General features: G+C 47.8%; 2 protein-coding genes across 9 annotated transcripts; one reads left to right on the top strand and one right to left on the bottom strand.

Annotated features, from left to right (window-relative positions):
• Positions 1-37,686: 37,686 nt before the first annotated feature.
• On the bottom strand, positions 37,687-60,958 carry AK2 (adenylate kinase 2). 7 transcript variants are annotated; one of them, XR_013995761.1, is made up of 8 exons: positions 60,747-60,906; positions 50,894-51,019; positions 49,277-49,387; positions 49,054-49,148; positions 44,032-44,104; positions 42,947-43,142; positions 40,682-40,750; positions 37,687-38,422 (listed from the first exon to the last, which is right to left on the bottom strand). XR_013995761.1 is itself a non-coding variant. In XM_081087585.1 (7 exons), exons 1-7 carry the CDS (start codon positions 60,843-60,845, stop codon positions 40,746-40,748), a joined length of 705 nt encoding a protein of 234 aa, XP_080943711.1. In that variant the 5' UTR covers positions 60,846-60,953; the 3' UTR covers positions 39,776-40,745. The 7 variants fall into 7 exon arrangements, 4 of the variants coding, with proteins under 4 accessions (XP_080943711.1, XP_080943710.1, XP_080943712.1 ...); XR_013995762.1 differs by having other exon boundaries at positions 37,694-39,062; XM_081087585.1 differs by lacking the exon at positions 37,687-38,422 and having other exon boundaries at positions 39,776-40,750; positions 60,747-60,953.
• A 28,928-nt stretch (positions 60,959-89,886) lies between these two features.
• AZIN2 (antizyme inhibitor 2) lies at positions 89,887-114,166 on the top strand. 2 transcript variants are annotated; one of them, XM_081088335.1, is made up of 11 exons: positions 89,887-90,137; positions 90,842-90,962; positions 91,707-91,934; positions 93,537-93,710; positions 101,507-101,679; positions 102,630-102,764; positions 103,455-103,620; positions 105,501-105,663; positions 106,778-106,890; positions 111,393-111,607; positions 113,691-114,166. In XM_081088335.1, exons 3-11 carry the CDS (start codon positions 91,830-91,832, stop codon positions 113,827-113,829), a joined length of 1,383 nt encoding a protein of 460 aa, XP_080944461.1. In that variant the 5' UTR covers positions 89,887-90,137; positions 90,842-90,962; positions 91,707-91,829; the 3' UTR covers positions 113,830-114,166. The 2 variants fall into 2 exon arrangements, with proteins under 2 accessions (XP_080944461.1, XP_080944462.1); XM_081088336.1 differs by lacking the exon at positions 89,887-90,137 and adding an exon at positions 90,649-90,742.
• Positions 114,167-124,978: the final 10,812 nt, after the last annotated feature.

The following is a 124,978-nucleotide window of genomic DNA, read 5'->3' as shown; positions in this document are numbered from 1 at the left end:
GGGACTTAACACATGCATTACTCTAGCATTCGATGCTCTCTGTGAGCGAATAAACTTTATTCCTAGGTCCACCTCCCAGTCTCTCCTCCTGGTAGCTTGGTTACTTACAATTTGTGGGAGGGGGCCCAGCATTTTTATTTATTTTGTGGCCAGGAAGTGCATTTCTTTTGCTGGTTCCCCACTCCTCTGACTGGGGGAGCATCCGGACCCAGGCTTCCAAATGGGAGGCAAGCAAGCAACTTCAACAGCATGAGAATGTGTCAGGGTTAGGTTCCGTTGCAAATAATAATAGAAAAAAAATGGCTTATGATAGAAATGTATATCCCTCTTCAGAAAAATAAGTCCAAAGGTAGGCAGTTCAGGGCTGCTCCAGCATCCTCAGCCCTTGGTTTCCAATCTTAAGGTTCCTTCATCTAGTTCACGTTCCCGCCAGTGAGGAGAAAAAGGCAAGAAAGGCCCACCTTTTTCCTTTTAAGGAGGATGCCTTGGAAGGTCTATACATTTTTCTTACATCTCATTGGCCCAAACAGTCACATGGCCATGCTAGGAAATGTAGTCTTTTAACTGGGCACAGTGTGCCCCTAAAACTAGGGGTTTTGTTATTAATAAGGAATGGTAGAATGAATATTGGAAGGCAACCTGCTGTCTTTTTCATGGATGGTATTTAAAACCATGAAAAAGGACTCTAGGAATAAGCCCTGAAAAACTTCAAACTTTTAAGGTGAAACAGTAGAAGAGCCAACAAAAGAAACTAAGAAGCAGGGGCTGTGAAATAGGAGAAAAACCAGCCAGGTATGATGTCATAGACACCAGGATAAAATGTTTCCAGGGGGAGAGTGGTCAATTGTGACAAATGCTGCTGAGAAATCAAGAAAGATAAAAAACAAAGAAGTGGTCGCTGGATCTGGCAATACCAAAGAGACATAAGGAGGAGCAATGTTTCTCCTCAAGGAGGAAGGCGGTCTGATGCTGGATGGCTAAAACGGTTAATTTCCATATACTGGTCAGAATAGGCTAGGCTCTGCTGTAGTAACAAGCAGCCCAACTATCTCAATGGCTTAATACAACAATGGTATATTTTCCCCACTCATGCAAAATCCGCTATGGATCAAGGCATCTTGCAGGGTAGCTAGCTCTCCGCCACTCTATTGGATAACTCAGAGATCCAGACCACTTCCATCCTGGGCTCTACCACCTCAGTATGAGGTTTACAGGATTGCCTCAATAGTGGAAAGAGAGCTGGAGGGTTGTGCAGCAGTGATTAAGTATTTCAGCGTGGAAAAGACACGTTACTTGTACTCACAGACTATTGGTCAGAACTTGTTCTACAGGCCTAAGTTCCCTATAGCCGTTTTGGCTCTGTTGTCAGTGCCCCATGTCCTGATCAATTAAAGAGCTCCCTTTGAGGAGGTGTGTGCCTGTGGTGGGGATGAAGGGTGGGGGAGAGGGCTGCCTCATTACTTGGGTCAGATTGAGGCAAAGGAGATGGGGACCCCTGATCCTTGGCAGACCCAGATGGCTTGTAGATGCTTTTCCCCGAGGAGCTGACAGAAACAGCTGTCAGAATCCTAGCGTGCGGAAAAGCTCAACACACTGTTAGTTTTGGCTCTGGCTCCCAAGCAAAGTGCTCAGCTCAAAGCTGTCACCGTCGGTGCTTTGGCAGAAAACTGACCTCTTATAAATGCCACTGGGCTTTGCAATGGCCTATTTCTTCTGGGGTTTCTTCTCTCCTGAATACGTCACTCTTGAATCAAGTGACTAAAGCAGTTCCTTCTGGTTTTTCTTCTGTGTCTCCACTTGATAGAAACCAAGTAGTGACTCAGGGAGATGGCATGAGAGAGAGAGAGAAAGAGAGAGAGAGAGATTGATTCTTACTCATGTATTCACTTATTCAGTAAACATTTATACTCTGTGCTAGGCCCTTTGCCAGGCACTGTGGTTATGGAGATGAAAAACATAGCTAAGGCGGGGGGGTGGTTTACAGACAAGAAAACAGGTCATTGGGATACTAGGTGATGAGGACATGTACAAAAAGCTGTGACAGGCAAAGGGGGGCATGGCAAGCCTTGCTCAGGGTGGTCAGGGATGGCTTTCCTGAGGAAGAGCCCTTTGAGTTGGGTCTCAAAGGATGAGTAGGAGTGGACAAGTTGTAAGACATTCCAAACTGAGGGAGTCTGGAGGGAAGGCGTTGGGATACAAACATAGGATCAGTCTGAAGAAATGTGAACAGCAGGGTATGAGAGGAGGAGAGAATGTCTGGAAGCATGCGCAAGAGAAGAGAGAATAGAATGGTTCTCTATTATAACTCCATTGGACTCAAAGAAAAGAAGCCCAGACATGGACTAGTGAAGGGCACCAAAGTTTTGTCACTCCAACATATGCCTTTCGGGATATTGATTTTAAGCTGGTTATTAAGAAACAAAAGACTCAGCCCTAGCTGGTATGGCTCAATGGATAGAGCATCGACCTGCAGACTGAAGGGTCCCGGGTTCAATTCCCGTCAAGAGCACATGCCCAGGTTGCGGGCTCTATCCCAGGAGGGGGCGTGCAAGAAACAGCCAATCAGTGATTCTCTCTCGTCATTGATGTTTCTCTCTCTCTCTTCTTCCTTTCTGAAATAAATTTATCTCAGAACGAACCTTGGGCTCTCCCCCTCACCTGCTTAAAGGAATTCAGATAGAAAAACTTGCTCAAAGGAAGCATCACCTTAGCAACACAGTATAAGCTGACTGTGGCAGACAGGGGAAATCTAGCAATGCCTGTTTCTTTCTGTGTCCCGTTGTTTTTGGGTGGGCCACCAAGAATTTATCTCGTTTGCTCTTTCTCATCTATGCGTAAACTGCCTGCTTTATCATGGAAATCTCAGATCCCTGTCTTTCTTTCCTTTGTCCAGAAAAGCACATAAACTTAACTGCCCAATGACTCCTTAGGTCTCATATTCTTTAAACATATATTTTTTTATTTAAAAATATTTATTGATTTTTAGAGAGCAAGAGAGAGAGAGAGAAATATTGATGTGAGAATGAAACATCTATCCACTGCCTCCTGCACGGCCCCTAACAAGGATTGAACCCACAACCTGTGCGTGTGCCCTGAGCAGGAATTGAACCAGCAACCTTTTGGTTCATAGGACGATGCCCAACCAAGCCACACTAGCAAGGGCCATTGGTTGATTCTTATATGTGCCCTGACTGGAGATCAAACCTGAAACTTTGATATATCAGGATGATAGTCTAACCAACTGAGCTATCTGGCCAGGGCTTGGGTCTCATATTCTTATGGCACCCCCATATATATATCTGACATTTTTCCCTGTTAATCTCTCTTATATTAATTTGATTATTAGCCTAGCTACAAGAACTTAGAAGGCGGGAGGAAGGTAATTTTTTTTATTTTACCCCACTATACCAGCCTAAGACAAAAGAGTGATCTTTCTCATGTAATCCTTGAGAAAGTACTATGGCAACTGGGCCCTTAGTCATGGGGATGGGACACCATGATTGATAGTCCCTACCTGGACCATATGGTTGAAGCAGGAGCAGGAGAAATTCTTGTGTTTTCACAGGTAGGAAGGGGCCAAAGATGAGTAGGTGAAATATGAAATGTTCACCAGGGATCGGTTGAGACCAGATCACCAGGAGCTTTGAACACCAGTCTTTATTGATAGATAGTTGGACATTGTGGGAACATTTTGCTCAAGGAGAGCCATATGAATAATGAAATTGGCCTATCTTTACTTGAGTTTTCTCTTGCCTTTCAAGGTTGCTCTGAAAGTGAATTTTAATCAGATGGTACCTGAATAGTGACTGGGCTCCAGCTCCCACTACTGGCCTTAGAAGTGACCTCTACCTGTTGTGACCCCTACTTTTCCCTCCGATCAGGAGCGGTGAATGCCACTGAGCCTAGTCAGCCTGATCTAGTTGTCTCCTGTCTCCTGGGTCCCCAGGCACTTCCTCCTTGCCCATCCACCTGGAAGTCCTCCTGCCTCTGACCCCCAAATCCAAGTTCTCTTTCTCTCCAAAGTACTTACAGAACCTCTTCCTGGTTCAGGCCTCTTTATCTCTTTTGACTGGACTTGGCCCCAGCTCCTCCATTGGCCTGTTTGTGAAGTTATCAGCTCATGTCAATCCCTACTCAAAAAATGTCTGCAGTTCCCACAGTCAGCCTCATCTCCTTCTATGCATCTTGGAATTGAGCCATTTGAGTTTTTAAAATATATATATATATATATATATATATATATATATATATATATATATTATTGATTTCAGAGAGGAAGGGAGAGGAAGAGAGAGATAGAAACATCAACGATGAGAGAGAATTATTGATTGGCTGCCTCCCACATGCCCCCCCACTGGGGATCAAACCCACAACCCCAGCATGTGACCTCCTGGTTCATAGGTCGATGCTCAACCACTGAGCCATGCTGGCCGGGCCATTTGAGCTTCTTGATGTTATCTAAACATCTCACAATGATCAAACCCGACTCTTTGCAAATGCTGGTTTCTTTGCCTGTTATGCCCTTTCTATCCTGCTCTATTTGTTGTAATTCTATACATACTTGCAGGCTCATTTCCATGGCCACCCTCCCCCCACCTTTTACAGTCAGACTCATCTTTCTCCCTCTTTTGTGTTCCCAGGGCACCGTGTAGATAACTCTAGTGTTACATCTATTACAAGGATGACCACATAATTTACTGTCCAAACCCAGGACACCTGAGAATGGAAGGGAATGCTATTATCAGTTGTTCTGGTTTAAAAGGTATCATTTGATCTGTTCAGGCAAACTAGAAGGTACTGTTACCCACCTCCATCCAACATTGTCATAAAACCTGGCACTTGGTACTTGCATTTATCTCATTCATATCTTTCAGCCCTTTGAGACAGTATTGTTATTCCTATTTTTTAAATATATTTTTATTGATTTCAGAGAGGAAGGAGGAGGGAAAGAGAGATAGAAACATCGATGATGAGAGACAATCATTGATAGGCTGTCTCCTGCATGCCTCCTTCTGGGGATCGAGCCTGCACACGTGCCCTTGACTGGAATCAAACCTCGGACCCTTCAGTCCACAGGCCAACACTCTATCCACTGAGCCCAACCTGCTAGGACTGTTACTCCTATTTTTAAGATGAGGTGGAGCCTCAAAAGAGAGGAAACTTGTGTTCATCAAGCCAGAAGGCAGCAAAGCTAGCCTGGGAAGCCAGATCATTGGGTTCCAAATCTTGGACTCTGTTGACTCTATAAGTTAGTACTAGTATGTACCACTGCACCTGACCTGTCCAATACTACGGAGTCTTATTGTCTAGGTTAGTCACTTGTAGGCCCTCCCAGATGAATGGGGAAATTAGAAATGGAGTCTTAATTATCCTTTACACTGCCCCTCCCAGGGCATGTTGGTTGGATAGATGACTTCTTGAGGACAGAACTATGTTTCAATTTAAAACCTATGTCCCCCTCCTGCACCTAATACCTAGCACAGGACTTGCTATGCATCTATTTATTATTAACATTTACCTACTATGTGCCTGGTAGTGTGTTGGTGATACAGCGATGAACAACATAGACAAGGTCTCTGTTCTCATGGAACTTACAGTCCAGGTGTGGGGTAACCATACAAAACACAATCACAAATAAACAGTTACAAACCAGGATAAATGCCAAAGAAAAAAACTGGGTAGTGAGGTTTAAGAAATATTTTGGAGGTAAATTTAGTACGTTGTGGTCATAAATTTGATGGTGGACAACGAGAAGGCGAAGGCGATGACTGGGGTTTCTACTTAAAACAGATGGGGACACAAAGAAAGAGCAGTTTGAGGATTAATAAGGTCGGCTTGGAATGTGTGGGGCTTGAGGTATCTGTGGGATTTCTGCTTTAATCTTTTCCACCGCAGCCAGGTTAACTGATTTTGTTCAAAACAGCAAGTTTGCGCGTGTAATAGAAACCTGCTTCAGCCAGACCGAACAAAGCTGGTGTGCCGGTAGCATGGTAGGAAAGGGGCCGGTGGGGGAAGGCAGAGGAGGACGGGGAAGGGATGTGTTCGCGGGGACCATCAGACCTCCCGAGCTGCAGTGAGGACCGCCACGAGCTGCCAGGGACAGAGGTACAGGTTGCAGAGAGAGCCAGACGCCCGCCCTACCCGGCTCTGCGCTGCGCCAGCGCACTCGGCTGCGGCGCCGGAATGACGGGAGGGGGCTGCTCGGTGCCTGGAAACCCCAGCGGCCTCGGCTGCGGGACTCGTTGATTGGGCTGCGCCGGGAGGCACCACGTGATGGCCTCCCCCTCCTCTTCTTCGCTGGCCTCCCAGGGAAGACCCTTGTCTCCGGCATCCCCGCCATCCCGCCTCCGCCCCTTGCGCACCGCTGCCACTCGGGAAGGCGCTTCGTGAGTGGCGGGGATTCCGCCGCAGTCTGCCGCAGCGCGGGGGGATGGAAGGGCGGCGAAGGGGAGGCAAGCGAGTTGCAGCTGCAGCGCCCACAATATGTTGCGTCAAAGTCAAGCACATCCACTCTCCAGCGAGGCTGCCTCCGAATCCCTTGCTGTCGTCCCATCCATTCCCACGGTCGATGCCACGCGTCCGGCTGAGCATCCCTGGCCCTCCTGGACCACTGCCCTAGCCTCTCATTGGGCTCCCTGCGGGGACGGCGGGGGATGGGAGGGTCCAATCTATCCGGCCCCAGGAGCTTCCCAGCTACTTTTCTCATATGCACAGCTCATGCTGTGTTGCCATGCTTTAAACCGCACACTGGCTCCCAGTGCCTTTAAGAGAGCATCGATATGTTTCATAATCAAATCCCAGCTTCACCCTTTCCAACCCACCGCCCTTTGCATCAGAGACCTAGTCCTTCTGGATCCCTGACCCTTTCAAGAAAAACCATCACTTGCATACTTAGGTGACTTGCTGTACCTTCCGCCTAGGGTGACCTGTGTGAACCTAGCAAATTCGTAGACCCAACTTTACTATAATAATGCAACGGAAGGTGGGAACTGGCACTGAAGTGCCTCTTAGCAAAGGTCACAAAGCTGAAAGCCTACAGGGCTCAAGCAGGAGAAATAAATAAGGTCGGGGCAGGGGCATAAGGGACAGGCACACTATCTGCCTTCAGGCCAAAGTGCTCCTTGGGGGCACTGTGGGTCCTCTGATGCCAGATATTTGAGTTTACAAGAAAAGGCACACATCCAGGTTTTTATGTGCAATCTCTTAATTTTTAAATGTTGATTTGATTTTGGAAATATCCCTGTGGGCCAGATGCAGGCCAGAGATCCACGGTGCATGGCCTCCTTTCTTAGGTAAAAGGATGACTGTTAGGGCCACGGAAGGAGGAACGCACAAGGCCACAGTGGTGAGGGATTGTAGATGCATTAGGTCATCTGCATACCAGATGGGCTGAGCCCCACAGTGGCACAAGCCCCCAGAGACAGGGAGTCAGAGATTCTGAAGGACTCTAGGTGGGTTTTTTCTGGGTGGAGAATTCTCTGGGCGGGTCCTGAGGGGAAAGATAATGGTCTTAGCAAGTGGAATGTGGTCTTAGCAAGTGGAATGTGGTCTTAGCAAGTGGAATGTGGTCTAAGCGAAAGGAAATGTTGGTTGTGAAGTGGTCTAAAGGTCAGTTCCCAGAGGAAGGGGTATGGGTTCCATTATTTGATCAGACCTACCAATGACTTTCATTGAAAAAATAACTAAAAAACTCTTTAAGGTGAAGGTGCATCTTGAAGCTCTGAGAGACAGCTGTTGTGGAGACAACAAAGAAGAGGACTCTGATTTGGATGTTTTAAACCACTAAGGACTGGAGAATCTACCAGAAACTAGAGGACTGGGTTTGGAAAATGAGCAGGAACAGAAGTGTGGAGAGTAAGGGGTCAGGGGAGGGAGCGGGGGAGATGTGGGAGGCTTCAGGAAGCCAGCCAGCGTGGCACACCCACCAGCATCGATTGCCATAAATGACAACAAAATTTCCCCATCCTTGTGGGGGCTTCATGAAGGCCTGAGAGGGCACCTGTAGAGCCTGGCCGTGCTGGGGGGCAAGGGGAGGGTGAGATAGGAAGGGAAGAGAACACCAAAACTGGGAGGGGAGTGGAAATTGGAAAGCTCCTTAGGAAGCGATTGTGGAGACAACAGCCAAACACAGGCAGATGAGGTAGATGTCCATTATCAGGAGACAGGAGCTGGCCCAGGGCTGAGGGACTGGGGACAGTGTAGAGAGAAACAGAAGAGCCAGCTGAGGCTGTAGGGGGAACCAGGGTATTTTTAGTTCACTCTGAGGTTTTTTTGTAGCTATGATGTTATCTCCTTCTGTCTCCCATCCCTGGAAATCTTCAAAAAAGTCTGCTATACGTACTGAGGCTGCCCTGACTGGGGTGTTTGTTGAAATAATGAAGGGGCTAAATTTTACATTTGTGTTGGTGTAGTGCTAGCTAAAGACAGTACAGGCTGAAGCAGGAGCTGAACCAGGAGGAATAAAACCTTCCAGGAACATGTAGCAATCTTGGAGAGGGTTTTGGAATGGGTGCTTGGGCTCATCCCATGAGCTCAAGGGGTCAGAGGGCTCCTGATTAACCTCTAGGTTACAGAAATCATTGACTAAGTGCTTGCTTGTGCCAGACACTTTGCTACATGTATACATCGTCTCTGATATCCCTGCAGTGGTGATATGAGATAGGTAGTATTATAACCCTCACTTTACAGATGAAGAAATTAATGCCCAGAGAGGTGAAGTGACTTGTCCAAGCCACAGAGATAGAAAACAGTGGAATGGACCGGCTCTCCAGCAGAAGAAATTGCCATCTTGTCTGGGGTTTATAGACGGTACTTACCATGCAGAGTTACAGGTACTGTTTTTGACGTGCTTGTCTTCCTCCACACTCAGCGCTAAGGGGATAGGAGCCATGCTGCTGGCAAGGAGAAAATTCTGAGCCATTCTAAATTAAATTACAACAGGCTGGAGGGTGGAAGGGAGAGACAGGAAGGGGTTAATGAGCTAACAACTGCAGTGTAAAGCCAACAGAAGACTGCGTGCTCCTTGGTGTATGTTGGAATTAACTGAACTTCCAGGTGGCTATTTCCCAGATTATCTAAAAAGAATGGCCAGGAGCCCCTGCTTTTTGTTTACCCGAATGCTGTTCAGACTCAGCTGTGGACTCTGTGGGGCCTATCCCAGACCTACCCCACCTCACCTTCAGCCAGCCCCCTTGTATATAGCTCACACAAATTCTTTTTTTAAAAATATGTTGTTATTGCTTTTCAGAGAGAGAGGAAGGGAGAGGGATAGAGAGAAACATCATCAATCGGCTGCCTCCTGTAGGACCCCACTGGGGATCGGCCTCAAACCTGTGTCCTGACCTGACCGGGAATCGAACCATGACCTCCTGGTTCATAGGTAGATGCTTAACCACTGAGCCATGCCAGCTGGACAATGCAAATTCTTTCAGAATGGCTTACATCCTTCTCTCCGCTCCCTGATCCATAAAAACACTTGCAGCACTCCAGGATCCTGACGTGTTTTCTTTCCTGCCTGGTAGTTTGAACTTCATGCTTCAAGACCAGTCTTCTTTTTTGCTAGCAGTGGCCTAATAAACCTTTTCTTTTAAAAAGACTTTCAACCGTGGAATTTAAGATTTTTTAACACCACAAATGTTAAGTGCCTGGCACAGAGTGGGTGCTGAGTTCATGTTAAATCAATTCCTTTAAGGAAGGCCAAAAGCAGTGCCCTCAAGTCTCAGATCTTTGTGCCCTCGGGCGAGTCATTCACCATCTGCGGGCCTCAATGTCCTCATCTGTGAAATGGTGATTATAACCTAGATCTCACATGATTATTGTGAGATTTCAATGAGACCAGGCCATGGATTTTCTATAAATTGCCATACAACTGGCAGCTGTTGTTGCTGCTATAAAGATGAGATGGTGTTGGTGGTGATGGGGACTGGAGAAGGATCAGAGAGGAAAGCCAGGATCTGGAAATTCCAGAAATATATCAGTTCAGACAGGAAATTCTCAGGAGGCCCAGCCAGTTTGCAGAGTTTCCAAGACTACTGTCTTCATTTGTGATTGCTGGAACACCTACTATGTGCCATTTCATTCAAAACTCTGTAGAACAGACACCCAAGTTATCTTCACTTTACAAGTGAGAAGAATGAGGTTAGAGAGGTGACATGACTTCCCCAAGGGGATCACAGGCAGAAAGTGGCAGGGGCAGGATTTGAACTCAGATCTGTGTGGTTCTAAAATCCTGTGAAGGGGACCAAAGTTTTATCACCTCAAAATATGCCTTTTGGGATAGATATTGATTTAAAGCCAGTTATTAAGAAACAAAAGACTCAGAAAGAACCTTGGGAACCCCCCCACTCCCCCTGCTTAAAGTAATTCAGGTGGAAAGACCCGCTTAAAGAAAGGGAGCACCACCTTAGCATCATAAAATAAACTGGACATGGCAGACAAGGAGAAATCTAGCAAAACCTATTTCCTTCTGTGTCCCATTGTTTCTGGGTGGCCCAGCAAGAATTTGTTTATCACATGTTTGCTCTTTCCATCTCTCTGTAAATTGCCTGCTTTCCCTTTGAAATCCCAGGCTCCTGCCTCCCTCAGCTTGTCCAGATTGGCATATACTAGTAAACCTCAGCTGCCAAAGCCTCCTGGGATCACATTCTTATGCCCCCCCCCACACCCCCCCCCACCCCCACATGTACATCCATAATAAATTTTGGACATTTTTTCCTGCTAATCTGTCTCATGTTAATTTAATAGTCCAGCTAGAAGAATTTAAGACACATGTAATACTTCAAATAATAATAATAAAAAAGAAAGAAAGAAAGAATTTAGAAGAATTTTAGCCCCCACACTTGTGGTTTCTGTTTTCCATTCCACAGCTTTATTAGTCTTTCCTTCATTCACCAGAACATGTACCAAGCATTGAGTCAGTGCTAGGCCTTCTGCAGGGATAGGGGATACAAGACCCAGACTCTGAACGATTGTGGAGGTCAGCTGGGGAGGCAGACAACTCAATGGACATTTCCGATTCAGTATGATCAGCTCTCTGCTGGGGAAAGTGTGGGTGATAGAAAAGTGGGTCATTGCCTTAGACTTCCTTTTCCCTTGGTCCAGAGCCCTGAGGCACATCTCCGAGTCAAATGATTCCCTTCAAGTCCCCTACCCTAAAATGAGGAAGAGGTACATCCTCATGCCCTCCTCTCTGGGGTGTTGCAGTGGGGGATTCTTTTGGATCTTCAAAAGGATCCCTCCCAACCAGCCTCTCCTCTCTCTGTCACACACAGACACACACACACACACACACACACACACACATTCCATGATAACCAGAGGTAGGTTAATGCTGGTCCAACCGGTTTCTCCATCCTTCAGCAGGCCCTGCTTGGGTGGTCCTTGGCATTCATTGCCTCCACCCCAAACCCAAAACCAAAGGAAACTTGCATTTAACATCCTGTTACACATGCAATAAAGAGAAATCAGGAAGGAAAGTCACCCAACTGTCAACAGTGATTATCTCTGGGTAGTGAGTGAAGTAATGTTGCATCTCTCTTTTCATCTTTTTACTTTTGTGTTGAATTTTTTTTCTTACCATGAACATATTACTTTTACAATGAGTAAAAGATATAAATAAAATTATTCTCTATTTTAACAATTATTTGTGGCCTCACAGATGTGGGAGAAGGTCTATTTAGAAGCAGTCTCAGAAGGGGCTTTGTTCTGAGCACAGCTGGGTCTGGACAAGACAGCACATGGGAGAGGGGAGGAAGTGAGAGGTCGTGAGAGGTCATCGAGGGTTAGAAACAAGAGCCACTATTCCTGAGAACTTGCTCTGAGCCTAGGTTCTTCCTAGCCCAGCCGTGGGCAAACTATGGCCCGTGGGCCGGATCCGGCTCGTTTGAAATGAATAAAACTATTGACAAAAAAGATCATACCCTTTTATGTAATGATGTTTACTTTGAATTTACATTAGTTCACACAAACACTCCATCCATGCTTTTGTTCCGGCCCTCCGGTCCAGTTTAAGAACCCATTGTGGCCCTCGAGTCAAAAAGTTTGCCCACCCCTGTGACCTAGCCCTTGATGTGCGTATTTCAGGTAACAACTGGAACCAGTTTAGGAGATAAGGTATGATTCCACAGCTGAGGAAACCAAGAACCCATTTTATAGGAAAAGAAATCAAGGCTCGGAGAGGTTCCAGTACTTGCCCAGAGACACACACTAGAAAGATGGGGGCAGGATTTCAATCCAGATCTCTGTATGTTTAACTTCCGGGCCATTCCAAGCGCTCCCAGTTACACGTGCTTCCATATTCCCAGCTCTTCACACGCAGGCACTCATCGACACTAGTACTTTCATTTTCCAAATGAAAAATGGAAGACCAGAGAGGGGACTTGTTCAGAATAGTCAGCTGAGAAGTGGTATTGTTACTGATGAGACGATGAGACCTCAGCTCTTGTCCTCTTGAAGGAAAGATTTCCGTCAAGAGACAAAGTGCAGCAAAGCAAGCAGAGTTTATTGGCAGCCTGGAAATATACTCAGACGGGACGGAGTGGGCACCTCGGAGTGAGAGTGCCCTGATCAGTTACAGAACTCAGTATTTGTGGGCTTTGTCTTCCTAGACTTCTCTGCTCCTGTCCCTTCAGCTCGCCCCTCTTGCTAGGCGACTGGAACTGGTGACCTCTGAGGCTGAACAATGTCCTGAGAGTGAATCAGAGATCTAATGACCATAAGTCTGGGTATGGGGAAGTCTGTTTTGGCTTAAACATTTTACCTTAGGCCCTATAGGTGTACAGGAATGCACAAGGATAATCTATGCCCTTTCTCTCCCTTCGCCTGCCCTAGCTCATGTCTAACTAGTTACTTATTCTAGTATCCCCCCTCAAGACACTGGGACCCAAAAGTTTTTGGGAAGTTGAAGGGCGACTGTTTGGCTTCTGTAACTTTTTCCTGCTGCCAGTGGGCGTAGACTGATGGTCTCAGCCTCTTGTGGACTGTCTGGGACAGGTTTAGGTAGAACAAAACCAAATTCCCCTGCACGACCAGGAGACTGCTGGAGTCGTCTGCCAAGGGGTCGGCATTCTTGCATGGCCACCTGAAGTTGGGTTGCCTGAATCCTGACAGAGACAAGGTGAACAAGACAGTTAAGTATGTGTGGGCCAAAAAGCAGTAGGAGGAGGATTGCTGTTAAGAGAGCTAGTAGCAGAAGGAACCAGGTCAGTTTGGGAAGCATTTTTTGAATCGAGTCCCAGATGGTGTTCTCCATGCCCTGTTGGCTGAAGGTCTGTAACCAGTTGGAATGTTCCATCATTTTTTAAGTGCTCTCTTTAATTTGGCCAGTGGTATTTGTATAAAAGCAGCAAGAGGTGTCTGCCATAGCACAAACTCCTCCTTGTGATGCGAGTAAGTAGTCTAGCGCAATGCCAGTTTGGGTAGTGAGTCTAAAGATTTTGTAAGTAGTTGGAAATCCTTCCATGTTTCATGTGCAAGGACAGCCATGGATGCAGTTATTTTCTTTGCAGTTAGGGCATTATAAGTTACCCCACCTTCCAGTCCTATGACTTGACTAAGGTCTCATACCAATGAGCGGCTGAGCCAGGACTGAGGCCAAGGTGTGACTCCAAATTGCTCTCGTAAGGTGCCTCTCAGTGGTAACTAAAAGGCCAGACAGGATTTTCTCCTCCAGCTCTTCTTGTTGTCTATGATGACGGACCACAGCTTAGCGCCGCCTGGAGAAGGAATCATGTGAGTCTGTCCCTAACCAGAAAGATTGATGAGTCTGGGCAGCCTGGGAGGAACTCTGAGACCCAGAGGGGAACGGACTGTGCCTTGTCTGGGTCAGGCTTTGCCTGGGCCAGTGCTTCTACAGGAGAACTCCTCCTCCCTACAGCCCCTAAGCCAGGGACATTTTCTCTCTGAGGTCTGAGGTCTGCGGCCAGCTGTCACTGGGTGGCCTGATTCCCATGGAAATGTGGAGATAGAAAACACCGGGGGCTGCTGTGGTTGCCAGGCAACAGCTACTGATGTCAGAGATTCTTGGATCTGAGGTCTGGAGACCCCCAATTCTGGTTCTGATTTGCTGAGTGACCTTGGGCAAGTCCCTGTCCTTTCTGGGACTCATTTCCCATCCCTTGTATAAAAAGCAGCCCGAATGTCTAAGCTGCAAAATGAGTAGATACTAACCCGATGGTCAGAATCATAGTGATGGTGGGGCAGGGCCAGAAGCCCAGGGCCCAGTCATGGGTGAGGGAAGACTCAGTCGTCCTCCTCCCCATCCTGCCCCAGCTCTTCCTGGCCCTGCTTACCAGCAGAGGGCAGGGACATTTTCTTTCCCACCCTGAGCTAATTCAGACCACCCAGACTCTCTCCCAGGCCCACTCTTGCAGCTCAGTCTAATCTACTAGCCCACAAGTTAGTGCAGCCATGGCCTTCCCAGCAGTCTCTTCCCTATGGGGAATTTCCTCAGTTCCTGCCAAAATGAAGCTACGCAGCTCTGGGTGTTTCCCTGAACACATCAGAGGACCTTCTGAGGCTGTTTGTAGAGACTGCACTAATGCTAAACCCTGATGGTATGCGTTTCACAGCAGTCAGCAGAGATAACTCATTCCATTTCCCATTCATTACAAAAAGTTACTGGTAGTTGCCATTTGCAGGGCTTGGCACAGCAACAAATGCTCCGTCTGTGATCTCATTGTATCCTCATACAATCCAGAGGGTGTTTTATAAATGAGGGAATGGAACCTCAGAGAGGTGAAATGAGTAAATGATAGAGTCAGGACTCAAATTTAGTGCCACAGCCTGGGATTTCAAACCACTACAAGGGGCTATTTGCCCAAGTCCCAGGGCTGTGTCAGAGCTGGGAAGGACTCCACCTCCGCCAACCGCCACTTTACAGGTGGATAAATCAAGGCCCAGAGAGAAGTGAGTGGCCTGAAGTCACACAGCAAGGCATTGTTAGACACTAGGACCACTCCCCCAAACCCACCACGCCATTCCAGGAAACAAAAGTGTCCTGTGCATAAACAAGAAATGGTCGTAAGAAATCCCCAGCATTTACTAGGAAGTGGAACAGAGTTCACAAACAAGGCTCTCCTGCAGGTCTCAGGGTCGAGACAGAGAGCCTCAGAGAGCCTCAGAGAGCCTCAGAGAGCCTCGGGGCAGCAGGGGGCTGTGAGTGCCACTCATTGGGGCCTACAGAGGAGGCCTCACTCCAGGTACTCGCTGAGGTGGTTTGTGTGCCCAGCGTATCCTCCCTGTAGTCGCCTTGCCTGGTTAATGCCCACCTGTGCCTCCGTATCAGTTCACCATCACTTCCTCTGGGACGGCCTCCAACCCAGTCTCATGGGTTCAGCCTTTTTCCCTAGCAGCTCTGACCGCAGTTTGCCCTGGGGATTTGCATCACAGGGGCGTTTAACTCACACCAACCACTGACCGCCAACGAAGTGACCCCAGAATTCGGCGTTGCCCTCAAAAAACCAAACTAACCTTTTAACGGTGCGAAGATGATAGAGGCTTCATGTAAAAGCAGATTGGAGTCAGCCTGCAACACCAGGAGCATTCCCGAATTCTCTGCCCAACCTCAGCTCATCCCTAGAGATGTGGTCTTTCCCTTAAAGGCAGAGCAGCTTCACTGTGCAGGTACCTGAAGACAGCCTTTCTTCAGTTAGTTCCTTTAGCCTCGTTGTCAGACCTAAGCATGCAACAGGATTGCTGTGCATTACAGGTAACTTCAGGACTTTCAAATGTACTTTTGAATGATAGGCCCTTTCCACCTGAATGCTGGCTTTAGAACTGAACCCCCTTCAGAGACACCCTCACTATAACCATAAGCGTGAAAGAGTATTGAACCTCTGGCCCCCCTTCCCCAGAAGCCCCATAAGGATCTGTTGGGCTCAAGGGTGTGTACCCACACCCAGCATCATGCTGGGCATGCTCAGAGCAGGTACTCAGCCAATGCTAAATACGGAAATCAATCGCTTTTGCTTACGTGTGGAAATGAGGCCAGAAGTGGTCTCTGTGGGTGCAGGTGGCTACAGGTGTGCTCCCTCTTCAAGGCCGGAAGCCACCTGTGGGTCTGTGTGCATCTGCTCCCCTGCAGGCACAAGGCCAGGCAGCGTGAATGTGGATGTGAGTATTTTATTTGCTCACACAGGGATGTGATGACCAGAGGCAGTTTTCTAGTTTCCGCAGTTACATTCCTATCCTAAATGTAGTGGCTGAAGCAAGACAACTTCATTATCTTACAGTGGGAAGTCAGAAGTCCCAAATGCATCTTAAGGGGATGAAATCAAGGTGTCCACGGGGCTTGCTTGCATTTCTTCTGGAAGTTTTAGGGAAGCATTGGTTTCCTTGTCTTTTCAGCTTCTGCAGCTGATTCTTTGCCATGCGGCCCTTCCGTTATGCCTAAAGCCAGCAGCACAGCCTCTTCACATTTCTCTCTCTGTGTTTCTGTCTTTACACGCTGCCTTCTCTCTTATAAGGACCCTAGTGATTACATCGGGCCCACCGGATAATCCAGGATGATCTCTCCATTTTAAGTTATTTAATGTAATCACGTCTGTGAAATCTCTTTTGCCACATAAGGCAGCATCCATGGGTTCTGGGGATTAGGACCTGATATCTTTGGGTGGCCATTAATCAGCCCATCTTGCTCCCTTAAGCAAGATATTCAAAACACGTTTGCTGAATTGTATCATAAGAAAGGGAAGCACTACTGCCCCAGCAGAGAGCCCACAGCCCGGAATCCTGAAGCTGCAAGAGCTGAGAAATATTGGGCATAATGTCACGCAAAGTGCCTCACAACACGAGGCGGGAGGGGGGTGGGGGCGGCTGAGTCATTCCCCCTCCTCCTCCAGGGCATTGCTGTTTCTCTGCCCTGGAATCATTCCTGCCCCAGTCTCTTTCAGGGATCATTTTTTTGTTCTTATTTTATATCTTGAAACAGTTTGCAGGTTTGTTGCCAGATATAAAAACCTTGATTTCTATTTATCAATTGATTGAAAATAAAACCTGATTGTTTGGTTATGCATGAACTTTGGAGTCAGAAAGACCTGGATTCAGACCTAGGCTCTGCCGTGTACTAGCTGTAAGCAGTCATTTTACTTCTGTGAGGAGCCCCCGATGATGTGTTTGGTTTTTTTGTTGTTTTTGTTTTTAATGTGTAAAATGGGGATAATGACAGAATCTCTATCTTAAGGTGGTTGTGACCAATACATAAGACTATGTACACTGTGGTTCTCAAAGTGTGATTCCCAGACCAGCTGCATTGACATCACCTGTGAATTAGCCTGACCCCTGACCCCCTGAATCAGAGACTCCTTGGGTGGGGCTCAGCCATCTGTCTTGCAAGGAGCCCTCCAGAGTAGCTCAAGTTTGAAAGCCACTGATACATATTCAGGTTCCTTATGCCTCGCACCACATATATAACCAAACTGTGAGAACCACAATGTGCAGTATTTATCACAACCACCATAAGACACACACACACACACACACACACACACGATGTATAACATACCATACTTATACTGTATAACATACCACATATTATGTAAAGTATTTAACCTAATTAATATAATTATATAACACATCATATGCTAGGCTTTAAGAATCTGGCACACAATAAGCACTCAACAAATGTCTCTCATTGTTATTGCCATTGTTTACTAATGATACTTCTAGCACATTCCCTTTGAGATGTTGAGTTGGGTATGTATCTCTCTCCCCATCATATCCTACAAACACTGTCTGTATTAGGGAGGTTTCCTGATGCAATCTATTACCCACACAGCTGCCCTTTAATGAGGTGGTCTTTCAGCCTCTCTTGCTCACTATTTCTCCAGGCAAGTCACGCCCCCTGGTCAAACCCTGCCCATACCTGCATGCCAACTGTGCGTGCACTGGGACACACACACACACACACACACACACACACACACACACGGCCTGAGACTCACATGAGATCTGACCAGCCCTGAGGTACAGGGAAGACTTCCTTCTCTAATCTGGGACTCTTGTCTCTACTTGTCTGCTTCTTGGCAGCTACTTCACCCAGCTGACTCACTCTGGCCTGAAGTCAACCAAAACCCCCAGGCCTTTTTCTTGGGAACTGCCTGAGTTCTGGTTGATTGGTCATCCAGTCCTTGATGTGTGTAATTCAGTTCTTAAAAACAACATTTACATTCACATCACAAAGGTTATCCATGAAGTGAGTTAGGAAAACGCAACGGGGAAAATCGCTAATAACAGTCATTTCTAAATGGGTTGCTTTTAAAAAAAATGATCCCATATTTTTGTAATCAGGAAAAACACACACCTCCCACTCAAGCAGTTTCCATTTCTGGGGAAAGAAAAAGAGTTGGAGAAAGCAAAGTTAATGTACCATAGGGATAATTGTGAATTCTAATATATGTAGATATATCTTGTTTCATACAGAATTCAAACGTATATCAGTATATAACAATATGAAGTCATCTCCCAGAGGCTGCTGTTGCTAACATTTTGGGTATAGCCTCCAGGCCTTCACAGTTAACATTCTGTACTTTTAAATTTCAATCCAGGTCTAAATTTAGCACTAAATTTGGAGGTAGACAGACCAAGTTCAAATTCCAGCTTCCTTGTTTATTGGTTTTATCACTCTGGACAATTTATTTAACCTCTTAGAGCCTCAGTTTCCTCATCTGTAAAATGGGGGTGATAATATCCTTCCATCCAAATCCATCTCAGGATTGTGGTCAAGATGAAAATTAAGGGACATAAGGCACACAGGTAGAGCCTGCGACAACTCCTATTGGGGTTGTTACTATAATTAACTCGTCACCTGGCCAACTGGTGCTTCCTTACTGACCCAGTTCAGGTGCCACTCCCTCTATAGCCTTCCCTGGCAGCTCCCCCCACTCAAGCTCTGGCCGTCTTGCTGCTGTCTCAAGTCCATACCTCTGTCACAGCATCGGACACACACTGCAGTGCCCCCTACACTCTTCAAGGCCTTCAGAGCAGAGACCATGTCCGCCTTGTTCATATCTGTGTCCCAGGGTCCAGCAGTAGGGGGGACCCACTGTGGCTGTCAGGAAGAGTTGAGTGAGAGCATTAAAAGGTGCTGGGTAAGAATGTGTTGAAAGAATAGGTGACTAAACATCGGGGAGGCTGAATGAGTGAGTGGATGAATGCAGCAGGTGTGGCTCGCCAACCCTCCGTCTACCAAGGTGGGCCTAGTCAGGGAGGGGCGGGGCTCCTGCCAGGGAGAGGCCCCGCCCTCACCACGGCCTCCGCTGGGGGCGGAGCCTCTCCGGGCCCTTGGTTCAGGGTGTTAGGGGCGGGACAGGGGCGGGGCCGAAGGGGCCGGAATCTATGCACCCGCACAGGCCAAACCAATTCTCGGAAACGCAACTCCCAGAGTCTGCAGCCCCACCCGAGGCGCGAGCTCTGGAACTCTCCCCGGAGGCCTTTGGGATGGGAGGCGGCAGCCGGTGTCAGGGTGGGAGCCACCGGGTGCGAACCCAGCCAGCTATGTCTCTTGCTGGGTGACCTTCACTGAGACAGGTCTCCTTCCCCTCCCAGGGACCCTTCTCTCTTAGGCACGACTGGAAGTCATAACTCCTTCCAGGCAACCTCCAAAAAAAAAAAAAAAATCTCCAAAAACAAAACAAGAACAAAAACCTGATACTTGACACCACTCAGCCGACCTGCACGGAGAAGCTGTGTTAGCCGCCTTCCCTGAGGAATGACAATAACTGTTCCCACCACACAGGGAGGCGGTGAGGGTTCCGCGAGCTGTTGTAGGGAAGCTGCTTGGCAGCGTTGGGAGCAGCTACTCTTCCTCTCAGAGCCCACAGTTCAGACCCAGCATTTCCTCCTGCCACCCCCACCCCCCCTACCACCCCCCAACCTCCCTACCACCCCCACCACCTCCACACACACACCCTCAGTTTGGGGCTGTGGCGGAGGGAAAGGGCCTCCTGGGACATTCCTGAGCCTGGCCCAACTAGTTCAGCCCGGGCCCTCTGTGCTGAGCCTGGCTGACCTCAGGGCCTTCGGGGAAGGGCGTTTTTAGAGAAGGAAATGGTTGTGGTGAGACAGAATGATGGAGCAACTTCTCGGGGATCTGGTGGAAAGCCCCTGGCTCCTGGTGTGCTCTCAGGGTGGGATGTGGGGCAGGTGCTGTGGCTGCCCATCCTCCATCGCCGTCAGAAAGTACCTGGTGTTCACCAGGGGCCGCGCCAGGGCAGCAACCGGCCTTAGCTTGCGAAGCTCAAGCCAGCCACTCGCTATCTCTGGGCCACAGAACCACCCCACCCCCTCACCCCTTTCCCCAGAGAGTTTCCCAGCATCACCCAGAGGCTGGTCTCACCAATCAAGTCCTTACTCCGCTGCTCGAGGGACAGCCCAACAGCCGGGGAAACAGCCTTTGGAGTTAGCTCCTGCTTTGCAATGTGCCAGGGGGGTGGTTTCCCTCCCTGAATCTCAGCCCTGAGTGAGAGTGCAGCAGCATCTGGCTCTGCAGTGGCATGACCTTGAATGCAAGATACCGTGGCCAAGGCAAGTATTTTGTAAGCTCTGGGCTTGGTAAAAAGACCCAGTCCTGCGGAGAGATGAATCAACACCAGGACAGCTGGAAGACTTGATCATTATTCACTGAACGGCTTGGAGAAGACCCAACCTTCCTGTTGGTACTTCCTCGTTGGCAACACGGGGACATTCCTTTAGGGGTTCTCATTTCTTTACTGTAAAATAGGAGGGGCCTGGGTCCAAGCCTGAGATTCTGTTTCCCAGCTGTGACGCTGGGCAAGCCACTTCAGCTCTCTGGGTCTTAGTTCCTTCATCTGCCCAATGGGCATTGTACTCCTCCTCGCTCTCAGGGTGGCCGAGCTTAAATGGGGTGAACAGGAAGAAATGGGCATTGCGGTGGGCACAGCCTGGCTTCATCTCTCCCAGCTCCCTGAGGAATCTGGGGTGTGGTGTTCCCATGGGGCTGGCTGGGAGTGACCTTTGGAATCATCTCCCTGGGGGTCTGCTTAAAGACCTTCTCCACGGCCCAAAATCCACTCTCAGCTCCCATTCTAACCCTCTGCCACTCATATATAATTCTTCGACACACCGACAGCCTTCCTCAGACCAGCCTTGCACTTTTCCTCCTCCAGACCTTTACTGGTGTTTTCACAGGCCCAACTGTATTTGCCATCTCCCTCCAGATCTGCTCCTCTTCCAACTGTGCTCAAAATTAGAGGGAGAGATCTCCTGTGTACCCCGGAGCTGAGGCCTGGAAACTGGGATGAGTGTCCTCAGCTCCTTTTCCTCACCACCCACATCTGTACTAGCGCTGTCGTGAAGTTCCGTTCTCTGAGAATCCATCCTCTGTGCCTCTCCTATGGGCCTCAGGACCGCGTGGAACACGTGGGGACATTATTGAATAGCCACACACCTTCTTTGTTCCAGGCACTGCTCTGACACTGCAGGCACAGGGGTAGGTCCATCTTTACTCTGGGCTTAGACTCGCAGGGGTGGGCAAACTTTTTGACTCGAGGGCCACAATGGGTTCTTAAACTGGACCGGAGGGCCGGAACAAAAGCATGGATGGAGTGTTTGTGTGAACTAATATAAATTCAAAGTAAACATCATTACATAAAAGGGTACGGTCTTTTTTTTTTTTTTTAGTTTTATTCATTTCAAATGGGCCGGATCCGGCCCGCGGGCCGTAGTTTGCCCACGGCTGGCTTAGAGGCTCCAGGCAGGTGAGGAAAGGGCCCCGCACTCCTGGAATTGCCTACTCAGTCCCTTTACATGTTAGGCCTCTATTCTAGGAAGACCTATAAACAATTGAAGAGAACTGGGTCGGCGGAGTGCCCATGGGGAAGCCCGTTCCAGCTATGCTTCTGCCAGGCAAGCTCCAACTCCCTGGCCCTCACCTCTCCTCCCAAGAAGGGTGTAAAGCCCTTTGCAAAGCCTTGTCTAAAACAGAGAGGCTGCTGGGTAGCACCTTCCCAATTCCTGCTGGGCTTTCTTGACTGGCCACAGCCTAACCTGGCCGGGGACTGGCTGCTGCTTTCCAGCTGGGAAGGGGGCTGGAATCCAGGCCGGGAAATGAGAGCCCTGGATCTCTGCCCCGTGGCTGCCACAGCAGAGGGTTCGAACCCTTGATCTGTGGTTTGTTAGCTGTGAGGCTATGGTAGTTAATTTTATAGGCCAACTAGAGGCCCTGTGCACGACATTTGTTCACTTGGGGGGGGGGGTGTTCCTCAGCCCAGCCTGCGCCCTTTAGCAGTCCGGAGCCCTTGAGGGATGTCACCACCACTGCACTCACCAGGTGTCAGCCCAGCTTGTGGCTGAGCAGCACTCCCACTGTGGGAGCGCACTGGCCACCAGGGGGCAGCTCCTGCATTGAATGTCTGACCCCTGGTGGTCAGTGCACATCATAGCGACCAGTCGTTCAGCCCTTTGGTTGATTTGCATATTACCCTTTTATTATATAGGATTTGACTGGTTCACAGTGTTCCCAGATAGCTTTGGACTTGGACTGAAACTAAACCATTGGCTCTCCTGGTTTCCAGCTTGCCCAGTCACCCTGCAGATCTTGGGACTCACTGGTTTTCATAATCATGTAAGCCAATTCTTTATAGTAAATCTCTTACAGCTAGAATATTAATATCAATATAGAAAATATAAGTGTATATACAAATATGTTAGGAGATATAATTTATGTAAATGTGTGGGTCTATATATATAAAATATCTTCATCCTATTGGTTCTGTTTTCCTGACTAATACAGAGGCTTTGGGCAGTCTGCTTGCTCACTCTGGGCCTCTATCTTGAAATTTATCAAAAATGGAAATAACAATTTCTTGCACAAGCTCCACTTCCCTGCTTTAGAATTCCCATTTTATTTTCTGGACTCGAAATCTTCTTTGCAGGCATTTCAACGCTCTCTTCTGCCCTGGTGGGGCCTGCCTTGCCAAGACTGTTTTCCCCATCACTTACAGGCACTCTAGCCGGGACCATTCCTTTCCGGCCCCCATGCCTCACACCAGCAGCCCCCTTCTTTGAAATGCACGTCTGCTTGGTAAACTGTCACACATCCCTCGGGGCCCATCTCCAAGGTGTCCTCCTCTCAGGCCTTCCCCGACTCCCTGAGGAGTTGTCTGTGCCTGCACAGTGCCTGGCACACCCCTTGGCTGTCACGTTAGGGCTGTGATCTGCACATCCGTATTCCCAGACTGTGAGCCCCTTGAAGGCCCGACTCCAGAGCACTCGGCTCTGTCCACAAGAGGGGTGGCTTCCCCTTCTCTGTGCTGGTTCAACATTTTCAGTTTATGAAGCACTTTCAGATCCACTATCTAACTTAAACTCACAGCAACACAGGGAAGGAGTGGAGCCAGGGTTAGAGCCCCTGGTTCAGGGGTGGGCAACCCCTGGTACGCGTGCCAAACATGGCACACCAGTAACTTTTGCTGGCACGCGGAACCCTCTCTTATAATCTTCCATTTACAATTTTTTTCTTTTTTTTCTTTTTTTTTAAAAGTATATTTTATTGATTTCTACAGAGAGGAAGGGAGAGGGATAGAGAGTTAGAAACATCGATGAGAGAGAAACATCGATCAGCTGCCTCTTGCACACTCCCTACTGGGGATGTGCCCGCAACCAAGGTACATGCCCTTGACTGGAATCGAACCTGGGACCCTTGAGTCTGCAGGCCGACGCTCTATCCACTGAGCCAAACTGGTCAAGGCTACAATTTTTTTCTTAATATTGACTTTTTTATTTTTCAGATATATTCAGTGTAGGTGCATCTTAGATAAATAATTTTACATAACAAGTTATCTTAAAGACCACAGACATGGATTGACGAGAGAGGGGAAGAGCAATTTCTATGCCTCTGCCTTAACTCTCCCTGCCTTCCTAGATCTGACCAGTGTTTTGCTTTCAGCCTCAGATGCAACGGGTTTTCGTTGACAAGACAATCGCCTCACCTACTTATTCAAAATTTCACTCTATAAAAATGAAACCTTCTCTCTCGCTTTGCCCACTGATACTAATGAAAGGGGAATAAATTTCTATGTTTCTCTCGGCAGCAAAAGTCCCACTGATAATATCAAATGGAGTCATAAAGTTTTCTGTTGGACTATCAGTGTACATGTATATATTAAAAAATAAATGTATTTTTCATCATCATATACTGTTTTTTTGTTGCTCAAATGAATTTTATTATTTCTTCAAGGTTCTGCACATACGTACACCTTAAGAGATATCAAGTAGGCGTAACATGTTCTCAAAAAATTAGGGTTGGCACGCAGAAGAATTTTGAGTCAGAGATTTTGGCACATTTTGGCACGCACTCACAAAAAGGTTGCCCACCCCTGCCCTAAGTTTATCCCCCCCGCCCTACCCACCCACCCCCCCCCCCCCCACACACACACACAGGGCTTCTGCAGAAAGGAGAGCTCAGGTGGGGAGTGGGGCTTGGTTCTTTAGCTTCTAAGGCCTGTAGCTCAGCAGGGGCTGAAAAGGCCAGTCTAGGCTGGGTTGGGGGAGGGTGGAACCCAGGCTGAGGGAGGGTGTAAGGGCAGATGGAGGCCACAGGCGAGGGTCAGATCTGATTCCAGATGTCCTGGGGGGGGTTGGGGCAGCTCTCCTCATTTCTCCACTTTCAGTCTCTTTAGCTCTGTGGGCCAATGTGGATGCATAAGATAATCAAGGGGTGAGTGCCCTGGGAATGAAATGGACTGAAGAAACTCCACAGATGCAACATAGGAACCCAAATATATTCAAACACGTCAACTGTTCCCATCTTTCTGACAAGCAACCTATTGTTAGAACCACCTCCCCAGGTCCATAGTGTCCAAAGACTTCTCAGAACCCAAAGATGCTCTCCTTGGAGCCCACAACGCCCTCTTGGGTATCCTCTCTGTACAGTGCAGTACCTACCACTGGGCTGTGATTCATTATCCGGTCTGTTTCCCACCTCATGACTGGCTGGGAACTACCTGAAGGCAGGGATCAGCTCAGCCTCCACTCAGGGTCCCAGTGTATAGCACCTGCTGGCACCCAGGAGAGTCCTGAATAGACTAGGGCCTGGTTCTCATGGCAGGAGAGACTGTGGCACACACAGTGCCCTCCTCTCATAGGCACCATGCAGAAGGAAGATCAAGGACAGGGGCAATCTTGCCTACTCACCTTCCAGGAAATGGAGGCCCATGAAGGGGTGGGGATTTGCCCAAGATTCCATAGCACATCAGTGACCAAGCTGGGCCCAAACCCCAGGGGTTGATGCTTGGTCCCCAGCTCTGGGATGCAGTACCTTGCACAGTGCCAATGCATTAAGCCAGGGTAGCTGGAGGCCCTGGGGGCACAGGCCCTGCAGCTGCTCACTCCACATGGGCTCAGTCCTTCTGGCCGGGCTCTCAGCCAACTGTAGCACGAGGCTCCGGCTGCCACTGCCAAAGGTCCCTGTGAGCACTTTGGGGAGGTGGCTCAGACACAGCGAGGCCTGGAGTGGCATCTTCACTGGACTATGGGCTCTGGGCGGGCCTTCCAGCAGGACAGCATCCTTGCCAACCTGACTAGAACCCGATTCAACCTGATAACACTCTGAAGTGCACAGAACAGAGCCCGGCATGGAATATGTGCCCACACGTTCATTAGCAGAACATCATTATTATTACCACGATGGTGATGAGAACACATACAGCACAGGCCCTGAGATGGGCCAGCCAGGGTGCAAATCCTGCTCCACCACTTACTAAGTAGAGCAAGGTACTTCTTTATGTCTCAGTTTTCGAATATTTAAAACCAGAGGCCTGTTGCATGAAAAGATTCGTGCAATAGGCCTTCCCTTCCCCTGGCTGCCGGCACCGGTTTTCCTCCGGTACCCGGGACCCAGGCCTTCGCTCTGGTCGGAGCCGCCTTCAGGCCTGCGCTGCTGCGGCCGGAGCCACCTTCAGTCTTCGCTCCGCCGCTTCGCGCCTATGTATGCAAATTAAACACCATCTTTGTTGGCGGTTAATTTGCATATCTCACTGATTAGCCAATGGGAGGCGTAGCGAAGGTACAGTCAATTACCATGTTTGTCTATTATTAGATAGGATAGGGTCCTAGGAGAATTATATCAGTTAATATGTACAAGAGTGATCACTAAATAAGTGTTAACTGTTGTTATTACTATTAAGTGGCCAAATCCAAGGACTAATGGAGTAGGCTCTGCCCTGGCCTCTCTATACCACCTCTCCTCAACTGAAAATGCAAACTATCCACATGATTTCTTCCCTGTTTGCAAGGCTCCAATCGCTGGCCTCAAGACGTGTGTCCACCACCTTGGTATGAGGGTAAAGTCTGCCCCCCTTGGCCCTGCCTGCTGCCCAGCCTCATTGCTCAGCCCCTTCCACTCCTCCCCTGTTCCAGCCATAGCAAGTACTGGCTGTTCCTGGACCAGCTGTCCTTTTCATGCCTCCCTGCCCATACAAGCTAGAACAGTGGTCGCCAACCTTTCAGACCTTACGGACCACCGGTTGGCAACCTTGAGCTAGAGCAGTGATGGCGAACCTATGACACGTGTGTCAGAGGTGACACGCGAACTCATTTTTTTGGTTGATTTTTCTTTGTTAAATGGCATTTAAATACATAAAATAAATATCGGAAATATGAATCTTTGTTTTACTGTGGTTGCAAATATCAAAAAATTTCTATATGTGACACGGCACCAGAGTTAAGTTAGGGTTTTTCAAAATGCTGACACGCCGAGCTCAAAAGGTTCGCCATCACTGAGCTAGAGTCTTCTTTTACCACCTGGCAATTCCCTGCTCTACTTTCAAGGCCCAGTTTGGGTGGTGACTCCTGTAAGCTTTCCCCAAAGTAGCTGCACTCAAAGTAGCTGCCCTCACCTGCAATCTCATCGCATCACCCAGCACAGCGATGACCTGTCAGCATGGGAGTCTCTCTGGACTGTACTCTGCACGTCCTGTATCCACTGTTTTGCTCAGCCCTAGTACGTGAGAGGCAGAAAAGCCTGATGTTTGCTGTAGAAGTGAAGGACTTCCATCCATCATCCATCCAGAGGTACAGCTCTGGGTCAGTCCCTCTGCTAGGCACTGGGGGTGGGGAAGGCAGGGAGGAAACTGAGACCTACTCTTTGTCTTTGAAGGAGCCCCAGGCATTTGGGGAAATAGGCTGAGCCCAAATAGTTACAAATAAAACGTGGGATGTGGGCCCAGTCAGGCTTCCAGGGGATGAACTGGAGGTTACCAGGTGGGCACAAAGTGGAGAGACACAAGGAGGAGAAACAGGGTGGTGCTGACTTCAGGGGCCTCTATGCCACAGTGTGAACTACGAGGGGGAGACGAAGCTGGACAGGGTGATGTGTGGCAGGGCGGAGTCTAGACCTTACCCTGCAGCACCTATTGCTGAAGTTTGTGGTCTCAGGGCTGACTCCTGCCCATCACTGAATGAGTCACCGTGGCTAGGGGCATGGAATATGCTAATTGGCCAGGCCTACATCAATTGGCCAGCCCTTCGGATGGTGCCCAAAGGAAAGTCAGGGTTCTGATATCCAAAAGAGGGGCATGGATGGTGAGCAGATTAAATACATCAGAGCCAGTCCCAAAGCAGGTATTTATTTATTTTATTGATTTCAGACAGGAAGGGAGAGAGAGAAACATTGATGAGAGAGAATCATTGATTGGCTGCCTCCTGCACGCCCCACACTGGGGATCGAGCCCGCAACCTGGGCTTCATAGGTCGACACTCAACCACTGAGCCACGCTGGCTGGGCCCAAAGCAGGTATTTTAATCCCTGATTCTTTCCCCCAGACTATTAACTGGAGGAGGACAGGCCCACATCAATACTGTTCATTGATAAATCCCTGACACCTAGCATAGTGCTTGGTATGTAGCAGGGGCCTAATCAATATTTAAGTGAATAAATCATCTCTTGGTAAACAAAATCGTTTCACTAGATAGTCTGAATCAGGATGATTTTGGTTACAAATAACAGAAAACTGGCTTAACCATAAAGGACATTTGTTGGCTCATGCAACTGAAAAGCCTGGTGGAGCCTGGCAGTTAGGCATCGTTTGATCAGGACTCCATGTCTCTGCTTGTCTCCTAGCTCTGCGCCCTCAGGCTAGGGGATGTGTATACAGAAACTCTCTGTATTATCTTTAGCACTTTTTGTAAACTTAAAATTATTCCAAAATAAAAAGTTTACTTTAAAAAATGGACCCATTCTTTTATAACCTGTTTATTCACTCAATAGTTAACTGTGAAATTCTGTCTTGAAATGATTTATTTCATTCCATCCTGTGAATGAATCATAGCCCATCTCTCCCATTGTGGGAAATTTAGGTTGTTTCCAATTCTTGCCCTGTAATAAGAAATGCTGCATATACTTAGTCATTTCCTTAGGGTACATTAACACAGTGGAATTGCTGAGCCTGAGCTGCTGACGAGGGACCACATACTGCGCACCATGGGCCGTCACTGTTCTAACACCCTTGATATATGTGAACTTTTTATCGTGACAACCACATACGGAGAGGTACTGCTCTCATTCCTTTACCGTGGGGCAATTTTCAAAGATGAACCGTCAAATTTTCACCAAAGACTGTCAGCCCACCTGGCACCTCCCTGGTGTCCCAGGCAACTGAAGCACACAGATCTATCCCATTTATGCACCACCTCCCATTTGGCTTCAAGTTGGGGCGGCTCCTGTATGTAGCCACTGGAGGGGTCTATGGCACAAGTGCAGGTGGCGCCAGCCCCATGTGGGGTTTCAGCAAGCATCCCAGCAAAAAGCAAAGCAAAATGGTTTAGTGCACTATTCCTGGGGGGTGGAGATGGCATTGGGGAACAGGAATGGGTGAAGATACACATTCTGAAATACCTGGTAGCCACAGCAAGGTCCTTTTTTCCTCCACAAATGGCCATGGGAAAGGAGAAAAAAAGAATTATTGGGCAGTTGTTTTTTAATTCATATTTACTCAGCCACCCACAGGTGGGTGCTATGCTCCTTATTTTACAGATGAGTTCACTGAGGCTTAGAGGTTAAGCGTCTCCCCAGGGCACACGGGGAGCACTAGCGCCAAGAGCTAGCCCCAGGTCATCTATCGCCAGAACTCATGCCTAATCACTAGGCACATGACTGAATACAGCTGACAACATGGAGAGATTCCTCTCCAGTCTCACAGCAAAGGATCCCCCCCACCCCCCATCTTCGTTCATGGTCAAAGCACCCCTGCGTTGCGTTTGGGAGGAGGGAAGGATGGTCCAGGCGGGGCTTAAGGTGGGCCATCAACTCTATGTGCACATACCCTTGTGTCCTGCTCTTCTGGATTCTCGACATTACTCCTGAGCTGAAAAACTTCACTTGTCCTTATGCTTATTTTGAACAATACTATTTCCTAACAGTCAGCGATTTCCTAAGAACTCTGGGGTTCACTAGGTTAAAGTAGTGTGGACGAAAGGGGCCACACGCTGACCTGACAAGCTCAGGAGAGGCCTGCATGGCAGCCTAGCAGACTCAGAGACCTAAAGTAACCACAAAGGATGGTCTGAAATTAAACTTTGACTAAAAGCAGTTATGGTGGGCAGTTATGTCCTAGGCCAGTATCTTCACTGACAAGATCAACTTTGATCCTTACTGAGCCCATTTGCCTTTTTGCCTCTAAGATAACATTCCTTTGAAGTGTCTGGGTAACTTGTAACTTCCCTTTTTCTGGAACCCCTGGGGCATAACCAAATGTTCTGGGCGCCAGGGCAGATACTACAAATTCCTTCATTATCATGTTGATTGATCCTGCACCCACCTAAGTATGTGTCCATCATTTTACTTTTTATCCTATCACAGAGGTTTCCCTGCTTTGCTTAATCCCACCTCCTTAAATCTGTCACCAATGAATTTCATGTATAAATACGAATGTAACCCTGCCATTCTCCGGAGCACTATCTCAATTCATTGAGGTTCTGCTTCCCGGCATATGTCGACAGTTTGGCTCAAATAAACTCACAAAATTCTTTACAGGTTTCAATGGTTTTTTATGTTAACATTAATTGGCGTAGTCGCGGCAGGATTCCAAAGAAGCTCACCCGGGACCACCTTGCGGCCTCGGACTCGGTGCTAGGATCCAGCAAGGGGCCCATTGAGCCCCGCCGGCTCCCCGCCGTACCAAGTGAACTTGGGTGAGTTTTCTCTTGGATCCAGAACCTTCCCTTCCTTTGGTCGAAGGTCGGACTTTATTTGAGCTGTTTTAAATCCTCGAGGTGGAACCAGGGTTGATAAGACCCAGGTTAAGGGTTCAGAGCAGAACCCAGGGTAAGGCAGGATTGGAGGAAAAAATGGGAGGCTGGGTTTGATTTCGGCTTTTTAATTAAAACGGCTTTCTGAGAGTCTGAGCAAAAAAGAAAACCTTCGCTGTATAAATGGCTTTACTAGGGGGCCACCTTAAGGCTTGGTCTGCCCGGGCCCTATACCTTTCCTGTGGTTTTAGACAGCCAGGAGACAAACTGAGGCCACATTTGACCCACTGCATAACATGTCTAGAAATTTTGCTCAGACTACAGATATTCAATAATAATAAAAAATTAACATGGGAAATTGTGCCTCCAAGGCCAGAAACTCCCGAGACACCAGCCCTCATTTAATACTCCTGATAGGAAGCCTTTACTTGCAAGTACTTTAAAATATTAACTGAGAAATGGCTAAAATGCAGTTTGTTTGGGGTACCTATGTTAATATTTTGCATGCAGAAATTAGAAAATGCCGGCTCTGAAATTAAACTGAATGAGTACATGAGAAGCATATCTTGATTTGAAAATTGGAAGCTTCTAGAGAAAAGCACAGGAAAATTTTATTCTAATAAGATGGAAATTAATAAAATTTTAGAGACTGTCTCAGAACTATTCTGAAGTTAATTAATGTCTACACCCTGTTTTTTCCTTTAGCCCATTGTTTGTTTGTTTTTTTGAATAGTCCATTGGGAATATATTGAAATTCTAGAGAGGGGAAATTCCTGAACCAGGGACAAAAGACACTGCTTTGGTAGTTTCTAATGCTGGACATTCTTTGCTGTAAACTTTAGTGTGTTCTGTGCGCCTTGATGTTTTTGTGTCTTTGTTGTAGTGAAATAGGAAAAAATTTTAAAATGTCTTTCTATTAATCATGACTTTGGGAAAATACGCCATTTGAGTCATTTGCTGAAACTTCCCCAAAGCAGGATGTGGGGAAGGGGAGAAGGGAACTCATGGTGGTCCAATATGGACGCCTCCTCCCCAAGTATTCTGATTTAAAATCTCCTTCTCGTAATTGAAAAGTTTTACAAAATTTAAAAATGCGTCTGGTACTTCTGTTCACATGTAAAGAGAAAAGCTGGTTTAAAACTAATGCGCGCAATTGTCCTCTTTTTGGACATTTAGATAGAGTTTTAAACTGGAGTCTCTTCACACATGTACAGAATAAAACCCAAGACTGATTATTTCTTAGAAAAAAAAAAAAAAATGGCGAATTTTACCCAGGGAAGAAATGCAGGCTTGTTCTAGCAACAAGCCTCCAAAAGAAAATTCAGTAAAATTGTCTCTGTTACAAAAATTTGCCAAAGTAAATGCCTTATAATAATAATTGGATTTGAATCTCAAGAAATTATGTAGCTACAAATTTGCTTCTTGACTTTCCCCAGAGAAAAATGGTCGTTTTAAAGTCAAGGGCTGGGCCGGGCCTGTTTTGCCAGCCTCAGGTGTGGTTTTCCAGAGCTGCTGGGAACTTGAGACCTTAGAGTTTACTGAGTCAAATGATAAAAACTTATGTCTAGGTATTTTGAAGTGACATAATACATAATGTTGATCTGAGTATGCCTCGTACGAAATCTAGAGGGTAGAATTGAATCTGTTGGTTGATTGTGTCTTATATTTTTGAAGTTTATTCTTAAAAATGTTACTGATGTTAAGGTTCGGGTTGAATTGGGAGAAATGTGTAGCTGTGGTAGCTAGATGCCTAAAATGTAGAAATTTTTGAGAAAATAATTTTTGCTTTCTCTGAAATAATTAGGAATTCAAAATATGCTGCTTATTGGTCTGATTAAAAAAAAGAAAGAAGGAAAGAAAGAAAGAGGATTAACTCTGTGATCTCAACTGAAATTCTTAATACAAAAAACCAGTTTAAATTTAATTGCAAAGAACTCGCAGAGCCAGGTGCAGACAGGAGGTTTTCAATGGGGTAGGGTAGCAGCTGTCCCATCAGGGAATGGACAGCCAAGAGTCAGGATCCCCGTGGGGGCATCTGCCAGTGATGCTCTGGTGTTTGCTTTTCACAGATTGGGAGTTTATGAATTATTTTCAATGCTGAAAACACTGCTTGCAATAAGCCATGTGCCTCATTTTAAAATCTTACATATTTATATTATAGAAAAGCAAAGTTTTTATCAAATCTACAACCATGCCACCTTTAAATTTTGTCATTTGTGGACAGCTTTATTCTGATGCATTTGTAAGGTATATTATATGTTTAGAAAAACCCATGAAAAGGACTCTGACTTAATCTAAATTGCAGGTTTGTAAGCAGGTCATATTTTTGAACTGGATGAAGATTTATAGAACTTCAAGGAATAATTGAATTCAAAACCTACTGGCAAATAATCAGGATAAACAAAAATAACTATGGGACTAAATTAATTAAGGATAATTATTCTTATGACTGTTTTAAATATTGTGGACTTTCAAATCTTTTGTTTCCCAAATATAAGGAAAAGTAAAGAGCAGACATTCTGCATTATAGGAACTTACAAAATTGGTAACAGATTCATTTCACAGTGCACTTCCGGCGACGAAGATTTCAAAGATCATGGCTTACAACCAGGAGATTTGGTGTGTTGGAAAAGATACCAAATAAAAGACTTTCTCCAACCTCATTGGAGACGACCTTACCAGGTATTACTAACTAACCCATGTGCAGCTAAACTTAAAGGAGTTAGCTTTGGATTCACATTTCTCATTTGAAAAAGGCACCTGACTGTGAATGGACATCTACTTCCATCTCTGACACCCATCTCTATCTGGAGCGGAGATCAAAGACTTTTCAAGGACGAGAAACAGCAGAGGTCTTTCAAGGATGAGGAGTTGCTGTCCACGAAGGCAGACAGCTATCCCAAGATGACGTCAAAAAAAAAAAGGCCTGTATACTCACAAACTGATATTGCTAGCTGTGGTGATTCAAAGTTTTTAATGGGGAATGTTATCTGTCTTTATTGTTTAAGTATGTGTCTTTGTTCAAAATTATTTAGCTAGTAAAATTTCTGTTTGTGTCTCTTAAAAAAAAAAAATATGAATGTATTGCTAATCTGAGGAATGTTAATTATTTACATGTCACCTAAAAGTTAAGGCTAAGAGTTTTAACTAGCTGGAAAGTATGGCTTAGGTGTGATGGAGGAAGGTAAAGAGAAATACTTAATGGAAGGTCTGAGGCATGGCTATGCATTTTTGAAGGCTATGCATTTTTGAAGGCTAACTTGAAAGTGTGAAATTTGTGAAGGTTTTGTATGTGATGAGAAGGAAAGAGAAATGTTGAAAGAAAGCTGAATGCATGATAGGCCAGTAAGCTGAAACAAGTAAAATAGGGAAACTGAGCAGAAATCCTATCTTTCTTAAACCAAGGACACTTGGGAGTAAATAATTTGCATTTGCCTCCCTAAACAAAGGTTAAATCATTTATGTCAATCTGATTAGTGTCATTTGCCGTCCACACCCAAGGACAAATGAAGTTAGAAAATAAGCCTTATTTTGATTAGTTCTTTTAGAATGTATGTTAAGGAATTTTAAAATTGCTCAAACCTTGCTGCCTTGGGTCCGGTTCTGCGTGTTTAAGAAGGGACAGAGTAAGGTTTAGCAGCAGGAGTGAAGAGGCAGGCAGGGCAGGAGCAGGCCAGAAGAAGCTGGCAAGGCCATCCAAACCACCTAGCCACTATTGGCCAGAGCCGCCTCGGACTGGCAACAGCTGACTCTGACGAGGACAGACTGGGCTCTTTCCAAATGGGCCCCCATGAGTCGATGGTTGAAATGAAAATCGGGGGCCAGACTGGGAACTTTATGGTTGATACAGGGGCAGAGCACTCGGTAGTTACTCAGAAGGTAGCTCCCCTCTCAGGACAGGAAGTCACCATTATTGGAGCTACCGGGACCACAGCTGCAGACTGTTCTGCCACCCCCTCTGATGTCAGTTAGGCGGCTACCAGGTGGTTCATGAATTCCTGTATTTGCCAGAATGCCTGTACCCCTTTCTTGGACGTGATCTCTTACAGAAATTACAAGCCACCCATAAGCTTGTTCGAGACGCCCTGCGAATGCCATCTCGGACTCTGTACATCCTTTCCAGCCTGGGGACTCGGTGTGGGTTAATAAGTTCACAACCTAAGGACTCACCCCAACTTGGAAAGGATTATACACTGTCGCCTGCAGACCTGGCTACACCACTCCCAGCTCCTGCACCAGGAAACGGCCTTGATCCCGGCAGCCAGCGGCCTCACCCGTGAGAGCCAGGAGGAGGCTCGACGTCCGCAAGAGTGGAACTGGACTTCAGTGAGGACAGTACTAATGGGGACCATGGCACTAGGGCACTTGGTAACTGTAAGAACATTTTTTTTTTTTTTTCTAGCCAGTGAGAAAGTCCAGGGACAAGTGGGGCTAGATGCACAAGGGGACAGAAGAGCAGGAACAGAATAGAGAATGCCCCTAAAAGAAGTGGGGTGAGTAAATGAAAATCAAATGTGCCAAGCTGGCAGTTTAGAAAAATTAATTCAGTCAAACTAGTTGTAGTTAGAGGGTAGTACAATCCCCTAACTAGTAAAGATGAGTCCATGATTTGGCTCATGTACATAAAACCAGTAGGGAATGAAGTGTGGTACATATTTGCATTGCTTAGCAGTGGAAAAGTTATTTTGATTTTCTGAATTGTATACATCATCCCATTCAATTGAATGACCATCCCATTGATTGTTATCTTACTGGTTTTGGAAAGCACGTTCTTCTGTACCTGGGAAACAGGACAGCGCAATTATCCTAGGTTGTTTTAGTGACCACAGATAATGCATTCCAGTTGACTCAGTGGTCCCAAGGCCAGGGCAGCACAATTACTCTAAATTTAATGAGTTCCTGGCAACTCAGTGGTCTCAAGACCCGAGGGCTCTGGATAAGGTGTTTCTGTCAATCCAGTGACCCCGAGACCCAGAACTATAATTCTGCTTCTGTAAACTGTTCTTTTGTGAACCAGGTTCCTCATTCCAAACCCTGGGATGTAACCAAGACCTTTGTGATTTTTGTGTTCATGATATGTAAATGTTATACTAGATGCAGAAAAGCAAAACAAACAGCAAAAAGACTCGGATCATGATGGCTCAAAAATTAGAAATGATCCAGAATACTTTTTAACCAGGACGTATAGGACCTGACTGCCTCCCATTTACCTGCCCTTTTTTTAATAATAATAATTCGACCTTAAATGCCATCCAAGGTTATGGTCTTGCCCCACCCCCAGTGGTCCACCTGTTCAGCAAGACATGCTGACACCGAGACATCCTAGGAATGAGCCTTCCTAGCACCGTGGGACTCCATTATCCAACCAAAAGGTTGGTCATCAATGCATCCTTTGGATTGATTTATGACCAAAAGGGGGATGTGTGGACGAAAGGGGCCACACGCTGACCTGACAAGCTCAGGAGAGGCCTGCATGGCAGCCTAGCAGACTCAGAGACCTAAAGTAACCACAAAGGATGGTCTGAAATTAAACTTTGACTAAAAGCAGTTATGGTGGGCAGTTATGTCCTAGGCCAGTATCTTCACTGACAAGATCAACTTTGATCCTTACTGAGCCCATTTGCCTTTTTGCCTCTAAGATAACATTCCTTTGAAGTGTCTGGGTAACTTGTAACTTCCCTTTTTCTGGAACCCCTGGGGCATAACCAAATGTTCTGGGCGCCAGGGCAGATACTACAAATTCCTTCATTATCATGTTGATTGATCCTGCACCCACCTAAGTATGTGTCCATCATTTTACTTTTTATCCTATCACAGAGGTTTCCCCCGCTTTGCTTAATCCCACCTCCTTAAATCTGTCACCAATGAATTTCATGTATAAATACGAATGTAACCCTGCCATTCTCCGGAGCACTATCTCAATTCATTGAGGTTCTGCTTCCCGGCATATGTCGACAGTTTGGCTCAAATAAACTCACAAAATTCTTTACAGGTTTCAATGGTTTTTTATGTTAACAGTAGTCTGAGTGCCAGTGGCCACTGTGCCTTCCCTCAGGGGCCGTACCTGCTGCCTGTATTGTCCCATCCTCCACATGGAGCCACCCTGACCCCACCTCCTTCACGAAGCTCCCTCTTCTCTGCAGTCTGACCTCCTGCGCTACATAATTAGACCTTTCTTTACACTGTGTTTTCCAAAATAGACTCAAGGCAATTTCCAACACATGTCAAAGCACAAAAGCACCAAACATAAAACAAATGCAATTGGGTGAGGTGGGGTAAGAATTCTATTAAGAAACCCTGGTAGAGCCCTGACCGGTTTGGCTCAGTGGATAGAGCGTCAGCCTGCGGACTGAAGGGTCCCAGGTTTGATTCCGGTCAAGGGCATGTACCTTGGTTGCGGGCACATCCCAGTGGGGGGTGTGCGGGAGGCAGCTGATTGATGTTTCTCTCTCATCGAAGTTTCTAACTCTCTATCCCTCTCCCTTCCTCTCTGTAAAAAATCAATGAAATATATTTAAAAACAAAAACAAAAACAAAAAAACCCTGGCAGAGGAAAGCACAGCCACCGAACACAAGCGGAATTTCTTCAGAGCCAGGGCAAAAAGGAAGACAGTAGAGAACGAAGCATTTCTTATCTAGTAGGAGAATACAGACCAGCCAAATAGGAAGCAACATTACCTCCTAGGGTGAAGCTCAGAGATTTGTTCCCCAAGTCATTATCTGAGGGACACCATACAATGTAATGACTTGCACTATAGCAATCTTACCCAAGAGATCTGTGTGACCTGAGGGTGACTTAGGACCTGGACCTAAGTCTTGTCTTGCCCTCACCCTCTGATATCTAGTCTTTGTACTTGTCTGTTCTCTTCTGGGGACACCACTTCCAGACTGGGCACCTGGAAGGGGCCTTTTATGGGAGGAGCTCACCAACAATTGCCCTGATGACTCTAAACACAGAGCTACCGGCATCCCCTCTGCAGTGACAAATAATGCATTGCCACGGGCATACGGTGACAGAGCCAGCACACACACACTCCTATTGTCACCCTCTCCAGAACCAGGCAAGGGATGGGAGGGTAGGGGGGTAATTGACTCCTCTCTCTCACAGTAATTCACCCCTCTGGACCTTCTGAGATAGGGTGGTTCCAAGAGCTTTGCATATCCAATCCATCGGAGCTTTAACACCCACAGCAAGAGAGTCAGAGAGAACAGTGAAATAGAAAAAGGCCTTACCTGAAGTAGCATTCCCCACTCAGGTTCTGCATTGTGACAGAGCAAACCTAGTTGAATTTCTTCTTTCGTTCAGATCCATGGCTCAAAGACTTGTCTGCATCACAAGTGCTTTGAGAATCTTCCTCCTTTCTCAGCAAAGTGTCAAAGCAATTGGCGGTGATGAGGCTGGAGTGGAGCCACAGGCAGGCTCACTATGGTTCTGCCATTCCTGGACTGTCTGAACCTCAAAACGCATACACATAACACAGAGATAATAATAGTACTTGCTTCAGATGGTTATTGGACATAAATAACATATGCAGAACCTACTACACAGTAAGCATTAAATACTAGTATATGTTAAATGACTAATTATGAAAATATAAAAATACAGAATTCTGCACATAATTTCAGAGGTCCATGTACTTCTAGGGGATCCTCAGGTTAAGAATCCTTAGCCCAGTTCCCAAGTCAGTGAGACAATAGGTCTTGCCAATGCCTACATTTTCTCTGTGAACTTCATCAGCATATATGCAGCACCAGTTGTATACTGCGAATCCTGGCCCAGGCCAGCAGATTGGTCACCAGTGTTATCAGCACACTTGCAGGGAAGGGCCCATTCCCATTCTGCTCATGAGGTGAGATGACTTGCCCAAGGTCTCATGGTGGAGGAGATGCTGTCATCTGTCTTCTGACTCATTTAGCTGTCTTCCTGAGAAAGGACCAGTGAGGCTTCCTGAGGCCCCAAACTGCTCTTCATCCTGCAACACTGTGCACGTGAGAGATCCTAAGATGCACATGCGGGGTCATCAGACGGGCAGTGACTTCTGCACAATCAGTTCCGAGTGTGTGTGCACGAAAAAGAACTCATCTGCAGGGCGCTTCCTGCTGGAGAGCTGTGCAAGCTGCTAAACCACTTCAGCAACAAAATCAAGGTGACAGTTTGAGTCCTGCCTCTTGTGTGTGACCTCATGAGTCACTGCACCACTCTGAGCCGTGGTTTCCTCATCTGTGAGAGAGGATGACAGTTGCGACTGCTTAGGATGCTTCATGAGGGTTGCTGGCGACCAAGATCAACAGTAATTGATATAAATGTGGAGTCTGGCAGAAGGCTGACCTTTTGATATTCATAGTGTGAATATCTACATTTTATTACCTGCTGCTGACTCAATGGCCTAAAGCAAACTCCCCCAAGAGCTGACAATCTTACTGTTTGCTAAACATTACCATTGATATGTCTGTTTGCATTCCTAAAGGCAATTGTGTATTCTAGCTAATAAAAGCAGCTGGGAATGGAGCAACCGCTATGGTTAGGCTGTCCTCTGGTTCCCCTGGTAATTAAAAAATTAATATTCCATCTTTTGTATCATTTGTGCGTCAGCCCTCCCTCCAAGTCTTTGAACACGCGAAAGCCACGCTGGCCTTGGACTCTCGCAGAGGGTCGTGAGGCCGGAGATGTGAAGCCATCTGTTTCCAGATGAAGAAACCAAGCCCAGAGAAGTGACCGAATAACAGCTCACTGGGCTTCTTTCACTTTATTTCTTCACCACACCGTGCAGGCTGGTTTGACAAATATTTTCATGGGGCATTAAATAGCTCAGGGAATGAAGAGGCCACAGCAAATAAGTCCCGTTGTCACCTGAACGACTCTGCAGAGGTGGGGAAATGGTGAAGCAGGAGAGAGGAGTTGGCTGGGGAGGATTTAACAAACCAGTGATAACTCTGCTTCTCCCCCAACAGGAGCCTGAGAATGGCGGCCCTGCTCCCCCTGGTTTCAGGGAGCGCAGTCACTTCCCAGGAACCGCACTGGCACTGGCAGCCCTTCCAAAGCATGAGGGTTTCAGTTTAGTCAAACAATTTAAGCTCGTTTGTGGCGGGGAAGAAGTGGATTTATAAAGAAGCAACCAAGGGTGTTAAAGAGGCACCTGAAAAGACAGCCAGAAATCTGGCTTAGGGATTAGAACGACTGGCTTTCTGGGCTGCGGACAACTGTCCGCTCAACAATTATCCAGCCTAGCAGGAAACATATTTTTCTGTGTATATTTGCATCCAAATAGCATGTATTCTGTCTGTTGCATGAAAGTCAAAAAGTTTCTCCTTATAAACTTCATTTAATGCCAACGAGTCTGAGAAGACATCGTCACCAGTCTCTTTTCACAAAAGCAAACAGGAGCAGAGTATATGATTGGCTGGGATTTGTTGTACATGTCCAGAGCTCCAAGCACAAGCTGCCTTTGGGCTCAAGAAAAGCCTGCATATGAGCTCAAGGTCAAGAGGGTGCAGGCTCATCTTCTGAGCACATACTTGCATCTTCTACCTCACAGCTCCTAGTGAGCACAAGAAAGGGCTTCCAAGCCAGATCCAGAATTCAATGTCATTTTATTAGCCCAGGTCCCCTAAAAAAGAAAAAAAAGCCAAAACAGGGGATGCAAATTTTTACATACTTTATTGATTTAGGGGCCAAACAAGGCAGTATTTGGTCTTAAAGAAAGGCACCTCATTGAAAATACATCACAGTGCTGTCGAGTGATCCCAGTCACAGGATGTGAGGACCGGAAGGACAATCTTTGGATGATGTTGCTTAGGACACTTGCTCATTTATTTGAAGGGCCCCTTCACACACCATGGATGAAAGAAGGCAAGAGCGTAGAGTTGTGGCACACATCGGGTGGTTGCTGAGCACTCACCCATGAGAGCAGGTGGACTGGTAAATCAGTGGTAAGCCGGCAAGGGAGTGAGACCGGCCTGCCCCCGCCCCCCCCCCCCTTCCCCCTCCATGACTCCTGTAAACATTTTTTGCTGAGCCACTGCCCCCATGATGAGCACACCCTGTATCTCTTTCAAATGTGGAGATGATTTTTTGATCACAGGGTGTGGGGAACCAGTGTCAGTAGTCAAGCCCTCCCCTGTCCCTGGTTATAGGACAGAGAGGACAACAGTTTGATTTCCTGCATTCCTGGGCTGACAACCCATGAGGTTCTGAGATAAAAGTTGAGGTCTCAGGGAACTGGCTTTAAAAAATATTGTTACCAGTCCAGAGTAAATGAAAAACTGATTCCTTAGAAATACTACTGCACCTCCTTATTTCTACTTATATCCTTCAATCAGTCTTTAAAACAATTAATTACACATACTCTTTAAGACTCCTACTATATGCGAAAGAATCACCTCCCTACAACACTGCTGCCCTTCCAATATTTGTCGTGAGCCCTTCACCACACTTGATTCTCCATCCTTCCCCTGACCACCCCTCCCCTCTCCCCAGCACCTAAAAGCAGGGATCACGCCGCGGGGTGATGAGCAGTGGTGCAGTCGCGCCTGGCCTTCTGCTACTAGGCTGAAATAGAGAGGAAAACAAGAGAGAACAAAATGGGTTTTTAAAAACTAAGTAAACATCAGAGAAGGCTGGCATGCACGCCCCAGCAACCAAATGCATTAAACACCGGACATTTCTTTGCCAGGTGAAAGCTCTCATGCTTGCCGAGGTTAAGGCTCTGGAATTAAATGAAGCAAAAATTGAATCCTAATCACCCCCCAAAAGGCATACACATTCCCCACATCTAGTTTATACCCACAGCCCAAATATCACACACACGTGTTGTGTGTGTACGTACGCACAGGTAAATGTATATGGAAGGATGACAAATACTTAAGCAAGGATCATGCACGTTACAAACATTCAAGGACCTCAACTTTGAGACCAAGCGCCTGCAACTGTCCCCAGTCAGAGTGGAGCAGACTCCAAGATTCACGAGGCCACCTCAATCAGACCAGGATCCCATTCCCTGCAGACAGCTGACAGTTTTGGTTTCACTCCTTCCCAGAAACACCACACACCAGACTGGGCGGAGTTAGTTTACAGCCAGGGACACAAGGAAGAGCAGAGCCAGCAGACACTCGAACCAGAATGAGAGAGAAGCAAGACAGCCACGTACCCACGCTCAGCTGCCAGGCAGAGGACAAGCCCCTGGTGGTGCCAAGAGAGCAGGAGAGTTCAGGCAGGGGGCACTGGGCACTGGAGAGTCACTGCACTGAGTCAGCAGATGATGCCAGGGCAGGAGGCATTATTTACTGGACCTGCCACTGATTTTCTAATGGTTTTTCCAGAGGCTGCGGCTTTCATGGTCCCTCACAGCAGGCTGTTAATTTGTCCATTTGCCACGAATCGCACCAGAGACCAAAAGGCACAGCATGGAACCCGGGAAATGCTTTACAGTTGGGGAGCTGAGGTTAGGCATAAAGTTGGTTACTGTCAGAGGTGATTTTATTTTTGGGTGATCTTTTCTTGGGGAGTCTGTGGCCACCATCATCATGAAGTAAGGGGCGAAGGATTGGATCTGGAAGGGAGAGGGTTTGAGTTTAAAAGGTATACATCTGATCTAAGTTTCAAATCCTGGAGAGTGACTGGGTTTGAATAAATTCTAATCAAAACGAATCCAAGAATAGACTACCTCCAAATCAGTGTTCTGTTCATCCTTGGAAAACAGAGGCAAAATTAAAAATAAAAATAAAAGCCACTTGGAGGAAGCAGACTGGCTGCTCTCAGATGCCTAGCCTGGGTGTTTAGAAGATACTCTGAATTTAAAAGGACCTGTCATTTGGTTTAATTCTTTGGCCACATTTGGTTTTCAAGCACAGTTCCCAAATGATCCCTACTTTATAGAACCATGATGCAGACCACAAAAATATCCCAGCTTGGCCTGGCTCTTTCTCTGGGGACACCCTCTTCCACTAATTTCTGTAATCTGTAATTTTAGTACCTTTTGACTTCCATTTGGGGGGGGTGGGTGAAATCAATGAATCCTGTCCATTCATGGACTCATGAGGCTTTTCACCATGGGCTAGGACAGTGGTCAGCAAACTCATTAGTCAACAGAGCCAAATATCAACAGTACAATGACTGAAATTTCTTTTGAGAGCCAAATTTTTTAAACTTAGACTATATAGATAGGTACATTGTTATTAACTTAATTAGGGTACTCCTAAGGCTTAGGAAGAGCCACACTCAAGGGGCCAAAGAGCCGCATGTGGCTCGCGAGCTGCAGTTTGCCGACCACGGGGCTAGGAGAGAGGTGGAATTCCCTGCAAACAATCTGCCACCAGGAACTTGGGCCCTGCCTGACTACACTTGACGTTGGACTTCTAATCAGCTATTGGAGATGGAATAAATATCAGGGAATTGGTACCTGGCAGATATCTGAGTTAATTTATTTTAGTCAAGAAATCAAATCAAGAGTATGTCTAAAGAAGCAAACAGCTGGGAAAGCCACCTCACCTATAACTTAGAAAGTAGGAGAGTGTACACATACCTGTACCAACACACACATACAGATGAGATGAGAGTTGCACATACACCAAAGATACATCAAGCAAGTGCTTTTTTTAATCAATTCATCAAATGATATTCTAGCTGGCTTGAGGAACCTTCCTTCTGCCTGGTCTGCCATTCCCACCCTCTCCCTCAACAGGGATAGGAAGAAGAAAGAAATTCCTTTATAGACCCAACATTAGATAAACATAACCAAGTCTTTACATGTGGCTTTGGAGAAGGCTGCTAGAATGCTCGCAAACACGACATCAGGGGTCTGGGAGGCGTCGATGGCAGCGTGGATCCCCCGTTTCCTGTAGTATGCCACCAGCGGGGTAGTCTGCGTGTGATAGCCCTCCAGGCGGATTTTCAAGGCCTTCTCATTATCATCTGATCTTCGGATCAATGGTTCCCCAGTGATCTGAGAACAGGAAGGGCACAATGGAAGCCAGATACAGATTTGGGCTGCTGTCTGATCCCAAAGTCCATCAGAGGGAAAAACAGACAATCTAGACCATATCAAAATCAGGGATGCATTAGCAATTATAATCTTATTTGACTAAGTATTTCCTGTTTTTACTAGGGTGTCAGCCATCAACAATCTGAAAGTCATAAGTGCAAAAGAACTCTGAATGGTAGAACTACTATGTGAAATGTGACAAAATGAACACATGATGGCACTGAAATCTGTGTGAGCTAATGAACTTGTCTTACAGACAGAGGTTAATACAAGAAATTCTTACTATTGCTTGCATGCTCTAAAACATACAAAATGGACTACTTATGGAAAATGACACAGTGAATATGTATGAGGCCCTCCCTTTTACACCTGCAAGCAATTAAAGACTGTCATAAGAATGTGACAGTCTCTAGCCAAAATATTCTGAATCTGCAGGGCACGGGAGAATCACTAGAGAGAGGACATTCTTCTGAAGGTCAACAAACTTCTGTCCAGTACTATCCTTTCCACCCTGACTGATTCTGGGCTTCCAAGCAGCCCCTCCAATTAATTGGCCATTTAGGTTACCGTGGTGTCTGAAAGGTGCTGTCTTGGACAAAAGGCAGGTACAAACTGGGCTCTGGGAAACAGCTGGCGCTGGTAGCCACCTCCAGGTCGAGCAATAAACCAGCTGGAGAAACGCTGCATAGATGAGCCACAGCCCATGTGGTTTACGTGACTAATATTTCTCATGGTTAAGTTAGTAATACTGGTTGACACAGAGCGGAGATGGAAAAAACAAAGAAGAAAAAAAGCAAAGAAAGAAAGGGGAGGGAAAGAAAAGGAAATTTTCTGTCCTGAGTCTACATACGTCATCTTTCATGGGCTCCTTTGGGGGGTTGAACTCCTCGTGGTAGGAACGGCCACTCAGGGGGTGAATCAGCCTGAAAGACAGCAAAGGAACACAAGTCAGGTGGCCCGAAAGTATCCCGAACTGCAGGGGTCTTCAAGATGATGAGCAGAGTCAGGGAAGCTGGTGCAGGGATAGAGAGCCAGAAACATCGATGAGAGAGAAACATTGATCAGCAGAGAACGCGGCTAGAGGCAACTCTTGCTTAAGAAGATGCTGGGCTGATGCCTGAGTGGGTGTTTTCTATTTTGACCCAACATGAAAATGAGTGTCTGGCTGAAGAGCTGGTATAACCACCTAATTCAGGACTTGAAAGAGGAACTCTGGTGCTGGTCTCACACAGCCGTTCATTCCATTCACCCGTTTATTCAACTGTTACTAAGTGCCTAGTCCCATTCAGGCCTTAAACTGAATCCAGGGGCCACAGAGCAACCAGTCAAGTTTCCTGCTCACAAGCAGTGCTTAATTCAGGGCGGGAGGCAAATGTGGAAATAAATAACCACAATAAACCAGACAATCCCTTAACAGAGATTTGTGTAAAATGCTACGGGGGACAGAGGACAGAGAAACCAACCTTATTTCCTAACCTAGTTTGGTTATAAATCCAGAAAGGTGCTACTGGGAAAATATGTGCCATGGATGCACACACCACCACACGAAGCAGCACCGTTTGGGATCACGTAGGTAAAAGCGAGCCCATCCACTGAAGGGCAATAGTCAAGGTGCTGGGAAAAACGACTCACTAAACAAGCCATGGAATAAACCATGGAATTAGGAGCCCAAGAAGCAGCACGTGTTTGGCACTGGAGCTACATCTGTGCTGTGCCCCTTAGGCAACATGCCTGTGTTCCTGACTGGGTGCGGCCACGCCACAGGAGCCCAGAAACCTAAGAAGGGAAGGAGGCAGGCCAAACACGGCTCAGCAGCCAGGGCCCACTTGCTCAAGCTCATGTGGTTTCCCAAGTCCATGCCAACCAAGGTCTGCCTATTTAATTTTTAAAAAAAATATATTTTATTGATTTTTACAGAGAAGAAGGGAGAAGGATAAAGAGCCAGAAACATCGATGAGAGAGAAACATTGATCAGCTGCCTCCTGCACACTCCCTACTGGGGATGTGCCCGCAACCAAGGTACATGCCCTTGACTGGAATCGAACCTGGGACCCTTGAGTCCGAAGGTCGATGCTCTATTCACTGAGCCAAACCGGTTAGGGCTGCTTATTTAATTGATGGCTGCTCTCCTCAAGGTCTATTAGACCAGTATGTCCCAACATTTTTCAACTCTTGGCACGCACAGAAATACAGTACTCGAGGTGCTTGCTCCTCCGGGGGACGTATGGCCTCCCCAGGCCTGCCTGCTGCTCTGATGGCAGAAAGGATCAATATCTCAGCTCATCATGTAGGAAAAGTCTGTGTTAGACTTCAGAGCTGCAACTGTGTAAAATATGATGTTGTTTCAATAACCGCATTTTTTTTTGGGGGGGGGGTCAAGTGGTCCATTTATAGCATAAGATGGTTCATTTATAGCACTGGGGAGAGGAGAGGTGATGGCAGAGCAAATTATCTACACTGAGTGGGCCGGTGACTGAAAGCATGTAAGGTGAGGATGGGCCCTCCTGTATTTCAGCTGTGGAGACCCAGGGGAGGGAGAGTGCAGGCTGATCCGCTTATCTAGCTTTCCCTTTGGGAATGGGGTGGCATGAGATGTGGACCGTATTTCTTCACTTTCTGGAGAGCACAGGGCACAGAGCAGCCAGCTGGCAATAAACACGACTCTCTCCTGTCCACCTCTCTACATCTCTTGCTCACTCCCACATTCCCTCAGCTTCCAGTTATAACAATAGTGCTCCTTCCCCACTCACAAACATCATTTAAAGAGGAATGCAAGGCTCATTCCTTAAAAGGAAAAAGAGAAAGCCCAATCTCCAAGTTCTCAAAACGGAATTGGTCTTAAGTTCCGACTAAAACAGCTCTATGAGTCACAGAGCCTGGCCTCTTGGGGGAGGTGAAGATGTGGACGGGTCGGGGCTGGGAATCTGCAATCACTGGAACCTTGAGTGTGGCACTTCAGACACCTGTATTCTCATCCACAGAATGGGACGGTAGGAGACATTAGGCTAATTATACCAGAGAACCAGCTGGTAGGATAATTAGGCTACTAGAGAGCCAACACTGAATAGGTTAAAACCCCAAACTACCAACCATACTTATTCAAGAAATAAAATAATGACTCATAAATTTATTAGAAGTGAGGTCTGTGCTCATTCAGAGGATGTCTACAGGGGGTCCTTAGCATGTCAGGTTTAAATAAGATCCACAGGAAACTACTAGGTCCTGACTTTTAATTCCAGGAGGCAGAGAGCAGGCTCTGGTGCCAGCTCTGTCACTAACGTGCGGAGGGAACTTGGAAACAACAGTCTGGCTGCCCATTTCCTCCACTGCGAGGGAGGGGTCACACCAAACCACTCACTTCCAAGTTGAGAGACCGAGTCTTCTCTGTTTCCTCTACAACCACCCTGTAGTTTGTTCTTCAGCATCTCTGTCCCCAACCAGCCAAGCCCAGTTAAAAGCCTCCACTTCACATGCAGGCCAGTCAGGCTGCTAGGTGGAGTCCTTGTCTGTTTCTCCTTTCCGCATTTAGCCTGTATGCCAGGACCAAGCTAATGTTCTTAGAATGTTGTTTTTGCCACAATACCTCGTGGCTTAAGAACATGCCACGACTCCTGACTCTGTCACGTCCTTGGCAGACCTTCCCCAGTCTAGCTCCCACCCTCCCTTCCCAACAGCACTCATTCTACTGCCCGGCCCCCCAGGCCATTCCTCTAACTCTGTACAGGCCCTTGCCACCAACCCAGCTAGAGTCCCTCCCCCAACCCACACTCATTCTGGCCTCTACTCCCTTTGGGAAAGCCAACAAAATTCTCTTTATCCAGGAAGGTCAAGTTTGACATACACCTCCTCTAGGCAGCCTTCTCTCCCTCCTCCCAAACTCTCTTCTTGGACTTCCTACTACACTAACAGCTCCGGTTTCAGGTATGGTTTGTAAACTCCGAGGTCTAAGATGGGCATGTTGTTGTTCTTCTATACCAGCGGTTCTCAACCTGTGGGTCGCGCTCCTTTTGGGGGTTGAACGACCCTTTCACAGGGGTCGCTTAAGACCACCGGAAAACACATATATAATTACATATTGTTTTTGTGATTAATCACTATGCTTTAATTATGTTCAATTTGTAACAATGAAATTGGGGGTCACCACAACATGAGGAACTGTATTAAAGGGTCGCGGAATTAGGAAGGTTGAGAACCACTGTTCTATACCCTCTCCTGCTCCCTGCCCCAGAGTCTAGTACTGTGCTGAGCACAAAGCAGGCACTCAAGAAGCTGGCCAGAATGAATTAAAGGTCCCCAATGTCACCTATTACTATTAACATTTGCTTTGCATACGAGGGACCCCAGGCCTGGTATGTCCCATCTTATCAACCCTACCACTGTATCAACTTTGTCTACCCTGTGCCAGTGGGGGTTCAAAGAAAGAAAAGTTCCTGTATTGAAGGAGCCCATGGAAGAGCTAGGAACATGAAACCTGGACGCTTGAAAAGAAAATTAACGTAAGATGATTCCACTGTGTCTAATATAACCTTACAGGAAACCACCTGTATCTTGCACTCTGCTGTCTGTTTACATGCCTGCCTCTCTCCTTGAAGATCTGGACTGCAGACACATGGAAACAATGTTCAACCTCATTAGGAAATCAGAGTAATAAAATTTACAATAAGAAAACAGTTTCCCCTTAATTAAATCCAAGAATTTACATGTATTATGATGATCACAGCATCAACTTAAAAGTGAACAACTGGAAGAAACACAAATGTACAACAATAAGGAAACTAATAAAGTAAATGATGGTTCATCCATGAAAAATCATACAGCAAATAAAAATAATGGTCATGGATGTCTGGTTCCATGACGTATGCTGACCACCTTCCTGAGATTCCATTAAAACGGCCACGGAATATAAAAGCTAAAGCCCACAATAAAAAAGGGGTGGGAGGATCTATTAGTGGCTGAGAGCTTTCAACATATTTCTGGGAGACACAAAGCAGACGGCAGAGTGATTAGTAAAACAGGACAGAGGAAATTGCCTGCGATCTTTTAGAACCAACTCGCTTGGATGCAGTGCATTTGTGTTCAATGTTGACTACGATAGAGAAACAAGCACTTTAAAACAAAATATGCACAAACACAAAATAACAGTGGTTTTGGCAACAGTGGCTGTATGATGAGCAAAATTTCCCTTCATTTTCTAAACTTTGTGTAGATGGTCATATTACTTGTATAATTAATAAAAACCCTACAGCAAGGTATAGCAATTCCAACTGAAATCAGATTTTTAAAAGCATTAAAACAGAGGTACACATGGAAAGAATTTAGTACTTCTTAAGCACCTACTATAAGCAAGGCTCTGAATGATGCACTTTACATGTTACACTAGAGGCCCAGTGCACGAATTTTGTGCACAGGTAGGGTGCTTAGTGGCTGCCAGCTGCGGCCTCCCTTTGTTCTGCACTGCCACCCTGTGGTCAGCGCACATCATAGCGATTGATCGAACTCTCGGTTGGTCAAACTCCCGAGAGGACACTTTGCATATTAGGCTTTTATATATATAGATAACATGCACAGTAGTTCCTCAAACAGGTATTATTAACCCCACTCTAAATATGAAGAAACAGCCTCAGAGAGATTAAGTCACTTGCCTAGAATCAAAGTAAAAGGGTGACAGGACTGAGATGCTGTCTGACTTCAAATCCCTTACTCTTCTTTCCACATCCCATTCCATCACCACCTCAGCAGATATCACCAAATAAAATCAATCTGAGTTGAAATGGCATTAAGCTTCATGACTGGGATTAGGCAAGAGCAGTTCCCATGGTCTGATGAATCTCTGAAGAAGCATGAAAAGAAGGGACCTTCTAGGGACAAATACCTTCCTGTAATTCTCCGGATCAGCAGGGAGTCTGGGATGCGGAATTCAATCACAGAATCAAGCTTCTCTTTCCTCTTCTCCATGAGGTCGTCAAGCTGTAAAAGAGTGTGTGTCCCACCTAAGCTACCGGAGCTTGATCAGACCCATTTCCCTCAAAGGAATTAAGAGATTAAGGGCCAGAGTTCATTATCATGCAGTGGTGATACAAAACAAACCCACTCACCATTTCTGCCTGCCTCACAGTTCGGGGGAAGCCGTCTAGAAGAAAACCATTTTTGCATGGAGGGGTGTCCAAATTCTTCTCAATGAGTTCCACGACCATTTCATCACTCACCTGGAAGTCAAGGACAAAATAGCCTTGGGTTTAAACCCATAAACTAGGTCAGTGGTCGCCAACTGGTGGTCTGTGGACCACTGGTGGTCCATGAGGTCCGAAAGGTTGGCAACCACTGAACTAAGTGACATTAACCCAATTGCAGGGTCACAAGTTTGTGTCTATATAACCTGATGACTGCAGGAGATGGTGGGGGTTGACCAGAATGCAGAAAGGCTCCAACTTTCCTGTTTCCCAATCTTGATTAGGCTCACAGTAAAGTGACCTGGGCCACCCTGGACATGACACAACAGAGAAGTTCACTGATTGGCAAGATTGGGTTGGCACCAAGGAGCTGAGGAGGCCAGCCCAACACACCTTTGAGCCTTTGTGAAAACCCCAATGAGGTCCCCTCCCAGCTTTCAAAGGCTGGTTTTCCTCCTGGGCCTTCAGAGAAAAGGTTCTTGCTAGTATTACAGTGACGACTGCCCATCTTGGTAGCTAATGCTCTTATCTCCCGGGACCAGCTGTGAACTTGGGGACAAAGTGTAAGCTTTGCAACGAAGTGAAGGTTGGAGATAAGTAATCTCATTGCCACATCCCAACTTTTTCTCAGTACAGGATCTTCTGCCAAGACCCAAAGTCCAGAATAGCTAGCTTTCTAGCTTGACAGGGCCTCACTGACATGAAAGGAAAGCTGGAAGCAAACGGGCAAATGGACAGGTGGTCAGGGGTACCATTCTATACCGGCACTGAATCTCAAAGCCTGACAGGAAGTATCAATTTGGGAATGGAGACAAAGTTCAGCACCTTCCCTTCCATGTTAAATAAGATATAAAAAGGCCAGAGGACCAAGCAAAATATGACTTCTAAAGGTGATTTGCAGAAGCCATGTCCCAGAATAACTGTTACAATTAAGCTCTGGCACTAATCAAAGATTTAGTAAGTATCAGATTGTATTTGTCCAAGCAGATTAACTGGACTAGAAACAAGAGAAAATACTATTATATCTCCCAAACAGGAAAACTACATCTGTCAAAAGCAATTCCTCTGATAGTGACAGAGAACAGTTACAAAAGTAGATTAAAACCACCCTGTGGCTCCTAACTCCTTTCTTTAACACATCCTTGAGTTCTGGCCTAGTGATGACAGTTTCATTTTTGGTCCTAAAAATTGGGTATATTACACATTGCACCAGCACAGAGGAACCTCCAGAATACCGTGAATAAAGTAAGTGCCACAAATTCAGAACAAACCAAGTAACCTGCTGCTCTAAAAGTTCCTATGATGTGCCAGTTTGTTCAAACGCCCTGGAGCACAGGGCTGTCCAACAGAACTTTCTAGCAATGGAAACATCCTGTATCTGTGCTGGCGAGCAAATGCATGACATGTGGCAAGTGAGACTGGGGAACTGGCTTTTACGTGAAATTGAATTTAAATAGCTCCCTGGGACTGGTGGCTACCACAGGAGGCAGTGCAGATCTAGACTCTGGGGAATATCAACGTTCACTGGTACCACCAACCTACCAGCTTCCCGGCATCCATAGTTGCCTTCAGCTTTTTCCCCAGCTCTGAGCCAGAAGCCACCATGGCCCTCAGCATGTCCCCAGTTGCCAGATGGCAGACACAGAAGTTTTTGGCCAATTTGGGTGCCTGTGGAGGGAAAACAAAAATCAAAATCCAGTTACCACTGCAGGCCCTAGAGTCAGACTTCCTGGGTATGAACCTGACCCTGGAACTTATTGGCTGTGTGAATTTTGGCAAATGCGAATTTCCTTACCTGTAACAGAGATAAAAGTACCTGTAGTATAGTCTAACATATAATGACATGATATAATACATGTAAAGCACTTAAAGCAGTGCACCTAGCACATAAGACGCTGTCACAAATATTAGCTATTTTCACTCCTTCTGCTAGATACATTAGTGACAGATCAGCCTCCGTTTCCCCATTACAAATGGGAAGAATAAAAAAAGTAGTATCAATACTTCACATGGTTACTGTGAAGTTTGGTTTCATGTATATAAAGCACAATGCCTGGCATGTAATGTGTTGAATGAATATTTGCCAAAGGATTGAATGTGTGATTGTCAAGTGCTGTGGCCACTGGCCCTAGAGGCAGCTGGGGCAAGGTGAAAAACAGTTTCCTCCAGGCAGACAGTTCTTCCCCTTCCCTGGCACTAGGCAGCTGCATTATCTTGGCCAAATCACTTAACCTCCCCGAGGCTCAATTTCCTCATCTGTTTAAAAATGAAGGCATAAAGGCTCCATCAAGGAAGGTAGCTGTGAGGATCAGATGAAATGTATACAAAGAGCATTGAAAAACAGTAAGCACTTGTTAGTTTTAGGAGGCAGTAAGGCCCTTTAGCTAAGAGCATGGGCTTGAGAGTCAAATGACCTGGGTTTCAGACTTCAGGCCTGCCAATGACTAGACAGATATGTTACTTGAGAGAAATTATATCACCTTTCTATGTTTCAAATTTCCTCTAAGTAAACTGGAGATGGTAATAGTACCCACACCACTGGGTTGATGAGATTATACACATTTCAGCATATGCAGGGCCAGGCTCATAGTAAGTGCTCAGTGAACATTAGCCATGACTGTAACCCCTGACCTAAGCCCATATTCATTTTTACAGAAATGAATTTACCCATTCATCATATTGATGTCTCTTCCAAGAACCCTCCTGGGAGCCAGGGAAACAGATGAATAGGAGACAGAGATTCTGTCCTCTGTGAGCTCATAGTTTGGTGGACTACATGTCACATTGAAGACCAGAACAACAGGAGACCCTGGACGGTTCAACATTGGTTGTGAACAAAACAAACAAAAAAACTGCAGAACTCATGAAGAATAGCTTCAATTCAAGGAGCTTAATAATTAGCTTTCTGGCTCGCTAGTTTTGTTTAAAAAGTAGGCTTGGATCCTTGTTCAAACCAGTTACTGGGGGTTTTCGTAGGTGCACATAATAAAAACTTAATAGATGGGACTCAATGCAGCAAATTCTGGTTTGTGATTCATGGAATGATTCAGTTCAAGCAAAGAAATAACTTCATAGCAAAACAGAACCCAAATGAGTTGTTAAAAGCTCTGGAAAACGAATGAAGGTCAGGGCCCTCTACCTTCTGGTCTTCCAGACTGGCCCAGTGGCCACACACCCAGAGAACTGTGCTTGTCTGCCAATCTTCTCCTTGGTTGTTGAATTAACTTGGGTCAAAAGTGTGAAGGTCAGGCTTGTTCAAGGGGAAAGGCTGACGAAAACACCAGAAAAGTGCTGTCAGCAGCACAAAACCTAACTGTTATTTGTATCCACCCTCACCCCCCATCCCCAAACTACAGGACTCTTCTGGGCTGTTTCAGGTGCCTGGATTCTACAGCTACAGGGAAGGATGCTCCAATAGGGAAGATGTCATTGCAGACTAACTCTTTATTCCCTGCTGCCACAAGGGAGTCAGGGTCATGGGCTGCAAAGAGCTCAGACTTTGGAGTCAGACAGATTTGCACCTGAATCCTGGCTAAAGCACTCAATATCTGTGTGACCTTGGGCTAGTTACTTAACTTCTTAGAATCTCAGTTTCCTCATCAGTCAAATGGGACTATGGATAACATCTACTTCTTAGAGCTGTTGTAAGGAGAAAATGAAATAAGGTACCCAAAACATCAGACACACAGTAGGCATTCAGTAAACAAAAGACCTCCTTTCATGTCTTTTTTTTACATTACTCTTTTTAAAAAAACATATTTTTATTGCTTTTTAGAGGGAGGAGAAGGGAGAAGGAGAGATAGAGAAACATTGATATGAGAGCAGAGTATCAATCAGCTGCCTCCTGAACATCCTCTACCAGGGATTGAGCCCATAACCGGGCATGTGCCCTGACTGGGAATCGAACTGGCAACCTTTCAGTGCACAGGATGATGCACAACAACTGAGCTACACTGGCCAGGGCTCTTCTTTGTATTACTCTTTACTTGCAAACTACAGAAGGTTGATGAAATAACTTTACCATATTCCCCTCACACTTCAAGCTTTCACTTTAGAGCAGTGGTTCTCAACCTTCTGGCCCTTTAAATACAGTTCCTCATGTTGTGACCCAACCATAAAATTATTTTCGTTGCTACTTCATAACTGTCATGTTGCTACTGTTATGAATCGTAATGTAAATATCTGCTATGCAGGATGGTCTCAGGCGCCCCTGTGAAAGGGTCGTTCGACCACCAAAGGGGTCGCGACCCTCAGGTTGAGAACCGCTGCTTTAGAGTAATGCTACTCCAAATCACAAGGCGGGGCCATGGAGAGAGGGTGCTTCTAAAATGCAGATTCTGATTTTTTAATGTGGGGCCTGAGAACCTGTATTTTTTTTTTTTTTAATATATTTTATTGATTTTTTACAGAGAGGAAGGGAGAGAGATAGAGAGTTAGAAACATCGATGAGAGAGAAACATCGATCAGCTGCCTCCTGCACATCTCCTACTGGGGATGTGCCCGCAACCCAGGTACATGCCCTTGACCGGAATCAAACCTGGGACCTTTCAGTCCGCAGGCCGACGCTCTATCCGCTGAGCCAAACCGGTTTCGGCGAGAACCTGTATTTTTAAAAATATATTTTTATTGATTTCAGAGAGGAAGGGAGAGGGAGAGAGATAGAAACATCAATGATGAGAGAGAAGCAGTGATCGGCTGTTTCCTGCACACCCCTCACTGGGGACTGAGTCTACAACCTGGGCATGTGCCCTGACCGGGAATTGAATCCATGGACCATTGCTGAGTCTGAGAAATAGGCCCATCACCTCTATGAGAACCCTGTGGGGAAGGGGATGGACTGTGGGAGGGGGGCGTGGGTAACAATGGCTAAAGCCAATAGGGAGGCAGAACAGTAGCTTTAGTGCTCTCAAGCTTCAGTGTGTTATCACAATCATCTGGGGGCACTTGCTAAAAATACAAAGCTAGGCCCACCCTTAAAGTTTATGACTGAGTGTGTTGGGATGCTGATGCCCACAGTCTGTGAAGCCCTGGGGGAGTGGGGGCAAGACTGGGCTTTATAGTGGGACAGATCTTGGGTGGGCACCAGATTTACAGTATCTCACTGTATCCCCTTGAACAAGTAATGCAGCCTTCTTAAAGCCTCAGTTTCTTCATCCCTAGATACAGACAACCATATCCATCTGCAGAGCTGTTGTGGGGATTTAATAAGATTATATATGCAAAAGCATCCAGCACAGTGCCTGGCATTTAGGGAAATAAAGGGAAGCTAACAGTTGTTCAGATTTGATTTAATCTCAAACTTACTTGTGACATCTTTCTGACTCCAGTTTTTTCGGCTCCCATCTCTAAGGTTCCTGCATATGTAGCTAGAATCATCTCCTAAGACACTGTTGGAAATGTTACGCCACCCCATTCCTCTACCCCCAACACACACATTCAGGAGGCTTCAACGTCTCCCCAGTGCAATGGGGAAGTCCATATATCTTAGCCTAGCACTCAGCGTCCTCCACAATCAACTTTCTAAACCCCCAAAGTTCTTCAAATTTACCCCCACAAATCCCATTCTGTATTCCCTGCACCACTGCAAACAGCTGCTCTCTGTATAATTCTCAGACATAAAATAAGTCTCTCCATGGACATTAGCTCAAAGCTCCTCTCTATGCAGGAATACCCTTTCCCTTCTCCCTACTGGTCTAACCTCTATCCTTCCCTGTAGTCAAATTCTGAGCTTATCTCTCCCACCCAATTATCCCTTCTTCCTCCAAGAAGTCTTAACATCAGCAAACTTTGAGTTTACAACATGCCAAGCAATTTTTCCATGTGTTGTTTTATGGTATTTAGTATCCATAATACATTACAAATCCATGAGGTAGGAATTATTTTTATCTGCATTTTACAAATGAAATTCAGAGGCCAAGTTGTCCAAGATCACGTAGCTAGTAATAATAGTTAGCAACAGGCCTCAAGACTGTTGAGCCCTAGCTCTTAACCATGATGCTATATGGCAGTGATTTTCAACCTTTTTCATCTCGTGGCACACATAAAATTACTAAAATTCTGCAGTATACTAAAAGATATATTTTTTGCCCAACTGACATTTGATTCATTCACACCAGATGGCTCTTGTGTTGGCTGTCATTTTTAAAATATGACAATCTAGGGGAAAAGAGGTCAGTGCCCGATTAGTCGGGTATTGCATGTTTTAAAAATTCCTGTGGTATACCAGTGAAAAAACCGCTGCTACATGGCCTTGTTAAATCACAACCCAGAGCCTTAGTGGCTGTCCTTGGGAAAGTGTGTGTGTCTGGAAGAGAGCACAGGAGGACATTACAGACCTGGCAATGTTGTTTTTTGCTTATGGGTCTAAGCTACACAAGTACATTCATTCACATGGTGAAATTTCATCAAGCTGCTTGCTTATGACATTTGCACCTGTCTCTCTAGATAATACTTCAATTAAAAAAGTTTTTTTAATTAATTAAATCTTTATTGTTCAGATTATTACATTTGTTCCTCTCCCCCCCCATCCCCCCCACCCCCCCGCATAACTCCCCTCCACCCAGTTCCCACCCCACCCAGTACTTCAATTAAAAAAGTTTTTAAAAAGCATAGAAACCTGTGTTTGAATTTCAGCTCTGCCTCTTAACTTACCATGTAACCTTAGGCCAGAGATTCTTTGAGGCTGTTTCCTTGTCTATAAATTGGGGATATTATTACCAAAATCACTGAGTGGGTAGGAGGAAGAACAGAAGACTGTCAACAAATTCTAGTTCTTGATCTAATCCTGAACTAACCTAGTCACTCACCTTGCCCCTTCCCACATGGGACTTTGCACTAGCATGTATTGTTTGCATGAATGTTCACTTCTGCCCCAATACCTTGACTAATAGTGACAATGTAAGGTGGTGACTCTGCTGCTCAAGAATCAGAGTTCAAATCCTGCCCTCACTACTTTATGAGCATCTTGGGGGAGGATACAGCCTCTGGGCTTCAGTTTACCAGTAAAAAGGCATGGATAACAGGACCTACCTCTTGGGTTGTGGGTTTAAATAATAGAACACATGTAAAGTCTTTGGCCAGGAGTCTTACATAATTGAGCGAAGGGTGACTATTTTGTATATTACACCCCCTCCTCCAGGGCAAGGGCTGCTCTCTCCATCTTCAGCACGAGACTTATCCAACAAAACATGCATAGGGCAGGAGAAAAATCTAACCCAGGGCAGCAGATAGCAGCAGAGAGAGCAGGAGCTCTTGAGTCATGCAGGTACAAGATCTGCCAAGTATTTGCTATGTCACATAGAGGACAAGCCCTTTGAACTTCAGTTTCTCTAACTATAAAAGGGGAAATGAGTGTCACTGCACGGACATAACTGACAGCCTGACTTGCAAGATGATAACTAATTGCTTAAGTGTGCCTGGCCTTCATTTGGTATAGATTGGACACATGGAAAAAATGTGAAGAGGGGCTGGCAAAGAAAACACAAAACATATCTATGTTTTGGCCACACTGTAGGAACATCCAACCACAAAAGGAACACAGGCAAGTAAGGTCATTTAAATAAAATAACCCACGTATTCTAGATGTTTTAAACATCATTACGTTGATGAAAAAGTAGGCAGTTCCTGGCCAGTGTTGCTCAATGGTTGAGCACTGAACCATGAACCAGAAGGGCACTTGCCCCAGTTGCGGTTGCAGGCTCCATCCCCAGTGGGGGGAGTGCAAGAGGCAGCCAATCATTGATGTTTCTCTATATATACATCTCCCCCTTCCTCTCTCTCTCTAAAATCAATTTTAAAAATCATATTTTTAAAAAAGTTTTAATAGGAAACATTTAATTTCAGTCACACCAACATAAAAACATTGAATGAGTTATGCAGGCATAAAAAGATGTACTAGTGGGAAGAAAACAAACATTACTGAGTAGGTACTAGGCACAAACCTAGGGTAAGGATTTTACATCAAAAACTGCAAACATTTACCAATAGGGGCCAGGCAGGCAATGCAAGTGAATGAAGTGGGGCAAATGTAAGCAAGCAGGGCAGAGGGCTCTGCAGGGGACCACAGAGCACATGAGCCACCCAAAGCAGCCTCACCATTCAACTGCATGCCAGGCCGGATTGGAGGCCCAGAGTCCCCAGATCTGACTTCTCAAGAGAAACTAGAGCTCTGGATATTAACTGAAATTCTACAACTGAAAACTCTGTGTGGTCAACTTATTTTATTTATTTGAGAGAGAGAGACACACAGACAGACATCAATGTGAGAGAGAAACATCAACTGGCCACCTCCTTGCAAGCTGCAGACCAGGGATTGAACCTGCAACCTGGGAATGTACCCTGATCAGGAATCGAACCTGCCACCTTCCGGCATACAGAATGATGTTCTAACCAACTGAGCCACACCGGCCAGGGCTCAACTTATTATGTTGAAAGTTGACAAACAAACAAATCAGAGCCGTGGCTGATAGGTCCATTGGTTAGAGCACTGTCCTGATATGCCTAGGTTGCAGGTTTGATGTCTGATCAGGGCACATATAAGAAGCAACCAATTAATGCATAAATAAGTGGAACAACAAATCGATGTTTCTCTGTCTCTGTTTCTCTCTCTCCTTTCCTCTCCCTCTAAAATCAATAAATAAAATTACTAGAAAAAGGAACAAAGCAAGCATTTATTCTGCCTTTTCTATACAAACCATACCAAATAGCAGGTGGGAAGTTTCTCTTTATAGAAGCATTTCAGTTAATAAACAAAAAGAGAAGATATAATTAGAACACCACCATTTTGCCATCCACGATGAATTCTGGAACCGGCATCATCAGAGACAAGTAGACCTGATGTGCCTCCTAATGCACAGCACAGCACCACCTGTGATCTAGGTGGGCTATGAAACTGAACTCAGATTTGGTAAGTGTATGATTAAACTACCAATTCACAGGAAATAGAGAGGAAAGGGGAAGATGTTAAATATGCCATGGAGATAAAATAAAAAATTCCCAGAAAAAGGGACACTCCCAGGACAAACAACTCAGTTTCTCCCACAAAAAAACTGCAAAAACAACAAAACTAACCTGCAACAAACAAAGCTAGGAGGAAAGCTGTAAATTAAGACTTACAATGATCACATCTGTGAGACAAAGGGAAATGTGAACATTGACTACTAATAAAAATTGTTAATATTTTAAGGGGATATTGTGCTTGTTTACAAAAAATAATTTATCTTTTAGAGATACACACTGAAATACTTGCAAATGAAATGATATAATGTCTGGGTGCTGCTTTAAAATAATTTGAGAAGGGAGAGTAAATGGGGAAGGAATGGCCCCCAGCTTATGGTGATTAAGGCTGGATAATGGGTGTATGGGGGCTCATTATACCATCCTGTCTTCTTTTGTGTATTCAAACTTCATAATAAAGTTAGGGAGCACCTGCAGGCTAAATGCTGCTGTAGGCTGCCACTTCGCAACCTCTGATTTATGAACACTTTTTTTAATTCCATGAAACTACAACCACCTATTGTTCCAATTATGAAAAGCTGTATAGGGTAACTCATGTAAATCTTACCCTTCTTCCTTCAAGTCCCAGCTCTAATTACATCTCTCTACTTCAAGCATGCTTGCTCTACTTCCACAAAGCCTCTGACCAACACCCACATATCTGCACCCTTACATATCAGCTCATAATTTTCTTCAACTCTTTCTGACTACATCATCCTTTATACTGAAATACATCTGAGTTGGGAGGGTGGGGAGATGTGTTACTAAGAGGAGGGAGTCAATAACTATTGAATACCTACTATGTGCCAGGGTGTCATCTAGGTACCTATAGGTGCTCTACACACACATATAAAATTATCTTCCAAGATCCTCGTTTTGGTCTATCTACATGGGCACTGCTCTATCTAAATGAGGAAGGTAGTAAGGTAGGGGACCTGCTTTTCCTGTGAGGACACTGAGGTTTGGAAGTTACAAAGTTTGCTAGACTATAAAGCCACTGTCCCAGCACTGGGCTGGGTTATCCATTTCACCACTACTGAAATTATTAACTTCAATATGAACTAAGAAAAAATAAGAACCAATGCCTTTGAGCTACCCTGTTTATACTCACAGCAAAAATCTGCAGAGTCTTCTAAGACGACAGGTTACCTAATAGCTGAGGGTGGTAGCAACAGGAAAGAGGAGACTGCAGTGTTATTAAGGACAGGTGGATTAGGCAACAGTGAGTTCCAAGGATCAATCAGCTCTGGCTAATAAGAAAAAAAGGTTAAGTGGTCCTTCTTGACCTAGTATCCGGAGCTAAAAAGCAAAATCCCAGAAATGAACTGAATCTCCCAGACGTCCCTTCTCATCAGCCACATGAACCTGTATGCATCCATTTCCAGTATCCCCATCAAGTACCAAGTAATGTGCTGGGTGCCACAGAGGTCCCAAGAATGAGTAAGACAAGATGGTCTGTTTACCAAGACGTTGCGAGTATGGTAAGAGAAGAGTGGGCACAGAGCAGTCCCCAGAAGCCCATTCATTTAGCAGCAAGAGCCTGGGGCCGGGGTGGGGGAGGGGAGTAATGCCAGACCCTAGGCCGAAGGGTTGATAATCCAACCAACGGGCTTCCAAATCCTAAATAAGATCATAAATCCCAACCTTGATCTCTAGGCCCATTCCACCCCGGACACCGAGTGAGGCCCCACAGTCTGCTAGGGCAGAGGTAACTTCAGACTCCAATTACGTGGAGCCCCATGGTTCCAGGCTCCATTAAGTCAATTTTGCTAACGTTGGAAAGCCACCTGACCTCTCGGGGCCTGTTTTCTCACCTGTAGATTGAGGTGCCCTTTCCCATCCCCACTTCTTAACCCCCAGCTTCACTGGTTCACGCGGGTCTACCTCCCTCCTCTCAGCAGCAGCACAATCAGCACATGCCAGCTCCCACTCTGCCCCCAGCGCTGGAGGTGCCCCGCCGCCTTCAGGCATTAATCATTATAAGAAACGATCCCCTATCCCGAGTGCCTGGAACGTAACCCTGGGCAACTCACTTCCGAACAGCAGGGCGTCCGGGGTCCCTGCCACCACTCGGGCTGCAATCTAGACGTCTCAGCCCAGGGCTCGCCCTACCCTTCAAACCGGCTCAGCTTCTAACTCCTTACGAGATCCAATCAGTCCTTGGCCCTCCTACCTCCACACCTCAAGCCTGGGTCCCTCAAGAACGCTCATCCTAACTCACACTTCCCCGACCTCCAATTTGGGCCCCCCCAGCCCCCCAAAGCCTGGCCAGCATCCAGCTGTGGGCCAGAGCGCCCCGGGAGTCAGCCCCGCGGCCCAGCGCTGGGGCCATCCGGACCGCCAGCTGCCCTGACCTTGGGGTCCCCAGGGCTCTGCCGTCAAGCGCGGCCCTTCAGCTCACCTGGGTGCCCTTGCCGGCCCCGGGCGGCCCCAGCAGCACGGCCCGGATGCCTTTAGGACTCTCTGGGGCCGGCTCGGCCGCGGGAACGTTGGGAGCCATGGCTGCCGAAGCCTCCCGCTGTAACCGCCTGCACACCTCTCAGGTCCAGCGCTTCCAGGCCAGCGCGCCACGCACGCACGCACGCACGTCCCGCTCGCCGCTCACACTGGCCCGTCTTCACGTCTGTCAGTCTCTTCTTCCCGCCCCTGAGCGCGACGGACACTTTAAGCTACCAACCGCGCGGCAGGAGTGAGGAAGGGGTGGGCCCTCGTACACCGAAGGGGGTGGGGCTCGCGGCGGGTGTGCCGAGTGGGCGGGGAAAAGGTGAAGCCAGGCAAGAGGGCCCCTGGGAGTAGTTCTGGTTTAGGCTTTTTGACAGTTAAAGGCGCCGGCAGCTCCCGCGATTCCTATGAAATCGCCCGTGGGAGTGTAAATGGTGAAATCAGTTTTAGAAGACAAATTGGCAATTTGTATCAAACATCCTTTGGTCCGGCAGTTCCACTTCCAGGAACTTAAAGGACATAATCAAGGGTATGTATAGACTTGTGTAACAAAGATACTAATTGTAGCACTTACAATAGCCCCAAAGTCCAAAAACTAACAAAAAACCAAAGGAAATATCCCAAATGTTCAACAATAAGAAATTGCTGAAATACATGTAACAAATTTATAAACTGGAATCCCCCCTACCCCCTAATCCCTCAGTCCCCACGATATTTAATCACATGGAAAGATGTTCACCAAACAGGAAACAAAATTGCAGTTACAACAAAACCCCAATTTCATTTGATAGTTATAGTGTCATTACATGAACTTCTCCCCTTCTTAGGGCATTTTTATATTTTCAAAAAGTTCTATAATGAATTCTAGAATAAACAGACATTACTTTTATAATAAGAAAACGACCTTTTTAAGTCAGGGAAAGGTAGTTTTTTTTTCTTGTTTTTTTTTTTTCTCAAAAGAGATGACCATTCTTGGACAGGGAAATGGTTTCTGCAGCTTTTTGGGGTTATGAACGTTTCACCCACACCCCCTATGAAGCAACAACCCCTGAAACTCTGGCAAGAGCAGCCCCAAGGGCCCCTTTGGACCTCTAGTCCAGAGTGTGATTGTGAAACAGCCATGTTTCCCCACAGGCTCAGAGTAACTCATTTTCCATGTTCCGGGAATCAGCTTGGTCTCTTCTATTTTACCTCCTCTCACAAAATAAGTTAACATCCGTTCCTCATCTCCACCCTGTCCCTCATTCCACGAGGAGCCTGCCCTGGAAGGGGCAGGACTTGTTATGGCCATTTTTCAGGAAGATTTGCAGAGGCCAGTCCAAAGCCACACAGAGACAGAGTCACAAGGCTGGGAAGAACAAGGTGGTGCCATGAGGGTTGGGGTTCATGAGCACAGGGTTCACGGGGGTTGGGGTGAGGGTGGGAAAGCAAGCATATATTCCCTGGAGGAAGCTTCTTTGTGGCCAAAATTCACTTCAATCCAAGAAGACCAGAGTTTATCAAGGTTTGCCCAGGGCTCCGGCAAGGGGCATAGGGTAGCCTTCCTTCTCTACCAGCAATCCCTACAGTGATGCTGACCAGGCATGGACCCCACCCCGCCCCCAGGAGGAAAAGCAACTATGACTACACATTAATACACAAAATGCAAGGTTTATTTACTCAATTTTTAAAAATGCCACAGGTCACATGCACTTACATTTCACTTGCCACAGCAAGTCTCATGGCCCAACTGTAACCACTGGGACCAGGAATATCTTCCTCTCTCTGGGACAGGCCCAAGTGTAGGAGCAGGGAATATTTCTGAACAATAATTCAATCTGGAATCAAAGATGAGGACTGAGAAAAGCCCCTTGGAATTGGCCTCAACGGGTTTGTCCATGACCTTTAACAAGGCAGCCGATTCAGTTGGAGGTTGGGATGGGGAGGGGGCGGTGGATTGAGGTCGCAATGTCCGAGTCAAGATCCTTCTTCATTCTTTTTTTTTTTTTATTGGTTAAAGTATTACAAAGGGTATTACATATGTGTCCATTTTATCCCCCCGCCCTAGACAGTCCCCCAGCCTCCCCTATCCCCCAGTGTCTTATGTCCATTGGTTATGCTTATATGCATGCATACAAGTCCTTTAGTTGATCTCTTACCCCCCTACCTCCTGCCCCCCAACCCTCCCCGGCCTTCCCGCTGCAGATCCTTCTTCATTCTTGAGGCTTTTCAGGGGAAGGAGGGAGACAGGTGAGCTGGTAACCTGAGGGGATGGCCATGGGGAAAGCAAGGTGTCTTCTAGAAAGAGGCAGCCTGTTTATGGGTGGGCATTCTCTTTCTGCAACTACTGTTTTCCACCTTACACTAGGGATGACTCTAGAGAAGGCAAAGAGTGAAAGAGAAAGAGAAAGAGTCTCATTTGAGGGCCCCCAAGGCTGAGGTCTGGACCTCAGGAAAAGAAAAGCAGAAGAAACAGTCAACTCCCGACTGTCAGAAACTAAACATCTGTGTTCAGAGGGGAGCAGAACCCGTGGGAAAGTAGAGGGCTGAACTATATGGGTGACTGAGAAGGGGTCCTGGGCTTGCCTCTCCACGCCCTGAGGGCAGCTGGCCTGTGGAGTGGCAATGATAGGATTCCCAGACAGGTGTGGGACATCCTAGAAGAAAATCTATCACTTTTCTGGAGGCAGGGGGTGGTGGGAGGGCCCAAGAGAGACAGGATCTCAGAGACCCACCCCCACCCCATGATGCAGGGCAAGGACCTGGGAGACCCCCACAGGCCCCCCCATAACCCAATATGCTGCAGGGGGTGGCAGAATATGTTGCTGCCCATTGTGGGTTGGGGGATGGTGGGCACCGTGACCAATAGACTGGAAGAGGCCTTGAGGGGGGTGCCTGTGGACTAAGGAATGGAAAGCAAATGGAACCCAGGACATCCCCACAAGCCTCTTGGGAGGAGCTTGTGCAGTGGATAGCTGCCTCACTGCTGCTGCCACTGCTCCAGGCCCACAGACCCTTATCTCAAATCATGAGTGATTCAGAGCTAGGAATTCCTTTGGACTTTAGACAAAGGTGATCCAGGGCACCTGCATGCAGCACATTAGTATGGTCCAAGACAGCCCCATGCCATGAGAGACATTAATATTTCCTCAATAAAATGTATGGGATACATAAAGATTATAGAGTCTATATCTGTCAAATTGGAATGTCTTTCCGGTCAGATTTGCTGACAACTTACTTTCGGTGCCAAATTAAAAAATATATATATATATCTTTCCTAGATCGGTCCTGGGAGTCGGCCTGACTCCTTCCTTTCCCTCCTCACTCCCTCCAGATCCACATGGTCAGAGAGCTCCATCTGCCTGAATCTCCTTAGCACCTCCCATGTCTGTCTCCTTCTTCTATCCCTCCTGCTACAACACGGGCTCAGGCCACCTTCTCCTCTCACCGGGATGATCACAACCTCCTCCTGGCGGACCTGCAGCCTCCAGCGCCTCCTCTGTGCATCCCCAGAGGAGTTACTTTAGAATCCAAACTCTTGGCTTTGCCCGGGTGTCCCATCAGGATAGAGGTGTGATTAATTGAAAAATACCAGCAGAATTAAAGAATGGCCCTGTACTTCCCTGCTTGGATAAGCAGGGGACAATGTGTAAGCTCCCACGTGGCGGTATAGGCGCCTCAGGCCTTCTAAGGTTCCCTACGGAGATATAGGCTGCTGCCGGCCCAGAGAAGGAAGATTCCTCACCTGCGTGCGAGAGCTCCCACCTCCCATTCCCAGGAGTCAGGTTCCCTCCTGGCTTCTGACTGCTCAGGCAGGAGCTGGTTATGTGGCTGCCTGCACATCAGGTACGAGTGATGAGAGCAAAGCACACATCCCAGAGTCAATTTCTCAGGCATAGGAGGGCCAGGCTTCCTGCAACCCTGAAACCCAATGCTGACCTCCACAGAGCCTGGCTGACCATGTCATGGCTCTGTTTTATAGGCTCCATTGGCCTTGGCTGTCAAGAACCAAAGCAGGTCAGGAGGTCCATTCTGTCTATTTGTGTCCAACAAAATCCCTGTCCTGCAAAACAGCCCTGAGCTCAGCTCCTGACTGTGTGAGAGCGAAGGAGAGAGAAATGGCAGTTCCAGGGGTCTTACTCTTCCAGCCTCAATGAAGGAAGGTGCCACCGGACTTTTTTTTCACTCCTGCCTCTTGGCAATCCACATGAGTCACCATTTAATTTTTAAAAAGTTACCGTTTAGGAGAGAGCTTTCAAGATGGCGGTAGAGTAGGTAGATCTTGCACTCAGCCTCCTCCCAGGACCAAGCTGGAGATACAACTAAACTGGGGAACAATCACTCTGAATAACCCACTGAGGACTCGTGAAGAGCCTTATCACCGAGGATTGCAGAAGAAGCCATGTCGAGACTGCACCTCGAATGCTGTGGTCAGGGTTTGAGCCTCCCTTGACCAAAGACCCCTAGTTGATTCAAATGAGTATATTGTTTGAGCAAAACATTTACTTTGATGTTTTAAGCTACGGGGATTTTCCAAGTTGTTTCTTACTGTAACAAAACCTAGCCCGTCCGAACTGAGCTGGCCTTCCGTGGGGTCAGAATAAACAGGCTGGGCATTCCAAGTCAGTTTGGCTCAGTGGATAGAGCGTCGCCCTGCGGACTGAAGGATTCAATTCCGGTCAAGGGCACGTGCCTCAGCTGCAAGCTCTGCAAGCTCAATCCCCAGCTCTGGTCTGGGCACATGCAGGAGGCAACCAACCAATGTGTCTCTCTCACATCGATGTTTCTCCCTCTCTTTGTCTCTCCACCTCCCTCCCACTACGTCTAAGAATCCGTGGAAAACTGTCCTTGGGTGAGGAACAACTAAAAATAAAAAAAAGAGGCTGGACAGGAGGCTCTTGCCAAGTGAGCCAGGACCTACTTACATGGACTTTGAGTTCCAGGTACCTACACAGACCCTCCCCTTCCCATCGACAGAGCACACCCTTCTTCTGTGCCCCTCTGGGGCTTCACAACCCCACCGGACCCAGTCTCATAACATGCTTCCTGTCTCTCTGACACCCAAGCCACAACACTGAGATGTGGTTTTCTAAAAACCCAGCTAAGCCCATGCCACCTGAACAAGCAGAGCCTTTCAGCTGCTCTTTTGAGGTCACTGTGGCCAAATGCTGATTTTCGTAAAAGCCACCAGCCTTCTGAGAGAAGGCTTATGATGTCAACAGCAACAAATACACATTTTGTTGGGAAATGCTGCACACTGGACACTCTGAGATCACCCTGGTGGGATGAACCTAGAAATTCTATTGGAAAACGGTGATGCAGAGCAAAGAGCACTGGGTTTGAAGAGCCCCTAGAACAACATTTATTGAGCACCTACTGTGCCTGGCAGTCAGAACTCTGTGTCAGGGACCTCAGATAATGTCAGAGTCAGACAACCGAGTGAGCAGAGGGTGATAATACAGGTTGATAAATGGCTGGTTAATTTAGTTATTCACTCATCTGATGTATATTTGTTGAGCTTTCCTGATAAGCTAGGGACTAGACATTTAGTGTCAAGACCGATCCCCTTGACATTTAGTGTCAAGACTTGTCCTCCTGAAGTTTATAGTCTAGCAGACATGAGTAAAATAGACAAAGTGCGAAGGGAGCATTTAGCAGGGCACATAACTTAATCTGGGGTGGAGGGATATGGGGTTTGGGATAACTTCATAAAGGACATGACTCCAGAACTGAGTCCTGGAGGGTGAGCAGAAAGGAGACTGTAAAGAAGAAAGGGAATCGTTTAAGTGAAGGCCTGGAAGCATGAACGAGCCTAGTGCATTTGGTAAGTGCTGGTAGTGTGGTAGGACTAGAGCATGGAGTTTAAATTAAAGAGGGACAAGAGATTAGGCTGACGGAGGCTACATCTCAAAGGGCCTTAGGGACCAGGTTTAGGGGCTCGGAATTGACTGAATCAGTAACAGCCATCGGAGTTACAGTGAGTTACAATCTTGAGTTACAGTGTTTATTAGTCGGAAAACGGGTGCAGCTATTATAACAAAGACTCCACAATAACAATGGCTTAAACAAGATAGGCGTTTACTTCTCACTTATGAAGGAACCCGGGTAGGCAAGCCAGAGCGGGCATAGTGGCTCCACAATCATCAGGAACCCTGGCTCCTTCTGGCATGTGGCTCTGACATCCTTAACATATTTCTTCCTCCTTGTGGTCCAGGAGCGTGGCTCCAGCTTCCATGATCACGTCTGCATGTCAGCCAGCAGGCAGGAGTAAAGGGGACATGGAAAACACACCGCTTCCTTTAACCACATAACCTGACACTCGCACTCATCACTTCCATTAACATCGCACTGTCCAGAATTTAGTCACATGACCATCACTAGCAGCCAGGGTGCTGGACAGACAGATGCTAAAATTAGAAGCTCCATTACTAAAGGGAGGTTGGATGCTGGGGGACAGCTAGTCATCTTCAACAGGGAGTGACACTCCTGTTTGCATTTTGGAAAGATCTCTCTTGAAAAGGGTCGGAGAATGGACTGGATAGTAAGAGATCAGAGCGAAGGAAATAATCCAAATGAGAGTTACTGAGGCCTGAGCCAAGCCAGAGATATCTGGGGTGGGGGAAGTGGACAAAGGCTTAAGAGATAATTGGAAATTGAATGGACAGGACATGATGATCAATGGACTGCACTTCTAATTTATTGTAGTTATCACAGTATGGTGCTTAGCACGTGCTGGGCATACAGTAAGTGCTTGTGAGTGAATGAATGTATGATATGAAAGGAGTGAATGAGTGAGTGAATGATTGAAGTGAAAGAGGAGGAGCCAAGGATGATGATGATGATAATAATAATAATAATAATAGCTCCTGGAACTAGTTTGATTGAGAAACATTAACATGTAAAGATAAGTATCAGTCTTTAAGAACACAACTTCTGCCTTGGCCAGCTTGGCTCAGTGGATAGAGCGTCGGCCTGCGGGTTGAAGGGTCCCAGGTTCGATTCCGGCCAAGGGCACATGCCTGGGTTGCGGGCTTGAAACCCAGGCATGGTTTCAAACCCAGTGGGGGGCGTGCAGGAGGCAGCCAATCAATGATTCTCTCTCATCATTGATGTTTCTATCTCTCTCTCCTTCTCCCTTCTTCTCTGAAATCAATAAAGAAATATATTTAAAAAAAGAAAAAAAGAACACAACTTCTACCAACTGTAATCTGCCATTCTCCCTTTCCTGATGGGCATCTGGCCCCCTTGATGACATCTCCACCTGTTTCCAAAACTCAGTCATTTTTGGTTATGAATGAAGTCTCTTGTTTTGGGCATTCACTTGGTCTCTGCAGTTTCAAAGGTCAATTGCTATTGGATTCAAAGTCCCAGCAGACGGACTTGTGGCCTGCGAGGAGATGGGCGTGGCTTGCTCCCCTGCCCTCTGGTGGGGAGGAATGAAAAGGAAGAAAAGGACTTGTTTCCTTAGGTAGCCCCTGCTGGCCCCTGGCCGGCTCCTTCTTTACTGCTTGTAATGTGGCTGTGTTCCTGTCCTCTCAGTCATCACAGCTGTTCAGCCCATTATAGACATGGTATGTGTGTGTGCGGGGCGTGGGGACCCCACAGGCCATGCTGGTGCCAAACAGCCCTCCTCAGCTGGTGGTCACAGGCTCACCCTTCACGGCTCATCTCTGTGCCCCTAGCAGGCTTGCTGCCCTCATCACTTTTACCCTCTGCAGCCCCAGTCCCAGGGCCTGTGGACATGGGCCGACTCTGTCTGTCTTCCTCTTCTTGCTCACTCGCCACCTGGCCACGTCCTTCCTTGGCCTGCTCTCTGCAGTGCCCTTTCCCTTATCTCAGTAGCCCCAGGGCAGTGGGCAGGTGCAGTGGCTCAGGTGACACCCACCAGGAATGAGAGGTCAGGCTCCCTCTGGTGGCAAGCTGGATGAATTATTCCCTTGCCTCTGTTCCGGTTACCTACTGTTGTGAAACAGATCACCCCAAATTTCACAGCCTAAAGCAGGGGTCCTCAAACTTTTTAAACAGGGGGCCAGTTCACTGTCCCTCAGACCGTTGGAAGGCCGGACTATAGTTAAAAAAACAAACAAACTATGAACAAATTCCTATGCACACCGCACATATCTTATTTTGAAGTAAAAAAACAAAACGGGAAAAAATACAATATTTGTATTTGCATGTGGCCCGCGGGCCGTAGTTTGAGGACCCCTGGCCTAAAGCAATCATCGTTTTCTCCTGCTCATGGATGCTGTGGGTCAGGAATGGACAGGGCACGGTGGGTGGCGGTGGGTGGCGGTGGCTGGGCTCTGCTGCGGTAGGCAGCCTCCAAGATAGTTTTCAATGGCGCAAGCCTCCCAGTATTCATGCCGGTGTGTGGTCCCCTCCCGCTTTGTCTCAGGCTGGTCTGGGTGGCCAGTAGAATGGGGCAGAAGCAATAGTATGTCCCTCCGCTTTGAGTCTAAGTCATGACTCTCTGTCCTTTAGATCACCCACTCTGGGGGAAACCAGTTGCCATGTCTTGAGGACACTCATGTATGGAGAGGCCCATCTGGAAGGGAACCCAGGCCTACTTCCATCGGCCATGTGAATGAGCTTGGAATTGGGTCCTCCAGCCCCAGAGCAAGTCTTAGATGACTGTGACCTGGCCAACAGCTGGACTGCAATTTCACAAAAGACTGACCCTGTGTCAGAACCACCCAGATAAACTGCTCTCAAATTCCTGACTCTCAGAAACGGTAGGAGGTGATAAGTGTTGGTTGTTTTCAGCGGTGATATCTTGGAGTAGTTTGTTATGCAGGATAGATAACTAATGCATTCCATGACGTCTGGGCCCTTAGCTGGAAAGGCGCAAATGGCTGGGGCTAAAATCTCCTGGGAGGCTGCTTCATTCACGTGGCTGGTACCTGAGCCAGAAGGACTTGAAGGCCCAGCGGGCACGGTCACCTGGAGCATCTGCACGTGGCCGGTCCGGTCCGTGTGACTTGGCTTCTCACAGCACAGCAGCCAGGCTCTGAGAGGGCGTGTCTCAGGAGAAAGTGCGCTTTCCAGGAGGCCAGGGAAGAAGCTGCAAGGTTCCTTTTGGCTCACCCCAGAAGTCACGGGGAGTCACGGGGAGTAACCTCTGCTGCATTCTGTTGTTACAGGTGAGTCACCAAGGCCAGCCCAGATTCAAGGGGAGGGGATCTGACTGATCCTCTTGATGGAGGGGTGATAGGGTCCGGTTGCACAGGAGCAAGTGGGCGGGTGGCCATCTTTGCAAAATACAATTAGATGTATCTGCTCTGGCCCTGGGAGAGGAACAATCCATTGCCCCTGCGCTGCCCCTCAGGGAGAGAGGGCTGGGTGGCTTCTTTCCTTACCTCCAGCCCTGTGAGAGTGCTGCTCCTGCTACAATGGCAGGTCCTAATCAAGCCCTGAGGGAGCCAGGCGTCCGCTACGCTTGGATGGTGGAGCACTTCATGCTTTTTGCTCTGGGCTCCAGATTCTGGTGCTAATTCTACTTTTCTGGGTTAACAATTTTTTTTTTAAATATATTTTATTGATTTTTTTACAGAGAGGAAGGGAGAGAGATAGAGAGCCAGAAACATCGATGAGAGAGAAACATTGATCAGCTGCCTCCTGCACATCTCCCACTGGGGATGTGCCCGCAACCCAGGCACATGCCCTTGACCGGAATCGAACCTGGGACCCTTCAGTCCGCAGGCCGACGCTCTATCCACTGAGCCAAACCGGTTTCAGCTGGGTTAACAATTTTTAGAAAAGGTCCAACTGACACCTTATCCCACCGCGGCACATCGCCCTTTCTCTGCCAGCCACTGTGCGGAGCACTTGGCCCCAGTCAGTCCTGCACTCACCCTAGCAGCTAAGAATTATGCTCCCATTTACAGAGGAGGAAGTCACTGACCGAGGTCACTCAGCCAGAGGTGGCAGAACAGGGACTCGGCCCCTGAGCCCTAAGTCTACCCTCTAGGGGCCCTGGGATTCCAGAAAACCTACTGGGTGTTGGAGCCCTAGCCCTGGTCTCCTCTGGGCTTGCCAAGGGTGAGGCCAGTGTGAGTGTGAGGAGGAGCTGGAGGGAGGTACTCACAGGGGGTGGGGCTTCAAACCCCTGCCTGAGGGGAGGGGCTAGTTGTTGGGTGTTTGGGTGAAAGGGGAGGAGGAAGGAGGGGGAGAATGTTTTTTACTTTCTTTTCAGACCTGTCCCCAGTCAATGAGCTTTTCAGTGGCCAGAGGGTGACCTCCAGAGTAACAGTCCTGCACTCATTGCCCCTCAGTGTTTGTCAGAATGAAACCCCTTCTTTGTCCAGGAACCTCTGATTGGAGGCCCTCAGAGCTCCTGGGGTCTGTGGATGCTGGGTCTTGGAGTGATTTCCGGCCCCAGCGAACAGGTCCTGCCGATGTCCGGTGTCGGGCCTGCCTGCCCCGTGTTCCTGGCCACCGCTACCTTCCAGATGGGCCAGCTCCCAGCACCTGCTGCCTGCCAGGCACTGCGCTCTTGTTGGGGACCCAGAAATAAATGAGAGACAGCCGCTGTCCAGTGGAAGGAGAAACGTGAGGCATTAACCGCCACCCAGGAGAGGGCTCCTGAGTCAAGGGCACCTCGAATGAGGGTCAGAATCACACAGAGAGGGGAGGGCCTAACTCAGCAACAAAAAGGAACGAACCATTGATACAGGCAACATCATGGGTGAATCTCAAAATCATCATGCAGAGCAAAGAAGTCAGATACAAAAGAGTACAGACTGTGTGATTCCATTCTTATGACATTCTAGACCAGGCAAAACTGTGTGTTATATCCAGATAGAAATAAGACCAGTGGTTGCTTGGGATGAGAGGGGCTGGCCTGGAGACGTGAGGTGCTGGATGTTCTGAGGGACGTTCTGAGGATGAGGAATATTCTGAGGCGGGAAAGATGTTCTAAACCTGGGTAGGAGTGTGGGTTACACAGAACATTCGATAGCTAAAACTGACCACACTGTACACCCAGGATCTGTGAATATCATCATATGCAAATTATATCTGTTATGGGCAGCACTCCAAATAGTCCTCAGCAAGCCCTGGTGTGCTCCCCCTTGTGCAATCACACACACACACACACACACACACACACACACACACACACCGTATCAGGTAGGTCTGTGTGGCCGATAGGGTGTGCAGAAGGGATAGTATGTCACTGCTGAGAACAGGACACTGGTCTCTTTCTCTCGGATAGCTTGTTCTGGAAGAGGCCATGCGTTGAGCATCGCTATGGAGAAATATGCTCGGCAAGGAACCGAAACCTCCTGCCAACAGCTATGTGCGTGAACTCACAGTAAGTGTATCCGTCAGTCCCCATGAATGTCTTCCGAGGTCTGCAGCCTTGGCTGATTGCTGGACCACAAACTCATTCGCGACTTTGAGCCAGGCCACCCAGCTAAGCCGTTTCCTGATTCCTGATCCTCAGACTCTGAGTGAGAGAATACGTTTGTTGTTTTAAGCCATTAACTTTTCGGAATTATTTCTTTGGCAGCTCTAAGTGATGAATAGAATGTTTCAATAAACTAAACAGGTGGGGGAAGCATCTTCTAAGTGCTCCTGGCCCAGATGGCTTTCCCAGGGACCTTCCAGTGCTTTCTGTGACTCAGACTTCTGGGCTCAGTCTTCAAAATGGGGAGACGAGGGGCCTGGAGCTCTGTCTAAAGGTCAGGGGCTGGTGTCTCCTACATATCCACAGCCCCGCAACAGTTACACACAGTGGCCAGGCCCACACCCGCTGTGCAGAGAGGGCTCCAGAAACGCCCCTGTCCCCCCGTCCTCCCCCGCCATGTGTACATGCAGGCACCCACTCAGGGCTCAGAAGCTAATAACAGCTACTATTTGGGGAACACTTTCTATGTGTCAGGGGACATGCAAAGTGCTCTGTATGCATATTTTAATTAATTCTCCCCAACACCCTCTGAAGAAGATATTACTAAACCTATTTTACAGGACAGAAAACTGAGACCCAGAACATGGAGGCAACTGCCAGGATCATAGAGCCACCAGGGTGTGGCAGCTTTCGATTCAAATCCAGATCTAATTCCCAAAGGAAGAGGCAGGCGAGCAGCACACCCGGGCCGGAGAATGCTTCTCTCATCTCTTCCCTCTGAGAACAAGCCACACCTTCTGCCATCAGAGAACAGGCCACAGTCTCCACCCAGACTCCCCGGGGTGAGGATAGAAAGAGACTGGAGGGTGATGTCCACGCCACCAAGAGTGTCAGAGGTCGTGGGAACTGAGGCCCAGAGAGGGAAGTGACTTTTCCAAAGACTCCCATCTAGTGCTCGTGGGTCCACACCGCCCTGCCTCTCAAGGACAGCTTTGGGGTAGGGGATGGAGAGTAAAAGGGAAGTCAAAGGTAAGGACGACAAAATTGAGATCTCATCATTTGGGTCAACCCCACAATGGGTAGGATCTACATAAACCAGTGTCACAGATGGTCCCAGTGAGAGCCTCTGCAGCCTCAGGGGCCTCACAGAAAAGCTCTGAGAGCAGTGCCTGGCCTGTGGCAGGGCTTGATGAAAAGCCCTGCACCATTCATTTGCTGTGACCTTGGGTTTCCTCATTCATTCATTCATTCATTCATTCATTAAGTATTTACTGACCATCTGCTATGTGCTGTTTTAGGAGCTTGGGATATTTCAGCGAACACAAGATCCTTGTCCTTATGAAGCTTAAAATACAGAGGTTTCCTATATCAGTTCTAAAGTATCCTACAAGTGAAAGGTGCTGTAAGACAGGAAAAAGTAAAGGAGGGTAAGAGGACCAAGAGTGAGGACAGTGTGTATGGAGCAGGCGGGTTGAAATTGTAAAGGGTTTTAGCTATCTCAGGTAGGCCTCTCTGAGACTGCCTCCTTTGAACAAAGGCTTGAAGGAGGCGAGGGGTGCCATATGCAGAGTGAACCATATGGAAATCTGGAGGGAAGACATTCCAGATAAATTACACATTGATTATATATTAGGAGTGAAGGGGAATTATGTCTGCAACTTCCTCTAACAGTTCAGAAAAAATAAATTATATATAGAGCGACAGTATGTATGTGTATATAGACATGTAAATATCCATGTGCGAGGTGTACCGGTTACTAATGCGGATCTTTTTCAATAGATGGAGTTACACATCTGTTGATATATATGCGATTTGATACCACTTGTCCCGATTGATGGCACAAGCACTTTCTGAGCAGCATTTCCAAATGTATGAAGAAGTGGAAAATTGGGTCTCTGAATGGTTTGCCTCAAAACAAGAAAAGTTCTATTGGGACGCTATCCACAAATTACCCAAAAGATGGGGGGATGTGTAGCTAGTGATGGACGTTACTTTCAATAAAGCACTTTTGATGTTTCTCTTGAAATTATAGTGTTTTCTTTGGATTACAAAATCTGCATTAACTGGTTAAAGTTAATCCGCATTTTAACCGGTTCACGGTTAATCTACATTATTAACTGGTTAATAATTAATCCGCATTAATAACCGGTTAATTGTTCCGCCCGGAGATGAGGGGAGCAGCGGGCTGCGCGGCGGCGGCGGTCTGGACCGGGGACGCGGCGGGCGGGGGTCGGAGCGATGGCCGCCCGGGGCTCCCGACCCGAGGGCCGCCCTTCAGCCTTTGCCGCCCGCCCGGGAGGCGCGGCCACGGCGGCCCCTCGCCTTGTCCTTCCCATCCTCCCCGGGGCGGCCGGCTGGCGGGAGCCGGGAGGCCGAGGGGCCGCGGTGCGCGGAAGGGGTGGCGGCCGCGGGAACGGGCTTTGGGGTGAATGGGTGTCCGCAGCCCCAGTCGGCCGAGCGGGGTCCCTCCCTCCCCAGGGGACCGGGGGCAGTCGGTCCTCCAGGGCTGACCTCGCTGCCCTCCGCCGCCGGAGCGCGGCGCGCCGGCCAAGCCTCGCCTCCCCGCCCGCCCCCCGGGGTCCGGAGCCCCCGGGGAGCGGCCCGCCTCTGCCCGACTTCGGGTCCCGGCTCCTCGTGCGCCCGCCCAGCCCGGTCCGTGCAGGGCAGTGGCTGCACCGCGCCCGGGGCGGGCCGCTGGTCTCCGTGCGCCGGGCGCGCGTCCCCGGTGTCGCCGCCTCCTCTCCCCGCGCACCCGCAGGGTCCCCGGTGCGGGCGGAGCGCCGCTGCGGCCTCCTCGCTGGAACGGGGACTGTACTCAGAATCCCCAGGGAAGGAGACGGCGAGGAATGGGCGGCACTTCGTTGGGTTTGCCTTTCGACCCGCGAGCAACCTCGTAGATCACAGCCCTACGCGCGGCGCGTCCTCCGTGTGAGCCCGACGAGGCTCTGCCCTGCAGGGGCGGCCGGGCTGCTCTGCGGCCGGAGGCGGCGGGAGGTTCGGCAGCCTCGGGTGGGAGCTGCCGGCGGAACTTGGCCCTTCCCGCGCCGGTCCAGGCAGCGCCGCCTGAAACTGCAGCAGATGCCGACTCCGGACGGACGCGTTTGCTTGCGCTCCTCCGCCGGCATCCTGCGCTACGCGGTCACAGGCGCACACCTCATGGAAACAAGTCCGATAAAACGTGTAGGTGATAAAAACCAATACCTACTAATTAGTGCACCCGGGAAACCTCAGCGCGGGCAGCGGGGAGGCGGCCTCACTAATCCCTTGAACAGGTGAGGCTCGGGCATCTCCCGGGTTAGGTGGTGGAGGGGCTCTGGGGGCAGGCACGGGGCGCAGCTGGCTAATGGGGTGCTTCTATTACCTCTAAAATAGGCATGTATTTGTCGGGATGCCCTTGTTATGAGATGACTTAAGGTGCTTAAACACCCCTCAAAGTTATGATTTCTGTCTATCTCTGAGAACTATATTTTTCTTTCAATTCCTTTTATAGTTTACTTGAAACATTTATATTGTTTTGATGGGTTTGCTTGTAGCGCTCTCTCTCTCTCTCTCTCTCTCTCTCTCTCTCAATATAGAGATGCTCAATATATATTTAAAATATTGAGAGGGGAGTCAATGGGAGAAAAGGGGGGATATCTGTAATGCTTTCAACAATAAAGATAAATAAAAAAGAGAGTGCCGGGGTATGTGAAGGAAATGTTCAGGGTGCTGGCGCGGAGGGTAAAGGGAATGCTTTGGTGGTTTTTACCTGCCTGCAATGCACCTCCCTTCTTCAGGTAACAATACCCCAGCTATTCCTTGGAGGAACCGCCCCTCCCCCACCTTCCTTCCTTCCTAATCCCATCTCGAAGTTGGGGAGGGGGTGGCCCGAGACCCACATCAAGCAACAGGGCCAAGCAGACACAGTCCAGGGGTCCAGGGCTGCCTGAGGAGGAAGCCCACCCCGCATAACGCAGAGCTGACACTTGAAGCAAAGTCTGTGTCTGAGGTTTGATCCCTCAGTGGCTCTCTTACATGAGGCAATAAATTCCCTTTGCACTAGGGCCAGTTTGAGCTGGATTTTCTCTTTCCTCCCAACAAGAACAATGCGTTGATGATCCAAAGCACCAAGACAGCCTCTCCGAGGAGAGGACACTGACTAGGAAGCAGAGACCTGAAGGTGGAGAGTGGCTGGGTCACATGAAGAGGCAAAGGGAAGGCCCCAGGAGAGGAAAGAGTGTGGCAGGTGTGAGGAGCTGCAGGAAGGCCCGATGGTGGTGGCAGGGGGAGAGAGGAGCCGAGTAGATGCAGCTGGACCTAGGGCCCTGATGGAGGGCCGAACAGGCTTTTTAAGAATCTGGGACTTCATCCCAAGAGCAGTGGGAAGTCAGTGCAGGGTTTTAAACAGGGATCGACTGAATCTGCATTTGGACATTCTTTGCATTTTAATAAGAACATGGGTGATAGTGTGGGGACTAGATTGGCAAGAGGTAGAAGTAGAAGTAGCGCAGGGATTACCTAGAAAATTATTGCAGACCTCTGGGTTAGAGATGATCATGATGATTTAGACCAGTGGTTCTCAACCTTCCTAATGCCTCGACCCTTTAATACAGTTCCTCATGTTGTGGTGACCCCCAATTTCATTGTTACAAATTGAACATAATTAAAGCATAGTGATTAATCACAAAAACAGTATGTAATTACATATGTGTTTTCCGATGGTCTTAGGCTACCCCTGTGAAACGGTCATTCGACACCCAAAGGGGTCGCGACCCACAGGTTGAGAACCGCTGATTTAGACAGAGTGGGCACAGTGGATGTGTAGAGGTTGGGTTTGTGGCAGCTGGTTTCCAATGATGTCCCCTGTAGACCATGACTCCCAATACTCACGCCTTGTGTGGTCCCATCCACACTGAATCTGGGGCCGCTCCGTGACTACTTTAACCAATGGAATGCAGAGGAAGTGGCGCTGTGCCTTCCAAGGGCAGGAGATCTAGTGTCCATGCACTGAGGACTCTGCTGTGTGGCCAGAAGCCTCGGAGATGGAGGCAAACGCTCTTTGGCTCCTTCTAGAGTGGATTCCAGTCACCCTGGCTCTGACTTATCACCCAACCACGGTCTCTGTGTCTCTGATTGGTCAGTTACCTGGAGGTACATGGATGTCCTATGGTTCAATCAGCAGTGGGGGAGGGGGGAGGAGGGGGAAGGGAAGGGAGAGCCGGAGGTGCAGACATGGCTGCCTGGCTCCACTTTCCCTTGAGATGAGCGAGCAGTTTTCGAGAGGAGAACGTGACTACAGCAATTTCAAAAGTGGCTCAGCTTGGGACAGGCTTGCATGACTCAGTGCTCCGCACATTGGCCTCTGCCCCTGTGCAATCCCACAGGGAATGGAATAGAATTCCCCCACCCACCTCCTCACAACATGCTGACCCTCTTCCTGGACCTCTGACCCTGGCTGGGTGTTCCTCAGCTCAGGTTCCCAAACCTCCTTGTGGGCTGCTTCTCCCATCCTTCCTCAGCTGTATCCCTGACCCTTTGCTGGACTTTCTCCTCTGACCCCCTGGCTCAGGGTAATAATACTAAGAGCGACCACTTAGAATGCATTTACTAAGGTATGAGCCAAGCACCCGGCAAGAGCTCATGGACTCCTAGAACCAGTTCTAGAAAGTAGGCACTTTCTTTTCATGCCCATTGTACAGATGCATAAGTCAGGTTCACACAAGATAAGTAACTTTTCCAAGGTCACACAGGCAGTGAGAGTTGCCCCAGAGATGAATTGAAGTTTATATACCCCTGGAGTCTGTTCCCTTATTATCTAGGGACATACAGCCCTCCAGCCCAGGTTGGTGTTTGCCTCACCCTACCTCTCACCTGAGCGGGGTTGAGGTGAGAGCCCAATGCTTTCTTTCAAGGGTACACAGCTTTGACCTCTGTCTGCTGTGCTTCAAGTTCATTCAGGCCAGGGGTCTTCACAGTGTGGTTCCTGGGCCAGCAGCATCAGCATCGTCTGGGAATTTGTCAGAAATGCATACTCTAAGGCAAGCATGTCAAACTCGCGGCCCGCAGGCCTCATTTATTGGGCCCGTGTTAGCCTTTGAGTTTGACATGATTGCTATCAGGCTTACTGACTCAGAAACTCTGGGGTGGGGCCCAGAAACCTGTTTTAGCAAGCCTTCCAGGTGGTTCTGAAGCCCACCCATCTGAGCACCATTGGATCAAGCCCTTTCCATTCCACTCTCAGGTGGCTCTGGAGACAGCAGCTGGAGAAAGTGAGGCTTTTCAGCTGAGTATTTGTGGGGTTTTTTTTGGTGGTGATGGTTGTATTCTCATCACATTTGTCAGAAATGACTCAGGTCTGGCTTGAGAGAAGGTGTGTGGATTCCTTAATTGTTGCACACTATTATTTTTTCACATTTGCATTCAGCCTAAAAGAGAGTGAAAAGAAACATAAAGAAATCCAAACTACCCAATTCAGCAACTTAGCATTTTGTCGGTCTAGGGAAGGGTGTGACTGTAACCCCATAGTCAGTCACCACGCTGAATTTAGGAAGAGGCCCAGCTCGGTACCAGGTCCTGGGCTGGGTTCTGAGGCACAGACCAGGCCTCTGTCCTGCCTGCCTCTGTGTCAGGGGACAGATGCCTTACTAATAACTAGGATTTGGGGTTCCAAGAGTTGGGGTCCAGGATCTGCTCCAACATGATCCTGGCCTGTACCATTTCAAATTCCTCACCAGTGCACAGCCCCGAGCCAGAGCCCTGGCTCTGTCATTTGCCAGCTGTGTGATCTTGGGCAAGTACTTGGCATCTCTGGGCCTCAGATTCCTGAATTGTGAAATGAGAGTAATGATTCCCACCTTGCAGGCTTGTTGTGAAGATGGAGGAAATGCATGTAGCATAGAGGTGCCATTTACTAGCTGTGTGACCTTGAACAGGTTAGTTAGCCTCTCTAGCTTGTTTTCTCGTAATATTAATAGCACAAACTTCAAAGGATTGTTGTGAGATTCAAGGTCATATAAATTGTACAAGGTTGCATGATAGCAACTACTCTGGTAATGTAAGCTATTATTAATGTTAAATACATAATACAGTTTCTGGAGTATGGTAGATGCTCAACAAACAGTGGCTGCTGCTGTTATTAGTTTCCATCCTTAACTTAAAGACAGCTCTGACTTTACAATGCCTAAGGCTGCTTTCAGCGTCTGGCTGCGGTTTCTTCAGGGTCTCCATCTCACTGATGCCTCCAGGGAGTGGGCAGTGCTGACTTCAGGTTGATGCTCTTCTACCAGTTCATCTGTGATCTCACTCTGAGTTCCAGACCCCCTCAGGTCTCCTGCTGTTTGCTGTTGGCCTGATTGCAGCATGCTTTGTTCTGGCTTTATGCTCCATTCTCAGGGCTCATTTCACAGGCATAAAGTTTCAGACCAGAGTTAAGTTCAAGCTCTATTGCTCACACTAACAGTGTAATCTTGGACAAAGGATTTAACACCAATTTTCTCATCTGTGAAATGGGGCCAATAATGTCCATCTTGCTGGGTTGTATAAAGATGAAATAGCCCTGGCTGGTTTGCTAAGTGGCTAGAGTTGTCAGCCCTCGGACCAAAGGGTTGCAGGTTTGATTCCTGGTCAAAGGCACATACCTAGGTTGCAGGTTTGATCCCCAACCCCTCTTAGGGCCCCTGTGGGAGGCAACTAATCAATGTGTGTCTCTCTCACACTGATGTTTCTCTGTCTCTCTCTCTCTCTCTCTCTCTCCCCCCCCCCCCCCCCTCCCTTCAACTCTCTCTAAAAATCAATGGAAAAAATATCCTTGGGTGGGGATTAACAACACAAACAAAGATTAAATACAACCATGTATTTGTAAACATTCATCATGGTAACTGTCACACAATAGGTGCTTAATAAATGCTTATTTACTTCTCTGTTCACCTCTCCCTATGGAGTAAATCCCATAATCATTGTAACTGGTATGTGATCAGTAAAAGGGGGAGTAACCTTTCCTACTTGTGGCAGAGACTGCCAGTCTTCACACAATATCCAGTCTCCCTTTCTTCTTTAGTATTTTGACTTTATTGGGTGTGGGAGGAAGTAACAACATACCCAACTACTGACTATATCTTCCCGCCTCCCTTGCAGCTAGGTGGCACCACGTATCTGTTTTGGCCAATTATATGAACGGAAGTGTTGGTGGTTGTAATCGTTGAATTGTGCTCCCCCCCCCCATCAAAAAACCCCAGATATGTTAAAATTCTATCCCAAATACCACAGCATGTGACCTTATTTAAAAACAGGGTCTTTACACAATCAATTTAAAATGAGGTCATTTGGGTGGGTCCTAATTCAGAGTGATTGGAATACTTATTAAACAGGGAAGTTTGAGCACAGAGACAGACATGTACAGAGGGAAGATGATGTGAAGACACAATGGGAGAAGCTAGTCATGTGACTGGAGTGATAAGCCTACAAGCCTAGGAATGCCAAGGATCTCCAAGGATTGCCAGCAAACACCAGAAGCTAGAAGCGGCAAAGACTCTCTCCTAGAACCACCAGAGAGAGCGTGGCACTGCCAACACCTTGAGCTTGGACTTCTAGCTCCCAGAACTGTGAGACAATAAATATCTATTTTAAACTACCCAGATTTTGGTACTTTTTCACAGGAGCCCTAGGAAATTAACACAGGTGGAATTTGAAGGTGGCTGCTTAACGGGAGGCTTCCTGATGCTTGGAATGTGCAGGGTTGGTGTTTATAATATTTAACAACCTGTGTATGGAGATGGCGTTGATCAATCAAAAAGGACATAGAACCAAGAACAAGGTGTGGGTCACACACATTCACATATTGCTTAGATCGGTGGTCGGCAAACTGCGCCCCCTTGAGCGTGGCTCTTTCACAAAACGCCACATGCGGGCGCGCACGTACAGTGCAATTGAAACTTCGTGGCCACACTCAAGGGGCCAAAGAGCCGTATGCGGCTCGCGAGCTGCAGTTTGCCGACCACTGGGTTACATATTAGCCCTGGGAATGTGGCTGGAGCTCCAACAGCCATTTTGTACCACGAAGCTAGAAGCTAGGAGCTGGGGATGGCATACCTCCAATATTATCGACGACATACTTGGTAGGATAAACCTATGTTTGTTTATGGCTCTGTTATTTGGGGATTTTCTATTTTCCTCAGCCAAACCTAAATTTAGCTCACATCCAATCCCATGAAGTACTGGGAATCCTGAATGAAATGATCAATAGGAAAGTATTTTTGCAAATTCTCCAGCTCTAGGCAGACATAAGACATCTTTCTTATTGCAGTCTTTGTAATGATGATTATGATTGGTTTAGGAAAAATAGATTGAAATTGACTGACATGATCCTGGCCAGAGATCAGAGTTTTTTTTTTGTCCTGCTTCAGCAATATATATATATGTATATCCCAGAGAGGAAGGGAGAGGGAGAGATAGGAACATCAATGATGAGATGCCCAGACCCGCGGGACAACAACGGGGGAACGAAGAGACACCCTAGGAGAATGAGACAAACAAGGGACACGAAAGAATGGAGGCAAGACAAGTCCTGATCAAGCCTCAAACTTTATACTCACAGCGGCAGGATATATACTGTTTTAGGGACGGGGGGTGGGTAAAGGGGTCCATGGGCAGTAACCTATTACTAGAGATTTATTAGGCTCCTGATGGCTGTGCTTATCAGCGGAGATGTGTGCTTTAGCAGGCTTCGGATGGCTGTGTGCTTATCAGTGGAGATGTGTGATTTAGAGGCTGTGTGAGGGTAGTTTATCTTTAACTGCTGGCCAATTTGCAAGACACAGGTGGTTTCTGGTAATTAGGAGTTTCTGGAGGAACCAGAAACTTATAGTTCTTAAGATGGCTTTGTTTAAGCCAATATCTTTAATGGCTCCCAACAATTCCTCCCTTTTTCTTTATTAAGGGTGGGCTTTAACCGACTGGGGGAGTAGGGACCTGGTTCCTCCCGTGGGATATCCCACCGTCAGTGGCTCTTGGTATCTTTTGGGGAGGAGAGGCAGAGCCGATAGTTATGTATGGATACCAACCTCTATGCAAACCAGGTGTGCTCACAGGGAAATCCAGAGGCGGTCGAAAATTTTTGTGACCTTCCCTTGCAGTGCTTTGCCGTGCACCCAGGTCGGTGCCCATGCCTTTCTCCTTCTATGGGGAGTAGGCAAGCATCCCTCTGGCGTCATGCTGTCCCCGCAGGGAGGGAGTTTTAGCAGTCATTATAATCACATTCACGGTCTAACATGGCTAGACGATGGTAGTGTACCTGAATGGGTTTGGCCAGGACGCTATCAACCTGCTGTTTTACAAAGTCTGTTAATTTTCTAAAAGTCCAGGGGCCAAAGGTTAGGAATAGGAAAAGGCTGACAAGGGGGCCAAGAGCAGGAAGCAGGTAGGGCAGGAGTCCGTTCAGTCCGCTCCAAAGGGGGTTCTCGAATAATTCTCTCTGTCTTTTCACTAGATCTTGTAACTTCTTTATCCGGGACGATCCCGGATTTGTTGGATAAAAGCAGCAGCGTTCCTGTAGGGCCAAGCATATTCCTCCCTGTTCTGCTGTGAGCAAATCTAACCCTCTTCTATTTTGTAGTACTACTTCAGCTAATGAATCTATCTGATCTTGGAGATCATTGATAGTGCCTGAGAGAGCTTGGACATCATCAATCAGCTGGTTAGATAATTTGTTATAGGTATGCAATGCTGTTCCTAAAAAAAGGTCAAGAGAGGTCAATACAGAATGCTTAAGTGCCTTCCCCAGGAGGCCCTCCACACTGTGGAAAGGAATAAATCCCTTCATGTAAAACATTCAAATTCATTTGTAAGTTTGTTTGGGATAAATGCATAATATACTGTTGTAAAGCATCAAAAATTATTAATGAAACTTGTAGAATAATACCATGTAAGAATATTCTTTGCTCTAGGTCATGACAACTTGATTTTAAACTGGCTGTCTCAAGGTTTGGAATGAGGGACCTAGTTTGCAAAGAAAAGCAATTTACAGAAACAGAGACAGCATGTCATCCAAACTACAGTTTTGGGTAAACACATTATCTAGAGTCCTTGGGTAACCTAGGTGAAACTTAGGCATGTTATCTGAATTAGTTTTTACCTGAATTAATTGTTACCATACTTCACTTTACCGTGCCCCAGGTGGTCTCTGGGCTGTTCCTTTTATTCTGACACCAATGTAGCTCTACAGGTGTCTTCCATTAGCATCACAAGTGAAAAAATTCAGAGTAATTAAAGCTAGGTGCAGCCTACGTGTAGGTGATCGCTCCATCATGCCCCCTTTTTTGTTTTTCAAGTTGGGATTTTTAAAAGCTGATGAGACTCTGAAGCCTCTTTTAATAAAGCAACCAATTGATCAGCAAGTGCATTTCCCTTAGTTAATGGGCCAGGTAATACGCTGTGAGCCCTGATGTGGGTGATATAAAAAGGGTATTTTCTCTGCTGTACAATCTGTTGAACTTGCTTAAATAGTAAGAATTGAAAGATCAGACGGAGGCCTAAAACCAGGACTACAGGCTTTATTAGAGGAGAAGCACCTGCCGGGCTGCCTCACAAAGGGAAGACAGCAGCACGTGCAGGGGTGGGCCCGCCTTTTGAGGGGCGGAATGGGAAGGGGTGGGGGGCTTAGTGTACTCGGCGCACACTGATTGGTGGTTTACTGTATTGTCCATATAGGACAAGGGCTTAGGGTATTTGGCAGGTGTGGATTGGTGGTCCAATGTATAGTCCATATAAGGTACCTGGTTAGTCACTCAGGTATTTCTGGGCTGCAGGTTACATCATACCCCGCCCACCAGTTGGGGGAAGGGAGGATCTATCAAGAATAAACTTTGGTCACCGGGCAGTTTCAATTCTACTTACTAGGCCCGAATCATAAGAGGAATCAGAAATTATGTTAACAGGCTGTTGGAAATCTTGCAATGCAGCCTTAATAGCTTCTAATTCAATTCTTTGCACAGAAGTATGACTGGTCAGTATGACTCGGTCAGAATTTATAGTATGATAACCAGCTTTCCCATTTGATGATCCATTAGTAAAAACAGTTAAAGCTCCATGAATTGGTTCCTGCCTAGTGTTTTTTGGTATAATGATGGAGGTCTTATATAAAAATTGCAAAAGTTTATCTTTTAATAGGTGACAGCTAAGTTCCCCTGAATATCCACTTAGCACAATTTGCCCATTTTAAGTCAGTTTGAAATAACGTTTATTCTTTTAACTTTACTTGTCCTAAGTTATGAACAGTAAATGACATTAATTAAATTTCTGGTATTAGTCTTTAAGTAAATTTACATAAACTTTGTTTAAGAAGGCAAAATACAAATTATTTAATTTAGCTTATGAGGCCCAATATATTGATTTTTAACTTTAGTTAGACATCTGAAGGAAACCTCTTTTTATTTCCTTCTAAACAGCTTTCTTTCTCACACAAGCAACAAATGTAAGGAACATGGTTGCCTTTTGAGATTTTAACAAATACTGTCGCAAAGCTATATATTTCAAGTGATTTTTCATTTATGGTGACTAACTATTGTCAGATTTAGTATTTTAACAACAATCTGTAAATGTTAGTGGAAGATATTTCAAAATATTAAAATTTCTTCTTTTTATTAAATTTAAAATAATGTTTTTAAACAGCGTTCCCTTTCGGCTTATTTGCATATACAGAGGGATCATGGGAAGCCTTCAGTAACTTTTTAGAAGATTTTTACTTTACTAGGATTCAATTGCTTACAAGGATTAGTAAATTCAGTAAAGCTTTATGTCTGATACACGAGGTGCAAACGCTGCCCCACCTCCAGCCTAATTTAAAATGCAGTAGTGAGGAGCTTTTGTATTTCAAATTACATCTTAAAATTTCACTGCTGTATTTTAAGAAATATTAAACAAAATAACTTGTTTTGCCCTTTCTCAGAGGCAAAAACTTAAAATATATATTTATTAATTTTTATTTGATAAAGCTTTCCATGTGATTTCAAGTATATTAAATTTAGCTAAACTTAAAGAGAATAGACTTTTGAAAAACATTTCAGGGCTGTGAAATTTCTCAAAGTCATTCCTTAGTTATAGTTTTGAAATCCAACTTGAGAGACCACCAAATATATATATAATTTAAAAATTATATACTTCTTATAATTATTAAGAGATATCAATTAAATTTAAAGCAAATTAAATATTTAGCATTCTTCAAATCAATACTTTTACATTTAAGGATACATTTCAAACAAAATATAAGGCATTTTCAATTAATAGATTAACTTCTATCATCTTGACTTTATACTAGGCATACTCAGATTAACATTTCAGTATTATAAATTTCAATACTTTTAGATGATTTGAACTTAAAAGTTTTAAGTTTCCAGCCATAGCTATTCATATGTAAACTTAACTATCAACTTCCTGGTGGTACTTTGCCTCAGGGCGGGAAATTTCAAAAGAGCTACTTTAAATCGCCTTGGGAAGCCTGTCTGCATTTCTTTTTCAGGTTCATCTTTGCCATTTTTAAGACCAAAACAGTCTCGAGTTTTTATTCTGTACACAGCAAAAGGTCAAGTTCAGCTCAAAACTATGCACACTCGTTTTTAAACTGGCCTTTTCCCTTTACATGTGCACAGAAATCCCGGATGCATTTTTAAATTTGTAAAAGCTTTTCAGTTACAAGAAGGACTTTAATTTTAGAATACTTGGGGAGGGGGCGTCCACACTGGATCGCCACGTGTTCCCTCTTCCCTTCCCCCACATCCTGCTTTGGGGGAAGTTTCAGCAAATGACTCAGATGGCGTATTTTCCCCAAAGTCATGCTTATAGAAAAAGACATTTTAAATTTTTTCCTATTTTGCTTTCTAAAGTCATGGCTAGCACCCAAAGTTATCTTAGCCAAAGTTTGGTTGTCATAAGATGTTCTCCGGTAATTTTTAAATAAAATATTAAGTAATCTCATTGCGGGAGAGCTTGTAACTCTGCTCTCTCTTGCCACCTTTGAATCTCTCCACACCAGAGGCGGATTCAACAGCGGGGTTTCATTTCTTATTACAGATTTTAGATTCCAAATACAAATTAAGATAAGAAAACACATTAAGATGACCATGGTACTATTTTTTCAGCCTGATTTTAAGGAGTACCTTTTAATATTCCAATTTCTTTATAAGTTGGCCTTTTTGCACAGGTGATTCTATTAACGGCAATTTAAACATTTCAGGATTAGGACATGGAGGTGGAGGGAGCCATGAAGGCCATTTCTCCCATTTTTTTTTTTCTTTCTGCTCCTCTTAAGGAGCGGAGGGTGCAAGGGGGAGGAGATCCATCCTCCTTGACCTCTTCTAAAGCCTCTAGGAAATGAAATGCCGTGTTCCACAAGGGGAAACAATTTTTGGCAAGTTCTGATTAACTTTTTGGCAAACTTTTAAGATTTAATGTACCTTTTTCAAGCAAAACAAAGGTTATATTCTATAATAACATGTAAAAACTGTAAAAGATTTCCTTCTAAAATTTTAACACTTTAAACATGCAAATCAAAAGTCTATAATAAACCATGAGCAAAGGTCAGTGACGAAAGTGAAAAAATTCTTTAAATCTTTCTTTTTAACCCGAAATCCTCGAGCCTTGAGGGACTCCCTGAGCCCTCTGAGAAATGCTTAAATCTTTCTCTTAACCCTTACTCCCCATGTCTTGAGGGACTCCCTGAGCCCATCTAGAAATACCTCATGAGAGTTCAATGAGTTGCCCATTATTTTGACTGGGTAGTTCTCAAGATTTCCTCCTCCACGTAAGCCTCTGGGACGTATAAACTCCGTGCCAGGTCAGCTGAGAATTTCTTAAATCTCTGGTGATCCTTATGTAACCGCTCTCCTTTTACCTTACGGCCTCTGCTCGCGTGTCATAGGTTGGGATGTATAAGCCCCATACCAGGATGGCAACCACTAAGACTTAGCGAGCTCAGAGTTTGCCAGAGAGGGCGACACAGGTCGGGCCAGAGAAAAATTACTTTTCCCAGTGATTCAGAGTTTTCACTGCCGGTGTCGGGTACCCTTCACTCTTCCCCGAACGGCGAGGTGAAGTGCTTATTAGTGGACTGGAGGGAGATCAAGAAAACTAAAAGGGCCAGCCAAAGAGGGTGAGGGCTCTCAAGAGGTATTTTGAAATTCTTGTTTGAAAAGTTTCGTCTGCTTACCTTCACAACGATCTGTCTCACGGGCGGGCGAAACCGTGGCGATCAAGATGCCGAGTCTTCACTCACGAGTCAATACTGTGCGGTGACTCTAAGGGGTGCCTGGCCAGGCGCTTCAAGCAGACGTTCTCGCAGGGGGTCCCCAAGTTGCCACGTTGAGCGCCAGACTGCCCCGACCCGCGGGACAACAACGGGGGAACGAAGAGACACCCTAGAAGAATGAGACAAACAAGGGACACAAAAGAATGGAGGCAAGACAGGTTCTGATCAAGCCTCAAACTTTATTCTCACAGCGGCAGGATATATACTGTTTTAGGGACGGGGGGTGGGTAAAGGGGTCTATGGGCAGTAACCTATTACTAGAGATTTATTAGGCTCCTGACGGCTGTGCTTATCAGTGGAGATGTGTGCTTTAGCAGGCTTCGGATGGCTGTGTGCTTATCAGTGGAGATGTGTGATTTAGAGGCTGTGTGAGGGTAGTTTAACTGCTGGCCAATTTGCAAGACACAGGTGGTTTCTGGTTTCTAGGAGTTTCTGGAGGAACAAGAAACTTATAGTTCTTAAGATGGCTTTGTTTAAGCCAATATCTTTAATGGCTCCCAACAATGAGAATCATTGATTGGCCACCTCCTGCAACCCACAACCGGATATCAGATATTGAGCCTGCAACCTGGGCATGTGCCCTTGACCAGAATTGAACCCGGGACCTTTCAGTCCACAGGCCGATGCTCTATCCATTGAGCCAAACCGGCTAGGGCAGCAACATATTCTTGAGGGCTCTGCACAGCATCCATGGATAACAGTGGCATGAGAGACTGGCAGGAGAGGGGCTGCCAACTTTTGGGCTGGATGCCAGCAGGATGACTAGGTGATTTTTGTTGAGCTGCAGCCAGAATGCTTAGCCACTGGTTGGCAGTTAAACATAAAGGGTAGGAGTCAGGACAGATAGCTTTGAATCCAGGCTCCACCCTTACTTGTTATGTGACCCTTGGCAAATTCCTGAACTTCTCTGAATCTCAGATTTTTCATTTGTAAAATGGGAACAATTATAGCCCCTGTGACATAGGGTTGCCATGGAGATTTAGTGATATAAATATGCAATAGGGAAAAAGATACATCCAGTTTATTTGTATCCTGTCCACTAGCCCTTGACAGATAATATATGAACAGACTGGATTCTGATTCGTTCCTTCTTACCTTCATTGATTCATTCATTCAGTAAGCATAGTGAATGTGCCTACTCTGTACCAAGGGATGAAATGAGCTCGTGAGATAGATTTAGACCATGGTAGCCAAATACAGCCAGCTCAAAAGTGGTTTAAAAAAAATAGAGCCGCCCTAGTTGGTTTGGCTCAGTAGATAAAGCGTTGGCCTGCGCACTAAAGAGTCTCAGGTTCGATTCTGGTCAAGGGCACATGCCTGGGTTGTGGGCTCAATCCCCAGTAGGGGGCATGCAGGAGGCAGCTGATCAATGATTCTCTCTCATCATTGATGTTTCTCTCTCTCCTTCTCCCTTCCTCTCTGAAATCAATAAAAATATATTAAAAAAAATAGAGCCAAAGTTTGTTTGGGCGCCCCTCCCCTCCTCTCATCTTTTCTTGAGGGTTCCCTTCAGCGTTTCATGGCTGTCCTGGTCTACCTCCTTACAGTCAGTAGATGCTTGTTCTCAGGAGGACCTCAGTCACTAATTCATACTATAGTGGAAATGACTATGAATCTCTCAAAGAAGGGGCTTGCAACTGACCCCTCCTGTAAAGTGACTGCCTCCTGAAAGGCCGTACTTATGCATAGAAAGCAAAAAGGTTCCAAGTAGAAGGGCACAGAGGAATCATTCAGTCTGAACCCAAGCCAGGCAGAAGTGACTATCTAAGCAAAATGACCCCAACCAAGTACACCCAGCAGTCCTGTGGCCAGGCTGGGTGAGAAGTAGAAAATGGCTCCTCCAGACTCCGTGGTCACTGCTCTACACCATCTGTGCATGCTCTGATTAGGTTTTTCAGGTCGCCCCTGGCAGGTACTGCGGCAGGACCAGAAGTGCCTCTGCCGTTCAAGAAGCCTGCAGCCTGACAGGGGACATGAACACATATGAGCTCTTTGGCCACCCTGATTTGAAATGCTGTCTTCACTGTGTACTGCATCCTCCAATGTGCACCAGGCTATTCTAGACTCTGTTCGGTGCTACTGCCGTCTCGTCCTGCACCACCACCATGCTATTTCAAAGACTATCACTTTAAAAATATGTTTTTATCCGGTACAGGGAGGCCTCTTTCTTCTTTTTCAAGAATTTCTTAGTTGTTCTCATATCATCACTGTTCCAGATGAACTTCTAAATTAGCTTTTGAGTAACAGATATTGAATCCTCTTCAGCACTTTTATTTATGCCAGGCACTCACTGGGCACTGGGAGGAGCCAGCCCCGCAGTTCCTGCCCTTGAGAGCTCACACACTCCACGAGAAGTGTGACCGAACAAGAGGTGTAAAACGACGTCAGGAATCTCACCCTGTGGGTAACCAGAGCCAAAGGCCTGACGAGTCCCCACAGATATGTGTTATGAATTCCATTGTCCCTCCACGCTAGGGAAGTCCGAGGAGGCTCAACAGGGGAGTGGCATACTGGACTTAGACGGATGAGGAGGAGTTTTTCGGGGATAGAAGAGGAGAAATGCTTTGAGTGTGGAGTCAGAGAACACTTACCTTAGGAGGCACATTTCCTAGGAGAGTTGCTAGGCGTTTGCCGGATTCAGAGGATGAAATGAGGGAGGGATGGCCCTAAGCTGAGAACATCACAGAAGGCTCTCTGAAGATACTTCGGCTGGGTTCGAGCTGGAGGTGTCAGAGAAGATGCTGGAAGAGGTAATGAAATAAAAACGGGTTTTATTCAAAAAGTAATACAAGATGACCTTTTACCTGGACTGCGAGGGAGGAGCCAGACAGGGCAGAGGAGGTAGTCACAGAAAAGTCTTCCCAGGAGCAAATAGGAAATTTGGCTTCCTGTCCACTCTCTACGATCCACGACCAGGAACTAAGAGTCCCACCGCGTCGACGCCGGGAATTGTGAGATGGTGACGCTGCGGTTCCGATTTCCAGGGGTCGGGTAGCCGTGGGCAAGGGATCGGCCGGGAGGACAGATGCTCAGATTTGCGGACCCTCTGGCAGAGCTGAATGCTTTATGTCAGAATTGACCAATGGGATGACGGCACGCGGTTGCCAGGGCTACGGCGGGGCGGCCGAGCGGAGGCGGGGCCTGAGCGGCAGGGGCGGGGCCGGGGCGGGGCTTATATAAGCGGCCGCGGGAGGAAGGCGGAGCGTGGGGTCGGTGGCTGCTGGGCGGGCGGGGCGCAGGCCGCGGGGCCGGATCGGGGGGGAGCGAGCGGAGGCGCGGAGGCGCGGAGGCGCGGAGGACCCGATTCACTCGCTGGGGAGATCTATGGGCCGAAGCCGTGTAAATGCGTTTTAAGGCGAGTGCGGGGAGTGGCGCGGGGAGCCTCAGGGGGCGGGCGCCCTCCGCTCCGGTCTCCAGTGCTGACGTGCCCCTGGCCTCTCTTGCCTCCTTTCAGCAGGGGCCTCGGCTCCGCAACTGCCACTCCTCCTCGGGGTGTTGCACAAGTTTCGAGGTCACCGGCGACCCCCCCTAGCAGTGCGCCTGGCTCTGGCCCCTGCGAAGGAGGACGGGGCGTGGTAAGGGTGTGTGTGTGTGTGTGTGTGTGTGTGTGTGTGTGTGTGTGTGTATGGGGGTCGGCGGCGGGACCTCGGCCCTGCACTCGGGAGGGCTCCCCGGGAAGGACCCTCAGCCTTTGGTCCTCGCCCCTGGAGCCCGCAAGGCGCCCCCATGCACGCTTAGAATCCTAGCACTCCAAGGCCAGCTGCCCCCCTTTAAAAATGTAGAAGCTGAGGCTCTGAGAGGGGATGGGGCGTCCCCAAGGTCACGCAGCGGAGAGCGGGCTCGAACTTCAGCTCGGGTGCTGGGCTCGGCGCAGCCTCTGCAGCCTCCTTAGGTGGGCGTGGTCAGGGCTGGGGCCGCTGGAAGCGGCCTCCCGAGACGCTCGGCTTTCCTGCTCCCTTACCCTCTTTCCTTTTTTTTTTTACTAAAACTGGAAAGAATCTCCAAAACAATGCATCCATTTTATGGATGGGGACACTGAGGCTCGGAGAGGCACTGACATCTAAGCCTATAATGCCGAGTCCCAGTCCAGGATTCGCGATTGTCTCTACCCTTCCCAGTGAACCTGAGCTCCCCAGGCTTGTGCTAGGGGCGTGGCGGGTGTGACAGGACTGGGCACCGTGGCTTGGGGAAGTGAGGGGGTCAGCGGAGGCCAGCCTTCCCCCGCCCCCCCACCCCGCCCATCGACCCCAGGCCAGTCCCCCCCTCCCCGCCCCCGCCCCATCGACCCCAGGCCAGCAGCACCTCCTTCTCCCCCGCAGTGTGTTGCATACTTTCTAAGGCGGCAGCGGCGGCGGAGGCAGAGGCAGCGGCGGCGGCTCCATCCAGCCCATCGGCTCCTCCTCCTCCTCCTCCTCCTTCTCCTCCTCCTTCACCTCCTCGGCATGGCAGGCTACCTGAGCGAAACGGACTTTGTGATGGTGGAGGAGGGCTTCAGCACCCGAGATCTGCTGGAGGAGCTCACTATGGGGGCCTCTCAGGCCACCACGGTGAGGGGGTGCGGGTGGGGTTGGAGCCCCGGTCCCTGGTGCAGGCCCAGCTACCTCCTCTGAAAGGACCCCTGGGGCCTCATCTTATTCTTTCACTTGCTATTCATAACTTGCTAATTGCAAGAGCCAGACCCATTTTATCCCCAGTTCCTGGTCCTTGCCTCCCAAACCTGCCCCTCCTGTTCCTGCCTTGAGGACAGCACCACTATCATCAACCCAGGCCCTAGATCTAGGTCAGAAACCTAGGGGGCCCTTCTTCCCCTGCCCGCCCGCGCCCCCCCCCACCCCCCTCATCTAGGCATCGCCAAGCTCTGTGAGTTCAGCCGCCTTAAAATACCCTCCAGTGTGCTCCTCCTAAACCTCTTTCTAGTTCAGATTCCATCTCTCTAAAGGCCCCCCAACCTCTTTCCTGCCTCATCTCCCCGCCCCCCCCCCCCCTCCTGCCACACACAAACTCGCTTTACACAGCCTTGCTCGATATCAGAATTCTTTGGCTGTTCCCAGTTGCCTATAGGATCAAATCAGAACCCCTCTGCCTTCACAGCTCCATTTCCGGCTTCTCCCATGGTATATGCTCCATCAGAGCTGAACTACTCTGCCCTGTGTCCCAGTGACGCCATGTGCCCTATTATCACCCCTGTGCCTAGAACACTCTTTTCCCGGCCTCTTACCTATTTCTACTCATGCCTTATTACTCACCAGTGTCACCGTTTCCTGATGGCCCAGGCAGATTTTGTAAATTCTTTCTCCATGGCCCCAACTGCATTGCATAGAAACTTCCATCTGGCACTTACTGAACGCACTTGGAATTGCATAGGGATGTGTTCTCTTCCAGACCCTAGTCCCTTCAGGGCTGGAGCCCTGCCTGGTTGTCTCTGTCCCTTGGCATAATGTCCAACACCAAGTGGGCGTCAGTTAAAAAAAAAAAGTGTTGCATAAAGGGAAACAGTCCCAGCGGAGGTTTCAGCAATGTGGTCTCACCCGTAGCCTTATGCGTAGTCAGCCCTCAGCAAATCTGTGGCAACCAGCTGACCACAGACAGGCATGGGTGGCAGTGGCAGTGGGACTCCCGCAAGCACCAGTATGTGAAAAGCAATGGGCTGCGGGCCACAGCTTTGGCCTCCAAGGAATTTATCTTTTTTCTGGGGAAGACAGATGCGTACACAGTTGTGATACTTTGGAAGCAAGTGCAAAATGCAGTGGGAGCGTTAAAAGCAGAGCTGCCTTTTGGGATTGGGGGGAGGTAGTGTCCCAGGTGAAACTGAAGGTAGATGAGGTATTTGCCAGGCACAGTGGGGGGAGGGTATTCCATGTGGAGGGCAGGGTGGGAACAGAGGCTGGGGGGTGGGAAAATAAAGAATTCAGCCTGCAGCTGGAGTTGGCGCTGCAGGGAGGGGCTGGGCCACAGATCCTTGCATGCCGGGCTGGGGAGTTAGCCATCTGTCCTGTAGACTTGGGGAGCCCCCCAGAGAACTTAGAGCAGGCAGCTTTGTGGCCACAGCCACATTTGGGGCAGATACTTGAGAAGACCAGGGGTGGCATGCACAAGGCGGGAGCTGGGGGGTGGGGGTCTCTCTCACATTCACCCATCTTGTTGTGCAGGGTGAGGCCACTGCCTTCTTCGTGGCCGACCTGGGCGCGGTAGTGAGGAAGCACTTCTGCTTTCTGAAGTGCCTGCCTAGAGTCCGGCCCTTTTACGCTGTCAAGTGCAACAGCAGCCTGGGCGTGCTGAAGGTCCTGGCTGAGCTGGGGCTGGGCTTCAGCTGTGCCAACAAGGTGAGCCCCTGCCCCCACCAACACACTGACCCTCGCTGCCTACTGAGCACACACACATGGCCGGGCCGCTGTGGGTGGGCCCTGGGGAGGCAGGAGTGACCTGCAGTTGGCCCCTTGCCCTCTGGGAAAGGCCACTCCCTTGGAAGGGGTGTTAAGGGTAAGGGAGGGAAAAACAAGCATGGAATTTGCCAGCCTTGAAGTTCCAAATTAGAACCTTGTGTATCCCTGGGGTAGATGGGTCGCCTTTTTAAATAGTCTTTCAAACTTCTTGGCATAGAATTATACATGGTATTCTTTTAATTAAAACAAAACAAAAACATCCTCTTATTGATGGTTTTCTTTTTTCTTTTATAATCTTAATAATATGTCGCTACATTTTCTTAATCCTTTTAGAGTTTTGTTATTGTTGCCAATTCTATTGCCTTTCAATTTTATTAATACTGTTGTCCTAATTCTCTTTTGCTCAGTTTGGATTTACTTTGCTTATTTACTATTATTCTGTATTCACTGAACTCTCCTACAATGTGCTAGTCACTGTGCTGGGTAAGGCTGACTTTAGAGTGTTGAGTAAGACAGGCTCTGCTGTCCTTGAACTGAAGCCTTAGCTTACCCATTTTCATTCTGTTTTTACTTGAGAAATTTTCAGCTATAAAATTTCCTCGGAGTACAGCCTTGGGTGTATTTATTTACTCAGCAGACATTTATTGAGCACCTACTGTGGCGCCAAGTACTATTCTAGGTGGGGATTTAGCAAGTGAACAAAACAAATGAAACAACAACAAGAGGCCCCTTTTTCGTGGAGCTTGCTTTCTAAAATAAGTTAAATAAGTTAAACAATGAAAATCAATAGTGTTTTAGATGGTAAATGCATGGAGAAAATTAAAATGGGAAAGGGATGTAGGAAATATTGGGTGAGAATATAGCACTTTTAGATAGTTTGGCCAGAGAAAGCTTTGCTGACATTTGAGTACAGACCTGAAGGAAGCAAAATATCCAGCCAGGCGGGTAATGAGGAGAAGGGTGTTCTCTGCAGAAGCAAGTGCAGATGCCCTGAGGCGCTTTGGTTTGTGATAGTGTCACTCCTGTCATTTCTGGTAACAGTCAGAAATGATTGTTTAGAGGGGAACCCCTTTTTATGACCCATTTTAAGCCCCTTAAAGGCGGCAATATGACTGGGTGTTGTGAGGAGAGTTGAGAAGGGGCTCCTGGGGGAGAAAGGAGAAGAGCTAGCCTTGGGTCAGATGGCAGGGCTGGTGGGGTTCCGGGGGACACAGGTGTGAACCAGGGTGGGGCTGTCAGAACGAGCAGGGGAACCTTTATCATCAGAGACTGATGTTAATGTTGTTATTGACAGATGAGTTTCTCCCTCTTGTCACCCGCAAAGCCCCCTTGCATGAGCTCTTGCTTTACGCACCTAGTGTTGTGCGTGTGGTCCATAAAGCCCTGGGAGGGTAAAGGGAGAGGGGTTGCCATTTTACACTGGAGGCCGTGGGGACCAGCTAACAGCCTGCTCGTGGCAGAACCAGGACTGTCCCTGCACCCCTGGGCCTCTGCTGTGGGCAAGGAGGAAGGGGATCTTTTCTGCCCCCTGGGTTGAGGGGTGAAGAACAGGATCGAACCCCACTACTACAGTTCTCTGCTTCTGGAAACCAAGCTGGGGCCCTTGGCCCTCTAGCCTCAGGGGCTGGCCTCCCAGGGGAGTTAGGGCTTAGAAAGACCTTGAAGTCAGTGGGGACTTTAAAAGCATCTGCCATTCGCTGAGCGCTCCTGTTGTGCCAGGTGCTTTGCCAAGCGTTTTCTGTACGTGATCTCATTTTATTCTCGCAACAACGCCGTGAGGCAATTATTATTATCCTGATTCTGACTGCAGTCCCGTGAGGAAGCATTTAGTGTATAAGCACAGAGCTTGAGTGACTCACTGGGCAGTGGCTGCTTGTGTATAGCAAGGGGGTCTCTGATTCGATAGCCGCTGTATTTTCCAAGATCCTAGGGAGAGGGTGGCTGAGCTGGGACTAGGCTAGTGACAGATGCTAACTGGAGGGTGGAAGAGGCCAGGACCCCCTGCTGGTGGCGGGGATCACGCAGTCCTTTGGGTGCCTTTTCTGAGGTGACTGTGGGGCGCCCAGCTTTCTATGGAAGTCCAAGGCTGCCCTCTTCTGGTCCGCCATAGCTGGTGGCCACACAGCACCTCGGCTGAAGGCTTGGTGGTGAGCTGGTGCTGGGAGTACAAATCCACATCAAAGGGCTCCAGGGTCAAGGGCACAGGCCAGGCCTTGCACGGGGCTCTGGTCCACCCACCTTCCCAAAGACTTTATGTCATCTCTCCTGACCCCACCCTTGCCCTCTCTGGCTGTCTCCCTCAGCATGCTTCCATCTTACAAAGCCTTTCCTGGACACATCGTTGCCCACACTCATCCCTTGCTCCTTCTTCAAGTCCAAAATGAGTTGTCTACACTCGTGTGTCTGCGCTTGTCACTTTTCTTAGCACCCACTCCTTATGCCATTGCTTCCGACATCCACTCTCACTACTCCAGGGAAACTCCTCTTGCCAACGTCCTCAGGATGCAGTGAGCACTTTATTTTAAACCTTCATTTTGAATTATTCAAATAGCATATGTATTCTCACACACACACACGCACGTGCACGCACACACATGCACACATAGGACATCAGCATTATGTCTCCAGAGTTAATTGCCATCATGAACTTGAGTTTGGTAGGTATACAGTATTTAAATGTGACCTATAGAATACAGTGGGGCCTTGACTTACGAGTGTCCCGACTGACGAGTTTTTCGCGATATGAGCCGTCTCTCAGCCGATTTTTTGCTTTGAGTTGCGAGCTAAAATTCAGGTTACGAGCCAGCTTCAGATACCCCATCGCTAGTTGGCACAGCGAACGTCACAGTGAACCCCACAACATCAGCCCAGCATCACGTGTCTCACTCGTTCACTGTGGATTTGACATACGCGTAATTTGAGTTACGAGCTCCGTCACGGAACGAATTAAACTCGTAAGTCAAGGCCCCACTGTATACACAATATCTTGTGATTTTGCAATGAAATATAAAAGATGGTCATGTATGTACTGTTCAGCAATAGCTTTCAACTCAGCAGGTCTTGAATATGGGTCCATGTTGATGCATTTAGACCTTGTTGGGGACACTCCTTGGTCCTCTAATTATTTGGCCTCTCAACAATATTCAATGCAGGGACTTTTTGTTTGTTTTTGGTAAGGACACTTAACATGAGACCTAGGATACTCTTAACGCATTTTTGGTTCAGTGTGGTTGACTAGGCACAATGTTGTTGGCAGGCCTCTTGATCTTACTCATCTCGCCAAACTGAAACCTGATGCCCACTGAGTAGCCACTCCCCATTTAATGACAAAAGATATTCAATAGTAACAGGTGCTCCTGCTTTTAAAGACTTGGGAAGGCTATCAGATGAAAGTGAATGCTGCTCTGCCCCTGCCCCACCCCACGGGTGCCTCCCACAGTGACATGGCCTCTCATACAGACGTGAGTTGTGGGCAGGCCTTGCTTGGACACGAATGGCATTATAATCTCTGTATTATCCTCACCTCTCTGCAGGTCCTGGGTGCCAGCTTTTCCTCATCTTCTACTGCTCTTTCTTTCTTTAAAAAAAAAAATATTTTTACTGATTTCAGAGAGGAAGGGAGAGGGAGAGAAAGAAACAATGATGAGAGAGAATCATTGATTGGCTGCCTCCTGCATGCCCCCCCACTGGGGATCAAACTCGAAACCTGGGCATGGGCTCTGACCAGGAATCGAACTGTGACCTCTTGTTTCATAGGCTGATGCTCAACCATTGGGCCACACAGGCCGGGCTGCTCTCTCAATGGGAGAGTCCCTCTGGGTTCCATCTCAGGCTCCCTTCTCTTATAAACTCTCCCTCTGCTTAGGGAATTCCAGCTCCTCCCATGGCTTTCAATGCCATCAATACGCCACCACCTCCCACGTTTTGATCACCTTCCCAGACCTATCTACCCAGCTGCTGGCTTGATAATGACATGGGATGCCTGGAATCCAGTGCGTTCAAATGCACTAACAATCTTCCTTCGAGAGGGGTCCCTTGGTCTGCTGGGCATGGAGTCCCCCTCAGACATCCTCACCCTGCGTCCCCACGTGTACCCCACCCCCCAGCCTGCCAGCCCTGCTTCCGGAACACAGCTCCCTGCCTTTCTCTGCAGACTCTGCCATCTCTGCCAGGGTGATGGGGACCGGTCTCCTCTCCCCCGCTCAGGCCCTCCAGGGGAACCAGACTTAGAGTTTGCCTTTAAAATGCAAATCTGAGCATGTCAGTTCCCTTCTTGAAACCCTTCAACCTGTTTCCCATCACTCACAGGACAAAAGGTGAATCCACATCAGCCTCCTTGGTTTCCCCATGGGCTCTGCCCACCTCCCTCCAACCTCATCGTCCCCACTGTGTGCACCCTGCCCAGGCCACTGCCCGTCTTCCCGGATCAGGCTGAGCACCTCTGGCCTCAGAGCCTCCGCACAGGCACTTCCTTTACTACTGGAAGCCTCCTTTCCTTCCTTCTATCTTGGCCCTCCAGGCCTCCTGTGGGTCTCAGCTTAAATTTCTGACCCTCAGAACGGCCGTCCTCCCCTACACCCGGGTCTCCCCACTCACATTCTCTCCGGTATCCTGTACGTTTTCCTCACGGCTCTTATCCATTTGTAATTCCACTCTAATTCAGTGTTCATTCATTCCTACCTGTCCGCCCCTCCAGCCTGAAGGGACACAGGGTCAGAGGCCCGTCTGCCTTACCTACCACTTCTTTTCATAGCACCCAGCACGGAGCCTGGCAGCTCCTAGAGCTCCAGGAACACCTGCCAGCTCAGGATCGAGGGTGAATTCTCCATGGTCCTGTGGCTAAGAGCTGGCTGCTCAAGTCTGACAGTTCTGGGTTAGAATTCCAGCTGTCACGCTTATGAACTGTGTTACTTTGGACAAGTGACTTAACCTCTCTAAGCCTCTGTTTCCGATCTCATAAGATTATTATAAAGATTAAATAAGAATATAAATAAAATATTTGATGCAGTGGCTGGCATACGTTTATGTTTTTCTTTTTAAAAATTTGTTTTAAAATTATAGTTGACATTTGCAGTATTATATCAGTTCCAGGTGTATGACACAGTGATTAGACTTTTATACACCTTACGCAGTGATGACCGTGATAAGTCTAGTAACCATCTGTCACCTTACATAGTTATTACGATATTATTGATTGTATTCTCTGTGCTGTACATTAATTCCCATGCCTTATGTATTTTTTTAATCCTCACCTGAGGATATGTTTATTGATTTTAGAGAAAGAAAGGGAGAGAAAGAGAGAAAAAGAGAGAAACATCGATTGTTTGCCTCCTGTATGCACCCCAATAGGGGATGGAACCTGCAGCCTAGGTATGTGCCCTGACAAGGAATCAAACCCGAAACCTTTTGGTGTATGGGATGATGCTCCAACAAACCGAGCCACCTGGCCAGGGTGACTTATGTATTTTATAACTGGAAATTTGTACCTATTTTCCCCCTTCACCTTTTTTTCCCCCTTCTCTCATTTCCCTTTCCCTCTGGTAACCATAGGTTTGTTCTCTATATCTATGAGGTTTTTTTTTTTGTTGTCTTTTGTTTATTGCTTTTTAGATTCCACATAGAAGTGAAATCATATATGGTGTTTGCCTTTCTCTGTCAGACTTATTTTACTTAGCATAATACGTTCTAAGTCCATCAATAGTGTTGCAAATGGCAAGATTTCATTCTTTTTTATGGCTGAGTAATATTCCATTGTATATGTATGGAATATTACATCTTGGCTATTGCAAATAATGCTACAGTGAACATGAAGTGCATATATCTTTTTTTAAAATATATTTTTATTGATTTCAGAGAGAGAAAGGGAGAGGGAGAGAGAGATAGAAACATCAATGATGAGCGAGAATCATTGATTGGCTGCCTCCTGCATGCCCCCTACTGGGGATCAAGCCCACAACCCGGGCATGTGCCCTTGACTGGAATTAAACCCGGGACCCTTTAGTCTGCAGGCCAATGCTCTATCCATCGAGCCAAGCAGGATAGGGCTGCATATATCTTTTTGAATTAGTGTTTTTTATTTCTTCAGATAAATACCAAGAAGTGGGATTGCTGGATCACAGGTCTTCATTTTTGAGAAACCTCCATATTGTTTTCCATCGTGGTGGCACCAGTTTACTTTCCCACCAGCAGTGTGTGAGGGCTCCTTTTTCTCTGCACCTTGCTTGTTGTTTCTTTTTGATGATGGCCATTCTGACAGGTGTGAGGTGATATCTCATGGTGGATTTGATTTGCATATTTCCATGATGACAATGATGGTTATTATTTAAATAGTTATAATCAAAGCTAAACCTCAGGTCCCCAAAGGGCTAGCACTGCTTCTTCCTCTCACCTTACGTGGTGAAGTGGGGAATAAAGCAGCTTCGTAGCCACTCAGACCCAGGCTCTTGGGGAGCGAGCTGTCTGGCCCTGGACTCGGACCTTTGTGTCCTGGCTGTGTCACCACAGGCAGGTGGACCTCTCTGGCATCTGGAAAATGTGACTAATGAGTATTTCCTAGGATAGTTATAGGCATCACTCGAGATGATGTGCATCAACATCTTGTGCTGAAAAGGTGCTAAATGAAAACTAGAGTCTTATTACAAACTCAGGCTGGTTAAAAATGGCCCCTGTCTCCTACCATGTTTCCAAACTGACTTCCTCTCAACTTCCGTCCCTTAATTATGGAGAGTCAGACCCGAGTGTGAAAGTTGGTTCTGCCACCTACTTGCTACATGGCTCTCTGAGCATCAGGCTCCTTCTCTGTTGAATGGAGCTAACACCCCTCTGATGGGGTTGCCGTGAGGAGTAAATAGAACAGTGAATCGACAGTGAGGGTTGGCAAGCAGTGGGTGTGGGCCCAGTTCAGCCCACCTGATTTGTGAAGTTGTATTGGATCCCAGCCTTGCTCATTCACTTATGCATTGTCTGTGGCTGCCATGGCAGTGGGGTAATTGTGACAGAAACTGTGTGGATGGAGCCTGAACTATTTGCTCTCTGGCCCTTTGTAGAAAAAGTCTGCCAGCACCTGATGTAATAAGCATCTCATTGAGCACCTGCTTGTGGTAGGTGCTCAATGATCATGGTGGCTGTCATTGTCATCATCATTGTATCATTAATGCAACCATCAGGTGGAGCAGTGTTCTGTAAAGGCAAGGGAGAGGGGGCCCATGGGGAGAGGGGCTATACACACAGCAGGCCTGTGCCAAAGACTCCGGATGCTGTGAACTTCCTTATACATCAACTAACATTCTATAAGCATTTAAACCTGCCAGGAAAGTGTGTCAGAAGTCTGCTGCCAGGGCCACTGAGTCCACATAATGCCTTTGTGTGAATTAGGAAATGTGCCCCTTCCTTAAGACACTCAGTTGTTATAATAATGTACTCTTTGTTAGAAGGAGATGCTTTACTGCCTGGAAGCTGTAATAAATACACACATCTACCATGTGTTGCTTGTGAATGGGACCCCTCGGACTGTGCAGAGTGTCACCTGTGCAGCCATACCTGGCAGCCCTGCCTGTCAAACAGTGGGGAGCCAGCGGGAGTCCTGGTTTGTAGTATCTGCTGTTGAACAGTGAGGCCCACTTCGTAGGGATCTCTGCATGCACAGCTAGGATTTTGTCCCTCATCTGTGTTTCCTGGGCTTCTGTGGGCCCAGCAGGCCCTGGTGCCTCCTCACTACCACCTTTGGGACCCCACAGGCAGAGATGGAGTTGGTCCAGCGTATTGGCGTCCCTGCCGGTAAGATCATCTTCGCCAATCCCTGTAAGCAAATTGCACAGATCAAGTATGCTGCCAAGTACGGGATCCAGCTGCTGAGCTTTGACAACGAGATGGAGCTGGCAAAGGTGGTGAAGAACCACCCCAGTGCCAAGTAAGCCGAGAGCCGCTCGTATGGGAGGCGGAGGGGTGGGAGGAGTGGAGCCGGAGCAAGGACCCTGCCCTGACCCCACCCACGGTCACAGGGGGTGGGGGCAGGCACCCTTGGACTGGACCAAGGATGCCAGGGCCTGCCTCCGACAAAGGCAGAGATAACTGATTACAGCCATAGTGTGATGGAGTTTGAGGTCATGGCTGAGATGGGGTGGTTGGGGAAGGTTCGTGAAGGAGGTGGCATTTCAGCTGGGCCTGGAGTAGTGAATCGAATTTGGGGAGGGCACATACAGTGCATCAGAGCCAGCTGTGTAAGCAAATGCATGGAGGTCAGGAATCGCACGGGGCCTCTGAGGGACAAGCAGAAATGCAGTGCGAGCATACCATGTGCGAGGGTGAGGGAGACAGTGAACGATGCTGGTCACGGGGCAGGGACCTGGGCTTGGCCAGGAGTCAGCACTGGATGGTTTGCTCAGGCTGAGGCCCTCACATGGTCACTTGTGCCCTGGGATTCCATGGAGGGGCCTCGGGGTGGAGAGGAGGCCAGGGGTGGGCCACTCTGGTTCACCCACAGCAGCTTCCATTTTGTCTGTTATAATGACATCGGGGTTCTCAGCAAGACTGTGTCTGAAAAACAGAATGGCTTCCCTCACACAAGAGAAGCTGGAAAAGCCGGGCGGGTGTAGTGGCTGAGTCGGAGGAAGTGGAACTGCCGGGGAGAACTAGAGAGGTCGCCACCAGGGCAGGGGCTGCAGGGAAGGGCCTAGGGATGTTTAGGGAATGGAATGGACGGGACTCAGAGGCCCACTGGCTGTACAGGGAGAGGAAGGGGTTGGGGGCCTGTGGGGTTGGAGGGCTCTGAGCCGCAGGGGTTCACACCCCTTGACTCAGAGAAGAAGTGGTTGGGTGGGGGAGGCGGGCCCACCCGGCAGAGGTGCTGTCTCCCCTCAGGATGCTGCTGTGCATCGCCACCGCTGACGCCCACTCCCAGAGCTGCCTCAGCCTCAGGTTTGGAGCTTTGCTGGATTCCTGCAGACACCTGCTCCAGAACGCCAAGAAGAGCCACGCGGAGGTGGTGGGTGTGAGGTGAGTGCCTGGAAGCCCCACCACCTGCTCCCACACCAGGCCCGCTGCCTCTTTCCCAGGAACTCATTCTGTATGAGACCTCCCCAAGGTCCTCCAAGGAGGGCCTGTCCCTGGGCCTGGGATTCTGTCTTGTGAGAGTTTCCTCTCTTTGTAAAGAGGGGTTGGCATGTCCTACTGCCCCAACCTCACACTCCCCAAGTCTTGTCCTGGGAGGTCTCAGGAGGGACCTGGCTTTTTAGGAGTTTTACCAGCCTGTAGGCCACACCCTTGCAATGACTTAACAACACAGCTTTCATTTATTCTGTACTTAGGACAGTCCAGGCCCTGTGCTAAATGTTACATGTGCATTACCTCGCAGCCTTGTGGGGTCTTATCCCCGCATAACAGATGAGGAAGCTAAAGCTTCCGCAGGCCACATCACTGACGGAGGGAGGCATCCAGATCTGGCTGACTTGTCCCAGAAGGCTCAGTCCTAGGGGCAGAATGGAGGGATGGCAGGGGCACCAAGTGCCAAGCTTCCTGCCCACTCCTCACTTGCCACATGGCCCTCAGCCACCCATTTAACCTCTTAGGCCCTCAGTCATCACATCTGTCAAATGGGCACATGTCCAGTGTGCCTTTCCTGGCTGGGGCTGAGGTCGTGGCACCTGGGGCCCTGCATGTAAGCCAAGGCTTTTCCTCCTCCCCCAGTTTTCACGTTGGCAGCTGCTGTCCTGACCCTGAGGCCTATGCTCAGTTCATCGCTGACGCCCGGATTGTGTTTGAAATGGGCGCCGAGCTGGGCCACAGGATGCACATCCTGGACCTTGGTGGTGGCTTCCCTGGAGTGGAGGGGGCCAAAGTGAGATTCGAAGAGGTAATCCTGGGGTCAGAAGTGTCTCATTGGGCTCTGTGCGGCGGGGGGGACGGGGAGGGTTATAATGCCGATAGGGAGTCCACTGTGAGCTGATCCTATGTGTTAAGTCCTGTGCTTGGTGCTTTACCTGGATCTTATTATTAACCTTAGCTCCTGCTGAGCAAATGCGGCTTATAGAAGTTATGTCACTTCCTGAGTCCACGGTAGAGCTGGCCTCACACCAGCTCTGCCTAGCTCCAGACCATGCACTTGTTTGAGGCTTAACCAGGCCATATTTTCATAATTCATAAAGCTTTTTGAAGGTCTGGGTTGATAAGAAATCAATTGAGAGGGCAGGAAAAGGAAAGCAAACCTGTTCACCTTCCCATCTGAGATGAAACCCAGAAAAATGTGTCGCTCAATCCCCACTCCAACCACTAGGGGTCGCTTCTCCTTAGCAGTAAGAGCTTCATTGGGGAATATCCACATCCAGGACTGAGCCTAGGAAAAGAACCTGCTATAGACACAAAGAATGAGCCTCACAGATGAACTGCAGCATTGCATGTCACAGAATTCCACGGGACCTCCCTGGTCCACCTAACACTCGGGGTTGGTTAAATTATGAAACATTCTTACGATGAAAACATTTACATTCACAGTCTATTGAGTCTATTGAGTAAAACAAGTTATAAAAAACATATGTATAACTCTATCTTGTTTATCATAAAAAATAGTGTTTGTATAAAAAAAAAGAATTAGAGCTACTCCAAAAAGTTAATGATTAGGTTCATCTGGATAACAGAATTAGGAATGGTGTTTTTAAAAAAGAACTTTAAATACAGTTTACATTCAGTATTGTTGTGTGTTAGTTTCAGGTGGACAGCATAGTGGTTAATAATATACTTTACAAAATGTTCTCCCTAATATTTCTAATATCCGCCTGGCGCCATACATAGTTATTGTAATATTATTGGCTACATTCCCTATGCTGTACTTTACAACCCTGTGACTATTTTGTAACTATCAGTCTGTACTTCTTAGTACCTTCACCTTTTTTACCCATCCCCCAGCTCTCTTCCCCTCTGGCAACCATCAGTCTGTTCTGTGTCTATGAGTCTGCTCAAGTTTGTTTGTTCCTTTATTTTGTTCTTTAGATTCCACATATAAGTGAAACCATATGGTAGTTGCCTTTCTCTGACAGACTTATTTCACTTAGCATAATACCCTCTAGATCCATCCATGCTGAAATTAGGGGTGATTTTGATCCTTCTTTGTGGCTCTATTTTCTGTAAAAAAAAAAAAATCGTGTCATTTAACAAATTGGTTATTTATGAAAGAAAAATCCACCCAGGGCTTCTGGAATCTGAGTACCACATGTTACTTTAAGAGTGCCTCTTCCCACTGTGGGGGCATTGAGAAGGCTGATTTACATAAGCGTGAGGGGCCTTACCCAGCTCTGTCTCCCGCCTACCTTCTTGGCCAGCTATTCATGGTTACCAGCTGGGGCCTTAGCGGCTCTGTGTGTGTGTGTGTGTGGGCCAAGTCCCTCTTTCTGAAATCAAAGAAGTTTTCAAGAAATAGACTTGGGCCCTAGCCGGTTTGGCTCAGTAGATAGACCGTCAACTTGTGGACTGAAGGGTCCCAGGTTTGAATCTGGTCAAGGGCACATACCCAGGTTGTGGGCTCAATCCCCAGTAGGGGGTGTACAGAAGGCAGCCGATAAATGATTCTCTCTCATCATTGATGCTTCTCTCCCTCCCTCCCTCTCCCTCCCTCTCTGAAATCAATACAAATATATTTTTTAAAAAAGGAAAAAGAAATAGACTTGGAGATGTAGCAAGTTTTCAGCATAAACCCCACTTTCAAACATGTAGCTGTCCACCCCATTCTCCTACCACCAGATTGCTTCTGTAATCAGCTCGGCCTTGGACCTGTACTTCCCGGACGGCTGTGGCGTGGACATCTTTGCCAAGCTGGGGCGTTACTACGTGACCTCGGCCTTCACCTTGGCAGTCAGCATCATCGCCAAGAAGGAGGTTCTTCTGGACCAGCCTGGCAGGGAGGGTAGGTGCCAGTCGGCCCGCGGAGCCGCGTTCTTCCCTGGAGCTAAGGACTGGCCGGCCGAGCAGGGTCTGGTGTAAGGGAGTGGGGGAATCTAGAGGCTGGGTCCTTGCTGTAGGAAGACTTACAATCAAGTCGCCTCACTCCTGACACTCATGTAGCATCTTTCATCCCATGCATGCTCGTATTTTTATGAAGATTAAGATCAAAACAACCTTAAGTAAAACAGGTATTTTATTAACTGTATTGTACAGATGAGGACATTGAGACTCAAAGAAAATGTAAGTGAATTGCTTAAAGCTGAAAGAGGTAAAGCCTGCATTTGATCCCAAGTTTGTCTCCTCTCCTGAGTACAGGCTCTTACTCACCCAACTGCATCTCTAACAGAATGAAAACCATTAATGACAACTTATATTTGTCTAAGCCCACTAATCAGAGGACAGAGGTAGGCAAGGAGAGGTTGAGTCACTAGCCCAAGGTCACACAGCTGATAAGGGGCAGTGCTGGTATTCAAGTTTAGGCTGGGCTGACTCAAGACGTCTCTGCCCACCCTGCTAACATCTGCGCTGTTTCCTGCACTTCCTGATAGATCAGTTCTCTCGGCAGCCCCACAAGAGAATCCATATGGAGGGGTCATGGGCTTTATGTAGAATGGGGTGTGTGTGTGTGTGTGTGTGTGTGTGAGAGAGAGAGAGAGAGAGAGAGAGAGAGAGAGAGAGAGATTGAGATTTTGATTCTCCTGGCCTCCTTTATAGATTCAGGGGGATTGTCCTACCTATTCCCACCGGAAGACCTGGCTTCTCATTCCAGGTCATGCATTGCCCCAGCTGTGTGCCTCTGAGCTAGTGGCTTAATCTCTTGGGGTCTTGAGTTTGTCTGGCCTGCTCTTCTGCCTTTGCTGGGGCATCAAGGTCTGTTGCAGACAAGGCATGTGTCTTGGGCAGCGCTGATCAGCTCCAAGGGTGAATGTTTCCAACAAGGCAGTGAACCTCATGTCACACACAGCAGGAGGCAGGGGCAACATCATCTTTGTGGAGCCCACCATTGTTGCCAGCTCCCTACTCCCACCCCCTCAGCTTGCTGCTTGCCTTGCCCCTGACCTCTCCCCTCCCTGCAGAGGAGACCGGTTCTGCCCCCAAGACCATCGTGTACCAACTCGATGAGGGCATCTATGGAATCTTCAACTCAGTCCTGTTTGACAACACCTGCCCTACCCCCGTCCTGCAGAAGGTGAGCCACTTTCAATTGGCCTGTTTTCAATTGTGTGGGTGTTTAAATAACATTTTTGTGTGGTGGTATCTAATTCTTAAAAGTAAAGCATAATCGTTGTAGAAAATAGACAAGGATGAAGAAGGTTAGCACCTATAAACCTTCCCCATAGATTTCTTTTCAGTCTTTAAAAAAAACGTATTATATTTTTTCCCCCATAAGGTTGGGGTCATATTGTTTTGCAACCTGCTTTTCCCCGTTTAATATGGGGGTAGCTCTTTCATGCTATTAACTAATCTCTGACAGCATGCTTTTTGATGACTGCAGAGTATTTTAACCCATCTGACTTTAGTGGTTGGCCATTGGTTTCCTGTTTTTGAGCGCTGTGAGTATATCTTGACACCCATCTCTGATCATTGCTCTGGGGTAAATTCCTAGAAGTAAAAAGAAACAGCTCCTCTCTAATGAGTTTTCCCATGTTAACAGAGAACGGGAATTTGCAAAACATTCCTCCTAGCCTGTGAACCAGCCCAGGCCTCCCACCACTTCCTGGGCATCTTCACAGAGAAAGTCGGACACACCCTTGTATTTTCACATTTCCAGGCCTCTGTTTGTGTGGTCTTGCTTCTGGAAGGAAAATTACGAGCCTAACCAGCACCTACACCATCACGAGCTTTCACTGTGTGTGTTTTTTCTTCTCCATTTTGTCTAGTTTCTCAAGGCCCAGTCACATGTCAGCTCCTGTGGGGCAGGTAGGGGGCCTCCTTTGACTTAATCGGTCCTCATCCCATAGTTGTGTTGTTAGATGGGGTTATGTCTGCCTCTCGCAGTAAGCTGCCCTGATGTGCCCAGGAATTCAGTTTTATACTGTGATGCACCAGCACTGCCTGCATTCTTGTGGGATCCCACATCCTACTGTCCCCAGAAAGAATCAATTATTTTGGATAAACACCCAGAAGTGGGACTTCTGGATCACATGGAAGTTCTATATTTATTTATCCTCACCCGAGGATATTTTTCCATTGATTTTTTTAAAAAATATATATTTTATTGATTTTTTACAGCGAGGAAGGGAGAGGGATAGAGAGTCAGAAACATCGATGAGAGAGAGACATCGATCAGCTGCCTCCTGCACACCTCCCACTGGGGATGTGCCCGCAACCAAGGTACATGCCCTTGACTGGAATCGAACCTAGGACCCTTGAGTCCGCAGGCCGACGCTCTATCCACTGAGCCAAACTGGTCAGGGCTCCATTGATTTTTTTAAGGAAAAGTGGGAGAGAAAAGAAAGACAGAAAGAAACATCGATGTGAGAGAAACACATTAAGTGGTTGCTTCTTGCATGGGCCTTGACAAGGGCCCGGGACAGGGAGGAGCCTGCAGCCAAGGTACATGCCCTTGATCAGAATCGAACCCAGGACCCTTTGGTCCACAGGTGCATGCTCTATCCATTGAGCCAAACTGGCTAGGGCAGTAGTTCTATTTTTCATTTTTTGAGAAACTTCCATACTGGTTTCCACAGTGACTGCACCACTTTGCATTCTCACTAGGGTTTAATTCTCCTCAACCTTGCCAACACATGTTGTCTTTTGGATAATAGCCACCTTAACAGCTGTGAGTGAGGTGATATCTCATTGTGGTTTAATTTGCATTTCTCTTATGATTAGTGACACTGAGCATCTTTTCACATACCTGTTGACCATTTATAAAATAATTATATTTTGTTTTTTACTTTACAAAAAGGGTGTTGGGCTTTTTAAAAACACTTAATATCCAGTCTAAGTTTCCTCAACACTGCCATATGTCTCTAAAGTTCTTCATTTGACTATTATGTAACACTCTGCCAGTGAATATGTGCAACTTTTGCATCCATTCTCCTCTCTAGGCATCTGGATTGTGTCCAAGTGTTTGTGACTGTGCTTACTGCTATGAATATTCTTTGTCTTTGTGATGCATGAGCAGAGGGTGGAACCACTGAGCACAGGGCATACAAATGTTAAGCTTCATGAGACAGTGCCAGACTGTTCCCCACAGTGGTGGTACTGATTGACAATCCCACCAGCAGTGTATAAGAGAGTGGGAGGAGCTAAATTTTCTCCACACCATCATTAACATCTAATTTGTGGGGTTAAAAACAGGTTAACTTATGGTTAGGTTAGGCTGTGAGTAGCAGATCCCAAATTACACGACTTGAATAAGATATAAAGGCTCCTTTCACTCCAATCTAAATGTCTGGATGCAGACAATTCAGAGCTGGTACCATGGTTTCATAGTCACGTGGAGCCATATGGCTCCCAGTTGTACCTACTTTTAGGTGTTGCCTTCATCTTGGTTGGTACAAATGGAAGCTCCAGACATTTAGGAAAGAAGGTGAAGTCCATGTGCCAGTTGTCTTTTAAGGAAATTTCCTGAAAGTAGCCTCACAATACTTAGGCTTTTATCCCATGGCCATCACTACCTGGAAGGGAAATTGGCCTTCATTCTAGGTGGTCATGTGCCCAGTAAAACTTGAGGGTTGACATTAATGCAATGGGCAATTAGCAGCCCCTGCCACAAATAAGATAGAATAAAACACTGGATAGCAATAGAATGTAAGTTGGGAGATAAAGTGACCAAGTTGGCGTTCTAAGATTTTGAATTATTTGAGAGAAAGGTAAAGATATTGATTAATTTCTGACTTGAAGTTAGGCATGCTTGTTAAAATGTGAATGTGTAGAGTAACCACTAAAATAATAGAAATAGATAATATAATTTCTAACCTTGGGAGTAATTAAAATAGTTTAGTTGGACTCCAGCATAAAAAGATAGACCATCAAAATGCAGTTGAGAGCACAGGAAAGAACCACATGTGGAAAGTGTTGACAGGGCTCGCAAGTCATGGGGGACTGTGTAATATGTGATGCTAGAACACCTGATTGTCCATATGCAAAAAATGAAATTGGACCCCTATCTCACACCATACATGAATATAAACTCCAGAAACTAATGTAGGCACAGTGGAGGATATCTTAAAAATAAAAAAAGAAAAGACTGTCTACATTAAAATGAAGAGCTTCTGTTCATCTGTTAGCAAAAGGAAAGAGGCAATCATAAACTGGGGGAAAATACTGAAATGTGTATAAATTGATAAGGGCTTAGTATACAGAATATATGAAGGATTCTTAACTAAGAAATACAGACAAATAAGAACCTTAAGGAAAAAACAATGTGAAGTAGAAAGCAATAGAAATATGGGCAAAAGAATAACAGGCAGTTCAAGAAGAAGAAAACCAAATGCAAAATGAAAAGGTGCTCAACTTCGTTGGCAATCAAGGAAATGCAAATTGAAGTGAAAATGAGGTACCATTTTATACTGACTACATTAGAAAAAAGTTTAAAGCAGGCAGTATCAAGTGTTGGTGAGGACATGGAGCAGCTAGCTAGGTGGGAGTTGGTAGGCATTACTCAGATAAACATGCATATACCCTACCTTCCAGCAAGTTCCTAGGTATATACTGTAAAGAGATTCTTGGCATATGTGTTTGAGGAGATATATAAGAACGTTCACAGGAGCCATTTTTATAATATAAAACACTGGAAACCACCTTATGTTTGTTGGCAGGGTAATACATAAATAGATTACAGTGTATTTCATATAATGAATTTTCTATGCAGCATACTGCAAAGTGCATTAGTTGGAATCTTGAGCATGTAAGTTTCAACAACAAAAAAGCAAGTTGTAGAGATTACACCCTATAATTCCATTTACATATATTTCAAAAGTGTGTGAACTAAATACTATCTTGTTTAAGGTTAGGTATGTTTTTGGAAAACAAAGCAAAGCAAGAGAATAATGAAAACAAAATTCAGGATAATGGCTACCTCAGGAGGCATGTCATTGATGTGGGCCACATAGGAGTTTCAAAGATACTGGAAATTTTCCTATATCTTACAAATGATACGAATATTCTTTTGTATGAATTAAATATTTATAAAAAAAATTTAATTCTCATCCAAGGACATTTTAAATTAATTTTTAGAGAGAGGGGAAGAGGGAGAGGGAGAGGGGGAGGGAGGGGAGAGAGAGAGAGAGAGAGAAAGAGAGAGAGAGAAATGTGAGCGAGAAACGTCAATCAGTTGCCTCCCCCCCGCCACACCACCCCGCATGTGTCCCAACTGGGGCCAGGGATTGAACCTGCAACCTGGGCACGTGCCCTGACCAGAAATCAAACCCACAACCTTTCGGTGTAAAGTGATGCTCCAACCAACTGAGCCGCTCCGCCAGGACAGGTTAAGAATATTGCCCAAGGTCACACAACTAGCAAGTGTAGGAGCCTGGATTTAACACCAGGCATTGTGGCTTCAGAGTCTTAAGAGGCAATGAGTAGGGGAAAGTGGGAGGGCCTTAAATGCCAGGCTAGGAGGCCCATCCAGTCTTTATCCTATTGGCTATGGGAGCCATGGAGGCTTTTGAGGGAGGGAGTGATAAGGCTGTGAACAGTCCGCCCAGGAAAGCTGAATGTGCTCAACCCTCTTTCCTGCAGAAACCTTCCACAGAGCAGCCCTTGTACAGCAGCAGCCTGTGGGGCCCGGCGGCTGACGGCTGTGACTGCGTAGCTGAGGGCCTGTGGCTGCCGCAACTACACATAGGGGACTGGCTGGTCTTTGAGAACATGGGCGCCTACACTGTGGGCATGGGTTCCCTCTTCAGAGGGATCCAGACCTGCCCCATCACCTATGCCATGTCCAGGGTGGCCTGGTAAGGGGGCCCTGCTGGGAGATGGAGCGGGGTGGGGGAGAAAGAGTGGGCTAGGCAGAAGCAATGAGGGAAACCTCAGGTTTGAGACCCAGCTTCTGTGAAATCCAATTTGACAAGTAGCCCTTGGTTATTGATTCCAAATAAGCCCTGTGCTTGGCACCTGGCTGTGGCCATGAATGAGACTGAGCTTCTCTTGAGTAGGAGACACAGAGAAGCAGACAGGACTCCTGATAAAATCTGTGCTGGGTGGAGGGGGCAGGCTGCGGAAGCTTAGATTCCTCCCTGGGGCCCAGATCCACCTCCCGGAGAAAGGAAAGGTGAAGTGAAGCCGGGAGATGAGTGGGAGTTAGGCAGCAAGAAGCAGGAGGGACAGGAGAGGGCTCTGTGAAGAGGAAACAGGGAGGGAGCATCCTACACAAGGTGGTCGTGGCTGCGGAGGGAGCAGGGCTGCATCTGAGAAGGGCCTTAAAAACTGAGAAGGGCTTTGAGCAGCAAGGGGGTAGCATGGACTGGCTTGAAGCAGGGGAGTGACGTGATCGGATGTGGACTTTGGAAAGGCCACTCTAGCTACTGTGTGGATTAAGGGAGGCCAGGGGCCTGTGTGGATAGAGCTGACCAGTCGAGTGGCTACTCTATGACCCAGGAAATATTGGCACTCCCTTAGCCTCCATCTTCCCATCTAAAAAGTGAGCCTAAAACTGGCCCCGCTTCCTCACCAGGCCAGTGTTGGCATCCAGTGAGCAAGATGGGAGGAACGTTGTTAGTTGAACCCTCCTGTCAGGCTTTATGATTATTTCCTTCAACCACACACAACTCTGGGCTGAGTGCTATCACCGATAGGTCATTTGCTGAGGTCACACAGCTGGTCAGCAGGGAAGAGCCCCCCTTTCGGAGCTGGGGAGATGGCTACGGATGGCAGGAGTGTCCACCCTCTCCACTGAGTAAGTGCTTACTATGTGCCAGCATGGGGCACCAGGCACGAACTCCCTGCCCTGATGTGGCTGAAGGAGGGCCGTAGTTGAAGGCGTGCTGTAGCTGAAGCAGATACTGAACCCTTATCTTTATCAAGAAGTACATTGTGCTGTGCGATTCAGCAAAGTCTTTCCTGAGATTCAGTCACTGAAGCTGAGACCTGAAGGCCGAGGAGTGAGTAAGGGTTGATGATGCAGGTGGAAGCACAAGTACGCGCAGAGGCCTGGGATGGGATGCGTGTGAGCCCGAGAGATGGTTCCTGTGGATGGCACACAGGGGGTGAGGGTGGGCACGGCTGGAGAGGCCGCTGGGACGGGTCTGGGGCCGGAGAGTGGGCGGATACTGCGGGCAACTCAGGAGCAGGGATTTACTGTTGGGAAGATGGCGCTGGGCCAGAAATGTCTGGAGGAGCCAGAGAAGACCTGGGAGACTGCATTCCCGGCTAGAGGTGGCGGTGGCAAGGTAGTGGAGAGAGGTGTGTGCTGTGAGGAGGTTCAGGAGCTGGTCAGCAGGATCACTGGGTGTGAGGACAAGATTCCCCACTGGTGGCTGATCAGAGGGCGGAGCCCCATAGCAACATGGGTAGGTAGGAGGAGAAAGAGTTTGTGGGATTTTTTGAATGGGGGTAGGAGATAATTTTTTTTACGTGCCAAGCCTGGAGTATGAAGAGTGTGGGAGTGAGAGAGCTGGGTGAAATCCTAGTTCTACCACCTGCTGCCTCCCCCCCCGCCCCCACCACCCGTAGAGTTTCTGCCCTGTAACCTTGGGCAGGTCACTTCTCTCTGTCTCAGTAAAATGGGGATGATAATGCTGCTCTTACAGGGTTGGGGGAGGGAGGATACAATTAGATAACTTAAGTGAAGTGCCTGGCACAATGTCTGCCACATAGTAAGTGTTCAACAAATGTGGGTTCCTTTCCTTCTTGGGGGCGTTGGACTACAAGGATGGGGGAGATGGTCAGCAGGCCTTCTCTTGCCCTAGGCTGGGCTCTGGGGCTCAGGTGAAACGCCTATACCCAATGGGGGCCAGGTCTTCTGGTGCAGGGCCATCAGGAGCCCCCAGCCAGCAGGTCCCATGCTGGTGGCCTCCAGTGCCCCTCTCTCACCCACAGGAAAGCACTGCGAGAGCAGCCGCTGCCTGCAGAACAGGATGAGGACGCTGAGGGCATGTGCAAGCCTCTGTCCTGCGGCTGGGAGATCACAGACACCTTGTGCGTGGGCCCTGTCTTCACCCCAGCGAGCATCATGTGAGCGGCCCCGTTCCCCCCGGAGAACCCCAGCGGGGCCACAGAGATGCCTCTGGGAGAGGTGGGGAAGGTGGCAAGCAGGGCACCCTCTGGCCAGGACTCCGGTGCTTGCTCTGCTGCCCGCCCCTCCACCCGTAGTGTTTCTGCCCTGTAAATAGGACCAGTCTTACACTCGCTGTAGTTCAAGTATGCAACATAAATCCTGTTCCTTCCAGCTGTGTCCGCCTCCTCTGCAGCGCCAAGGGGCTGGTCAGCCAGATGTGGGGTGTTCTCAGGGTTTCCCCAAGTCTCCTTCCCACTTTTGTAAATATGATGCAAATAAATATTTAGGTTTTTAAATATTCCAGTGGAATCTAGCAGTTCAATTCCCAAAGCAGCCTGGCTAGGCCAGCAGAGAGATTCCCACCTGCACTGAGGACCCCATGGCCTCTGCCTTAGTCCTGACCTGGCTGCCATGTGGGCATCTCCTGTAGCACCAGCTCCTCTGACTCCTCTTCTCCTCTCCACAGGCCTCCGTGCCTGGCCTCCTGGGGAGGGTGAGCTGTCAGGTTAAGGTGGGGTCAGAGCTGCTTCCCTTCAGCCCTGGAGCTCAGCTCATGCCTGGGAGGCGCCTCTGTGTGAACCTAACACTCCACCTAAGGCCTGACCCTAAGTGGGGGCAATTGAGTATTGACACAGCTTTGGAAATTCACACCAAAGATAAAGAGCAAAGAGATGGGTTTTGAGGAGACCCTGTACCCCCACTCTCCTTGCAGGTCTGCAAGGCAATGAGAGTAATGCCAATACCTGGTGGTTGGTTTTGTGAATCGAGGCAGAACTGTTATAACAGGGTTGGCCATAGACATTGCCACGTTCAGTGCCAGGGCCCCCATGTTGATGTCTCCTCACACTACTGACCAAGTGAGCCACCCGGCCAGGGAAGAATTGGTGGCTGTAGTATATCCACAGAGTTTGTACAACCATCACCACCATCTAATTCAAGAACATGTTCATCACCTCAAAAAGAAACCCATCGGTGGTCACTCCCCATCTCCTCCTCCCCAGCCCCTGGCAACCACTAATCTATTTTCCAACTCTACAGATTTGCCTATTCTGAACGTTTTATTTTGACTTTTTATACATTCACTTGATCATCTCCCTGGGTAAGCCTGGTACAATGTGGGTTTTTTCCACACCGCCAAGCAATTCTCTGAAATCAGCTAGGTGTCCTACAATTTCACTCACTTCCGACACTATCTACCTGGAAATAAAGGGCTCAGTCTACAAGACTGCCACCCCTGCCCCACTGCAGAGTCCAGTGCCCCAGTCCAGGCTGTCACCTGTGCTTCTGACTGACGGGCAATAACTCAGAGGTTCTGACAACCCCTTTCTTGGACTCAACTGATTTGCTAGAGGGGCTCACAGAACCCAGAGAAACATTTTACTTACTAGATTCCTGGTTTATTATAAAAGGATGTAACTCAGAACAGCCAGATGGAGGAGATGCATAGGGCAAGGTATGGGGGAAGGGCACAAGCTTCCATGCCCTCTCCTGTGCCACTCTCCCAGCACCTCCATGTGTTCACCTACCCGAGCTCTCCGAACCCTGTCTTTTTCGGGTTTTATGGAGGTTTCATTACATAGGCACAAGAGAGTAAGCCACTGGCCACTGGCGAGTGAACTCAATCTCCAGCCCCTCCCCACTCCCCAGAGGTTGGGGGTTGAGTGGGACACAGCAAAAGACACCTTCATCACTCTCACCACTTAGGAAACTACAAGAATTTTAGGAGCTCTGTGCCTACATGGGGATGAAGACCGAAGAGATATTTCTTATAAATCACAATGTCATACCTGGACGTCCGTTTTAGTATCTTGACAGTCCGGGGTCCTGCCCATGGCTCTGAGGTCATCTACTGAGGCAATGTGTTCTGAGTGAATGAGGTTCTTGCCAAAAGCAGAGGTGTCTCCCATTTCCAGGCTGGGCTAGTCTTTGATACTTTGACAATAAGTAGGCTGAACTCTCAGGACACCAAGAGACCCAGAGAGTAGCCAACAGGAGTTACTCTACTGCCCCATTGTCTTCATCCAAAGCCACGTTTTACATATTACCACGCTGGGCTCAGCCCTCCATCTATGAGGCTGTTTCTGAAACTTCTTCTGTTTCAATGCCCAAGCACATCTGGACCCACTCATGGTTTGTTTTTTTTTTTTTTTTTTTTTTTTTGTGGGGAGGGGAGGTGGGGAGAGGACAAACACAGGATTTTCTGCTAGAATCAGGCATCTGCTTCCAAAGGTGGCAGGTGGCTGCCGTGAGACCCAGGTGTAACTCCGTTCCTTGTCTAAGGCAGGTGCACTGTGGAGAGTCCTCTGTGGCTTTTAAAGTGACAGCAGCTGGCACAGAGTTTGAACAGATATCTTACTAGATCCTTTCAATTATTTCATGTTCCATGTGCTGCAAGAATGGGAAATCTACTTTTCTGAGAAAGATACACAAAACTTGATGTGCCTTATTTGAGAATAAACAGTCATTTCTTTTCAGTTACTTGTTTTTGTTGTTTCCATCTTTTTCTAAAGAGAAAGAAGAAAAAGGATTAAATGTGCGGAGAATAATGGGCTTCAGGCCCGTGCAGGGGAATCCGATCAGAGATCCTGGAGTCCCAATTGCACTGGCATTTGCCTTCTTTGAGTGCCTCCCTAAGCAATCCACTGACAGGAACCCCTCATGCCATTCTGGCTGCCCCAGAAGTCACTTTCTTGTTGGGCTCTCACAGATCCATCCTGGCCTGGGACCTCACCACAGGGACATCCTCCTCCCACCAGCTACCCACAACCTCCAGAAGCTCCTTCTGGCCACTCATTCACTCACTCTTGGAGGTTAACAGATCTGCTACTGCCCCACACCAAGTGGCCATCCTCTCTCACCCAAGGGCTGGTGCTCCTCTTCCCCTCCCCAGTCCCCTCTACTCAGCAGCTGGATCCTGTCACTCACCTAATTCCCATTTCTCCAAGAATAAAATGTAAAGTCCTGACTAAGCTACCTCTCTGACTCCCTCTCTCCTCCCTAACTCACTACCCCTGACAGCACAACCTCTCTACCTCTCAAACACTCCGTACAAGGTACTCGTGCTGGGTTGGGAAGCATGAAACTTGGTTGGAAAGTTTGTAAGGAGGACAGTCTGATAAAAGGGAAGTGTGTGGAAGGCCGCCTGCCCTGTTTATTGGAATTCCAACTTAGGGGAGACTTAAGGGAGTGTCGAAGGTGGCACCCCTAATTATTCCTTGACCTTTTCAAACAAGTCTGTGTATGTGCAGACCCCTGGGTGTTTACTGGAATCCTTATGCTTAATCCCTGGGTGCCCTTGCCTAGAGGACAACGTAAATATGAGTCTTCCCAAGATTACTCTCCCTACTGATCGTATCTAAAGATAAACTTCATCTCAAACTGTAGTAAAAGCCTAGCAAGGCAGGCAATCAGGGCTGCCTGGTTGCTATAGCCAGGCTGTCCCTTAGCCCTCTCTTTCACAGCAAATGTTGTGCACTGCCCCGGGAGTCATGTGCAATCGCACTGGTCTTGCTGAGGGAAATGTTGAAAATCCACTCATCTGTCGCTCAGGGTCTGCTGGCCAGCCTCGCCACTGCTGGGCCTGTATATACTGTCCCGTCTCTTTGGAATGATTGTCCCAGGTTACCTGTGGGGCTCACTCACTTCATTCAGGTTCTTCTCAAATGTTTTCTTTAGGTGAGGTGTTCTCTGACCACCCTTTAGAAAATAGCACTTCACAGTCTCTCTTCTCCTTTAACTGTTTTTTTTCTTCCCAGCAAAGTTTTGCTATTGTCCCCTGTGAGGCTTTTCCTCTTTAAAACTGTAACTGTCACACTGCCATCCCAGCATTCCTTAATCCCCTTAGTACCCTTAGTCCTCCCCCCATATAGCACCATCTGACATACATTTTATTTAGGATTAAGCTCTTAAGGGCAGATATTTGTTTTGTTCTGTGCCCCCAGTGCCTAGATACAGATGTTCACTGCCCTACATACAGATGTCCAATAAATAACTGCTGAATGCATCTTTCAGGTCTCAGCTGGGCTATCTCTCCCTTTTCTCTTGGTTAAGTACTTACTGCTTCTCTGAACTTTCATAGCATTCTGCACTTACCCACATTAAAGAGCTGCTGATGACAATGCATTATAATTTTTCTCTCTACTTGCCTTCCTGCAAATCTATTCATTCCAAAAAGACAGGCGTTTCTCCTACTTGCCAGGGCCCTCTGGAGCCTAGGTGTCTTGAGTAAGCTAGCCTTGGAAGGTGTGTGTCTGCAGCCTAGATCCTCTGGAGGGCAGACCAGGACTGGAAGGGGCTGTGGTCCCTGCAGGCCACCTCAGCTGACCCCTGGGAGGAGCGCAGGTCCACAGACTAGTGAGCCTTAGGTGGGGAGGCACTGCCGATGTTTCAACAGCTCTTTCTGCTCCTCACTCAGCTGGGTTGACCTTGGCCTAGGAACACCAGTCCATTACAGGATGCAGAGTTAAATCTGAATTTATAAAAACGACGAGTAGTTTTTTAGTAAACGTATGTCCCCTGCAATATTTGGGATATTCTTATACTACACCACTGTTGTTTACCTGAAATTCAACTTTAACGGGACGTCCTGCATTCCATTTGCTAAATCTGGCAATCCGACCAACCCTGCAAGTCCCTGCCTCTCCGAGCTTCGTTTTCCCCATCTGTGGCCTGGGAATATTTCTTGAGACTTGCCTCGGGGACCCCTCGGGCGCAGCAACCCCCAACCCCCAAGGGGTCGTCCCTCTGCTCCCAAGAGTCATGTGCAATCGCGCTGGTCTTGCTGAGGGAATATGAGCGAGCCCCTTCCTCCAAGAGCTCAGTTTCCTCATTTCAGCATTCGAGGACGTCAGGGGTAGAAACGATACTCTTTACTGCTTCCCAGAACCTCGATCTCGGCACTTCCAGCTGCGGGAGACTCCTTCAGACCTCGCGGCGGCGGATTTCCGGTAGCGTGACGTCACTTCCGCGTCCAATGGCTCCTGGGTTTCGAGTCACAAGCTCTCGCGCCCTCTGCCGGCCGGGAGGAGGCTAGGCCTTTACCAAACAGCGGAAAAGCGGAATCCCTTGGTTCAAAGACAGAGACGCAGCTCCCAGCCTCCACCAGTGGAAAACCGAACCTTCGCCGAGGGCGGGACTCCCACGGGAAGAGGGTCAGCCCACGACGCGAGTGGCGTGGGAAGGGGCGGTCTGGCCTCCGCCCGGCTAGAAAGGCCCAAAGCGACACCGGAAGTCGGCTCCTTGGCCACCAGCTACTTCCGCCCCCACTTCACACAGCGGGACACTAAAACAGAAATGGAACTTCTGTCCTTCAGTGGCTTACCTGAGCCCCTCACTGGGGTGGTCACCCGTGGTTGCTGACCCGAGACCACTGCTGGCGTGTCTTCCATAAGATGCAGCTGACGACCAGCAGAGTGGACGAGGAGAGAAGGGCTGGGATGATGATCGCTGGAGTCTGCAAGCCACCATGTCTGGCAAAGGGACAGAGGCGGCAGGGTAGGGGTAGAGGACTGCGCCCTGGGGCAGACTGTGCCCCTGTCCTCAGTAGCCATGACTCACACACATCAGGGTCCCAGTTCTGGAGGGGGCATGATGCAGGGCAAGCATATAGCTTGGAGGCAAAGATTGAGCGACCTGGGCAAGTGGCCAGTAGTCCCCTCCCCCCTCTATCCCCTCCCCAGCGTTTGGCACTTAGAGGGTGCTTAATACATAGGAGAGAAGCGACATTAGTAGCATCAGGTGTTTCACAGGCCTTGTCTTATCCAACCTGGCAAGCTGTCCCTGCTGTTACCATTTATCAGATGGAGAAGCTGAAGTACAGAGGCTGGTTTGGCTGAAGTTACAAAGCAAGGGGCAGAGACAGGACTTGAACCCAGGTCTGCATGCTTCCAGGCCTCATGCTATCCACCTGCTTCCCAACAAGCATGTCCTGAACACCCACTGCGGGTCTGGCATGTGGCCCAGCCCAGTAAGACAACACCTGGCATAGGATAGTCCCTCAGTAAGTTCTAGCTGTCATGAGGTATTACAATTAACTTGATACATTTGGTCCACACAGCAACTCTGCAAGAGAAAATATTATTCCTATTTTTCAGATTAGAAGACTGAGGCTAATGAGGTGACGTGTCTTGCCTAAGATCATTTGGCTGATAAGTGCAAGGCCAAGATTCAAACCCTGGCTAACTCTCTTTCCCCCACATCAGCTAAGGTGCTTAGGTAGCAGAGAAATCCAATACTACTGCCTCGGTTTATTCAGCTGCAGAATGGGAAGGTGTCCTTGGTAAAGGAATAAACAGAGGGACCTGTAAGGACTGTCTAATGGAAAGGAGGCCAGTCTTGTCTGGGCGTGGGGGGGGTGGGGGGGCAGGGCAGAGAACAGAGCTTGGACCAGTGAGGACACAAGGGGACCCATGTAAAGGAAGAACTCCCAACCCTTATATTCCAGTATGGGCTGGGCTCCTGCCACCAGACGTTTACCCAGGGATATGTTAGGAGACTGCAAGAATCAAATTCTGAGGGTCCTGCTGCTGCTGGGAACAATAGGGGGCTCTGGGTCTTGTTCAGCAGAACCGCCAGCTTGCTGTGCCTGTCCTCTCTGAAGAAGGGGAGGGAGGCTGAGTACTCCAGCTCTTAAACAGCCCCTGTGCTCCTAGGAGAATTCACTGGCTCCTCACTTCTGCCCTCTTGTCCCTTTTTCCATCCTTCATCCCACCCCATGTGTCAGACTCACCAGCCTCTCAGCCTTCTCTCTGGATTCCCTGCCTCCAGCTTTGCCCTGCCCTATACTAATATGAGCATACCCCATTCCCCGCTTAAAACCTTTGTCATGGCTCCCTGTTGCTCTCAGATGGCCCTGCTTTTCTCTTCAGCGTCAGCACTCTGCCCCTCTGCCTCACATTCAACCCTCAGCCACATGACCTCATCTCCAGCCTCCTGTCCCTTGCACATGCTGTTCCCTCCTCCAGAAACACTTTGCCCAACTCTTACTCACCCTGTGGGTCTCAGATTCAGCGGTACCTTCTCCAGATGGCCCCTCTTCTCTGCGTTTGTGTGACTCCCCTCTTGTCCTAACCTAGCCCACAGCACATGTGCCATGACTGCCTGGTTACTGCCAACTCCTTGATAGAGACCTGGGGTGCATCTGTCATAGCTTATGTGAGTAAGTGATTTGGTGGGTAAGTGATTCAATGAGAGAGTGGAGAGCACAGTGGGGCAGGCTTAGAGGAGCCCTCCTCCCCAAAAGTAATGTCACCTTTCCTTCCTATGGGACTTGCCCAAAGTCAACACTTCTCTGGACTGAGCTGGGCCAGGGTGGACCGAGGCTGGGCTGAACAAACACAGCCTTCCCCACTTGACAGCCCTACCCCTCTCAGTTCTGGGCTCTTGAATGCAGCTCAAGGGCTGTTTCTGATTCGCCAGCTTCTGTCTTTGAAAACTAGCCAGTGCTGCTCTGCCATGAACTTGCTTTGTGACCTGGAGGAATTTGCCTCCCTTCTCTGACCTCAGTTTCTTCAACCGTAGAAAAGGAATAATGATCTCTCTACACATCACAGCGTGGCATGGGGGTGGGTGGATAAGGAGTGTGGGTTTGGGAGTCACAGCCCTGGGTGCAAATGTGAGCTCAACCACTTAATTGGGAAATTGTCTTAGCTCCCCAGACTTAGTGTTCTCATCTGGAAAATGGGGACGAAGTGCTACCACCTCTCAGACCTTGTGAGGGTTAAATGAGATGACAGCTAATAATTATAATTATGTTAATAAGGCCTCAAACCAGGCCTGGTGCCGCTTAATTCAACCAATCATAAGGTGTGCGGGGACTTTGAGAGAAAAGACAGCATTGGAAACATTTTGGCTTCAGATTGGGCTATAGAATTCCGGAGCTGGGAAGGTGCCTTAGGAGCCACGTGGTATTGAGACCCCCGGCACCCCCGAGTGGAGAAGGGTCTTGTCCAAGATGACATTTAAATCCACACTATTTGACTAGTAAATTCCTGGGGCAGAGATGGCTTAGACTGGGAAGCTGGGTATTTGCTTTTGGAGCCAGAAAAGTTTCAAGTGGCTCAGCCCCTGCCCTGCCACTCCTGGCTCCTACCTGCCCCGTTCCTTCCCCAGGGATCAGTATGAGGGCAAGCTGGCTGAAGAGCTGGCTGAAGTACAGGGCCAAGTGGCACTCTCCACCCCCCAACCAGAGTCATAGCCCTCTCCTGCCTCACAGGCGAGACCACCTAAGCTCCCCACACCTCTCCCATTCTGGGCCAGGGTTCTGGAAAGTGGCAGAAGAAAGGGGCAGGAGTCTACTTACTGCACCGGTGGGCAGCAGTGGAGAAGTTGCAGGGGGGGCTGCGTGCCTCTCAGTGGGGTGTTGGGGCCGCAGCTCAAGGGGGTCAAGGCAGCAGGTGCTCAAGGCCTTCCCGGGGTGTTCTCTTTATGAAAGGGAGGGGCAGAGTGAGGTCACAGCCTGGAGCAACAGGTTTCAGCCAACTGCTGCTGCAGGCTCTCCATTCAGAATGGGGGTCAGGACAGGCAGGCTGCTAGGGGGCCCTGAGGCCAAAGTACCTTATCATTCTAAATTGCTAAGAGGACATTTAACAACATGGGAAAATGCTCACAAGGTGTTAGTGTCAAGACAACAAGGAGAACAAAAAGCTGGCCCAGAACAATAGCAGTGTCCTGATTTTTGTAAATAAACAGACTCACATGGCAAAAAAGGCTGTAAATCTTACCACCAAAGCACCAGCAGTGGTTCTCTGAACAGTGGCTAATGGGTAGTTTATATTTTGTGTCTTGACTATATTTTCCAAAATTTCTACAGTGAAGGAAATAAATTTACTTAGGAAATCAAAACAGTTTAAATGAACAAGCATTTTTTTTTTTTAAATCCTCACCGGAGGCTGTTTTTATTGATTTTTAGAGAGAAAGGGAGAGGCAGAGAGAAAGAAACATCCATCATCTGCCTCCTATATGTGTCCTGCCCAGGGATTGAACCCACAACCTTTTGGTGCATGGGATGATGCTCCAACCAACTGAACCACCTGGCCAGGGCTGAATGAACAAGCCTAAATCCCTACCAATGGAATTGTTGGTCAGAAGGCTTGTGCATTTAAACAGATCATAAACAGGAAGTTCTGTTTATGTTTGTGCAGAGCAGACATGCCCAGAAGGACTTCTGGGACCTGGATGAGGGACTCTCAGCTTGACAGTCTTACATGTATTTGAAATTTTAAAAAATAATGAGCATATGTTATAATTTTAAGAAGGCAACCATTCAGATAACTTTCCTAAGCTTTGCTGACTACCTGGTTCGCCCTGTGCAGAATCTGGCTGGGGTGGTCAGTGGGCTCACCCTGGGGCTCAGCATCCATCCCAGCATCTTTAGGGAAGAGCTGTCTCTGGTCTCTAAGACCCCCCACCCCACCCCAACTTGGAGATGGGTGGTTTCATAATGCCAGCGTTGACACCAGTCAGTAACCATTTTCTGAGGCTCTTTCTGCATCCAGCGGGCAGAGCCAGGGGCATGATCCCTGCCTCAAGAGGCTTGCGGTCTACTGGTTGAATTCTGCTGGACCAGAACCCCTGAGACAGCTTCACCTTGAGTGGGATGTGAAGTATGAGTATGATTTCGACAGAAGAAAAAGGAGAGCAAGGGCATTCTAGGAGGGGGTGGGAGTGGCAGTGAGTATTACAAAAGCAGGGGTACTAAGGACCAAAATATGCTTAACACTCTTCGCTTGGGATCTGAATATTCTAACACTAGAGGTCCGGTGCATGAATTCGTGCATGGGTGGGGCCCCTCTGGGTGGCCTGTGGGGATCGGGCTGAAACCCCACAGTCCAATGCCGCCTGCAGCTCCTACCTGCCACTCCGCTCATCCCAGCCCCACTGCACCTGCCATGGGCTTGGACCCCATCAGTCCCAAGTGGGAGAGGCTCGCCAGCTGTGGGCCCTGTGTCTAGTGCCCTCTTGAGGGGAGTGGCCTGCAGGATCGGGCTGAAACCGACTCTCTGACATCCTCGAGGGGTCCCAGATTGCGAGAGGGCACAGGCCAGGCCCAAGGATCTCCCCAGTGCACAATTGGGCCAGGGAGGGACTGTGGGAGGGCTCCAGGGCATGTCTGGCCCATCTTTCTCAGTCGCGATCCGCAAGACTCCAGCAGCAAGCTAACCTACCGTCTGCCCCTTGGTGGTCAGTGCACATCAAAGCGCCTTAGCCTATCATTAGCATATTATGCTTCGATTGGTTGAACAGTCGACTGGTCACCAGACGACCAGACACTTAGCATATTAGGCTTTTATTATACAGGATGATATGCAGTCTTTTTTTTTTTTTGGCTATCCTTTATTGAAGGGCCCCCAGCCAAACCAGAAAGAAGACAGGTCCTCCATTCACAGCAGGAGGCCGAGAAGGGGAGGGGAATGACTCATGATCCCACCACACCTCCCTGCAAACAGAAACCACCACAGCAGACAGACAACTTGCCTCACTCTAGGTTCTCTCCCCATTACCCCCACTTGAAAAGAAAGTCAAACACTAGTTACACAGCACCCCAGCCCCACCCCACCCATAGCAGCGTTGGTGGGACTCCTATCGCCAAGGGGCGGCCCCCAGGCAGCTTCCCGTGCTCTTCCTTCGCTTTGATTTGCTCCTGGCATCTCCGTGCCCTCTTCCTTCCTTCAGCCTCCGGCCCATCACCTGGTCATCTAGCACCTACTCGAACCTTCTCTCTCTTCTCTAGGGCTTCCCTGCCCCAAGGCTTCTGGGGAAGCAGCGTCTCAGGCATCCTCTCTCCTCCCAGCAAGGGGCCCACCAGGCCCCCTCTGCCCAGGTCATGGACTCACAGCTGCCCCACTCTCCTTGAGGTCAGGGGCAGAGCACTGCCGTCTCATTCGTGGGGGAGTAGTGTATGGGGGGTAGCGGGGCCCCGGGGGCTGTTGAGCTGGGTATGATTGGAGCTGCTGGGGATAATAGTTGTGCTTTTTAGGCTGGAAGTGCTGAGGTTCAGGCTGTGCAGCACTCCCTCCCCGGGATTGGCCCCCTCCATCCAGGGAGATATGCAGTCTTTTCTGCCTCCACGGGAAGCCCTTGGCAACAGAAAGGCTGTGTTGTGTTGCCATAG

This window comes from Myotis nattereri, assembly GCF_964212035.1.
Source record: "Myotis nattereri genome assembly, chromosome: 3".
NCBI classification, from domain to species: Eukaryota; Metazoa; Chordata; class Mammalia; order Chiroptera; family Vespertilionidae; genus Myotis; species Myotis nattereri.
The sequence above is the reverse complement of the archived record's forward strand: the minus strand, read 5'-3'. Positions and strand labels throughout refer to the sequence as shown.

Bases quoted from the DNA above. Each gene is read 5' to 3' on its own strand.
- AZIN2 (XM_081088335.1), top strand. From the start codon at position 91,830: ATGGCAGGCTACCTGAGCGAAACGGACTTTGTGATGGTGGAGGAGGGC. The intron at 103,621-105,500 runs GTAATCCTGGGG...TCCTACCACCAG, and splicing joins CCAAAGTGAGATTCGAAGAG to ATTGCTTCTGTAATCAGCTC. The intron at 106,891-111,392 runs GTGAGCCACTTT...TCTTTCCTGCAG, and splicing joins CTACCCCCGTCCTGCAGAAG to AAACCTTCCACAGAGCAGCC.
- AK2 (XM_081087584.1), bottom strand. From the start codon at position 60,845: ATGGCTCCCAACGTTCCCGCGGCCGAGCCGGCCCCAGAGAGTCCTAAA. The intron at 51,020-60,746 runs GTGAGCTGAAGG...TTCCCTCCACAG, and splicing joins GGGCCGGCAAGGGCACCCAG to GCACCCAAATTGGCCAAAAA. The intron at 49,149-49,276 runs GTGAGTGGGTTT...ACTCTTTTACAG, and splicing joins CTGTGAGGCAGGCAGAAATG to CTTGACGACCTCATGGAGAA.